This window comes from Phycodurus eques, chromosome 13 (assembly GCF_024500275.1).
Source record: "Phycodurus eques isolate BA_2022a chromosome 13, UOR_Pequ_1.1, whole genome shotgun sequence".
NCBI lineage: Eukaryota > Metazoa > Chordata > Actinopteri > Syngnathiformes > Syngnathidae > Phycodurus > Phycodurus eques.
This window is the reverse complement of record NC_084537.1, coordinates 12782996-12900073: the sequence shown is the minus strand read 5'-3', so window position 1 is coordinate 12900073 and position 117078 is coordinate 12782996. Positions and strand designations below refer to the sequence as shown.

The following is a 117078-nucleotide window of genomic DNA, read 5'->3' as shown; positions in this document are numbered from 1 at the left end:
TAAACATTACCCTCCTTCTCTTACATTCACAAACGGAACACACGTACTTGGCAAGTAAAGAGGATTTTGATTCTTCCGATTCTGAGAACAAAAAGTAATATTAGTCTGGTAAAAGTAGAAGTACTGATTCAACTCCTGCATTGAAAGTGGTACTAAACAGGCCGCCCAAAAAAATGTCATTGTAAATTCGACACACCACTGAGAAGATTAATATTAACAAGCCTGCCAAATTTGAATGCATAAAAAAAAATCGTTACGTATATAAAATCAGGCTTCAAAACTTGAATAATAAGGGCCAGTTCTCAGACGTTGTGGGCTATCGCATCCCGACCGATGACCTGCCTTGTTGTCGCTCACTTGAACACGCATGTGGCTGGTGTTTATGACTTGTTGAAGTAAAGCTCTCCTTCGTTAAAGCCACTGTGCTGCTATCTTTTTTAATGACTCACCGTCACTATAAAAGTAAATAAAACAATCAGAATTAGACCACAGCAGTCACAATATTATTAAAAACAATCAGATTCACATCCATGTATGCACACAAGGTAGAATCTTTAGATGATAAATCTGAAGAAATGCAGATAAACATTCATATTTTTAGCACGTGAACAGCTGGAAATCAATGGTGCGCATTATACATAGACAGAAGAGTTTTCCTGATTTTTGGGCTCGGTCTTGGGGGTGCGCATTATACACAAGAAATTCCGGTAGTTCTTTTTCGCAGAAGAACAAAGAATATATGGCTGTGAATATTGTTCTATTGTCTGTCTACATGCGTTGCTCCACAGATTGTGTCCTTTGGATTATAATACAGCAATTACAACACCAATGCTATTCATTAAAGCGGCACAGTGGATGACTGGTTAGCACGTCCACCTCACAGTTCTGAGGAGCTGGATTAAGATCCGGCCTCGCTTGTGCGGAGTTTGCGTGTTCTCTCTGTGCCTGCGTGGGTTTTCTCTGGGTACTCCGGTTTCCGCCCACATCCCAAAAACATGCATGGTATGTTAATTGAAGACTCTAAATTGCCCATAGGTGTGAAAGTGAGTGCGACTGGTCGTTTGTTATTTGTGCCCTGCAATTGGCTGGCGACCAGCTCAGGGTGTGCCCCGCCTCTTGCCCGAAGACGTGTACATTTTTTTTTCATGTTTAGCTTGACCGTAAACTTCAACCCGGCGTGGCACTAAACAGCTTGAAGCCTCTTTTTTGAAGAATTGTGCACTAGCTGCCAAACTACCACTTGTTGTAAAGTGAGTTGAGTTTACTGCCACCATAGAGCGGTCGAATCTCAAATATTTGCTCTCAAATCATAGCTAAATATCGTCTGAAAGATGGCTCATATCTTGAAAACCTCATATCTCAAGGCACCGCTGTATGTTGCCAAACATATGCCATGTCCTAATGTGTGTAGTGATTCATTAGATCTGAGCGAGAGATGAAGACTGGGCACAGACTGTGCACACTCGAAGGCGGCTCCCTCACGATATGACGGTGTCGCAGGCATTTCATGAGACCCATCGCTTGTTCCTCCCAACACAACGTGTCAGCAGACAACGCGGGCTTTGTGTGCACGGAGAGAAAGAGTGCAGACAGCAAGGGAGAGGGAGAAAGAAGCCGCCCACATACTGTACAAAAGGCAAAAATAATGGTGGAAGACGGGAGCGCTGAAGCAGAGAAAGGGCAAGCAGGGAAGAATGCTGTTCCCATACATCTAATTATTACATCCATGCTTTGGAACTGTGAGGATCAGCCTTGAGAATCGTCTTGGAAAGCTATGTCGTATATTAGATTGTTTTAATGTTGAAGCCCAATTGAAGTTTCAAGCTACAGTACTTTCAAAGCCCTTTTTCGTGGCCTGGTCCTGCTTTAAAGATGGGGAAAACATTAGAAAATAAGGATTTGTTGGTCAGTGTTGTGCTGTTTTAGTTCCAGTTAAGGCGACAGCTATGGGAAGCATACCAGAGGTCATAAACAGTAATCTGCCTTATCACGGTGAAAGAACAGTGTGCAAAGTGGGCTAGGGTGAAGTAACTCCCTCTGACCTTCAAAGTGCTCACCCACACGTTTGCCAGTAAACCTCTTACCTTCCTCTCTTGTACATCTATACCCACCTTTTGTTGTTCTTTTTTTTAAACTCTTCCTCTGCCCTCAAAGGAAATAAATATACAAAAAAATACAGTGGTACCTTGACTTACCAGTTTAATTCGGTGCGGGACCGAGTTTGTAATTCAATTCATAGATCAAAACAAATGTCTATTGAAATTAATTGAAATGCCATGAATACATTCCAGCCCCAACCGCAAAAAGGTAAAATATGTTTATTTAAAAAGAAAATAACATGATATTGTATAAAACAATATAAAACTTTAAAAAAGAAATAAACTGGTTTTATAAAGTTTAATTACTGTACGTTGGGACAAGGTGAAAAACACAATAACTGTTGTGTTGTATGTGTGCCTAGTGGTGTTCTAAAACTTTTGACTGGTAGTGCATTTGTATTCAGATTTCTCGGTACGAAACATTCAGTATGGTAAGGAGATATACAAATCTTCCACACAGAACATATTAGGTAGTGACCAAGTGTAACTACTTTGCGCTCTAGCCAAATGTCTACTCTGTAAACAAACACAGTGCTGCGCACAATTTCCTGTGAACATAAAAGATAAACAGTTTCATGTTTTGCATTTCGTTTCCTTGACATACAGTACAAAATGTTAACTGAACCGTGCGTGACCTTAAACCTAAGGTACATACTGTACGTAGCGAGAGGTGATTTCTGGAGTCCCCTAAGTCTCCATACAGTACACACACTGCAAAAGTCTCTATTAGCATTGTTGCTTGAATCACCAGATACAGTTAGAATTTATACAAAAAAGAATAGAAAAAAATATTTCTGAAACACTCAAAGGGTGGTGGTGCACTGGCCATGACATACATTCATATATTTTCAGCATTTCACATGATGGGATGTCATTTTGCTCTTGAAACGTACTGTGAAAAGCACACAAAAAAATACTTTGCAGAATGATTTTCATCCAAGTAAGTAAGTATGTCACTTTGTCCAAATACTTTTAAGCACTTGAAAATGGAGGTACTCTTAATCAAATGGCCATAACAGTCATTCCTAAATGGTAAATCCCATATTTTGTCTCTGTCACTTCACAACTACTTCTGGACCAACCAACAGTAACTGCACAGTAACTGCTGTCACTTACAAAGCACATAGAAGAAACACAAAGAAAAAAAATTACATAGCCCTGTCTGAAGCCCGGCTTTGTGTTTGTCCTTAAATGTGTGCAGCTTCATGTGTGCAGGTTCATGTGCACAGCGGAAGGAACTAAAAAACGATGAGCAGAGCAGAGGGCGTGGCATGATGAATGCAGAGCTGTAAAGTGTACGTGTCTTTATGGTACTGTACAAATACGTAGCCTTGGGTTACTGATAAACTTGATCTCGAACGACTACGACACAGTGGTGCACGTTCACTGAACACAGCCGGTTATGTAACACTGGAAATAAACACAGTATAACATACTATAAATAATATAGAATACTAAATAACTTGAGAAGTGATTTACGGCTGCTCAAATACTGAGTGTATTTTTTTTTTTCCTAATGGTTCATTATCAACCAATTTGAAGATGAACTGGCCACAACATTAGTAACGTCTGCACTATAATCTGATGAGATACAATACAAAAATGATCAGTTTTGATTGAGGCTGTCCAATAGATTCAACAATATGTTAATACTACTGTATGTTTATAATTGTGGTTGTAGTTTGTAATAGTTTTGTACTCATCAGTAGAAATAGTAAATGCAAATATTCATAGTGGTAATTTAGAGATAAGCAGTCAATGCAAAAATATATATATATATATTTTAGACAAGGGCAACGTTTTTCGAGTTTTACACTGGGAAAATAAAATCATTTCATTTTGAAAGACAGCAGAGTAATAAGTCCGCAATCAAGTGTGGGATGAGTATCTCATTTGCATCGCCTGCTGTGGAATTTCTTATTCAGAGCATTGATTTAATTTTAAACAAATACTGATGATTAAAATATAGGGGCCGACAAGCACTATATGTATTGTCTGTATTGATTACAGTTAAATAAAAACTACTAATCTGTGTCTCCTTTTGTCCAGTAGTACTGTAAGAATACCCTCGGGTCAGTTTTTGTTAGTATCTTCCAGTTGCAACTAATTTTATGGTGTAAACTCAGAGGTCTCGAAATAGACGCTATAGAAGGAACACACATGCACTCGCATTCACGCACACACTGGAGTACACGCTGGTGCATCTGAATTGTCCATAACTTAAAGCTGACGCAAGCACAAAGCAGACAAGACTGCCCTGCAGCCATTGAGAACTACTATAGCCTTTATGAGGTAGAACTCATTGGAATTCACACACACACTCATGACGACACACCAACACACACTATGAAGTTGTGAGATCATTTATGGAGTTAATGTAAACCCAACATCCTTGCCCTAACCCCCTCTAGTGGTATGGAAAATAATCTCTGGCTTCGTAAAACTGTTGTATTTAACTTTTGCATTTAATCTCTAAGAACTACTATATTTGTTTTCATCTATTCAGGGACATGTTTTTATTGGATTTTTATGTGCAATACATACAGGGTTGTCGTCCATTTCTGATTGATTACAGTAATTGATTGATTAGGAGGTGTTTCCTAAAACTTACAGAATGTCCATATCATGTATCCATATCACTCGCATAGTTTGGTGTGTGCTGTACTGCATAACTCAACAATACCAGTGAAAACATGGTGATTTGCACAAAACAGTAACATTTCTACAAATAAATAAGTAATACACTTGTCCCTTTTGAAAACGTTTTTTTTTTAAACTGTCTGCTCACGTCCATGCTCAAACAGTTAAAAGGTGTTTTCAGTTTTCCTTCAGCTGAATGAACCGGTTTTGCCCAGGTACAAACACAATGAGAAAGGTCAACTAAATCTTGCTTTTGAGTTGCTTTGTGTTTATGGTATTGTGTCAGTAGTTATCCATTACCATTATGTACAAAATATCCATATATTATACAGGCACACTTCGTTTTACGGAATTAAAAGTAGATGTAGAGGCAAATAAACACACTCGGGAATCAACACATCATTGCTCCACTGAGGAAAAATAGAGAAAAACATTCCAGGTAATAAAAGAGTCAAGAGTTCAAAAAACAAGGTTTTCTACGCTGTAAGTGTCAATCAAGAGGGAGACCTCCTTACACCAGTCCGGTGACTTCAGTTTACAAAATCAACCTCTGATGCACACACGCAGCGTTCCTGGAAATTAACTTTAACTTGTGACACGCACTGTGCACTCAATTCTTTTGCCTGTTCGTTCCTGGCAAATCCCACCACCCGCTCAATCCACGGTGAAGCCCGTTTATTTTTAGAAATGCTAGCAGAAAGGCTCAAGGGATGGCACAGCTGGATGCTCAATCTGCCATTTTCTGTACTCTGAAATGTGTTCAGCTGCAAAGAGGACTTACTGTATGTTATTTGGTGTTTTCCCACCATTTGCTCACAGTGTTAGAAGCCTTCTTTTGTTGCTTTACAGAAAATGTATCTAAAATGAGTGTTTTTGTCTGTGCCTTTGCAATCTAGTGCTGTTACTGAGTTTCCCAACCTTCATTGTGCCAAGGCTCATATTTTACTAAGGATACGTGTGCCAATACCATTTGTTTGAACACGTGCTCGAACTCCAAAAAATACTCCGATATTACACACCGATACCTCCGACGACAAGTTACGCTCTGCACAATGCTTGAAGAACTCCGCTCAGCCGCGTACCTCCGTTGTGAAGCCACTGAAGTGCGGCACGTCGAGTAAGCAGAAGTAACTGACGGTGTGATAATGTTTCATTTCAGTTGTTATGGCACAGTTTTATTTTATTTTTACATATTTTTTCAAGGATCACTCTTGTATTTCTTTTTGCTCACTTTATTTTGCAGTTAGCATTTTGCAGTTAGCATCCTATGTGTATATCCACCAGAGTTTACATTCTTCTTCGTCTTATTTACTGTATGTACTCCTTTTACAAAGTGACCACTAGTGTTCTGACTGAGAAACCGCATTACTTAAGTTCCTTGTGTTACTCGAAAAAAGTAGGATTTGTACATCTCTATACAGGTATTTTACATTACAAAAATTTCACGACACACCATGAAACAAAAATTTCACAAAAAGTATATTTACCGAAATAATGATGATTTTGTCTCAGTTAAAAAGTGACTTAGTGTCAAAACCTGTTTAATTGAACACAAAGCTATTATTCTGTTGTATGAATGGCAACGGGTGGTAACAGGTTAATCGTACCTTCAGCCATTTAATTTTTCTGCCTGTCACTATACGTCGCTGGCAACAACAACAAAAATCAATTGCTGATCAGATATATATATTTGTAATTAATAAATAGTAATTTTTAGACAAATGATCAGAATTTGTAAACATTTTCCACTGCACCCATGATGATCTCTCATGGCATACTAGTACCACAGCACCCTGGTTGGGAATCACAATGAGATAAATTTTATTCTGTTTTTATTCAATTCTTCTTGTCCAGTCATAGATGTTCCTTCAGTCAACCAGTAGCTACATGCCCCAGTGAAGTAAATGTTCACTTTAAAATGATGACTTGCTTTATTATCCCGCGGGTGCTTCGGCTAAGTCTGTTCTGTAAGGGTGACTGCATGAATCACATTCAGCACATGTAATTTATGCATGTGTAATAAGACAGATCTGCACACGCAAGTCTTAAAGGTAAACTCACCATATTCCGAGGTTAACGTGGAATCCTGGAATTCCTGTGGTGCTCCTCAGCAGAATCTCAGGTAAGTGCGATAAATCACAGCTTCACTCCCACATACAAACATCTGGGATCTGAAAATCTGCGAGTAAACATTGTGACAGAATCATAACATGCACGAAAACATGGAAATGAAAAAAAAAATGGCCACATTGTTGCATATTCCGCCAATTCTGTGCTTGCTACGCTGTGTGAAAAGTTTGAGGAAGGCCCTTTTGAGTCTCAACCCAATTTTGTGTGCCTGCTTGGATGAGTTTGGTGTGGAAGAATCTCTTTTCTAGCTCTTTTGTCCAACTTGGGACATCTAAGCTAATGAGAATTCTTTTCCAGAGAAGAAGTGCGGCGGGATGGGAGGCCAGGAATGAGTCCCAACATGCCGGAAAGGAATGACGGATGAATTCATGACCAGAGTCTGACACCTCACCCTGCCACTCCCAGCTACTCCCTAAATCCTCAACGCTTACCCATTTTCTTCTTCTTTCTTTTACCTGCACTGTTGTAATTTCACTCTTACTAACAACTGTTTCGAGTACCAGTGTACCAATAGTAACTGTTGGCATGGCTTTCATCTTCCGATTAAAACATTACACCGTCAAAAAGAATTATGTACAATTTTATTCCTCCGGGTTGAACACAATGTGTACAAATGTGCACTTTTATCTTTTATCTTAAGACACGTGGCAAATAAAATTATAGTATGTGAATCACTTCCTGGCTGGACATGAGCAACAGACTCACCTTTATTTGTCAAATCCTACCTGCCCAACCCACAGCACTGGCAAAGGCAAGCACACACACTCACACACACACACACACACACACACACACACACACACACACACACACACACACCCCTTAAGTACATCAACAGGAAGTTACAAAACATACAACCTCAGGGCTGTTTTTTCCTCACTGAAGTGCCTTACACCACCTTAAATCAAATTTATGACAAATGATAACAAACTAATAAGTTAATAATTCACAAAAGAATGTGGATAAAACAAAAATGTCCACAGTACCATAGGCTTTGTCAGAGTCAATGAATTAAACACATGAATAATATAATAAACACTTCTACAGGATGACAAAGTACAACTACGTTAATATACATGTTAAATATCAAACTTGAACATGATGCTCTTTTTGAGAAACATTTTTCAGATAGTTCTTCTATTGAATTGTATTTTGTCCAAGTGTACCTAATGAAGTGTTTGATGCATATGTATTCTTGGTTTTGAGAACATATGACCAAAAAAAAGCCTTGTGTGATCTTGCCAAACTTAATACTGAACTAGTGCGTATAATCACATTTTGCTGAACTCAACTTTCCTCGATAGAGCAGCCAAATGCCACTGACATGGGTGGAATTGAAACCTCTAAGCAAAATGTGGCTTCAAATGATGTGAAGACGCCTTTGTTAAGGAGGCCCATATCACACCGTGGGGGTGGACAGTTGTTCGTCGGTAAGACTTGTTGACATATGCAAGTGATAAAAGGAGCGAGTTAAGTGTATGCTGCCATCTGTTGGACAACCTTATGCTTCCAACTTGCCTAACCTCAAACATCTTTTTTTTCATTAAATTGCACAAGAGCTGAGATTGTGAGGGAGCTGTTCATTATCTCAACATCAGTGACGTCTGAAAAGTTCTTTGGGATGAACCGATGATTTCCAGTCACTCAATCTTGGAGCAAAGACATCCCAAATGAGAAGATTCTGTCAGAGCTGCAAAGGGGAACCGATACTCAAATTTATTCCAGCATTACTTCATCAACATATTGTACATACAGAGTAGAAGTATTTCATTGTGTATAAAAAAAAAGTAAGTAGTAATAACAAGGAACAATAGTTGTTGTTTTTGTTTTGTTTTTTTGCTAGAGTGCTCCCCTTAGAGTTAATTAAGTGTAACTTACTTATGAATCAGTGGTGTAAATAAAAATGTAAAGTGGAAAACGATGCATTTGTTAACCTACAAAGGCATGGCCAGAAGTTAGAGAAGCGCAACTCAGCTAATGTACACTACTAGTCAAAAGTTTTAGAACATCAAAATGTTTCCTTTTTTCCTACTGTGAAATGAAAGCACAGAACAAATAATTCAAGTTGCAAAAGAAATCATGCAATCGGTCAATAAACCAAAATGTATTTTTAACCTGTAACTCATTGAAGCAGCCACATTAGGCAGATGTAACAAATGGAATAAGATTCAAAGTATGATGCATGTTACAGACAAACTAAGAATCAAATAAATAAAGTTAAAGATTTTATTTAAAAAAAAAAAAAAATTATGTTCACATCGTGGTAAGCGATTGGTATTACAAACTGGCCTCAAAGTGTATGAGGTCACGCTGCTGAGGGTCTCGGGGGGTGGGGGTCCTGATGCCTCACAGTTCAAGTAAGTTTCTTTTTGTCCAAGTAAACGGTGTCGAACAGGTGAGGTTCACACTTCGATCTCGACAGGTCAATGATTGTCCTCTTCTGGCAATTTGGTGAGAATTTCCACTCCGTCAGATGTGATAACTACAGTGTGTTCAAACTGAGCCGATCTGCATGAGTGGGAAGAAGAAGAAAAAAGGTGAGATTTTAATGGCAAAAGATAGAAAGCCAAAACAAGCAGCCACCTTTTATTGTCTACAGACACCGCTGTCCACTTGTCTTTCAGGATTTTAAACTCTGCAGACCCTTCCATTAGTATGGGTTCTGCCAAGGGAAGAGATACTGTCAGGCCCTCCAGACCAGCACATGAAACTGATGTGTGACTCACCTACTGTGAAAGTCATGCCTTCATCCATGGTCATGTCATTGTCATTTGCTGGAGAGAAAGACAGGGAGCACTTTGTATGTAAGAAACGCGAACATGAAGCACACAACAAAGTGTCTCCAAAAGACAACTCACCGTGGTGCCAGATCTCAGGATGGCCATGAAAGTAGGAGCCGATTCCATGTCCGATGAAATAGGGACACACTTGGAATCCATTAGCATGAGCTATTTCACTGCGGTACAGCCCAAATATTTTAGTTCAATAAAAATAAATAAATAAAGTATTTACAGTACTGTATGTGTATAGTTATACATTAATCCCCTGCATCTTTGCAGTTCACTACTCACAAATTCACCTTATTTGTATGGAACATATTGAGTTTTTTGGGGTGGGTTTTTTTTTTTTTTGCTTTTTCTGGAACAATATTAGGTGATACAAGATGCTACCAAAGCCCTATCTAAATAGGAAAGTAGTACCTTGGTGTCAAGGAAGTACTGTACAATAGTGCCTTATGATATGACCTTAATTCGGTCTGGGACGACGCTCATAACAGTTACACTCATATCTAAAATCATTTTTCCCTCATTGAAATGAATGGAAAATCCATTAAGGCGTACAAGGCTCCACAAAAATTTTTAATGAGGAGAAATAGCACTCAATATTATTGTACTTTATGAAAACATACAGTAATTATATAAGTCAACAGAATGTAAAGAATTTTTTTTTAATTTAACAGACAATGAGTTTTCTGGTAACGAACCGTCTGGTCACGAACCGTCGTTTGGTCAATTTGTTACTTTGGTGTCGCGTGCCAAAGTTTGAGTGATCTTCAGCTACACAGTCGCTCAAGTAAACAGGAAAAAAAAAAATAATAGAGCCTGACTTATGAATTCTGCCTACCAACAAATACAATAATCGCGCAAATGAGCGACATGATGAGGAAGAATCCCAGCAAAAGTGTTGCTGCACCTGCTAGATAGAAAAAAAATTCAACCTATTTGATATACATGCTTATATTTATGATCAATCGTGAAGTTTTATCATGAACTATGAAGAAATCTGTGATTTAAACATTGCAGTTGGAAGATATTTTTTTTTGTTTTTTGTTTAAAGCAATGCACAGGAAGAGACTACTGTAGTTTTACTGGCATGTAGTGTACCAATAACAGTAACAGTAACAAATACAAATTCAATATATACGAATGATTCACAGTTTCTCGCTATTCACAGTGGGGCTCAGTTCCAATCCCTCATGAAATGCTGAGGAATGCTGTATATTATATGTGTGCATACCTAATAGTGTTCCCGATAACGCAAAGCTGCGCACCCGGCTTACAGGCGGCGATGGCGTCATCCCTGCAATGCCTTGCCGTTTCCACCAGTCGCCGCCCGAGCTCATCCACCTCACCGACAAAGAAGGTTTCCGACGTGTCACCGTGGTAACCGTCCAAATACACCTGGTGGGTACGGGGAGAATGAGTGTGGCTCCAACTGATCACAGCTAGCCCTGTCACGATAATTTTTCTAAAACAATTTTCCTAAAAACTCAAATCACAATAAACGATAATAATATCGTTTATTGTGTTTTTTTAATGCCTTTAAAATCATGAAGGCCTGCCCTTATTATTATTATTTTTTATTTATTGTTGTAGTTTTTGCTTTTAAATAATTATTGTTATTATTATTATCCTTTCTTGTTTCGCTATGAAATAGTTTTTCTTTACTCTGTGATATGGATCCCCTGTGGCTGAAATAAAGAATAAAGTTTGCAAGACTAGCTTGGTTTAGATGGAGCCTTGTATTCCAATTATAATCAGTTTCAAAGCGCAAACTGAATGAAAATGCTCCATATAAACATCTCAATCGGAATAAACAGGCCAAATCCGAGTGGAAATATGGCGGCTCCTGACGGAGCTCGTATGAGAGGGAGATCTTGTTTTTCATTACTTATAAGTTGTTTTCATCAAGCGTTCTTTTTAAATAAACGTATGAAAACAATCCCAAAAACTGTGCTGAATAGACGACGGACACCCATCTTGATAAATGACGTGACATTCACAACCAAGTGCGCATTTCTCACGGCTGTTCCAATTAAATATAGTGCATATCATGAACACACACGATCAGAACAGATCAATTAACTTTCCCTTAAGTGTCTCTGTGAATTTACGCGCTGCACATGGATCAAGGCTGTGGAGTACTGAACGGAGTCAACACCGGTACACAAAAGTGTACCGGTCTGCCGGCATTGGGCTCATGACACAGCCGTCCAACTCTGTCGTCTCACTTTGCGATACGCACGCCGGCTAACCACAGCAATGACCATTTATCGAGTCTGGAAAAAGTATCGTTGTCCAGTTTATTTATCGAACGATAAGTCGATGAAGTAATTATCGTGACAGGCCTAATCACAGCGGTGTCCTTGTTTCCAAGTTTGTGCTTGTCACTTCAACAACTTACAGTCACGTCAATGTTGATAATGTCGCCCTCTTGAAGTGGCCGACTGCAGGCATATTAATAAAGGATGAATGCTGTGTACAGAAAGTTCCTCTCATTGGCAAAAACATAATGAAACCTGGATGTCGTCTGTCAGGAACTAATTCAGAATTACCCCTCACACTACTGAAATCCTCTCATATGAACCCACAACAACTCCCCCCCCCCACACATACATGGACGACTAAAATACTCTCACACAAATACTACTGAATCGCTCATACACTATAGAAATGATCTCACACACACAACAGATTTTTTTTTGCACTCACATTCTAGACTCCTGCATACAATATAGATTTTCTTTTCACTCACATACACTACTGTTACACTTTCACACACACACTACTACTTTTTCCCCGCTCATATAACGACTAAAACGCTCTCGCACATACTAAACACTCTCACACAATACTGAGGGCTCTCATACACACTGCTGAAATTCTCTAATATTCAGTACTGCAAGGATTCCTAACCAGGGTGCTGTGGTACACTAGTGGGCTGTTAGAGATCATCAGGAGTGCTGAAGAAATTATCCAATTTCATAAATTTTTTTCAGATAATTTAAGTGAAATTGGATAATTTCTTGCAATGGCACACTGGTTAGAAAGTACGGCTCTAAAGTTATGCCTTTTTTTATATATAATAATAATCAAACAGAGTTGTTACAAATGTTGACTTTCAGGATTACTCTACAAACATGTCAAGAATTTATGTTGCTGATGAACAGTCATTTACCTGTCAGGTATGCCATGACACACCACGTTGTTCACTGAAGTACAAACCGATTTTGGGAAACCTCCGTATCTGAGAGGGGAGGGGTAGGCGTTATGCTGGATACTCTCCTGATGTACAATAAAGTCTATTTCATCTGTAGTCATACCAACCTGAAATAAACACACATCACAATTTTTCTTTTGAATGACAAATCCACAAAAAAGAACTGTGTGCGCACGAGTCTATGCTTACTTTCAGACTTTGCCCCGCTAGTAGCAGGACATGTCGAGCTACCTGGCATGCTCTGGCGAGGCCTTCGATTTGCTCTGCATTCTTTATTTCGATATAGTCAGGCCATTCGGGGATCAGTCCAGTACTGACGTAATCCGGGCGTTCAATGTGCTTATAGCCAGAAAGGAGAGAAAACAGTGGCTCACATTGTTGTCCAGAAAATAATTAAATATAGATGACCGATAAGAGTAAAAAAAGGCTGCAACAATTGAATATTTTTGGAATTGATTATTCTACCAATAATCCCATCAATCCGCTATCTGTGGAATGTCATGTGACCAAACCCAGAAGACAGGTTAGTGGACTTCCTGTGTATGCTACGCTAATGAGCTGACTACGGGTTGATGACATCATTGTTTGAAATTGAACTTGCTAAAATTTTGTTTTCTTTATGGATGGATTTCGATTTTTATTATGGATTTCGCCATTCTCGCGAGCCGAAAGGAAGTGCTTTGATTTTTTTTTTTTTTTTTATTTGCCTGTTTTGCCAAACGCAAAAGTTGGTTGCGCATACACCGAATAACTGTAATTGAGTAATCAGATAAAAGCTGATTTTACATAATTAAACCACAATACCAATACAAAATATGCATGTGAGGTCCACTTATCACATTTGTCCACTTGGGGTCGCCATCCTCACGTTCTACACTGTAGAATCAGTTACTTTGAATGTGTGCGGCTTTAAAAGGCGGGGCCTAGCCTGGTGAGTGATGTGCGCCAGCGAATGGCAGTGTTGTTAGCTCAGGTTAGCTCGTCTGCATGTTGAGTCCCTGGGTGTCACTTGTGAGTGTGACAGTGAATGAATGTGCTTATTAAGATCTCTCCATGTATGCCCACTGTTGTCGAAGGCGTGCACACTGGAAAGAGGCCAAATGAATCAAAGCATGGAATCATGATGCAAAAATTTATTCTTTACGTTTAATTATGTTACTACTGTATGGTTTATAAAGTACAATACTGAAGAATGCTATTTTTCTTATTTAAAAATACGTTACAAAATTTTTTGTTGGTGTTTTTTAGGAGCTGGAACTGATTATTCTCATTTCCAGTCAGTTCAATGGAAAGACGACTTGAGAGACGAGTGTGGTCACCGAACAAATTCTACTCCTAAGTCAAGATACCACTGTATTTTGAATAGAAAAATAAACATTTTCTTTTAGTTTCCTCAGGTAATAATATAAAATATTTACCTTTGGTACAGCATAGGCAGGCCTAACAGTAGCGGGACGGACAACATTTTGTGAGTGGGATTTTGACCACTTCTTCCAGAAGAAGCGGCGATATGGGTGACACAGTCGTGCCCTGGGGGATCCACACAGGTCGAAATTGCACACTCGTCGAAGGACACTGGCCAGTCCTGCAAGAAGGTAAAACAAAAGCTTAACAGTGACATTTCAAATCCTTTGGATCATACTCGAAGCAACTCAATTACTCTCACTGGCTATTTTGTGCACCTACGAAAATGACGTCTTGATATTGTAATAAAACAGATTACAGTTACAATACCTGTAATCATTAAATTATAGTGCAGTTACCATGGAGAGCTGTGAAAATCATAGCTGATGTGCACAAAATCTGTAGTTTTTGACTATAATTACTGTAGATTTCTTAAACTGTACCGAGCATACATTTACCTACTGTTTATCCAAGAAATTATAAGTAATCGATTACATGTAATATGTAAGTACAATATCTGGAGTCAGTGTTTACCAAACAAAGTCTCTTTATTTGTGGGCAAAAAAAAAATGTTGCAATGTAGAGTAATATCAGCTGTCTTAGTTTTAACATGTTATAGTTTTGAGGTGCTAAGTCATCAATTCCAAAACATTGTGTGATGAGACATCTGGTGTGCCATGGGAAACGACCCACTTTCACTTAATTTGTCACAAAATTGCTTTTTACTCACTGCAAATAATGTACCTATATATGACAGCGACATATAGTGACTGGTAAAACAATCATATGCTCTTCGACAAGATGGCAGAAGGTACTACTAACCTGTGTACCCACCTGTTGCCATTCTTACAACAGAATAATTTCAAATTTAAAAATAAATGCCTGCGTTGGCTCAATAATACCTTGGGAAAACTCCTGTAAGTGATAAGTGGTACAATAATAATACTGTCGTGCAAAACAGCAGCATATAAAATTTATTACTATGAAACCGCCGTGGTAGTGAGGTTTTATTGATAAAAGCTAAAAGTCAGTTTAAGCTCTCGAAACATTATGGAAGCTGTTAAAATGTGTCTCCCATGACAGTTGTGACCTATTCTCTACTGCACGGGTGACCACTTTCTGTATAATCACGTGTGGCTAGCCGGCGATAGCAAACGTTAGCACACATACTAGTCGTGTGGTAAACGTAAGCCAGTTTTTCCAACTGTCATTTAACTCAGGTGATTTGTTTACCTAAGCGTTTGACCTGTTTAAGTCTCCTACCTGATCTTGTTACAAACCCCGCAGAGCAGTAGGACGCCATTACTGGAGGGCGCGTCACGTGGTACGGTAGTCATGTGACCTAGAACCGCAAATCAGCGACAACGCCGCAGTATAGATAGATTAGATAGATAGATAGATAGATAGATAGATAGATAGATAGATAGGTAGATAGATAGATAGATAGATAGATAGATAGATAGATAGATAGATAGATAGATAGATAGATAGATAGATAGATAGATAGATAGATAGATAGATAGATAGATAGATAGATAGATAGATAATTCCCTTTCACTGCTTTACTGAAAGTGTGTTAGAGTTGGTAATAATGTTTTGTACTTCCCAGCCATCGTAGCAGGTGAATATTGGAATATTTAGCAATAAAGATTATTCGTTGATTTTCTACACTGTTTGTCCTCGTAACTGTTGTAAAATACAGCATGAGCTTTTTATATATTCCAGAATTGAAACAAAAAATGAACACGCCTAGCAAAAATGTGAGGGGGATCTTTGGTTTATAATCGTATAAAACTCATTGACTTACTTTGTACACTTCCTGGTGTTTCTACAAATCAAGACAATCTGCCTTCAACAACATGGAATACAGTCAGTAAGTTAGATGCCACAGTTATACCACATGGCCACATTTTCAGGCTCACATATTGATAGAATTAACATAACTTCTAGTTGAATTTGCCAAGAAAAACTCCCATGTCTATTCACACTGGAAACTGTAATGTTTTGACCTTATGTGACTCCTGATGGCTGAAATTGAGCCGACTGTTATCCCCACAAGCAGAGAGCTGTGGGGAAAACAATAGAAAAACAATAGATAGATAGATTCGATTATTAGATAGGTTCTTTGTTGTTGAGTGTGCTCTGTTGGTGTCTTGTGAGAGGAGCAACACCTCACATCAATGGCACCGGTGCAGTTTAATAAGTGATAAGTTGAATAGTTTGCATTTTTGTTATAGTGCTTCACTCAGTTTAACTGACTGCACCCTTGGACGCAGTGTAACCGACTCATTTTCAGGGGTGTTTCTTAAAGGCGTGTCTATTTCTTCCTCAAAGTCGCGAAATACCATTACATAGCATATTAATATAGCTTGCACAGCGACATAACTCAAATTAACCACCCATCTCAGCAAATTAAAAAAAAAAGGTTTTTGAATGAGTCCATTTCGATGAGTTAATCATCACATTTTTATTTCTAAACGTTATATAAACATAATACATTAACTTGTTTTATTCATATTTATTTTTTTATTTGTATCTATATTTGTTTGCAACAAGGGAGAAAGCCGTCCATTTTAGCGTTATAGTTACTTTTCAAAAAGTTGAAAAGGGAGGGATGAGGAATATATTACTTAATTCAAGAAAAGAAAAAAAAGAACGGGAACATTTTACATAGCTAGAGTTTTTAAAACAAGTAAGTTGTGTTCAGGAAAAATGCGGGCATTTAAGCATTTGAGTTGCTTTTCAAAAGTCTCGAGACTGCAAAATATAAGCTTAAAAAACAAGAATTATTGTAACAATTTAATTTTAAGAAAAACTATATTCCAACAGAACAGGAAAATTTGACTTAGATAGATTTATTGAAGAGATCAGTGATTCTCAAACTTTTTACACCAAGTACCACCGAGGAAGATAAAATAAAATGCTTTCCGATTACAGTACCACCATCACGACCAACATTAATGATTAATTTTAAAAAGTTAAATACAACTGTTCTTTCTCATACCACTTGTGGTGCATGTGCCACACTTTGGGAATCACTAGTTTAGATGTGAAAAATATGTGAGTTTTAGCATTGGCATCACTTTTCAGAAGTTGCTAAAGGTTTACAAACACATTTTAAAACGTACTGTATCTAAATTTCTTGCCAGGTGCTATTTCGGGGGATATTCCTGGGATAGGCTGAAAAGTTGCCAAATCTAGCAACAAAGGTGGTAGCAACATAACACATCATAAGTACAATAGTTAGCATTTTTGTTGTTTGACTGACTGCACGTGTGGGCGTGCACTGAGCTCTCTCTCTCTCTCTCTCTCTCTCTCTCTCTCTCTCTCTCTCTCTCTCTCTTTCTCTCTCTCTCTCTCTCACTCTCTCTCTCTCTCTCTCTCTCTCACTCTCTCTCTCTCACGCACACTGTAGGTGACGTCAAACCAGCATGGCGGTCAAGGTGACTTCGGCATCGTTCCTTTTGCCATTTTCAACCCCTACTTCTGTCATTTTTCTTGGTGTTTTGCTCGTTTTCGTGTGTAGGAACAGTCGAGGCGAGTGTGCGCCAGACGAGCCTTGCCTTGTAGCATCACCGGGCTAGCTGACGCCCGGCGGCCGGCCGGTCGGCGGCTGCTTGCTGGCCTTGATGACACTTCTTCCCAACAAGCTGGAGGGAGGATATAGCTCCGTAATGCTAACCAGCTGTCAGTCATACTTTCTTCCTGACAAAAAAAGAAAGAAAAAAAAAACGCTTCAGCGGAACGTCTTTTTTTTCCTCCAGTCGAACGTAATATTAATTCTCAGCGACTGATTTTTGGTTCCTCGACATTGTAAAGGTTCGCGTCCTTTTCGTGTTAGCTTTGTTAGCCTGTGGTTACCGGGGCTGGTTCGAGGGTTCGACCATGGAACTTTTCGCCGGCCCGGCTCTGTTGGGGAACATAATAGTTTAGCTTAATGGCAGGCTAAAAATGTATACGTCTGTCTTTGGGCTCGACCTTCGACACCAACGTACACAAAATCCTATAATTTGCATAATCCGGTTTTTTTTAGATTTGTAAACAGTTCCTAATTCCCAATCACCCTCGGTATGATTGTATTTTTGTATGATTTTTTTTTTTTTTTAGGTGCAATCAACCAAACGTGGCGATCCAAGTGAGCTCAAAGCCATCTTCCAGAAGGTTAGTATTGCACATTTAAAAATCATTCATTGTTCAGATGTTTTTTTATTTTATTTGTGAGAGTGCATAAACCAGTGATTACCAACCAGATAGTGTGAGCGATACCGAGTTTTGGAAAAAATTAGAACACCCTTGTTTCTTCATGTTAATGCCTGGTACCACTAAAGGTGTATTACCTGAAGAATACAATGAACACGACAAAAATGCAGCTGATTCCATAATACTGTATGTCATATTTGACAGGCTTAAACGTCATCGTAACGTAGCTTTTGTTGTACCAGCCAGGCACGAAAAGTTATCAAGAAATTGAAGAAACAATGGTGGTGGAATATCTTTTTTTGTCCCATGACTTTATAGTGATGGGCAGAACAATTAGTTATTATTCATACAACAGATCAAGTCGTGACTTCAAGCTTTGTCTTCAATTAAATAAATTTAGCTTTCACACTGAGTAAGTCATTTTGTGAGTGAATTGAGGCAAAGTCGTCATTTAATTGATATTTTGGTTTGGTGGTGTGCCGCGAGATTTTTCGAAACTAAAATACCGTTGGTGCCTTGGCTCAGTAAAAGTTGGGAAACACTGACTTAAACAGTGGGTGATGATAAAGAGTGAGCCAAGTCAGATTTTGCTTGGTAAGTGAACTGGGACAGTTGTGTCACATGGTTTAAATTAGTTATCCACGGCTAACAGGCTGCTGTTGCGTGTCATGTAGAAAATGAAACTCAGACTCTAAATGACATGCATTTGAAACTGAATTGGCTGACATTTATAGTTGTATCTGTTGAGTGACTTGAGAAGAGTTAAAATATCGTTTTGGGTGTGTGGCTGCTTGTTTGGCACTGTTGTTGTCCCACAGCACTCTTGTCAGCTAAGATCACAAGCAAGGAAGTGCTTGCTTAGCCTTTTACTCGCTGGATTGCACAACTCATCACGTTTGGTATTTGAAATAATACTCCGGCAGTCCGTAAGCTGTCTTGGGTTATTATTGCAGTTGGTGCTTAACCTTCACATTGCTCTCTGCATGGCCGATGTGTGACCGACCATGTGACTGTTGCATGACAAAGCCCCTGTTGGTACTTGAATACGCACACACTGGGTCGAATAGCACCAAAAAGATTTCTGTGCGTGCTCGGTTGGGTCAGTCTGAAATGTCCAAATTTGTTGAGGGATGCAGCACACAACAGAAATACAACCTTGCAATATGTTAATTAGATACATTACATCATCACCAGCCTCTGGGGTGATGTATGTTGGACAGCGACATGGCTTTCAACACAAGAGGGCCCACCAATTGTGTGTCTGGTTGCTGGTCACAACAACACCGTAGTTCTGCTTCTTGGAATTTAGTGAGCTCGACGTAAATGAGTACACCCCAACAGATTTGTCCGAAAACCTTGATTTTCCTTTCAGAATCAGTATTTTCTGTGGCATACTGTAGTAAAGAATATTACCATCCATCCATTTTCTTCCGCTTATATGAGGTCGGGTCGCGGGGGCCACAGCTTTAGCAGGGAAGCCCAGACTTCCCTCTCCCCATCCACTTCCTCCAGCTCTTCCGAGGCTATGCCGAGGCGTTCCCAGGCAAGCTGAAAGACGTAGTCTCTCCAGTGTGTCCTGGGGCGTCCCCAGGGTCTCCTCCCGGTGGGACATGCCTGGAAAACCTCACCAGGGAAACATCCTAAACAGATGCCCGAGCCACCTCATCTGGCTCCTCTCAATGCGGAGGTGCAGCGGCTCTACTCTGAGCTCCTCCCGGATGACCGAGCTTCTCACCCTCTCTCTAAGGGAGAGCCCGGACACCCTGCGGAGGAAACCCCTTTCGGCCGGTTGTATCCGAGATCTTGTTCTTTCGTTCACGACCCACAGCTCATGACAATAGGTGAGGGTAGGAACGTAGATCGGCCGAGGGTAGGAACGTAGATCTCCACCCTTCACCCTTTTCCGAGTGAGGACCATGGTCTCAGATTTGGAAGTGCTGATTCTCATCCTAGCCACTTCACACTCGGCTGCAAACTGCTCTAGTGAGAGTTGGAGGACGATGAAGCCAACAGAACCACATCATCTGCAAAAAGCAGAGATGCAATACTGAGGCCACCAAACCGGACTCTCTATGCCTCGGCTAGGCCTAGAAATTCTGTCCATAAAAGTTATGAGAGAGGGGCGGGGCTGGAACGGATTAATGGTATTTCCATTCATTTCAATGTAGAAAGATGATTTAAGAGCTGAGTTTTTTTTTAGTTATGAGCATGGTCACTGAACAAATTCAACTTGTCTGAAGACACCACTGTAAGGCAAGCTAAATGTAAAAAAAAAAAAAAAAAAAAAAAAACTAATTTACAAATCCAATGGCGGGGCCGGGGATTGAACCCCGGTCCTCAGAACTGTGAGGCTGACGCTCTCACCAGTCGCGCACCGTACCGCCTTAGTATAATCATCGTTGAATCAGAATCATCTTTATTTGCCAAGTATGTCCAAAAACACACAAGGAAGAATTTGTCTCCGGTACTTGGAGCCGCTCAAGTACGACAACAGACAGTCAATATACAGAACACTTTGGAGACAGAAAGACATTGACAAAAAAACAGTCACTGAGCAGTAAAGGGTTGCTAGTTATCTGGTAATGCCGGTACATTTTTTATTTTATTTTTTTGACAATTGTGCAAAAAGATGCAGAGTCCTCTAGCATTTAGAGTAGTTCGAATGACTAATATTGCAATAGTCCGGTGCAATGACCATTGTGCAAAGGGCGCCGAGACTTCAAGGAGTATATGCGGTTTAAAGTGACGAGTAGTGCGATAATCTGGGACAATGTTGGTTGTGCAAATGTTGCAGATACTCCCCAATCAGTGTGCAAATGGAGCAGATGCTACTCTGGCATGAGTGGCCAGTATATGCAAATAGTGCAGCATGGCGAGACAACTACAGTGAGTGCACGAGTAATACATAATTGGCCCCACAGAAATGTTGACAACGAACCCAAGTCAAAAAATTGCCAGGATGTTGTAATGGAATTGTAGGTTAGGTGTTTAAGAAGTTGATCGCAAGAGGGAAGAAGCTGTTGGAATGTCTGCTAGTTCTAGTTTGCATTGATCGGTAGCACCTACCTGAGGGAAGGAGCTGGAAGAGCTGGTGACCGAGGTGCGGAGGGTCCGAGAGGATTTTGCACGCTCTTGTCTTAGTTCTGGCAGCGTGCAAGTCCTCAATGGTGAGTAGGGGGGTACCGACAATCCTTTCAGCAGTTTTGATTGTCCGTTGCAGTCGGAGTTTGTCCTTTTTTGTAGCAGCACCAAACCAGACTGTGATGGAAGAACACAGGACTGATTCGAATCCGAATTCGATTGAAGTTATATAAATAATTTTGTTGGTCACTGACATTGATTTAAAAAAAAAAAATGTCTTTTATGTTTAGTGATTGACAGCATTTTCCAATCACGTTCCAGTAAATACACTTCTCTTAACAGCTTCTGTTGGCCCTTTCCCACGTGGCTTTTCCACATAAACGTGGTTATTGAAGGTACTACAACAAGAACTGTGGGGATTAGTAAATCTGTTGATGATGTAAAGTGATCCTCATAAAACAGATTAACGGGATTATGTAATAGTGCACGCGACGCATGCAAAGTAAAATTAATCGCTGTGTGGTTAGTAGAGCTGAAGGCGATACTATTTTTTTTTGTCAAGATAATAGTATCGTTGTGATCATGTGCCAAACTTGAATTGAATTGTTCTTGTGTGTCTGTTTCCATGCTCAGTATGCCAGTGAAGTGGACAAAGATGAAGACAGGTTCATGACCCCAGGAGACTTTGTCCAGAAGTATCTGGGCCTGCAAACACAGATCCACCACAACCCCAGAACTGTACAGCTGCTGGCTGCTGTGGCCGACACTACGAAGGACGGGTGTGTGTGCCACTAATCCACAAACATTACGCTTTACTAATTGTTGAACTATACCTGTTAGCTCATGAAGATAAAATAGACAACTTGTTATCCATGCAGTCAGATGTGCACAAATGATACACAAACTAGATGCACTCATATCTTTTATGTAGTATTTAATCATCATAATCTCATTGAAGACAGTGGTTCTCAAATATTTTACACCAGGTTCTACATCCAAAAGAATATCAGTTCTACAAGTACCACCATAATGACCAGTATTAAAAACGTACTCTACTCTATAAACCAGTGGTCTCAAACTGCCGGCCCGCGGGCCATTTGCGGCCCACGAGGCGATATTTCGTGGCCCCCACCTTAATATGAAAGTTTAATGTTAGTGGGGCCCTCGAGTTTTATATGAATGCCACTTTTACAGTGTTGTGTGCGGATCTGAAGAACCTATTAATCACTGTGGCGTATATGGCTCTCGGGGGCGTGACATCGACCGGGCTTGATGCAAGCAGAGAAACATTTTCAATGAGTGAAAGTTACAGCAGCGTTGCCATGGAGATTTTTCTTCTGTGCCTGGCTAGGCAAACGCGGACATTCATCCCAGCGCGTGTTGTGCACAACACGTCCCAAAAAAGTGTTTTAAGTTGCTGGCCAGCATGACATTATACGACGTATATAGGTTATGTCTCTCTGAATAAATCAAGGTGATGCGTGCACGACGAGACAAAAGAAGGGTGGGGAACTCGTATGTGTGGTCTGCGGTTTGAGTCCGGTCGGATCTATGTTGGGGTGGGCTGCAGTCGGGCTGAGCGCGTCGTGGCCCCCAACCACTCCCATATTAAATGGAAAAAAGAAAAGGCGCTTGGATGGCATGGCAGTAAATGGGTGGCGCGTTCGGTCTGGTTGAGGTGTGCTCTCGCCTGAATCTGGTCTGGTCAGTGTCCTTGTTTATCTTATTTTGTGTTAAAAAAGATTGGATTTTTTAAAATTTCAATTTCACGCGGGTGCATGTGCGCCGCGGCCCAGCCTCAGCCAGATTCTGCCTCCAGCGGCCCCAAGGTAAATTTAGTTTGAGACCCCTGCTATAAACAAAAGTTTAAGCAGGCTGTATGCATAGCTACAAGCTTCACTGCAATATGTTTGATTGTACGTTTTAAATGTAGTACATTTAATTTTTATTTAATAAGGTAATTATATTGCTTACGACTTGTTTGAGCCCACGTACCACACTTTTTATTATTCCTGTTCCAATCTCATTTTGGCTCTGATACTCTAAATTATTTCACTAAGATTGAATCAATTAATGTATTTCTTGTCTGACTACTATGGCAGGCTCATCTCATTCCAGGAGTTTCTTGCCTTTGAGTCAGTGTTGTGTGCACCTGACGCTCTCTTCATAGTTGCCTTCCAGCTATTTGACAAGACCGGAACTGGAGACATTTCCTTTGGTACGTTCCATTGTCTTTTCTTTTTGTTAGTCCACCTTAAGGCACGAGTCACGTGACTGGTTTATCCCAAAACACTTCGTATTGAATGCAGCTGTTCCCAACTTGATGTCCAATGTGTTTATGCGGTGCATCATTTGAGTGCCTTCTGTGTTTTCATGCAGTCCATTGCAGATAAGGAATTTCCTAACGTGATGCTGTGAACCTGATTATTACTCTTTCTAGCTCATAACACCTGGATGAACTTACTCTCTCTTTTTCCCCAAAAACACAATGCTTTGGGACTTTAGAGTCCCATTTTTTAAACTTGTGTATTCTTGCCACAGAGAATGTACGAGATATTTTCAGCCAGACCACAGTGCACCACCATATTCCCTTCAACTGGGACTGCGAGTTCATCCATCTGCACTTCGGGCACGACCGTAAGAAACGTCTCAACTACCTCGAGTTCACCCAGTTCCTGCAGGTGACTTGCCTAAACACACAGCATTCTTGCTTTTCACCTCCTCGTCACACAGGACACACCCGTGTTTAGTGGTGTACAATTTTACCCTTAGCCTGACGGTGTCATGTTCTTGTAGGAGCTGCAGTTGGAGCACGCTCGGCAGGCCTTTGCCCAGAAGGACAAAGGGAAGAATGGCGTCATTTCCGCTTTGGACTTCAGTGACATTATGGCCACCATCAGGCACCACATGCTCACACCATTTGTGGAGGAGAACCTTGTCTCAGTGAGTTTGTGTGTGAGAGTCTTGATTATGGCCTCAGATACAACCTACTAATTTTTCACAGTCATGACAACTTACTATGTACAACACAGCTCAGTATTGGCAAACCTTGTGTATTTCTGTTTAAGCTCTGCTCTGTCCTATTATTTTTTTAGATAGGTGGTGTTTGGATATCACCAAAATAATGGCAAAAATCACCTGGCTAAACCCCCAACTCATGTACTAATTTTCCTTAGAGTACCAACGTGACAAGTGGCCGTCATCTTTGTGGAATAAAAAAAAAAATTTAAGTGGGTTGAGCACTTCAAACCCTTCTAAAATCCTCCATAAAAAAATAAATGTCAGTTCCATCTTCTCAATAGTAAATATTAATTATTATATTGGTTATAATGAAGCAGTAAATATTCATAATTGTTTATTATAATAATAAAGAAACAAACCAATTATCAAAATGTTTGCTTATTTTCTGACATGGTACATTTAAACCAGTAACTGAATCATAAACTGTTTTTGCATTTTCTGCACTGTTGAAATGTCTTCTTTTTTAATAAAGCAATCTTTGGGCGAGAGGCGGGGTACACCCTGAACTGGTCGTCAGCCAATCGCAGGGAACAAATATATATAATAGACAATACCCCAGGCTTGCCTATGTTTTTAGCCATGGCTGTTTTGTTTTTTATTTCCATTTTTTAATGTATTATAATTTTACTTGGTACTAATTTATTTTCTGGTTGTTCAATTAAGTTCTATTTAAAGTTGAGTTTTGGTAATTAAACAAATACTAAGTTTCAAAATCAATGAATAATTGTTTATTAATTCCTGGTTACAATATCAATCAAAATGATTGTGGTCATTACTTTTTGCATAATCGTCCAGCCCTATTTCTAGTTAGATGATGATTCCCCCTCCCCAGAGGAAGTCCTGTAGTGTTTTTTAAGTAGTCTTCAGTGTTCCCCCACCATATCGCGGTTCATTGTTCGCACTCCTGCTACATCGTAGTTTTTTGGTAGAACGTAACTGTCTGTCGTCTTCTTTTTTTTGTGTGGAAATCTGTGGTTTATTGCAGTGGTTTTTTTAATGGATTTTTACATTATGCCTATTACTGTAATGCCCATGCATGTGGGAAACGAGAGCCAAAGTCCATGAAGCACTTTTCATGCATTTATAAATGGCCGGAAGAACAGTTAACCACATAAACACAATGAAAAAAACTCACTCAAGGAGCTGCTGTGAGCTACAGCTCATACCCGTACATTCACACTTTGTTTGAACCACTACTGCACTAGAGAAAAAAAAAAAAAAAAAAAAAAAAAGAAGACACTTGAGACAATTTGGATGAGCTCTTTTTTTTTTTTTTGTTGTTGTTTTTTCCTTTCTTAATGCTTTGCTGAGGTGTCAGATCGGGACTCGGTACAGGAAGTTACTGAAAGTCAAATGACTCAGACTCCGGTGCAAAAAAAGAAAATGTGACTGGTACATCCCGAGTATTTATATAAGACATTCATTTACTGTGTTATATTTGCCAGTTGTATGTTATTATATGAGAAAAAAAAATCTTTTGAATGAAATTGCTTTGTGGTTTTCTCGTTCCAGGCAGCAGGAGGCAGCACTTCTCACCTGGTCAGCTTCTCTTACTTCAATGCATTCAACTCCCTCCTTAACAACATGGAGCTGATTCGCAAGATCTACAGCACACTGGCCGGCTCGTGGAACGACACACTGGTCACCAAAGGTACGTTCATCTATGTGGAAGGAAGCTTTTTATACTTGTTTCATCACATCTTATTTCCAATCTTATCTGTCCCTTGCAGAGGAGTTTGTTCATGCTGCCAACAAGTTTGGTCAAATCACGCCAATGGAAATTGACATCCTGTACCAGTTATCAGGCCTGCACTCCCCCTCAGGGTAAACACAGTAGTAGCACCTTAAAACTAACAACCGCGGTCACTTCAACACTTCTTTTATCAGTTCAAACTAAGTCAGTCAACATTGGTTTATCTCTGGGTGCGACTTTTCTGATTGGTGACCAGGAGAGATTAATCATTTTCTACTAAATGCTGTCACCGCTTCTGAAATTGTAAGCAATTGACAGCAAATGTTCCATCATTTAACATCACCAGGTAAATTTACAGTTTGGAGTTACTGTGCAGAGTACATACACTACTCACCAAATGTTAACTTTTTTTTTTTTTTTTTTTTTAAATGACAGCCAGAGCTTGAAATGAATTCACTTCACGGCCTTCTCGGCACTGATTATGTGTACTTCTGTGTGTCAGACGCCTGAATCTGGCTGACATTGAGAGAATAGCTCCGCTAGAAGAAGGAAGTCTTCCATATAACCTGGCTGAAACCCAGAAACAGGTAACACATCATCACTGCCTGATTCACACATATTGTATATACTCTATATCCACATTTTGTTACCAGGGGAGGGTTACGTGATTAGTCAAATAATCAGCTTGTCTTTGAGGTGTGCCGATTATTTGTGATTAATTAGCATTTTATTCAAGTGGAGGCCAGTTTTGAGGAAATACAGCTTTCACTGTTGTAATATTGCATTCTGCTTTACAATAGTACAAATCATCATTAGTTATATTTTCCATTATATGGTTCACCCAGAGTCAGGCTCAAGGGGACAGTTCAAGGCCTGTATGGCTCCAAGTTGCAGAATCTGCTTACAGGTTCACTTTGGGCTCTATTGCTGGAGGTAAGTTCTTCTCCTGTGAGCCATCAACATATCAAATGAGAGATCACTTGGTCCAAGCTTGTGTTTCTTTGCCCAGCCACGGGCGCAACGGCGGTGTACCCAATTGACTTGGTGAAGACCCGAATGCAGAACCAAAGGTCCACGGGGTCTTTTGTTGGGGAGCTGATGTACAAGAACAGCTTTGACTGCGCCAAGAAAGTGCTTCGCTACGAAGGCTTCTTTGGCTTCTACAGAGGTACGCCACAAGAAACCACACCTGCTTCCTAACCTGCCAATTACATCACTTATCACGAGCAATCTGGCATAATGTCCCACAGGTTTGGTTCCCCAGCTTATTGGCGTGGCGCCTGAGAAGGCCATCAAACTCACTGTGAGTCCACTTCCCTCATGCACACCCATTAATACACTAACAGAGAAAAAACAGTATGAACATTTTGTATCGCAACTATCATGACCAAAATTATCAAGCTAATCGGTATTATCACATTATTGCTAAATGAAATCTGAAAAAAAACATAATTGCGCCCGAAAAGATCAAATTAGGGCTTAATCAAATAACTTGAATAATTCGATTACAAAAAAAAAGTTTTAAATCTCTGCCTCGATGCGTTGCAGTGATCATTTTTCCACACGGACTAATGTAACTGTTGACTCCCTCATCATTCCCTATCGAAATAAGTTGGCATAATGAACACGAGCCAGGCTCATAGTGTGTAAAAACATTTAACACACAAGAAGATAAAGCATAATGTGTCTACTGCAAATAACTAACTGAACATCTCACAACAGCACGTCTACAATCGCAACACAAGGTGTCAATGTTAACTATATTATATTATTATAACTTTATTATAGCTTACCACTGCCAATGAGAACGTATTGTAATACCCCCATGAATGGTCAAGGGTAGCACATAGCCGCCGGGGCCCTTCAAAACAATTTATTGAACAAATGGTAACAAAATAAACACGTAATAAGCACATTCATACACTAGCCATAACCGATAACCAGGGACTCAACGTGCAGACTTGCTAACGTGAACTAACAACAGCCAACTCCACTCTCATTTGCTGATGCACACGTCACTCAACAGGCCAGGCCCCACCTTTTAAAGCCACACGCATTCAAAGTCACAGATGCTACAGTCGAGAACGGGAGGGCGGCGACCCCAAATGGCCAAAAATAATACCTGCACCTCACGTATATTTTGTATTGGTGGTGGTGTTTAATAATGCTAAATACATTTTTATCCGCTTACTCGATTAATCAGGGGGAAAATCGGTTAAATGTTTCTGAAAGAGGCGGCACGGTGAGCGACTGGTTAGAATGTCTGCCTCACAGTTCTGAGGACCGGGGTTCAATCCCCGGCCCCGCCTGTGTGGAGTTTGCATGTTCTCCTCGTGCCTGCGTGGGTTTTCTCCGGGCACTCCGGTTTCCTCCAACATCCCAAAAACATGGATGGCAGGTTAATTGACAACTCTAAATTGCCCGTGGGTGTGAATGTGAGTGCGAATGGTTGTTTGTTCGTATGTGCCCTGCGATTGGCTGGCAACCAGTTCAGGGTGTACCCCGCCTCCTGCCCGATGACAGCTGGGATAGGCTCCAGCACGCCCACGACCGTCGTGAGGAGAAGCGGCTCAGAAAATGGATGGATGGATAATGGCTTCTAGTCTGGAAAAGATGATTATTGTCTAAAAAAATAGGAGTACTTAAAATGCTTGAATATATACACTTTTTGTTCTCGAGAAAAAAGGACTTTATTCCTAAAATAATTTGCCTTTTGTTCTTAAAAAATACTATTCAAGCAGGGATATCAGATTTATGTGATGCATTACAATCATATCAGAGGTTTTAATGGGCCCATAGCTGAGGTATGAAGAAGTGATTAGTTTATTCAATTTGTTTTATTGGCACCTTGATCCCCGTATATACAGGTACGCACTTTTTTAAATGATACGACATAACGATCAAATTATTTTGCGGCCCCTCAAGCTACGGACCCTAGTTTGAGAACCAATGCTCTAAGCAGCCACGCACACTACAGAACAAGTGACACAAAATATGGTATTCAGGAATTATGGTAATATTTTTGAAATATTTGAAACATTTGAAATATTATCACCGTTTATTGAAAAAACATTTCCCTACACTGTTACAGTAGAAATTAAAGGTGTCTTTAAACAGATGGACAAACATACTACCTGTAACTTTATTTGTGCTCCACAGGTGAATGACTTCGTACGTGACAAGTTCACCGACAAGGATAACTCAATTCCTTTCCTTGCTGAGATCTTGGCTGGTGGCTGTGTAAGTGACAGACTCACTGCGCACGTGTAAGTCCTAAAGAAAATGTGCTAACTAGCGCTTTCTCTTCTCGTTCATAAAGGCCGGAGGATCCCAGGTGATCTTTACTAACCCTCTGGAGATAGTGAAGATCCGTTTGCAGGTGGCAGGCGAGATCACCACCGGGCCTCGAGTTAGCGCAATCAACGTGGTGCGAGACTTGGGCTTCTTTGGCCTCTACAAGGTAAATATGACCAGTGCATTCTGTAACCCACCTCCTCGCTGGTAGACTCAGTCTTCGGTGGTCTTTGCCGTCTGTGTGGTTCTAGGGAGCTAAGGCCTGTTTCCTGAGGGACATCCCCTTCTCCGCCATCTATTTCCCCGCCTACGCCCACCTCAAGTCCTTGATGGCTGACGAACAAGGTCGGCTCGGTGCCTTGCAGCTTCTCACTGCTGGAGCCATTGCAGGTAAACACAGACTGTACATTAAAGATTCAAATGAGGTGCAGCTATCACTTGGGTTTAATTTCTTTCTTTTTTTTCTTTTTTTTTTCTTTTTTTTTTAAAATGTAATTGGTGAATGCCCGCCAAATGCGTGAGATAAGGACCGACACCTGCAGTGAATAGGGAAAATACACAAATAATTGATGCTCCAACTCAAAAGGGGTTTATAAATGTGTATAGATGCCACAAGATGGCAGCAAAGAACCTCAAACGGAGATGATCATGACGCTACGCATCTAACATGTACATAATCATGAACCCATTTTACATAAACTACTGTATTCAATGGTTCAATTATTCAGCTCATCAGTAGTATTAGCTAGCGTACTAGCCTAAATGACACGCTAGCAAAAACTGCTAATAGAAAAGTAGTAATTGGTCTCAACAAAGTACAGTGGGTATGGAAAGTATTCAGACCCCCTGAAATTTTTCCCTCTTTGTTATATTGCAGCCATTTGCTAAAATAATTTAAGTTCATTCCACCCCCTCATTAATGTACACATAGCACCCCATAGTGACAGGTAAAAAAAACGGAATTGTTGAAAGTTTTGCAGATTTAAAAAAAAAAAAGAAAACAAAAAAAAGAAAAACTGAAATATCACACAGCCATAAGTATTCAGACGCTTTGTTCAGAATTTAGTAGAAGCACCCTTTGAGCTAATAAAGCTATGAGTCTTTTTGGGAATGATACAATGATGCGACGATGCAATGAGTTTTTCACACCTGGATTTGGGGATCCTCTGCTATTCCTCCTTGCAGATCCTCTCCAGTTCTGTCAGGGTGGATGGTGAATGTTGGTGGACAGCCATTTTCAGGTCCCTCCAGAGATGCTCAGTTGGGTTTAAATCAGGGCTCTGGCTGGGCCATTCAAGAACAGTCACTGAGTTGTTCTAAAGCCACTCCTTCGTTATTTTAATTGTGTGCTTCGGGTCATTGTTTTTTTGGAAGGTGAACCTTCGGCCTAGTCTGAGATCCTGAGCACTCTGGAGAAGGTTTTCGTCCAGGATATCCCTGTACTTGGCCGCATTCATCTTTCCTTCGATTGCAACCACTCGTCCTGTCCCTGCAGCTGAATAACAACCCAACGGCATGATGCTGCCACCACCATGCTTCACTGTTGGGACTGTATTGGACAGGTGATGAGCAGTGCCTGGTTTTCTCCACACATACTGCTAAAGTTAGGGCCTAAAAGTTCTATCTTGGTCTCATCAGACCAGAGAATCTTACTTCTCACCATCTTGGAGTCCTTTTTTTTTTTTATTTTTTTTTTAAGCAAACTCCAAATGGGTTTTCATCCGTCTTGCACTGAGGAAAGGCTTCCGTCGGGCCACTCTGCCATAACGACCCGACTGGTGGAGGGCTGCAGTGATTGTTGACTTTCTATAACTTTCTCCCATCTCCCGACTGCATCTCTGGAGCTCAACCACAGTGATCTTTGGGTACTTCTTTACCTCTCTCACCAAGGCTCTTCTCCCCCGATTGCTCACATTGGCCGCATGGCCAGCACTAGGAAGGGTTCTGGTCGTCCCAAACGTCTTCCATTTAAGGATTATAGATGCCACTGTGCTCTTAGGAACCTTAAGTGCAGCAGAATATTTTTTGTAACCTTGGCCAGATCTGTGCCTTGTCACAGTTCTGTCTCTGAGCTCTTCAGGCAGTTCCTTTGACCGCATGATTCTGATTTGCTCTGACGTGCACTGTGAGCTTTTAGGCCTTATATAGACAGGTGTATGGCTTCCCTCACTTTTGTAACCCATAAAAATTGCAATTGTCACGGAATATAAAACATCTGTCATTTAGTATCTTCAGCTTTTTTAATAGCCACTCCGCAGAGCAAACCACGCACATGTTCCGAACCCTCCCTCAGTAACACCCGCTAACAATCGAGGCTAAGCCTTGCTCCCACCCCCGACATATAAAGACTTCAATCTCTCACTTGAGATTCATCACTTCAACGTACAATACTTCCATGACACCAATTAATACTTTCCAATAAGCCAAGGATTTGGCGACATCTTAGGGCATAATAGAAAGCGAACAAAAAATTTAAATAGTTTTTCATCAAATAGCTGAGGATAGGTTCCACAAAAAAGTTGCAACCCACCAATAGGAAGGGGTTCATTGTATTCCACACTTTTGTAGTAGGGTCATCTCAGCAAAAGTCTCTTCTGGCTTGATTTCCCAGGTATCCCTGCAGCATCGCTCGTGACGCCTGCCGACGTCATCAAGACTCGTCTGCAAGTGGCCGCCCGGGCGGGTCAGACCACCTACTCCGGAGTCACCGATTGCTTCAGAAAGATCATGCGGGAGGAAGGATTCCGAGCCCTGTGGAAGGGAGCGGGAGGTGTGTGTAGTGTGTCTGCGAGGGCAAGAGTGTACGAGAATGAGAGGGAGCTTGTGTGAGAGCGACAGTGTGTGGGAGTGAGAGAGTAAGAGTAATTAATTTTAGGGAGTGCATTTGCACTCATTGAAATTGAAATCTCTTCTCCAGCTCGTATGTGCCGGTCCTCTCCCCAGTTTGGTGTCACTCTGGTAACCTATGAACTCTTACAGAGGTGGTTCTACATTGACTTTGGAGGACAGTAAGTTGTTTTTTTTTCCTTTGTCCAGAGCAAGTCATTACATGAGTTTTAACACCTGTATTCAAGTTTAATGGCTGTAGACTCAACATAACTTTTTGCGGTCCTCCGTTGCAGTCGTCCATCAGGATCCGAGCCCACGCCCAAGTCTCGCATCTCGGAGCTACCCCCCATCAACGCCGATCACGTCGGAGGCTACAGTCTGGCCGCCGCCACCTTCGCCGGCGTGGAGAACAAATTCGGCCTACACCTGCCCAAATTCAAGTCCACGGGCGTTGTGTCTATTCACCCCCCAGAGCCCGCCGCTTCCACTCAGTCCACTTAGGCAGAGTCTGAGCATTCATATCGCTTCTCTATCATCCTTTTCCAGGAGTCGGGCATGAAGATATTCACACCAACAACAATAAAGAACACAGCCTCAGTTATAATGCCCGGGGAGGGGGGTGTAGATTCAAGAACAAACGGCAGCTTGTGGTTAAATGTAGTGCGGCCAACCCACCCCCCCCCCCCAGCCAATCGCGGTGCAGCACCTGGTCGCCGGGAGAACTGCAGCAACTGTGTCATATCTTCAGTGGCTGTCCACTCCTAGAATCTCCATTGGTCAATCCAGAATCCATACGAAACAGCCTTAAGCACTCCTCTCTCATGAGTAGCTCTGATTTTTGTTCGCTTTCTTTTTTTTTTTATACTCTTTTGTGAGTAAAAGCTGGGGTCATAGAAACTAATTAGCTTGTTAGCCGTGTATTGTGTGTAGGGTTGCAAAGAGGGGGGATGTTATGTTTCCGGGAACTTTCCATGGGAATTGAATATGGCTGAATCTGGTTGTTTTAAGTCAGGCTTATGCTGATATCAATGACTTTTTTACATTTAATTTCCATAGTAAGAGCCACCCTTAAATTTGGTAAATTTCTGTTAATTCCCATGGAAAGTTTTCGACTTAAAAATTTCTGGAATTTTGCAACCCAAGTTGTGTGTGGTGTCACTCACAGGAGGATGAAATACTGTACATATTGTAAAAGTAATGTTTAGCACAGCGGTTATGAAAATGTAACATGCAGTATTGTACATACTGGAAAACTGCTGAGACAACTGTTAAAAGGTGACATCTAATGCATGGTGTGATTATTGTCATGTTACAGCAAGAGGGGAGCAATGAGAGTCACGCTTACTGGTGTACAAACCTTTGCGTTCATGAAATTAAGTATTCATGAAGTATATGCTTAAAAGTTCAGTCATTTTATTGAAATAAATATGTGGTTTTAATTTTACAAACACAGACTGAGTTTTATTCCAATGAGGAAGTGCAGCCCTCATATCCACAGTACAACACATTTGCAGAAGAACGTTCTCCGCCATCGTGTGGTTGCTACGTGCTTTCAAAATGGGTTTCTCATTGTTAAGGACGGAACAGCAAACATTTCAAGAATGCTAAACACTTGAAGGAAATCCATCAACAAAATCTTTTAGAGACGTTCAAAGGATGCATGTCCTAAAGTATCCTAAATCCTATAGTTGTACAGCATAAGGAAGGAGCAACCTTTTTGAGGAGCCCAGTTCTGGAGATCATGATCATGACCATTGACACCCCCCCCTCCTCACAGGCCACTCCAGATTTTAATGCACCACACAACTCAGGGGGCACTTATACACAGGGTAGGGCCAATGACTGCCAGTCATGGACCTGGCAGTCATAGTAACACGGGGGTGGGGGGGTTCACACTAGGTTCATGGCGATGCTCCTGGGGCTGGATGGCTGCTTGTTGTGGGGGCTCCCCTCTCATGCCCAACGGCTGCTCTCCGGGTTGCCCCCCCCACTGGGATGCCCCCTCCCCCCTTTATTGTCCCCTTGTCGGGCGCCCCTATGGGCCCTCCTTTCCACCAAACAGGAGACACCGTCTCGCCTTCAGACTGGGCGTGGATTGGTTACACTGTGGGCTTAGGCTTCATTTGTACAGCCAGGATCACAAGCCGTGTCCTGAATGCTTCCCCTCCTGTCCCTGTCATGTCCTATATTGTCCTCTCCTTCCCTCACATGATGTAGCACTACTGATCCATACAACACTCGAATCCAATGGTTCATTGCACTAGTTATATAATACTTTACTTTCCTCATCTTGTTTACACCTAGTGCTCTGTCTTTTGTTGTCTTCTTTTACTATATTTTGTTACCTTTTCACTCCTCTCCTGATTTTCTGTCACTCCCCTTTAAAAACTTTGTTCTGTTCGACTGAATAACTGTAATTCTCAATATCAATCAGAATACAAAGAAACCACAGTCGCAGCTGAAAGAGTTCACTGTCACATAGTAAAACTTTTCTGGCATAAAAGGGATACAGGTCTTCCTTTCTGTTTGACCTAACAGCCAAACAGGACAGAAAAAAAAGAAACACAGGTTTCAACGCATTCAGCGGAGACACCCACAGCGTTTGAGAGGATACATTTTTCACAATTTTTAAGTCTCATATACTTAGCGATTTTTTTAATCAGTCAAATTTGGCAGGCTTGGTAACAACAGTCTGCTCTATGATGGGTCAAATTCAGAAGACATTTTAACTTTACATGGACTTTAAAATCATTTTGTTGTCATTAAATACATGTTTCAAATTTTTCATTTCAGTTTTTAAACCACAACAACAAAAAAGTTTTCAAACTATTGTCCTTGATATTGAGAAACACTAGTTTGACCGAGACTAGAGAGTCAGTTTATTACATGGACAGAAGGAAAATTTGGACGGTAAAGTAGCTATAAAAACGATCTCTGGATTACACCTTCATCATCAATATTCATTTCGATGTTAAAAATTAGAACAATGTTCTTAAACAATTACATAACACACAGTAAATAATAGCTGTTTAAAGTTGAGGCCTGAATAGTTTATCAGGTAAAAAGCTTGTAGTGCTAACTGTGTGTGCTACACTGGCTTTTAGTACAACGCAGCATTTGTCAGACTATGCAGCATTTTTTAAATAAGTGCAAGCACCGGAATAAATATTAAATATTGCAGTGGTTAAAATTTAACACTCGCCTACACAGGCCACAGCGAAATAGTGTGTCCAATTTGTGCTGAAGAACACACAACCAGGTTTGTATAGGGTCCATCCTTTTGATTTTTTTCTCACACATTTCCAGTCATGGGCACTAGGGTGTTGCAAAAATATTAAAACATGGTTTCGGAAAATAAAAAATTAAAATGTTAGTATAAAGGTGCAAGTACAAAGGTTTGCATATTGATTGAGGCCTTGGGAGCAGTCAGTGAAGCCCTGGAATGTTAAAGGTTCCAATTTCACAGCCAAATTGAAATTAGTCTTTTGTTTTCTAGTTTTCCATGCTAGATTTTTGTTATAGTACTGCTGCCAGAGACATTCATCGCCCTAAAATGCACTCAAAACGAAACAATCTCTACAAACATCTAAAATGGTCTATATTCTAACACTGCACGCATCTCCAGGCCAAGACAGGGTCAAGTGTGTGGGAAGAGGAAGCCTGATGGTGGCGCTCCGGTAGTGTTATCGAGGAATGTAGTGTACTAAGGGAGCAATTGAAAAGGAGATCGTTTGTGTCATCAAACGTTGGCGAGCTCCTCAGCTTCGTCTCTGCTCTCGTTGATGTCGGCCAGAGTCCTGACGAAGCGCGTCCACTCGTCAGCCTTAGGCACGCAGATTTGCTGCAAAAAGACGAAAGGCTATGAAAAAGCATCTGAGAGCACCAGTGGTGGAAGGTAATCAAGTACAAATACTTTGTTACTGTGCTTGACAAGATTTTAATCTGTACTTTACTTGAGTACAGTAGAACCTTGACTTAGGCAAGTTTTTCGAGCTGTCGCTTCGAAAATGTTTTGCTTTGACTTAGGAGCAAAAATTTGAGATACAAGCACTAGATGGTGTCAGCAAACTAAACTTACTTCACAACAAGCAGATAGTGAACAATTCTTCTAAAAAGAAGCTACAAGCTGTTTATTGCCACTTGCAGATGACATTTAGTGTCAAACTAGACATAAAACATAGCTGTGTATGTGAGACAGCTTAGCTTAATGCTAACACAGAATACAAAATGCCATAGACGGGAAAACTAAATTAGCATCTATGTTACGGTGTTATAACCCTGTCAGTAATGGATATAATACTCATATAGCCTATATCCTCTGCGGAAATCGACCGATATTACTGCAGCTTCCTGAGTCACTTAGTTGTGAAACTCTTCTTGGTTTGTGTCTGTATGTCTGTTATACTTTTCCCTGGTGGCCAAGGCGTGCACACCAGATAGACTAAAATGTAGGGCTGGAACAGATTAATGGCATTTCCATTCATTTCAATGCAATTTGATGATTTAAGATAAGAGTGTTTTGAGTTACGAGGATGGTCGCAGAATGTTTAAACTCGTAAATGAAGGCAATTTTTACTTTTACTCCCTTTTTTCAAAATAGGTAACTATTTTCTACTCTTGTGCCAACGAAGAAAAACTCTCCATCTCAGGTAAAAAAAAAAAAAAAAAACAATAACATACAAATAAGATGTATTTTTCAGTTGATATCATTAGCTAATTTAGCAAAAAAAAACATTTTTGGGGTTATGTTATTTAGTTTTTCTTATGCAAGACTTGTCAGTTCAGTCCTGATTGTATTGTGAGAATTTAACTTGGAACAAAGCCATGCCCCATTTTTTTTTGTTTTCCACTATGCCAAGTTTGGGTATTTTACAGGGTGATTAAAAGGTAACTCCCAATTTTAAAATACTTATACCGAGTGGGCTAACTCAATTTTTGTTGTTTTTAAGTTATTTGCAGAAATTAACTTTCAGATGAACATCAGACAAAATCAAGGTTTAGTTCCAATTTTGACATATAGGGGGCGACTGCCCCCTATATGTCAAAATTGTTGCACTCGTCACTTTTCCAGGGCAAAATTGTTGCACTCGTCACTTTTCCAGGGCAACACTGGGCCAACATCCTTGAAAGTGATGTTCAGAGATTGACAGAAGACTCAGAAAGTAAGTAGTGCTTTAGTTTAGGTCCCAGTACATCTATCAGCATGTTAGTATATGTAAATGTTATTTATCACCTTTCATGAAAATATTGATAGATTTGACATTTGGAGTTAAACCACTATTGCACTGAACTTTATTTTTCTAATCCCACTTTTTTTCTTTTCTTTCAAGCAACCTAAATGTTATGGACCGCGGTCCAATTTATGAAGGTGAAGATGATGATAGTACCTCAGTTGTGGATAAAGTGTCATTATATGAATCTGTACTTTTACTACAGGGTTTCCCCCCCACAAGTATTTGTACTTCTACTTAAGTACAGACTGTGAGAACAATAATTGGCTAATTTAGTAGCATTTAATAGCTAACTTATTTAAGCTCTCACCTCGCCCACATCGTACACCTGCACTTGTCCCTCAGAGTCTCCTGTGGCGATCTCTTTTCCCGAGTGAGCCCATCGCACACGATTCAGCGCTGGAGCCCCTTCCACATACACGCTGGCAGTGGGAACCTGAGGAACAACACGTTCCTCTATGAGAAGAACATTTAAAGCCCCCATCCCCCAAATAACAGAACATTGGGGTGCGTTCCACAGAGTACTTTTGTAACGGACATACCTCTGTGTCATTGTTGAGGTTCCAGAGGTCCAGACGTCCAGCAAGGTCCACACAAGCAAAGAGTGCAGGGTGCGTTGGAGACCACATGGCATCGTACACGTAGTCGCAGCTATCCTCAAACGAGTACAGCGGGCGGGTGCTCTATGGAGAGAAGACCACAGAATTACCCATAAGAATCGTGTACAGTGAACCCTTGTTCATTAAGGGGGATACATTTCAGATCCAATCACAATAGGTGAAATTCCACTGTAATTAGAACCTCTACATTTTTTTCTTATTTATTTTTTTAGTATTATTGTTTAGGAGATCCAACGAAACAGGCCACATTAATGGTGGAAAAGGTTTCAAATTATTCATCGTTGTCTCGTTTCTTTTTTTATATCATACTGTAAACCCGGCATTTTTACATCTTTATATTAGATTTATACTTTTTATAGCCACAGTACCTATCTATCAAGACAAGTAGATATCTTCGACAGCAAAAAAATCTGCAATATTGTGGGGCCATATTCGGCAAACTGCAATATAGCAGGGGAACACTGTCTCTTGTGTGTGTGAATGTCTCACTTTGGTGCTCCAGAGTTTGACAGTCCAGTCGAAAGAAGAGGAGATGAATAGATGAGAGAAGTCCACAGGTCCTACTGCGGTATGACAGCTCAGGCCTGTCACTGGACCGTGGTGGCCCTCGAACACCTCAGTGATGCCGGCCTTACTGAAAGGCACAAGCATTACAATAGAATCAGCATTGTTTTAAAGACACAGAAACGAAATTTCCAACAAGCAGTGCATTTGGTACCAGGGTCTTCAGTGGGGACTTTTACCGAACATAATCCACCTCTTAATACCACCACTATCATGTTGCAATATATAAATCATTAACACTATACAAAAACACAATATAACAGCACACAACTGTGCCACATACACCATCTGGAGCAGTTCAGAATCAATATTTTTTCAATAACATGACAAAAAAACATTCAATCAAATGTTATACTTTCACTCGTGAGACCGGAGGAGTGATGCAGGCTTTCTGCTCTCAATCTTTCAATTAACATTGGTTAATGACCGATTTACGCTACATTGATCAAAGTTGGCTGCACCAAGATTTGCTATGACTAGAGGGGCAACAGTTAATCAATTAATCGACAATATTATCAAATTAATCGGCAACTATTTTGATCATCGATTAATCGTTTAGTGCCATTGTTTAATTTTTCTTTTTCATTTTTCTTTTTCTTTTTTTCTTTTGGGAGGAAACCAATCCCCGGAAACAATACTGGTGGTTTATCCCCACTTATAAAAAAAACAATGCAATTATAATGGGTGTCAATTAGCCACATTTTTTTTTTTTATCTTCGCACTGCGACCCGCTCCCTATCCCATGCGACTTGCGGAGATCTACTGTGATGTAAAATAGTTTTATCCAAATCGAATAATCAATAGAATAATTTATTCTAAAAATATTCAATAGTGATAGCCCTAGCTACAGTATGTCCGACAAATCAGAGGATGGAAAAATGCTGACGCTGTCGAGGGCCAACGCTCTGCCCCTGTGAGGACAAATTTAAACAATCCCAATGCTAATTTTGTTTAAAGTACACAATCCAGCACTATTGATTGTGAAGCCCCTGGGCATACTGGATTGACATGGCAATGTAGAGGCTAAAATCTGAGTGGACAAAAAAACTTGACTCCGCATTATGAGAACTCACCTCCCATGGCGACAGGCGGTATAGACCGAGCCGTCCTCGCTGCCCACTACAAAGTTGTTCACATCACCGAGCGGGAAGGCCATGGAGGTTACAGCCACTGCTTTGCTCTGCTTGAACACCAATTCCAGACTGTCCTGTTGGGGGCGGGAACACCAGAAGACTCACAAATTGTCTCATGTGGCTCTCAACAAGGAGGGTATGATGCTCGTACCTGCGGCTGGGACAACATGTCCAGGCTCCACGAGCACATCTTTCCATCTGTAGAAATGCTGATAAGGTTGTTGGCGTTCTGGGTTCCCACCACGTTCACACAGTAGACCGGGTGCTGCAACACAACAATTTATCAAGAACCAAGCAAACGGAGTGTGTGTTGGTACAAAGTGAGCGACTGAGCATTACAGTGTGTGCAGCAGCAGACAGCGGCGTTCTCTGGACAGGGGTTCGCTTGTTGCTACGGTTGTCCCATAAAACAATCTGTCCCGAGTAGGTGCCGCCCACCACCAGATTGGGGTGAAACTTCGCAAAGCCGGCTGACATCACCTCTGACTGGAGAAAGGCACACAAAATAAGTTTTTATTTAGAATATCTTTAGGTCTGTGGTTCTCAAACTGGTCAATATTCCGAGATGTACTCTATATTCTTTAATAATCACTGTAAGCAGAATGTGAACTGGGTTTTACCTGGCAGTGGAATATGTACTCAGGTGTGCTCTTCTTATATTTCAAGTTCCAGACCAGTGCCACTCCATCAGGCTCATGAGGAGAGTCCTCGTTGTTGTTGTAGGAGGCCACAAGCAGCTCTGGGTACTGGTGGAATACAATTGCCTTTTCAGTTAAGTGTCATTTACAACATCCCATCCATCCATCCATTTTCTGAGCTGCTTCTCCTCACTAGGGTCGCGGGGGTGCTGGAGCCTATCCCAGCTGTCATCGGGCAGGAGGCAGGGTACACCCTGAACTGGTTGCCAGCCAATCGCAGGGCACATAGAAACAAACAACCATTCGCACTCACAGTCATGCCTACGGGCAATTTAGAGTCTCCAATTAATGCATGTTTTTGGAATGTGGGAGGAAACCGGAGTGCCCGGAGAAAACCCACGCAGGCACGGGGAGAACATGCAAACTCCACACAGGCGGGGCCGGGGATTGAACCCGGGTCCTCAGAACTGTGAGGCTGACGCTCTAACCAGTCGCCCACCGTGCCGCCATCATTTACAACAAACCATAGTAATTCCCCTGCTATACTGCAGTTCACCTATCACGGTTTCACTATATCTTTAAGTTTGTTTTAATAAAATTATGGCTTTAACTCTTTTTAAAAAATGCTTATCATATGATCTCGCTGTATGGCAGATGTCCACCTATCAAAGCTGGATCCAGAATGTAACTGGCACGATGAATAGGAGATCAAGTAGTCTGACTCAAAGTGGGACATAATCTATTGCAAACCCACCTGAGGGGACCAGTCCAGACAGGTGACCACTCTGTTTTTGGTCCAGCGTTCATCAGCAAACGGTCTGTTCAGAACCAGCTTGGCGCCAGCCTGCAGGTCCCTGAACAGGACAGAATACATTAAGGGTCCTGCATTTCATCCCCGTCCCTGCATTTCCCTCCCCTACAATGAGCCTCACCCCTCCTTGTCCTCCAGATCTCGCCCGCTGTAGTCAAAGCAGACGTCCACCTGCTCGGACAACGCTCGCTCTACAATCCTGCTGCCTCGCTCGAAAAATGCCAGGAAGTCCTCAGAGTGCAGGACCTGCAGCTTCTCTTCTTCTGTTAGCTCTTTGGGGGTGTCTACACACAAACAGGGGACAAAATCATTTCTTAGTATACTTGCACTTTTAAAACTTGTTCAAGTAATTATTTTAATTTGTATGGAATTGATAGTGTTATTACACCCTTTCCAAACATCAAACTTGAACACTTACAGTAAGACATTAAATGCTACGCTTTTCCATGAATCCCCTTTCAGCTATTGGAAGTTATACACAGTTTGATTTGATCTGACTTTGTCTAATGGTGTGACAATACAGACATTACCTTCCTCATGTTGGTCATCCTGGTCTTCCTTCTCCTCCTGAGCGTCCTGTGCTGGTGTGGGCGCAGTTATCTCATCATCCTCATCCTCATCTGTAGAACACGCACACAGCAACATAATGTAAATACATTTATACACAAATTTATAGAATACCGTAAAGACCCCTCATATTTGCGGTTTGGCATTTGGGCATTCGCAGAATTTTGGGGGAAGCTATCCTCTGTTATTTGCTGAATATCTCATCTTTTCATTGTTTTTGTGCTCAGGCCAAAGCGATTAAAGTTATTACTTTTTGTTAGGGTTAATTAACAGTATTTTTTTATCTGCATTTGTGATGTCCCATTTTGTTGGGTGTCTTTGAATGCCCCTCAAGCTACCAAAAATGAAAGTATGTTTCTGATTCTCTCTTGATGCAGCTGCTTATAATAGCCTGTGTAGTCTACTTTGCTGTTACAATTTGCCTGTGTTCTCTAACATTTATCGCCGTGTGTAAACGCCAAAACGTGAGTTTAATGTCTTAGTATCGTTTCTGTAAAATGCTAGCACATATTTGTTTGTCCATGTTGCATGTTACGTCAGTTTGTGCTAGCAATTTATTTAGGCCAGTATGACAGCCATTACAATTGATGGGCTTCATGTGAAGGTGGTTTGTTTTGAACAATTTATCTGATGAATAAAGCTGTTTATGTAACATGGGTTCATGCTTGTGTATATGCTGGATGCATGGCATTGACGCTTTATGAGCCACTCTGTTTAAAGTTTAAGGTTTAAAGATATGTGTTTATGTATGTTTGCTTACCTGCTTTTTGATCAGTGTGAGCTTCAGTAGGGGTCTGGGTTTCTTTTGAGTAGGACACCATTTCTTTGGGGACAATGTCCACTTGGGTCAATTTGGACATGCCGAGCCTCACGGCCCCGCGCCTGCATTGATTGGCATCACAGCGGACATAAACACACAAGCAAGATCTCAGCGCAAGAAAGAACTCGAGATGAGGAGAAACATGATGATGAAGGTTTACAGAGATATTACGAACACTCAAATATATTTGGACACTTTTGAGATGAAACTACAGAAGCTAATTAAAGCTGGTAGCTACGGCAGGTGAGAGGAGGAGCAGTACCCCATTAGCTCAGAGTCGGAGTGGAGTTGCAGAGTAGAGGGGTCAGGATCCCAATGCAATGTCCTTAAGGGGCCAAACCACCAGATGGAGTTAGCAAGAGACAGAGAAACGGGAGAAAGAGGACACATGGACAGCAGCAGTACGGAACCAACCACATGAGAAGACGGGTCAAGAGTGAGGTGTGATAGAGTTCAAGATGGAATAGACAGTAAAAAGAAGGAAGGAAGAAAGGGAGAGGAGAAGTGCGTGTTAATCGAGTAGACATCAGCGTGCTGGTGAAAAGGCAGAGAGGGCACAGGTCAGCATTTATCATTTACACTCAGTGGACACAACATTAGGTACACCTGTAATATCTACAGCAGGGGTGTGAAAACAGTTTTGCTCAAGGGCCACATTTCATTTTTAAAATGAAAAAATGGGCATAAGGAAAAAAACTTAAAATGTGTTTGCAACATAGTCCGTTTTTATAATAATAACAATAATTATGTGGGCGGTACGGTGGGCGACTGGTTAGAGCGTCTGCCTCACAGTTCTGAGGAGTGGGGTTCACTCCCCGGCCCCACCTGTGTGGAGTTTGCAAGTTCTCCCAGTGCCTGCATGGGTTTTCTCCGGGGACTACGGTTTCCTCCCACATCCCAAAAACATGCATGGTAGGTTAATTGACGACTCCAAATTGCCCGTAGGTGTGAATGTGAGTGCAAATGGTTGTTTGTTTATATGTGCCCTGCGATTGGCTGGCAACCAGTTCTGGGTGTACCCCGCCACCTGCCCGATGATAGCTGGGATAGGCTCCAGCACGCCCGCGACCCTAGTGTGGAGAAGCGGCTCAGAAAATGGATGGATGGATAATTATGTCTCATTTTTTCAACGTTATTCATGATTACATTTAATAATCAATTATTTAATAAAAATACAGCACTTCAATGCTTCCACAAAATGTTTATGTTAATCAGACCTTTATTTTATTATTTACAATAAATTAATCTCCAATTATTTAATGTGATAAATGAATTTAACAAATCAATAGATACATTTTAATTAACCAATTGTAAGGTGGAAAAAAACTAAATTAATGCAACAAATATTACAGGACTAACCTGATCTACAATAATGAAATCTAATAAAAGATCTGTATCCACATTTCTGTCTTTCAAAAAAATAATGCTCAGTTTTGAGTAACATTAACAAAAAGTTAAATTTGTTCATTGTTGTGGTTCTAGATTTGTAGCTCTGCATCACAATGACAGAGGTTTCTATTTCCCCCCCTCTATTTATAGCCAAATGATGGAAACACATTTCAAATATAATAAAACAGTATATTTTTATATTAATATTTTACAACAGTGCCTCTCTCAGTGCCAATCAATATACGCATTACTACAGCTTTTGAATTGGCAGAGACTGACTGTCCATTAGGTGTACCTAATAAAGTGTCTGGTTAACTGTGTTATCGCACTCTTTCTCACACACTCACAGAATGCATGCACACTAGATACTTAATAATCAACCTTTCACATACACAAACACACACCTTGGTCCTGCGTTTCCATCTCCAGAATCCTGGCTTCCTGCGTCGCTGGCCACTGATTTGTTGGAGGGAGACATGGGGGCGGGGGCGGGGACTAGGTAGTGAAATAGACAGGTATCCTCTGTTACTACCCTCAGGGGCTGAGCTGTGGCTGTGTGACCAGCGGATGTGGGAGTGAGTGGGAGAGTGAGGCGGGGTGCGGGGGTGTAAGAGTAGCAGTGGCGAGTGGATGAGCGAGGCATGCAAGCAAGGGGACAAGACAAAGACACACACACAGATTGGGGAGAAAAGAGAGAATGAACATAAATGATAGGCAGGCTTAGGTGTCATGCACAAAATGGTCAGATAATGTGTGAGGTGAGAGGGGTGAACACAACTTAGTCAAACTGAAACGTTAAGAGTTTGTTAAAGTTGCAGCGGATCAAGCAGACCATCAGCGGTGATCCTGGATACTGTTGTACTGTGACACTCTTACTATTGATACTGTACATACAGTGGTACTTTGACTTAAGAGTTTAATTTGTTCTGTGGCAAAGCTCATATCTGAAAACACTCAAATCGCAAATCATCTTCACACATTTAAATGTATGGAAATGCAATTAATCGACTCAAGCCCCCCCCCCCCCCAAAATAAAAATTTACTTTTTTAAAATGTTTTTCGTTAGAAAAGTTGCACTCAACAGTATTGTCTAAAAACACAGTACTAATAACATTTGCTTCATATAACCTGCAAACACGGAAAACGCGAGCAGAAAACAGTGCTGTACCTAATGTTTTGTCCTTCTGTGTTCTTCATCTTCAGTGGGGTTTATTGGCATTTACTGGGCGCCATCTAGTGGTGGGGGTCTGAAGCGGACTTGTAGCTCAGATTTTTGCTTGTATCTCAAGAGCAAAAAATCGGAACTAAGTTGGGGCACTTGTAAGTCAAAGTACGACTGCGGCGAATTAAAACATGAGCATGCGGGTTCTCTGTGTATGTGTCTGTGTGTGTGTCTGTGTGTGTGGGTGGGTGTGTGTGTATACCGTGTTGTATGTCAGGGGTGATGCCAACACTCTGCAGCAAAGCCTCGGCCTCCTTCCTCTTCTTCTCCAGGTCCGAGTCTTCGGCGCCTGCATCCACTTGGCGCTTGGAGTCTCCCTGCAGAGGACAAGGACAAGCTCAAGGACCAGTTCTGACTTATTTATCGGCGTTAGTATTAGTGCGACTAACATCCTTCTTCTTCTTCTCCTCTTCTTTTCTCTTCTTCTCCTCTCGAATCTGGGCGATGCGCTGTTTCTTCCTCTCAAGCTCGGCTTTCAGCTCACTCTTGTCAGACATACTGCGGGAAGATGGCAGCATTTCTTCATCAATTATGTAAGTAGGTAAAGTCAATTTTAGTTATGTAGCAATTCTCACTGAGAGGACTCACAAAATGCTTTACATAGTTTAAATACAAAATGGCAAACATTATACATTACACAGTTAGTACAAGGAAAATCCAAAGTCACACAAAACGTTTCAAACCGTCATCTAGGATGTCACATGAAATGTCCCCATAAGACTTGAGCAAAACTAATTTTAAATTATGTTATGTTCAGTTGTCTTTTTTTTTTAGGGCGGTCCGCTGGCCCCACTGAGGCACCCCGACAACCGGCCACCCAGCGGGTTCAGTTGTCTTATGCTTTATGTTCAAATTGAATTTACGTAACTCTTTGTTTCAGCTGTGGTTGTTTTTAAAGTGCTAAAACTAAGTTGAGTTGAGCGTGTCCCGGTGTACCGAATGTGAAGTGTAAAGTGAGAGATGAAAACAAAAACCTGTCTGAGATTTGACATTACCCACATGAAAGAAGAAAGTCTATTTTTACATGCTTTCTTCCTCCACAGGCATCTCAAACTACTGTAAACAACTCAACAGGGTGACTGTAGTGGTCAACAAGTGGTTTGAATAAATGCAGTGGTACCTTGACTTACGAGTTTGATTTGCTCAATAACCGAGCTCATAACTCAGTTTACGCATATATAAAATCTAATTTCCGCACTGAAATTAATCTGTGTCAGCCCCTAAAACCAGAAAAAAAATGTTGTTGCATTTTTTAATAAAGAAACATAAAACATAATAAAGGAGAATGTCAAGAAATAAAATGGTTTTGAAAAGTGTCATTTAGCGTTGCAACGACTAATCGAACACTAATCTGTTATCAAATGAATCGATAATGATGTTTGATAATCAATAAATCTTTTAAAAACCTTATTTAACTTAAAATTGTCCAAATCCACGGAATTTCAGCCTTTCTACAGTAAATATTAATTACATTTGCTATAATAATAATAAAGCAGTAAATGTTTATAATCATCATAAAAATTTATTACAATAATAAAGCAGACTGATTTGTGTTTCATCAAAATAAGACATTTACAAACATCTTTTTGCTTTGGAAAACAATGATCAACATTTTTGCCTATTTTATGACATCTTACAGACCAAACCGTAACTTTATCATAATCAATTTATGTTTGTGCAGTTTCTGACCTGTCAATTTTAAATAATGTCATGTTTTGGAATAAAGGGATGATTTTTTTATTATTATTTAATCCGATTCATTGATTTATTGCTTATTAAAATAAGCGGTAGTTGCAGCCCTTCTCGCAACATAAAGCATACATATTCATAGTTATGTTACTAAATCCATAAATATATGGTCGCAATTTTCTTTCCATTTCGCTGTGCCAGAAATCGGGTCCGGGAATTTAGCAGAGGTCCATCAAAATCGCGTGTTCTCATTGTTTCGTGCAAGATAATACTTGTTCTTCTCCGATTACGTTGTTGGGAAATCCCTTTACCATGCACCTCGTTTTTTTATTTTTCAATTCAGTTGAGATTTTCTGTAGTTCTGACAAAGATGAAAATGTTCCTCGATTTCGGTGTCGAAAATCACACGTTCATAGGATTCGTCCAAGATAGAAACCTACATGTCCTTGATTCACTGCTATTATTCTTTTTTTCTGTCAAGTCCGGCAGTGCGTTTGCTCACAGTTTTATTGTGTAAAATGAGAAAGCTCGAGCTGATGCCATCCAGGTGTTTTTTCTACCAAAGAGTGGTAAAAAGTTTCCTCATGATTTACACTGATTTCTGTCCAGAAAATTTGGGGACATTTTTGACATAAAGGGTCATAAACTCCTTAATCCTTATCCAATTCTTACACACTAGGGCTCATTTTATTCGTGTAACACTCCTCTATCAAATTATATAGTATATTTTGATATACAGGTATTTTGAAAATATTAGTAATAACTAATATATACACCAAGTAAGTAAGCAATATCTACGTAAATCAAAAAAACTGTGAATCGGGTCACTTGTAAGTCAAGGTACCACTGCACAAGTATGATTGCGGCCATGCATATGCTTTGCCTCCATGTTCGTGAACAAAACCAGTCTTTAAGTGATGTCTAGGCTAATATAAGCCTTCCAAAAAAGGAAGAAGAGCCCTGGGCTTGTCACACTACTAATGTGAAAACAGCTCCTCATTACAATGTTCTCTTTATATGTGCTCGTGTCTGAGATTGGGCGTTGTTTTAAACTATAATGAAACCCCTTCTGAAATAGCCAGGAGGAATAAACGTGTCATTACCATAGATTACAATTAAAATATATAAATAGTTAATTGTCATGTCCAAACGGTACTCTTGTCCATCTATGACGTCAGTGCTGGTCCCTAACCGAGAAGCTCAACCCGCTGTCCTAACAACTACAAATAGCAATAGCTATTAAGAGAAATTTAACAAGTATTAAAATAAAATGAGGTGTAAGTCATTTGAGAATGTCACATACATGTTTTCCCTCGACAAGCGAACCTGCCAAACACGGTTTAATCGAATTAAAAGCCTTACTGACAGCCCGGACAAGCAGCTAGCTGTCAAGGTTAGCATGCGTCGGAAAACTCAACCGCACCCATTTGTTTAAAAGCACCGAAAAAAATACAAGTGGAAAATTCGTAAGGTTGTAAACACCTGACGTCCAAGTCAAACAGTCCAGTGACAAAGCAGTCCGGTTTGGTTTGGTTTGGTTTGGTTGCTTTTATTCCTGAAGAGAAGTGATGGTCGGTGATGATGCTGGAAGCTGGAGTGGAAGACACCGCCCCGTCTCGCCTGCCGTCTTCGTCGACGCTTGGAATGAAACAAGTCGAAAATTGCCGCCACCTACGGGCACAAATTATACGAGCAGATGGTGAACAGAATATCTTATTCGTGGCCAGAATTCAAGTATTGTGCACACGCGAAACACTGATTTGATTTGTGGGGTTTAAAATTATTCCCATGTACAACGTGGACGTCTGGGTAAGCATATGAAGTGCACCTTTGCTGGAAACCTCAACTTTGCCTTTCAATTGGAAGATGCGCTCGATTTGTTTACCCAACTGTCCAGGAATGATATTAATATCATTACTGTCATTTGTATTTTCTGTGCACGTTATACCTATCTATCTATTTAGAACGAAGTAAGTATAACTTGCACACAAAATACTAATTTGTCGCCATGAAATGTGTACAGCGTGCGCACGATTTGTGTGTTAAAGTTAGGATTTCATAACCACACTTTACAACTTTCACACCAGGGTATAGCTTGCACTCCATTATACCTACTTATTACTTATGCTTCTAATATTCATGTGGTTTAGAATGATTGTGTCCTATTCAAAATTGTTGTGGTAAATGTTACTATTATGGTACGTTATAGGGTTTTATAGAGCTTTTTATTTTGTTTTTCATAATTATTTGTTTAAAGTAATAATAATATTGTGCAATGTGTTCTTTTAGAAACGGCTAAAATAGTAATATTGTATTATTTATTCTGACGTCATGAATAAGGCTCATTTCCTTTTTGTGTTCGGAAATTATTCAAGTGCAAACACAAGCACAGGCTCAGAATGTTTATTATTTGTATGTTATTGTTGTTATAAGGCATTCATATACACGGTGAACAGTTATTTCAATATGGATAAGTGAGTTTATTTGTGGTGTTGTTCTTTAATTGTGTAGTGATACTGTATACCCAAATAGAATTTCTTCTGCTTTTCGGGTGCTGGTTTGGCATCGCGGAAGGGTCATAAAGGTCTCGTTTGAAATCATATGGGTCATAGAAAGGGTAGTTTGGTGTCTACTTGGCAGTTTCCGCAGGGACGCTTTCTTTATCTTTTGCTTCTTCCACTTTCACGACCTTCTCCTCTGTCTTGGTGATCCATCCTTCCATTTTGTGTACCACTTATCCTCACAAGGGTCGCGGGCGTGCTGGAGCCTAACCCAACTATCTTCGGACGAGAGGCGGGGTACACCCTAAACTTGTTGCCAGCCAATCGCAGGGCACATATACACAAACAACCATTTGCACTCACATACATACCTACGGACAATTTAGTGTCTTCAATTAACCTAGCATGCATGTTTTTGTGATGTGGGAGGAAAACCGCAGCAAACCCATGCAAGCACGGGGAGAACATGCAGACTCCACACAGGCGAGGCCGGATTTGAACGTGTGTCCTCAGAACGGTGAAGCAGACGTGCTAACCAGTCCCCCACCGTGCCGCCCCTCTCTAAACATGTATAATTTATTGAGAAACAAATCTCTGAATTCACTTTGCAGGGTCTTTAAACGAGCATGCATGTGTTTGGAGGGGAAAAAACATGCAAGCACGGAGAAAATATGCAAAACCCACACAGGAGGGCCAGAACCAAGATTCCAACCAAGAACCTCTCTCGAGTAAGTGTAGCATGTTTCGTATTTAGTATCAATAAAACCGAACATTATTAGGTAGGAATTTGGACACGCCTTTTGTATTAGAGGATGAAAGTGGTCATAATGTTTTGGCTGATCAGTGTAATTGTAAAAACTGTTGTAACATTTCTTTTCATTCATTGAAAAAAAAAATGCAGCACCCTTATAATGTACAATCACAACAAAATACCAGCAGGATTCTTTAGTCTCACAAGAGATGATGCTTCGTGCAAAGCTAGAGGAAGTCATATGATTCATAATTAAATTAAATCAAAACGACTTGAAAATTACATGCAAGCCAATTTTAATCATTAATTACATGAATAATTTGAACACATATGACTTTTCAAACAAACCTGGCATGACCAGCAGGCAGCAGAGGGCCCTGACCAGGGCCACCTGGGAACTCATCCTTGACATCTGCAAATGAATCATCATGCAAAAATCTACATTGCATAGTTCACCACTCTGTGAATTAGCATACAAATTTACATGTACACAAACAATATATGAAGAGAATGTCTCCCACCAATGCAAACATAGTGATAAAGAGAACAGAGCCTGCTCACCTGCTGCTGCATCTCCCCAGTGCTGCTCTCATCTCATCCGCTCCTCGTCATAACTGTTAATAAATACTACTTGCAATACTGGAGCATCTCCATTGGCCACTCAGCTGCAAGAGGACACTACTCCATCCCTCGTGCATTTTCTGTGGAGGAACAAATCTGCAAAATGTGAGAACATGGCCCATCCTATTGTGGAGACTTTCTTGACAAAACATGCCCAGGTAACAATTAACCCCTGTCCCAAAACAGGTGGTCAAAAATAAAGGGAAAGTCGAGCCAACTGCTGGTTAGGTCTTTGAGAAGTATTCAGGAATTTCATCCATCAAACCTAGTCTTGGAGTTGTTGTTCAGAGGCTTCAAAAGGTCTTTTTTTTTTTTTTAATAATTAAGGAATTGATTACTTCGTTACATTACACTTGAGAGCAAAACATGAGCCACAAAACATTTAACCCACAAATGTTCACAGTAATCTATCCAATAATAAATTATTTCTTCAATCATATTTTTTCATAAAGTTGGTATGGCAGTTGGAGAACTTTATAAGAACTAATATGGTCTTTGGTAAAAAAAAAAAATAATAATAATAATTATTATTATTATTATAAAATAAAGGGTCCTCACTTCATTTAGATTTTTATTTGTAATTTATTTTCTCATTTGAAATAAATTTGAACCCAAATGACTCCCTTGAACATAACGTTTTAAAAAAAAATTTATTGACAATTTTCATGACTATTTTCCTTAATACTGAATATATACATAGGCGGCACGATGAACAACTGGTTAGCACATCCGCCTCACAGTTTTGAGGACCTGGGTTCAAATCTGGCCTTGCCTGTGTGGAGTTTGCATGTTCTCCCCGTGTCTGTGTGGGTTTCCTCCCACATCCCAAAACATGCACGGTAGGACTCTAAATTGTCCATAGGTATGAATGGTTGGATGGATATCCATCCATCCATTTTCTGAGCCGCTTATCCTCACAAGGGTCGCGGGAGTGCCCATCCCAGCTATCATCGGGCGAGAGGCGGGGTACACCCTGAACTGGTTGTCAGCCAATTGCAGGACACATATAAACAAATAACCATTCACACTCATATTCACACCTACGGCAATTTAGAGTCCTCAATTAACCTACCATGCATGTTTTTGGGATGTGGGAGCAGGCACGGGGAGAACATGCAAACTCCACACAGGCGGAGCCGAGATTTGAGACCAAGGACCAGTTCCATCCATTACACAACTTTACCATGACCTGCAGGCAATCAATAATTTTTTATATGATCTTTAAGTGAAATTACACCCTGTAACCCCAGAGCAGCGCTCTTGCAGGACACCGAAGCAAAGGTTTTCCGCTCTACAGAAGCATAGTGCTCATTCTTGACAGGTTACTAGTACGTATGTACTTTTATATCTATATTTCTATAATATGACTACAAATATTACTATCATTGATCAACTCTTTCTTTTTTATTTTTATTTTTCATTCACAGTCATATTAAAACCACCATATATATATATAAAAAAAACAAGGAATAAGACTATATTTCTTTAGGTGGAACGGTGGACAACTGCTTAGCACATCTGCCTTACAGTTCTGAGGACACAGGTTCAAATCCGGCCTGGCCTGTGTAGAGTTTGCTCCCTTGTGCCTTTCTCCGGGTAGTCGACCGGATCTGGATTCTTCCCAAATTCCAAAGATCTGCATGGTAGATTAATTGAAGACTCTAAATTGCTCATAGGTGTGAATGATTGTCTACATGTGCCCTGCGATGGGTTGGCGACCAGTTCATGGTGTACCCCGCCTCTCGCCCAGAGCCAGCCGCGATAGGCGTCAACACGACCGCAACCCTAGTGATGATAAGCGGTACGGAAAATGGATGGATAGGTTAATTGAACACTCTATGTCTTTAAAAACATAAAACCAGTCAGTTACATCAAAACCAGAGAGCTTTGGCTAAAGATACTGTAAGTCTTTATCTACGGTTCTGCAGCGCCTCTTCTGTTTCTTGAGACTAAACCGTCCTTTGTTGGCCACCTACTATTCCACCAGCGGCCTTTAGGTGGACTCTCGGTGTATCAAGTTGTGGTCAGATCCCCAAACGAGGAAGAGAAGAAGAACCATACGTCCCATTCAGGACTCTCTCGCTCTCTCATTTCACTTCAATATACATTTAACATTATTATTATTATTTCATTTAATTAAAATATACATGATTTAACTGACCTCAGGACAACAGTTAATTTAAATGTCAATATGCTTGGTGGCAGTACCGCCCTCATACAAACCCGGAAATGTATATTCTCCCCCAAATCACTTCCGCTGGTAGGCTGTGTCACTTTTGTAGTTCTCCAAAGGTTGACCTGTCAGCGTTGTAGTACAATCTGTCACTGCTGTGCTGCCAAATTGCGTGTCTCCCCCTGCTCCGTGCGCTGTTCCGGCTCTCGCACAGCGAGCACCAGGGCGTAGCAGCACGGCGCCGGGTGACTGTTTCAACTTGTATCCGGCTGACTAGCTCCAAGTTCGCTAACACGCCGAAGAAGTTGACAGCGGCGTTAGCGAGCTTCCTTACAGTTAGCCGGCTAGCTTCGCGTAGGAGGGGGCACCGAGAAACCAACAAGTAGCACACCGGACAAAAGTGAACAACAGTAAGTAAACACTAACAGAACAAAACTCATGTACATGTTGCTGTTAGCAAAAGAAAACAAGCAAACTTAAAGCTGCTCAACCAGTGTCACTGGTATCTGCTGTCACTAGTTTCAGCTGATTTTCACCTTGAGAGCAGTCTTTAAAAATAGCCTGCACGTCCACTTTAGACAGATCCACGTTTTTTTCCCCCCTCCCTAATGTGTCATTGACTTAATCAAAATTGTGAGTGCATATGGTTGCAAATACCAGTTGACTTTTGTTGAAGTTGCCTATGGAGTCAACTGCGGAAGTTTAAAAGGGCTTGGCTTCACTTGCAATGGCGTATTAAATAATTATTATTTAATTGTATTTCTACTGTATAACACTTCTCACGGGTTTCACAAAGTGCTTTGCTAGGTTAAAATACAGAGTCAAAAAATTATAGTTATTACAAGAAAAAAAAAAATCAGAGCAATCAAGTCCAACTGGAATTCTTGCCTAAAACAAATGTGTTAACTACTTATTAAGAGTGTCTAGAAATCTAGACATGGAAGTGCATTCCACCTGTTTTGGGGAAAATTAGTTTTTAACATATGTTATAATATTAACATTTTACACTGAGTGCCACCTAAAAAAGAAACTTGGCTCTCAAAGTACCACTGACATAACCAACATTAAAATATGGTAGCATAGTGGGACTAGTGTTTCTCAAAAACCAGGCAGAGGTTTTATACCTTAAAGGTATATTTAATACTATACTACGCCACTGTAACAGTATGCACAGTTTGAAAACAAACACTACATTTAAATATAGGAAAATAAAAAAACTATATTTTAATAATTGTGCCTGCGTGGAACGTAGATCGACGTTTGATCTACGTTCCTACCCTCACCGAGCTGTGGGTTGTGACTGATAGAACAAGATCCCGGATACAAGTGGACAAAATGAGTTTCCTCCGCAGGGTGTCCGGGCTCTCCCTTAGAGATAGGGTGAGAAGCTCGGTCTTCCGGGAGGAGCTCAGAGTAGAGCTGCTGCTCCTCCACATTGAGAGGAGCCAGCTGAGGTGGCTGGGGCATGTGATTCGGATGCCTCCCGGACACCTCCCTGGTGAGGTGTTCCGGGTACATCCAACCGGAAGGAGACCCCGGGGACTGCCCAGGACATGCTGGAGAGACTACGTCTCTCGGCTGACCTGGGAACGCCTCGGGATCCCCTCGGAAGAGCTGGAGGAAGTAGCCGTGGAGAGAGAAGTCTGCGCGTCCCTACTGAAGCTACTGACCCCGCGACCAAACATCGGATAAGCGGTAGAAAATGGATGGGTTCCTGCGTGGGTTTTCTCCGGTTTCCTCCCACATCCCAAAAACATGCATGGTAGGTTAATTGAAGACTCTAAATTGTGAATGTGCGTGAGAATGGTTGTTTGTTTACATGTGCCCTGCGATTGGCTGGCGACCAGTTCAGGGTGTACCCTGCCTTTCGCCCAAAGATAGCTCCAGCTAGATGAATGAATTCAAATGGATTGTACATAAAAGTAAAAAAAAAAAAAAATTTGAGAAGCAAACACTTCAAAAAGATTAAATGCAATATTTTTGTACTTCAAAAAATAAACACAGGTACTGGATGTTAAAAAGGTCTACGACACTGTAACATGCACAATTAATTCAGTCATTCTTTCACATACCACTAGAGGGTGTCCTCTTACCACAAGTGGTACTTGTATCACTCTTTGAGAATCACTGTTATAAAAGATTGCACAAGTTAAATGAACTTTTAATTGATTAATGTAAAACACTACATTTGCTTTCCAACACAATTCAAGTTAAGTGGATAACTGAACATTAAAATATATAGTGGTGTATTTTGAGTGTAATAACTAACGGCCATTACTGTATAACCTCGCTGTTTTAAATTAGATAGATAAATGCAAAATTGCCACCTCAAATAAGATAAATCACTACTAGATTGATAAATCCTTGTTGAGTGAAATGGGGGTTATCCCACGCACTTCCGATTTTGAGGACTGATCCCGCGCCGCTGCTTCCGGTCCGTTTATCTCTATGCAAATTGACTGAATTATTTACAATTAACTCAGGGCGCACGGAAAATTTTGCCGAACGAGTTGAGTCATATCATTAAAGCAGATTCATCCATGTCAATACTTGAGTTCAATATGGTCTACTGCGTAGCTAGCATAGCTATTAATGTTAGCTCACTACAGCCCACTCATTCTTTGTTCAAAACTACAATGATTCATTCGTCTTCCGTACTGTTTATCCTCACTTTACTGTTTTATTTAACTCGAGTTTACAGCGGTACCAATTATATGTGCCCATCCTACATAAGCTTGCGTTTAAAACTTTGAACAGTAAGTACACCAGAAAAACCACGGCGCTGCAGAGCTGAAAGGAGTTATGTCATACTTCCGTGACTTCATAGCGTGGCCGTGGCTCGACTCTTAATGACTGCCTCCAAGTCAACTTTTGATCATCCACGAGCTCCAAAATAGTATCGGGAATGTTTCACAATATAATTTGTTGGTATAACGTTTACACAATCGGAAAACCTCTCCTCGACACTTTTCATTTTTCCCTATGCTTCGCTCAGCGGTGTCGTGTGCGATGCGGCTGCCGTTCTTACGAGCTAATACTATAGAAGCCTCCCACAAAGGCACACATTTTAAAAAAATTAACGGTACACGTCGATGATCGACAGTAGTGCTTTTTGTTCGCTGAAACTTGAAACATTTCCTTTTACTTCGGGAGCATGCCGTAGCAATGGCTGGCAGATAGCGTTTACAAAAATCTAACCCGGAGACCATGCCGAATGTGGGGTCCCCGGAAGTAATTGCGGTGGCAGAATTAGTTTTGCCGGAAGTCCCGCCCCATATGTAGCATAAACCCCATTGTCCCCAAAAAATTACATTACTAGTGCAAGGGGTGATCCCAGTGCATGCATGTGGTCAAACAGGACTTGTCACTCCCGTCCTATTATAGAAGCATATGTGGTAAAATGTGCAGGCCCGCTGGTGGCCTTGGCGGCTGACGGCTGAGTGTTGGCACGCCTGCAACTGTCACTTGTAATTGTGCAGGCTTTTATATAACTCACATAGCTGCAATGTTGAGTCAGAAAGACGTTCTGAATCTGACTTCCTGGGTGTTTAAAAATAACAATACTCTCCCTTCGTTGGCCTCAAGCATTGTTTGCAGCATGTCTGGAATTGGCCTCTAATAAGACAACGTCGTTAATTGTTAACACAGCCTTTTTAGATTACCATCTCAAAGTTTTTGGGAATGGCCCAACCCAAACCCGGACCTTATTCCAATTGAAAATACAAAGTATTAAGGTAATTTCTCACATCAGTGTTAGACTTTTCCTCTTCCTTTGCTTGAAATTCTTGAAAAGGATTCTTTGAATACGTTTTAAAGGTTTGAAAATAGTTCTGCAATTGTGAGTAAATTGTACTCTAAACAAAAAAGCAGCATGTGACCAGCATGTCTGCCTCACTGTCAGAGGTTCCGGGTTTAAATCTCTCTTCAGGCATCTGGAAATTGCATCCAAGGATGAACCAGACAAGTCCATAATCTTATCTTCCTAATATCTCAGCTGATTTCGTAAGACTTTAGTTCCATGATATGGCACAACGCAGTGCATTCCAGGTTTTCCTTCAAATACATTCACAGGTGTTGTCAATAAACCTATCAGAAGCTTCCAAAGACATGACATCATTTCAGTTTTCCTAAATTGTTTAAAGGCATTGTAATTTTACTGTACGTAAACCTCTGACTTGAAGAAAGTAATGAAACATTATTTAAAAAGAATCCTCTCATTGTTCTGGCATTTAGAAAACAGAAATCTTTTTGGTAATTCTATTCCTAATTGGCCTAAAACGTGTGGAAATGTTTATTCTGATTTCATGTCAGACAGTAAGAAAAAAAAGGTGTTTTTTATGTAGTGTATGTCAACTTCTGGTTTCAACTGTAAATCTTTTCACTCCTATTAAGAAACTAATTTTCCATGTGCTTTAAAGTAGTCAAGTCAAATTGGAATTTGTATCCGTTTTGTCAAATTCTGCTTTTTACTTGATGCTGATTGTGTTCTCTAAATCAGGAGTCAACAACCTTTTTGAAAATGAGAGCTACTTCTTTGGTACTGATGAATTCGAAGGGCTACCAATTTGATGCATACTTTTGAAATAACCAATGTGTTCAAATTATCTATGAGTATATATTATCAATAATGATATTCATCTATGTGAAGACACTGATCAATCATGTTCATGCTCTCTCACAATATTTATCAATGACAATTTAACCTGGTAGGAAACAATTAAATAACAATATACAGGAAATAAGGGAGGGCGATTGGTTACCACATCTGCCTCGCAGTTCTGAGGACTCTATTCTGGCCTCGCCTGTGTGGAGTTTGCATGTTTTTCCCATGCCTACGTGGGTTTTCTCCCGGTACACCACTTTCCTCCCACATTCTAGAAACATGATTAATTGAAGAAACTAAATTAGTTTCTTCAATTAACTAGGTTAATTTAAGAAACAACATTGCCCATAGGTGTGATTGTGAATGTGACATTTTTTTTGTTTTTATGTGCCCTGCAATTGGCTGGCGACCAGTTCAGGGTGTAACCCACCTCTCGCCCAGAGTTAGCTGAGATAGGCGCCAACACACCTATGACCCTCGTGAGGGTAAGCGGTATGGAAAATGAATGGATAGATGGATAACAATATGCAACACTTTACCTCAAGTTAAGTCAAAAGGGATGAGAGAATAATGGGCGCAACAACAGCTGTACCAGTAATAGTCCTATTTTTATAAATTTCTGCAACTTTTACAATTTCTAATGATCACTTCTACAACATTCCTAGAAAATCTACCGTTATTTCTCCTGTATAATGTGCACCCATGTATATTACGCACCCCTAAAGTTTACCTCAAAATTCTGTAAAACCCATCTACCTATGCATAATGCATTTTTACAATGCATGATTTTGCTTCTACTCCTATGATCAAAACATGAAGTATGATCTGTATTTTGTTAGTTTTTTTCAAAGAATTATTCTGAAGTTAAGCAATTTATTTGAACAGGTAATACCTTTTTTAATTTACTTGCTCTTATTTTGAAATTCACAGCCCTACTTTATATAGTAAATTAGAAAACACACAGTTGTGCTCATACCCGGGCAGAATTTGTAAGATGGGTACAATTATTTTAAGAAAACATGAAGGAACAGGCGAAACACATTTTATTTTAATGGGATTCAAATTAAACGGTCAAGCATTTCAGAAAATTATTATGATTAAACAAAACATAACCATAAAGAAATTAATGATGGTTGTTGTTCAGTCATCAGTCATTTCTTTTTTTTTTTTTTTTTAAATAATATTTCACAAATTCTGCTAGGGTATGTAAACTTATGAGGACAACTGTACATATATGCAGTCATATGTACCCCTTGTCATATTGGAATGAAAGTGTAGGCTACACCTTTTTTATAACCACTAGGTGGCAGTGGCATATTAGAATGAAAATGTACACCTTTCTCATAACCTCTAGGTGGCGGTGACATTTTGGAATGAAAGTGTACACCTTTTTCATAACCTCTAGGTGGCGGTGGCATTTTGGAATGAACGTGTACAGCTTTTTCATAACCACTAGATGGCGGCATACATTTATCAAATGTGAAAGTTTTTTTCCATTTGCCCCTATACCTATGTATAATGCGCACTATTGACCTTTGACCATTTTTTTGGGGGGGGAATGCACATTATACGCGAGAAATTATGGTAATTTAAAAAAACAGGCCCGTGGGCTACTTATATGGCTCTTGGGGGCCCGTGGGCACCATATTGATGACCTCTACTTTAAATGGAACAGCGTGTGTTGGTTGTGGCAAGTGACTCAGCTGACAGTAACGTAGCGGGGTCAGCTGAAGTCAATAAGAATCTAATATGGTCACACCGCTGACTTTATGCTGCGTCAATACGACGTGACATTAACCGGATATCGCTCTCTTCTGGCGTGTCGTCAGGTCAGCTGTTATAGTCGTTTGTCTTCACCTTTGGCTTAGATGCAGAGCACCAGCGTGCCACTTCAGTCCAGAAAGAGGAAACGTGATGTGTCCAACGTGGACAACGAGGTGGGAGAAAGGATTGGGAAAATCCCCAGATGCACTGTGGTGAGTGTGTGTGTGTGTGTCACAAGGTTTCATGTCTTACTAATTTTATGGGCATTGCACAAAAGAGTAAGCGGGCATTGGGCGTCCTTGGTAATTAAAAAGTGTTCATGATGCATTACTTGAACTGCACCTGAAGAAATAAATCACCCACCACAAAAAATAAATAAATACACACACAATAATGTGGAAATTCTCATTTATTTCAATTGTTCAATCAGTGAATCTCATTATCTAGATTGAACAGTGAAATATTTCAGACTAACATCATGACATTTGAATATTACACAAGAAATACTTAAAATGATTAAGACTTTAGAAATTAGCATAGAATGCATTGAGTGAATCTATGTAAGTCTTACTTTTTTTACCAAAATATGTGAACGTATCCCCGATATTCAAATTTATTAAGATGCACCTGTGTATGTACTGTATACACTATATATTATTAATTATTTATATATAGTTATAGAATAGTACCTCAATTTACAAGTGACCCGACTGAATATTTTTAGAGATACTTTTGTCTTGACTTGCAACCAAAAATTTGAGTTACAAGGCAGGGTTATAGTAGTTTTGTATTTTCCATTACAGTTCATTTTTATTTGTTGACTTTCTTTCCCCAGATTCTGTTTTAATTAGTTTTTAGAGTAGGTTTGTTCGTTCTTATTACTTTTAATTTTTTCAAAAATCCTTCGTTTTAGTTTAGTTTTTATTAGTTTCAGTAATAATTTTAGTTTTTTATACAGGGTATTTGTTGAGTGTGAGTGCCAAAGAAAAAGTCAACAAAAACAATACAATTTAAAAAAAATGTATTAACTTACTAATAGATGAACAACCGTTTACAAATGAAATGCAGGTACTGTATAACAGTCCACAAAATTTGAAGTGCTGTAAGTGCAATGCACTGCTTCTAAGGTTAGAGTAGATGGATCACAACATACATAAAAGCATTCATGAGACACGTGCTGTAGTATGACCTATGAACCTTCAAACTAATTTGGACACTAGCAGTAGCAACACATACAGTTAGAGCATACAAACAACAATGCTCACAGGCATTTATTCTTTATCCTCTGCAAAAATGTACTACTAGTACAGGCTCTTGAGCACTATTTAACCTCACATGCTGTGTGCGGGGCTCCTTCAGGGGTTGAAGCACCCTGCGCCTTTCGCTGATGAGCTGGTGCCAGCTAATGCGCAACCCTACGAGAGGGTCAGCATGGAGGAGGCCAAACGGGGAACACGGCGTGAGTCATACCATCATTGATCATTCTTTCCACGTTGTCGTTTCATTGCATGTCAACAGAATTAATCATCGATGCTTTTTCTTTCAATTTAGTGGAAAGGCCGGTGCGGGTGTATGCTGATGGAATCTTTGACGTTTTCCACTCAGGACATGCAAGGGCTCTTATGCAGGCCAAAGGCCTCTTCCCAAATACGCACCTCATAGTCGGAGGTAAGTGATTGTATGTACAATCCACAACATTAGGCAGCCCTGCACAATTCAATGAGTTACAATACAAAAGAATTGCCTTTACAAAGATAATAATGCTCTGTTTTGATTGACATTGTCAGGGAGGTACAGTGGTGCCTCGAGATACAAGTGACCCGACTTACATTAGTTAAGTTTTTCCAGGTACGAGCTGTCATTCGAGCAAAATATTTTCTTCTTTTTTCCACAACAAGCCGTGGTTTGGCAGATTGTGAACAATTCTTCAAAAAGAGGCTTCAAGCTGTTTACTGCAATGCCCAGTTGACATTTCCTGTCAAACAAAACATAAATCCAAGAAAAATACACGGCATATATTTAAAACAACCACATACAGTGCCGTGAAAAATTATTGATGAGCCTTATGTTCTTTTTGGTCAGCAGTGGTTTTTCCCTCGGAACTCTGCCATGGATGCAATTTTTTCCCAGTTTTTTCTTTATTGTTGTGTCATGAACACTGACTTTAACTGAGGCAAGGGAGGCCTGCAGTTCGTTAGAAGTTGTCCTGAGTTCCTTTGTGGTCTCCTAGATGAGTCATTGCTAAGCGTTTTTTTCCCCCTTTGTTTTTAAATGCTTCCAATCATGTAAAGCGCATTGAGTTACCTTGTGTATGTAATGCGCTATATAAATAGATTTGCTTTGCTACTCGGAAGTAGTGACTGTATTTCCAGTTGAAGTATGCCAATCCCTCGTCAGAGTTGTCAGCGTCCATTGTGTTTGTGCCGCTGGCTGCTTGGGTACATGTGAGTTGACTATGTGTGGAAAACGTGCAACACGTCACGTGACGTCATTGCCATGGCTCCGTTGATAAATATTTCGCCTTTTTTCGATATTGTACTTAGTCGTTGTGTGCATTTTAGTTACGGATAGTTAAGAATATAGTGTGTTTTGTCTGTTTTATTAGTCATTACTAAAACAAAGGCTGAAAATTGGTCTTCACTTATAACATGCACCGTGACTGAAGCAAGTGTCCTGGTTATTGACTTGCCTCATGTTCCCAAGCACAGCAGTTTGTTCATGATAAATATCTGTTGCCTGACGATAAATAGGATAGTATGCAAAAACATATTAAATTCTGGTTCTCGTGAACAAAAAAGTAACTATTGGCAGCTAAATCAAAGTAACTGTAATCTGACTACTCTAATATAAAAAGTAACGCGTTCGATTACTTATGATTTCACTGGACCACATTTTGGGAGTAACGTGTTACTTTGTCATGCGTTACTGACATCACTGGATACGATTGTTTTGAGTTATTAGTGTGGTCACGAAGCAAATTAAACTCATAAGGCCCCACTGTACTATGAATTTCCCTTGTCGTTGAATAAAGTACGGTATCTATCCATTGTACATAATACTGAAATATATGGCCCAGTTTCATTTAATGTTGCAAAAACAATGTTAAGAAATTGTGATTCACAAATACATAAACACGGGTGAGTAGTCATCAAAATAAAAAATAACAAAATGTTCTTGTGTTCGCTGAGAAATGGATTTAAAGCTTACTTTTCAAAGCCAGCATACTCATTTCATCATCATAATCGTAGGGTGGGTTTTTCATATCTATTATTCCTGTTCCAAGTGTGCAGTGATGACCTGACGCACAAGTTCAAGGGCTTCACGGTCATGAATGAAGACGAACGCTACGACGCCATCCGACATTGTCGCTACGTGGACGAAGTGGTGCGGAACGCTCCTTGGACGTTAACGCCTGAGTTCCTCACCAAGCACCGCGTGAGTGGATGAGAGGACCTACAAACCTGTCGCCTTGTTGTTTTGTATATTGTTTTTATGTCTGAATCTCACTTTTGTTTATTTGTCCAGATTGACTTTGTGGCCCATGATGACATCCCATACTCCTCGGCAGGCAGTGACGACATATATAAGCACATTAAGGAAGCAGGTAAACAGCCCATCCATCCATCCATCCATTTTCTATAGGGTGTGTCCTCATTAGGTTCGCGGGTGAGCTGAAGTATACCCCAGCTGATCTTTGGGTACACCCCGTGGACTGGTCGCTAGCCAATCGCAGAGAACATATACACCCAAAAAATACATACATTTTGCTCTCAATCACACCTAAAGACAATTTAGAGTACACTTTAAACACATTGTAAATTTAGTTGAACACACACAAATTGCAAGCATAAAATGTATAGCAAATATTGTACATGTTGTAGTATCTGTGTGTTAAGAATGTGCTTTTAAGAGGCGGGGCCTAGTGGGGTCATGTGTGACATCGGTGAGTCTGCTTGAGTGTCGCGGTGTGAGCTGTGGATGACAGTAGCTCTTGCATGACTTGTGTTTTACTGTTCTCCCAGCGTTCAATAAATATCTCAAAATTGCATCGGCAATTGTGGCCCTCCTTTCCCTCATGCAAGGGCATTACAGTATTTAAGAAATAGTTAAAACCCATAAAAACGATCACTGTAAACCGCATATTTCCACGATAGACAATGAGCTACGTTCCACAAAAAAAATCTGCAATGTAGCGGGGCACCACTGTACAGTGAACCCCCATCTAATCGCGACATTTCTAAATTTGCATATTTGCAGATTTTGTTTTAGAATGTATCCTCTGTTATCTGCTGAAACTCATCTACTCACTGTTTTTGTGCTCGGGCACAAGCGATAAATTTATTTGGCGCCATCTGGTGACATCTTGGTGTTGTTGTGTTCTTTCTATTTAGTGGAAAGGCCGGTGCGGTTGTATGCTGATGGGTGTTGAAATCATCGATAGTGTTTTCTCGTCTGCATTTGACATGTCCTGCTTTGTTGGCGGTCCTTAAATACACCTCGGGCACTGTCAAAAGTAAAAGTGAAAGTATGTTTTTGCTTCTCTCTCGATGCAGCTACTAAAATTTGACTTAATTCCCCTAACATTAATTGTGTGTAAATGCCAAAAAGTGGTGTTATTGACTTCATACCGTTTTCCTTTGCCCGTGTGTGATGTCGCATCAGTTTGTTCTAGTGTGTTATTTAAGTTAGTATGCTAGCTAATACAATTGCTAAGCCTCATGTGAAGCGTTTTTTTTTGTGTGAATAATTTTACTGCTCAGTACTGTTGTTTATGTAACATGGGCTCATGATTGTGTACATGCTAGATTTATGGTGTTGATGCTTGATGGTCCTGTCCGCTATGAGTATGTTGCTGCCATCTTGTGGCATCTATACACAATTACATAAAAATGGTTTATACATGTTAATTTTACCTTTGGCGCTCTAGTGGAAGAGCATTTAATTGTTCTGCCTGTCCCTATACATTGCTGCCATATATAAAAAAAAAAAATAAATAAATAAAATCATATTTGGACCAATTAAGTGAAATTTGGTAATTTCCTGCTTCACACGTGATAATCCCTCAGTGGTTGGGAATCACTGGTATACAGAATTGTAAACAGCTGGAAGAGTCTTGACATGCTGTGATGTCTTTGCTGCGTGCAGGGATGTTTGCTCCCACCCAGCGGACAGAAGGCATCTCCACCTCCGACATCATCACGCGCATCGTCCGTGACTACGACCTGTACGTCAGGCGCAACCTACAGAGGGGTTACACGGCCAAGGAGCTCAACGTCAGCTTCATCAACGTAAGAAAACGCTCGTCACATTCAAATCTCGCGCGAGGAAGAGCGGTTGCCTGACGTGATCGTGTCGCGGATTCGTCGCCGTTCTCCAGGAGAAGAAGTACCACCTGCAGGAGCGTGTGGACAAGGTGAAGAGGAAGGTACGAGACGTGGAGGAGAAGAGCAAAGAGTTCGTCCTAAAGGTGGAGGAGAAAAGCATCGACCTCATCCAGAAGTGGGAGGAGAAGTCCCGGGAGTTCATCGGCAACTTCTTGCAGATGTTTGGGCCCGAGGGAGCTCTGGTGAGGATGTCTTGTGTTCTTTTTGCTGACACGGCACGAAAAACACATCAGTATTCAGTGTCATAATGGAAGCCAGCTGCTGTGACTAAAAAAATGGAAAGGTCATCTTCTTTCACATAAGCCTCTTTTTCACAGAGATCCAGTATTTGAAGATGCAGCTTAAGTTTTTTTTTTTTTTTTTTTTTTTTTTGCCACAACTCTGCATGTTTACACAGCAACACCTCATCCCACAATCAGATTTTTATGTTCTCTGGTGTGGCAAACACAATATTTGTCAGACAGCAACAATTGAGCTCAGAACGAGAGAAGTTAGTGTCGAGTGGCGGGCTGGAACAATTAATCGAATAACTTGAATAATTCGATTACAAAAAAGGTTGAAGCAAAATCTCTACCAAGAAGCTTGGATCATTTTTTCCTACAGGCTAATGTTACTGTAGTTAACAGCCCGCCAACTCTACACTTCATTTGTCACGTCATTCGACGACACCCACGTCACTCACCAGGCCCTGCTGTTCAAAGCCATACACACTCAAAGTCAAAGAAACTATAGCAGAACATGAGGATGGTGACCCCAAGTGAACAAAAATAATATCTGCAACTCACGTGCAGTTACTGTGTTTTATAATGGCAAATATTTTTTTGTCTGATTAATTGTTGGGATGATCGGCAAAATACTGGATTCTAAAAATATTCGATAGCTTCATGCCCAGCTGTTTGGTGTTTTTCGGGCATTTTCTACAACGCAATAAGATTTTGCATTTCAAGATATCGCTAACGCCCTGTATTGATAGGAAAGCAGTACAGTACATGGTTTCAATGTAGTAGTAAACAAAAGCTTTGCATGTTGGGGGGTGCTTAGTTTAGCCTAGGTTAGTGGAAGTGATAAAAGTTATTTATGTAAAATGAGTTTGAAATGAAAAAAGTGTTTTGTTGTATCATAATTTGTGGCATGTATACAGTTTGAACTGTTAGTACAGTGGACTTCCGAGTTTCATTTGTTGTGTGTGTGTGTGTGTGTGTGTGAACAGAAGCATATGCTGAAGGAGGGCAAAGGCCGCATGCTACAGGCCATCAGCCCTCGCCAAAGCCCCAGCAGCAGTCCGGCCCGCGAGGAGCGCTCACCCTCTCCCACCTTCCGCCTGCCCTTCTTCAACAAGAGCTCCCCGCCCCCCTCACCTCACCACAGCGGCGCGCGGGGGGGCGGATACCTCGTCAGCGAGGACGACGATGACGAAGATGAAGACGACGACAATTAGAGTGGTCATTTTTAATTTGTTCTCTTTTTTTTCACTCTAGCAGCAGATTCTGTTGCTTTTGTTGCTGTCGGAATTTTAGCACTTGTCACCTGTTTATATCCTTATTTTTGTGCACCAATTTGTCACACGTTCTTAGTAAGTTGAGTGGGATTTCAAAAGGGTGGACAATTTCCAGTAAATTTCCATGGGAAGTAAAACGGGACATTTGGAAACATTTAGAACTGGAAACTTTCCACAGGAAATAACTAGGAATTTATGGTAATTTCATGGAAATGTATCACATTCAAGTGTGTGTATATATAAAAACAAAAATTGGGGGGCTAAGTAGGGGAAGTTAAGATGGGGAATTTTGGATTCAAGCATAAATATATATTTTTTTGTCTTTAAGCAGACATCCATGTGAATTAAGTAGCTCTACTCGCGCACATGCGAGGGCATCACTGTACCTTAACTGCACCAGTTTTTTTCCTCCACTTTGCAATTCCCTAGTAAGAGCAAACCTTAGCAAAAGTTTTGAATTCCTTATTTATTCCCATTAATTCCCATGGAACATTTCTATGATTTTTATGGCTGGGGGGAAGAAATCAATTTACTTTGCTATATCAACTTCAAAAATAGGCCAACACAAAATTTCTGCCTCCATGCTCTAAAAAAAAAAAAAAAAAAAAAAAAAAAGTTCCGCCCAGAACCGTGTTTGCGCTGCAGCAACTCATGTCTCACACAGACATTCGTTGCAGACGGACACAATGTAGCCAACATTGTGTCCGTATATCATCATATACAATGATAAACTTTGCCAAAAATGACAAAGGAGCATCTGTAAGTAATTACTTTTTTTTTAAAACAACATATATAACATAAGGGTGAGCTGAATGGCGTCAGCATTAGTTTTTGTTAACTAAAATGGTAATCGCGATTGCTAACCATTTAGCATTTTGCTGTCTCAAGTTCTGTACACCAAATTTATACCATACACTCAGTACCAGAGGTCGGGTGTAAGGCGTTACATTTACTCGAGTAACATTATAAACTGTACTTGTCAGAGTACTTTAAATGTACTGTACTTTTACTTTACTCATGCCGTTCGCTACTTCTTATTAGTCCATTGTTCCGTGTGCCCGTCTATTTTTATACTCCATCTTTGACTTCTACATAGGCGCCTATTGCGCCAATCCAACGTGATCACTGTCATTTGACTCCAATTCGTCAATCAGACGGCACAAGGCAGTCACATGACCACGCACACACCTTCGCGAACCGATCAAAATGACTCAATTTGTGGTAGAAAAAAAAAAACGGTTACGAGAGTGTGTTTACTTTACAGACTCAAAAAAAAAAAAAAAACAGCTTTGTCATGTCGCTCTTACATTGTGACTGCCCAAACTTGGATATTTCAGCCCACTTCTAACTTGAGAAAACACCTTGCGATAAGTTGCAGATGTTTCTTTTGTTGTTTTGGCAGTGGATATGGCAACATTATCCCTAGCCTATGGTGTCGCACATGAACACGCACACACAATCACAAAGTCTGGTCAGCAAAGAGCTTCTTCATGAAGTCATTGAAGTGAATAAAGCAAATCATGTTTCTGTAGGGCCCAATGCATGTGTTGGTTTTTGGGCAGTTAAAAATCGAAATGGTGGCAGGTGTGTGTCGACTCCCATATATTATTGTTTTTGTCTTTTATTTGATATTCATGCTCTGATTTGAAAAACAAAATCAGAAGTTACAAGTTGGTTTACTTGAGTAGTTTTTTCATTGAGTACTTTCTTACTCAAATATTTGGATGACTACTTTTTACTTGAGTCATATTCTAAAGTAACAGTACTCTTACTTGAGTACAATATTTGGCTAGTCTACCCACCTCTGCTCAGTACCAATATATGCAATTTAAGGGTTGAAGTCCATCCCTTATAAATGGGTACAAAATGCATGTTAGTAGTAAAAAAAAAAAGTTTTTATTTATTTTTTTTTTAGTTATGGGGGGCATTATTATTTATTTGATCAATAATTAATCGATTCTAGAAAGATTTGATAGTGACAGCCCACATTTTGCAAACCTATTCATTATGTTGACTTTATTAACTCACTTTTAGGCTTTTTTGTTTTGTTTTGCAGGTATTTACATCTATCTGTGAAGGCACAGTCCCAATTTTAATTGCGATAATGACAGACGTTGTCCATGCAGTTTTACAACTCTGCTTTTTGTTCTCAAGCTAAATTTCTGGAAATAAAACCTTGGCATATTCGGCAAAACTGGGCACTAGTCTGCGTGTTATACTACTAGTATACTCCTAGCGAGTATGCCAAAGTTGTCCTACTAGTGAGGACAAAGCGTACTCGTACGTGAACCTTAAAATGGATATCAATTATATAGAATAAATGCACAAACAGCTTTCCATCGTATTCATATTAGGAAATATTAAACTAATACCCACCTGTTTAAAAAACACTTACGATTGTTGTCTCCTGTAAAGAATTAATTTCTCCTTCTGATCAAGAACAGAGACATTGTTTCAGATACTTTAAATATTTGAGCGTGTCGTGTCTCGTGTACTAAAATTAAGTGTTTTCATGGTCCTGTGGAGGGAAAAACCCCAGTCTACACTAACTGGTCATAACTTTAGGCGCACCTGCTCATCTGATGTGATCCAGTATGAGAGCTGCACCAAAAACTTAAATTAGTAGTCTCGATAGATTGTGCACGTGTATCTAGTGTTGTGTCTGATCTATTCCCCAAAGCAACTGTCTCAATTGTAATAAATAGAGATCACATTTGCTATTGGAATAATCACTTGGCTAATGTGGGGATGTCTTTTGGATGGAAAGTGTTTCGTCATCACAGTGTGGCGACTAATGTCAACAACAACTCCAGCGGCCAGTTGTGTATTGGCCACCACTACGATACTAGTGTTTTGAAGTGTATTTTAATTTTCATTTGTTTTACTGTTTGGGGGTCATTGAGTCCCTCTTTGTAGGAGTTGGAAGATGGGATAAAAGTATTAAATGTGTCGGCCAAAGTACGTGTGACAGTGTGCCCAATCATTTGGTCTAAGAGTGAGTTGAAATCTATTTATGGTCAAATGAGAATCCTTATTTAGCCGTGCTCACAATACGCGTCATACAAGCAGCTTGCAATTCACAAATAACTTGAATTTGACATATATATACAGCACTTTTCAAAAGTTTGGGGGTTACTCACAAGTTCTTATTTTTCAAAGAAAAAGACAGTTGTACCCCATTAACAAATTTAAGAGCACGGGCGGGCAATGTTTTGAGCTCAAGTGCTACATTTGATTTTGAAAACAGATGGGCCAGGTCATTCCTGGATGAGGTTTCAAAGCAAAACAAAAGAACTGTCAAAATGTATATTTAAGATTTGTAAAATATTTTGTTTGAATAAAACAATTCTGATTTTAAAAAATCATAATCAATTTCAGATATTATTTACCCAAATATTTAATTTAAAACATGGAAAATGGTTTCAATGTCTACATTGTTAGCCGAATGGCATAATTACCAATGTCAGTTTTGATTTTTTTTTGGAAAACAAGTGAAACAAACAAGAGTCCAGTATCCTCGAATCAATGTTTGTGGATCACCATCGCCCGGATGACGGAGAATCTACACAGACAGAAAGAAAAAATAAATACATAAACACATGGGCATTTTTATATTGACAGTGAAAAATGGCTAAAGCAAATATACTATTCGGCTAATGATATACATTGCTTATTTGACTTGTGTAATATTTTATTTACAATAACATTTTAACTGAATAAGCAATAATTTAACATTTCATAATTAACCTTCGATATAATTAACAGATGAAAATGGTTAGTTTCGCTACAATTATTTTACTATTTTACTGATGCTTAGCATTGTAGTTACAGCAAATTATAACCATTTATTTCCAAAGTTAATTATAATGAATTAATCCATTGTTTATCTTTAGTAAACTGAAAACAATGTTAAATGTGGTATGTCCCTGATGAAAATATTTCCTACTTAAAAATAAATAAATGAACAATTATTAAAATAAATTTATACGTTTTTATTAACCAACTTTAGGAAGAAAAATGGAAAAATAAATACAACAAATTAGAACTGATAAAATATAAATAGTCGGCGGTCCGAATTGAGAAATACAACAAGCCTACCCCTATTTCCTATTATCTTCATTAAAAACAACAAAAAATGAACTTTGTAAAATAAAAAATACGACAATTTCTAAGCGGACCCATATTTTTGTACGATAGTGTAAACCTAAAATGAATGGTAAGCTTTTCTACATGCAATCCTTATTATTTAGTGCAGACATAGTGCAACCTGAACGCGGTCTCTCTCGGCCAAATGTTATTTGACCTTCAAAGGCCACTGTACTCCAGAATGGCTATGCAAACTATTAGCTGCGAGAGAATTTGCGACACAATATAAACCAACCATACATAGTAGCGCGTTTCAAATCTGGATTCTGAACCAGTGGTTTCCGTCTTCTTACTCACTAAACAAATGATAACGAATGACGCTGAAAAAGGATCAATTTGTTTACGAACGGAAGCGTTTATTGCGGCGCATTTTGAGAGTTGTAGTTTTAGCCATGCGTCCATTATAGTACAGTAGCACAATGCACTGCACCTAGTGCCCCGAATAATTGCATCAAATTCCCTGATGGTGACTGTTACAAAATTATAAAATACATTGTTATATTTACAGTAATACTATCACCGGTGCTTTTAAATGATTAAGGAGCATAACGTACAGTTTATGTAATATCCAGGAATTCAATAATCGAGGCAACCAAATTTGTTAAAAAAAATATATATATATATATATATATATATATATAATATAATATATATGAGTCTTTTGGATACATCGTCAGATTTTATTGGACAGAACGGTCACCAGGGCTACAAATATGAAGCAAACAGTGGAAAGGTAACCACCAGGGGGAGACCTCACCTCTAAACCACACTGCAGGGAAGGCCCGATTTCCCCAACACAACTTTCTTTCGAGAAAGTGTTCCATCTAACACTGGAAGAAGTTTGTCTTAGTGCTTTCGATACATTTAGTAAGATTTGTTTTCCTTTTTAAAGTAAAAAGTAAAAAAAAAAAAAAAAAGGGTGGTGGGGGGGGGTCAACAGCTAACTTAGCTCATCAAGCCTGTCTTGAATGTCCTCTTCTTCCTCACTGAATGCAGAATGACAAAAGTAGCAATTTAAACCGTCGTTGAGGTGGTCAACAATACAGGGGCAATTAATTATTTGAAGGGTGGACTACTCATACACAAGAACAATACCAAGGTTCATGTGAACCCACAACATCTACATGTCATCTTACCAGAGAGAATTCTCAAGTTAAAGTGGTGCGGGACTAATCTCTCTCGAGTCTATTTAGAGAGTGGAGAACAATAACACTGAATGAACACAACAGAGCCCCCTTGGTGCACCTGCGATCACCCCTGCTTTACTCATCACTACGAGATATACGATACAATAGTTCACAATTTTCATATATCTGTGCATTATGCCATATTTATTTTTGTTTTAAATGATGTAAAGTCAATCTCCAACACCTAGTTAGGAGGGGGTATATGAGAGGAGCTCTAAGAATAAATGGGAGAGGAGACAGAGGAACTGAGAAATTCAGTAAGAGGATGGATGGGGTGGCTGCGCGCAGGGGGGGTGACGTTCCATTTCAGCAGCGAGTCTCGTAGATGCCCGAGCGGCCGATGTAGCGCACCCATTTGATCACGTCGTGGTCACTGTAGTTGAGCTTGGACTCGAACACCTTCAAGTAGCGCACCTTGAGGCCAGACGGGGCAAACGGGACCTAAGGAGAGACCGGGGGGAAGAGACTGAGTCAGGGGGTGCTCAAGCAATAATGTGTGTGTGTGTTAGGGGTTGAACTAACTAGTCGACTCGTTTTCGTTGCCACTCCACAATGACAGAGCTCGAAATCGACAATCATGTGTTTTGGTATTAACAACATGGACACCTCAGCGAAATCAACAGGTATTTTGCTAACTTTATGCAGCACGGTCACTTGCAAAAAAAAAACAAGTGTATCCTCAAACATACTGTAGCAGTGCCTTTGAGAGAGTTTAATTTCATCCGTGACCATGGTCATAACTCAAAACATTTGTATCTCAAAACATCATTCCCCTTTGAAATATATACAGCGGGTACCGAAAGTTTTCAGACCCCCTTAAATTTTTCACTTTGTTATATTGCAGCCATTTATTAAAATGCTTTAAATTATTTTTTCCCCCTCAACGTACACACAACACCCCATATTGACAGAAAAAAAACGTAATTGTTGAAATGTTTGCTGATTTATTAAAAAAGAAAAACTGAAATATCACATCCATAATAAGTATTCAGACCCTTTGCTGTGACACATTTAACTCAGGTGCTGTCCATTTCTTCTGGTCATCCTTGAGATAGTTCGACACCTTCATTGGAGTCCAGCTGTGTTTGATTATACTGATTGGCCTTGATAAAGAAAGCCACACCCCTATCTAAAGAAGACCTTACAGCTCACAGTGCAAATGAGAATCATGAAGTCAAAAAGAACTGCCTGAAGAGTTCAGAGACAGAATTGTGGCAAGGCACAGATCTGGCCAAGGTTACAAAAAAAATTCTGCTGCACTTAAGCTTCCTAAGAGTACAGTGGACTTCATAATTCTGAAATGGAAGACGTTTGGGACGATCAGAACCCTTCCTAGAGCTGGCCGTCCGACTAAACTGAACAATCGGGCGGAGAAGAGCCTTGGTGAGAGAGGTAAAGAAGAACCCAAAGATCACTATGGCTGAGCTCCAGAGATGCAGTCGGAAGATGGGAAAACGTTCTAGAAAGTCAACCATCACTGCAGCCCTCCACCAGTCGGGGCTTTATGGCAGAGTGGCCCGACAGAGGCCTGTCCTCAGGGCGACACATGAAAGCCCCCATGGAGTTTGCTTTAATTTATAAAAAAAAAAAAAAAAAAAAAAAACACCACCTGAAGGACTCCAAGATGTTGAGAAAAAAAAGATTCTCTGGTCTGATGAGTCCAGAGTGCTCAAGACCTCAGACTGGGCCGAAGGTTCACCTTCAAAAAAGACAATGACCCTAAGCACACAGCTAAAATACCGAAGGAGTGGCTTCAGAACAACTATGTGACTTTTTCAATGCCCCAGCCAGAGCCCTGACTTAAACCCAATTGAGCATCTCTAGAAAGACCTGAAAATGGCTGCCCACCAACGCTCACCATCCAAGCTGACAGAACTGGAGAGGATCTGCAAGGAGGAATGGCAGATGATCCCCAAATCCAGGTGTGAAAACTTGTTGCATCATTCCCAAAAAGGCTCATGGCTGTATTAGCTCAAAAGGGTGCTTCTACTACATACTGAGCAAAGGGTCTGAATACTTATGGCTGTGTGATATTTCCGTTTTTCTTTTTTAATAAATCCGCAAAAATTTCAAGAATTCCGTTTTTTTTTCTCCTGTCAATATGGGGTGCTGTGCGGCACAGTGGTCAAATGGTTAGCACATCTGCCTCACAGTTCTGAGGACCGGGATTCAAATCCCGGCCCCGCCTGTGTGGATTTTGCATGTTCTCCCCGTGCCTGGGTGGGTTCTCTGGTTTCCTCCCACATCCCAAAAACATGCAGGGTAGGTTAATTGAAGACTCTAAATTGCCCGTAGGTGTGAATGTGGGTGTGAGTGGTTGTTTGTTTATGTGTGCCCTGCGATTGGCTGGCGACCAGTTCACCGTGTACCCCGCCTTTCGCCCGAAGATAGCTGGGATAGGCTCCAGCACGCCCTCGCGACCCTAGTGAGGATAAGCGGAATGGAAGATGAATGAATGGGGTGCTGTGTGTACATTAATGTGGTAAAACAAATGATTTTAGCAAATGGCTGCAATACAAGTGAAAAATTTAAGGGGGTCTGAAAACTTTCCGGCCCCACTGTGTATGCGTGCATGTATGTATAGATAGATAGATAGATAGATAGCTAGATAGATAGAGAGAACCATAGCAAGTAGTGTCCTTGCAGTTGTGTTACATGGATTAGTGTTACGTCGCCTACAATTTCCGACAGTCTATGAAGGCATCTGATGAGCGAGGGGGGAGAGCATATCTGACAGGGAAAGTGGGTTTGTGTATTAGATTAAAAAACAAATAAAATAATCAGTCACGTTTTCATTTTTTGATTGTCACATTAGGAGGAAACTATAAACAGGCTGCCAGCAAAGGTGACTGACACGGCAATCACAATGTCCAGTCCATTTGTGAGGCTGGTGACTGTGCAGAACATCTCAAATATTACACATGCATGCTGACCTCAAAGTTCATGGAGATGGGGGGTCGAGCCCATTTCTTCTTGTCGTTGGTCGGCAACAGCTCGATCTCAGCGCTGATCTGAGACTCCTTCATTCCAGCCATGCGTTTGATCCTACGCAGGAAAAAAACTAACTTACTTTAAAGCCTGAACAGAGGAGACGCATCTGGTCAAGAGAACAGAGAGCACTTAAAATGTGTGTGTGACTCACTTCCAGACGATGGCGTTCTCACTGGCCTTGTACTTGGCTTTTCCCTTCATGCAAATCACCTGCACCCCACTGGTGTTGAGGGGCGTTGGGATGCGGACCTGAACAAAAAGTAAAATACAGTATGTGCCATGGCTAAATAAACGTTTGGGAAACACTGCAACCTACACACCTGTGTGTATAAATTCTCACCTCAATCTTCTGGGCCAATAGTGATGGTTTGAAGTTGGACTTGATGACCACCTTAACTTCCAGCTTAGTGCGGCCAACCTCACGGACCAGAGGGATGACGCGGAACGGAAGGATGATGTCCTTAGTGGTGCGATACCTGCGAGCGGCAGAGGAGAAGTCACATCAACCCTCATTTCCTCATTGGTGAACTATGAGACAGCCACACAAGGGTCAATTCAATACATTTAAACCTGGGAGCACCTAGTAAGGTATATAATTCTGCAAGAGCTTCGTGTTGAGATGGCTGTTTCAATATACGCCACATGTACTAATGTTATTGTTTGAGACTTAATTTATTAAATGTAGAGAGAGAGAACAAAAATTGTATTATTGAGTTGATCAAACAGTTGCTGTGAATGGGCTATTACAGTGTTTTAGTCGTGATATTTATTGACTGAGAATACTGGGCTTTTTGTTTTTCAAAATGTATTTATGATGTCACCTATAGCCACGAGGAGCAATTCTACTTGAAACATGTTCCTGGCAGGAATTAAAAGACATGCCTTTGCCTCTGTTAGTGGTATATCTAATCATTTGTTTTTATTATGTTTCTATGCTGGTCTGTCAAAAAATGTCTACATGAAACAACTGTCAAACAGTGGGTTCATGGGGGTCCCCACTACCCCCCCACCCAATGCATTTGTCTATCACATTGACCAACTGACCTCATGAGCTCATACTCTCCGTCAGGGGGGATGAAGCTGATGCTGCGCTCCGAGTCGAACTTGCTGAGGCGCACGCACTGGTGGAAGGTGCAGTCGTCGATGGCGATGGACTGCTTCCCGCTGGCAGACACAACAGGATCAGTGTACACAGACGCCATTCATTACAGTTAGCTCTGGTCCTCCAAGATACAAGCACTACACACTGCCTGCTATGAAGTCACGCACACAGACACAACTGCTTGCGCCAAGACATAAACGATGGTAATAGGTTAATGATGTTAAACCACAGCCGCTGTTAGGTGTTGGAGTGGAAGGTTTTGAGTCGAGCAGGGAGCTATGTGGGGCTCAAAAACAAACCAAATGTTTAAACGAGGAGGAAACAACCACCAGGCAGCAGAGGCATTGATAAGGTGTTTTTAATTGGTCGTGAGGGAGGGGGCATCAGTGCATGAGATGCATGTATGAGATGTATAGCAATGTTCAGAAGCATTTGTACAGTCACAATTTTTATGATTTTGCAACCAATTTGCAGTTTTTGTACTCTTTCTGAAATTCCCTAAGACGCCGCAAAAGCCCTGTCTAAATAGCAAAAGCAGTACCTCGGTGTCATGGAAGTATGTTAAAGTGATCCAGCTCGACTGAGATACCAGCTTTGTATGTCAGTGAGGAGCGAAGTTTATTCTGGGTTGTTAGCAGAAGATATGCGCATGTGTACGCGCTTTTCAAGTACATTTTTTTCAAAATCTAATAATCTGGGGACTAATGTTGCAAGATGAGTTTGATATTAAACTGTTTTGGGATCATAATTTGTGGTATATTTAAGGTTTACATTTCCACTAGGCATTACTGTAATCAAGACGAAATAGAAGTAGAGATGTTCAGCTTTAATTTTTCAAACTTTTTTTATTTTCAATTCTCCCCCCCCCCCCACACTCTCTTAACATAAATTACATGAAATTAGCTTGCTTTGAAACACGTGACATTGTCTCATACAACTGTGTGAGAATCATCACAACCTTTTATAATGCTGGGCTAATGGTGAGTATGGGTTTTGTTACCATGATTATGGGCAGAACTACATTTTGGCCGTAGTCTAAAAAAGCAAGTACCACCTGCAAAGACCACATGGACATCAATGCTAGCTATTTGTGGACAAGCAATTAAAAAATCATGTTTTCCATAATACGTCCCCTTTAAATTTAAGATGTTTCACAAAATTGACATTTACCATTTAGGAATTACAGCCATTTTATGCAGCACTCCTCCGATTTCAGGGGCTCAAAAGGATTTAAGCAAAGTGACGCAATAGTTTTTTTAAATATCTGGATAACATTTTCAAAAAAGGCAGAAACATGTTAGTCACTGACCCTTTTCTTTATGAATTTGTTTATACAGAATTACAAAAATATGCTCATATCTACAATAACGTCAAAATGTCCAAAAAGTGAGCCGGTCAAGAAAGTTGAACTCATTTAAGTAACTTGGCCATAATTCTTAAATGCGAAATTATATTTTTTGTGAGGGAAAAAAAGCTCTTCACTTCAGTCACAATTGTATTTCAAATCCACTGCAGTGACATAAGACAAAACCATAAAAACTATCCATTACTGTATAAACACTACTGGACCCAAATATATTGTGTTTTATCTGTGTTCCGTGAGTGCATGTGGACACATGTGAGACTCATGAGAGGACTCATGTCAGTACAGTACCTTCCTCCCCCTAAATCACTGAGGTACAGCACATAGAAAAGAAAGACAGGGACAGAGAGAAGAGATTCATCCAAAACAAAACAAAAAGGAAAGGGGAAACAAATAAAAAAGAAATCAAAATAAATAGTACATTTTGTCTTGTTAGAGACCAAACAAGACAACACACAAACGTACAGGGTGGCTCTTCTTTTCTATCAGCGTGTTGAAAAGCAAATGAGGCCAAATGCGAATTTCTGTGCTGCTCACCTCTTCCCAGCATCGTCGGACGCTCCTCCTTTGCCCTGCTTGTCGATGACGATCTTGTCGTTCATGCCGAATTTGCACTCAGGCATTCCGCTCAGGTAGCTCTTCATCACCACTCGGCCCGACACATGAGCACTCAGGACCTGGCCTAAAGAGTCGGTCGCATATGTACTGATCAACAGTTGTCTTCTACTATATCATTTCTGAACTCAGGTGCGTCTGTGTAATCGAATGAAATTAAAACGCCTTTGCAGCAATAACAGTCAAATATGACAATCAAGAATGGCATTTGTAGTGAAAGATGTTTTAATCGATATTTGATTATATCAAGATAGCAAACCTTGTGGTGACATCAGCAGGTTGACGCTCTCCAATACATCCAGGAAGAGTTCATTACGGCGATATTTGATGCCCTCGCGACGCCAGCCAATCTGCCCTGTCACCTGGCTGGTGATTTGAGACTGCTCCTCTTTTGTCTGGAGACAGCAGCACAAGGCTCGTCAGAAACCAACAAAGCTGGCAGACTTGCAAAAAAAGCAAGATGGAAATGAGAGCAGGTGGTTGTGCGCTACAGCTGGCAAGGTGCAGCATGTGTAAGGCAAAGTAGATTACGTGTTTTTTATTACCTGGTGCTGAATCAGGAAACGGTAATCCAGACCAGATGAGGGAAAGAATACATAAAATGGAAGAAATGTTCTTTAAAAATCACACTTGGTAAAGAGAGAACATTGACTTACACAAAAAAACACCTTGTATCACTCATATCACATTCTGATTCAAAACTAATACAATCTTGATATGCCTGACAGTTAATGTTGCATCACAAGCTTGATAAAAAAAAAAAAAAAAAAATTCCTCTAAAAAAAAAAAAAAAAAACCACTTTGTATTAAGTGAATACCTCTATCAAAACTGTGAACATTCACATATTTACGGTTCAGCATTCACTGAGTTTTCTTTAACCTATGCTATGGTATTTGCTGAAATACTCACCTATAATATAATAACAATATTGTTTTGGCACCATCTTCTGGCATCTTGGTACCAAGGAACTATGTTAAATGACATTGAAGAGATTAATTAAGACAAAAGTAGTGCTGTGCTGCTATCCATTGGCATCTTGGTACCAAGGAACTATGTTGAAGTGAGTTGAGGAGCCTTACTTAGACAAACATGTTTTGCCACCCTATGCATGTTTAGTATTGTTACTTGTTCCACTTGTGAAACTAAATGAGGTAAAATACTGGATACTCGCCTGCGTACAACACATTCAAAAATATTTTTAAATTAATAATAAACGTGATCATCAACCTAAAAAAAAATAATTTGTTTGCCCTTTTTATCTAATCTTGTGATTTTTTTAATCTATTACATTAGACATGCAAAAACTAAAGGCATGAAAAGGATGACGAGAAGAAAAGAAAAAAAACATTGTAGGGGGATCTGGGGGGGATCCCCAGGCCCCGCAGAGATTTATTTATTTATTATAAATAGTTGATAAATAAGCAATAATTGAAAAATAAAAGTAGCAAGCGACATTTAGATCATTCTAACGGAGTACAAGTACTGTTAATTCTTAACAGCAGAAGCGACGGAAGTGTTTTTTTTCTGGTCTCATTAACTCCCGTGACTTATCCAAAGCAGGTCACGAGCGCACAGGCGGAACCTCAGGCCGATGCACTCGCATATTAGTCCGCCGCTGAGTAATATTCAGAAATTACATCTTTGTGTGGATGGCGGATGGGTGGATTGGATCTAGCTGCCAGCGTTCAAAACAACCTAAGACGACAGTGACAGCAACCCCCCCCCCCGATTCACATAAATGGCCTATTTTGAGTTCAAAACAGCAAATGTCATCAAACGGTGACTGATTTGCATGTATGATTATATGCATATTTTTTGTCTAGTATTTACATATGTTGCATCAAACATTTGTGTATTATTAATAAAATATTTGCATTTTTTTGTTTACGTATTTGTGCAAATAATTAAATAAGTCTAGATGGCGAATTATGTCTCAATGTTAATGATGCTAATCCTCCCAGTGTATTGTGCTTTTAATCTCTAACAGAATAATGTCCCCATCAACTGATGAGATAACATTTTAAAAGTTCAGAGAGGACACTGACCTGTCCCTTAATGCCCTGCTGAGTGATAAAGGTCTTCAGAGCTCCAGTTTCTGAGTTCTGAGGGTAGCCAAAGTCCAGAATCTCTGCATGAACAAATACAAAATGGAACTACCAATAAGAGATAGGTTTGTTGCTAGAAAGAACAAATAAACTGTACAACAACATGCATCTGACTTGGGTGATTTCTCCTGTACTGGACTTCTTACCGTCGAGCAGCTCGTAGATGAGCACAAAGTTGTTCTTGATGTTCTCCTCACTGATCTTGCCGAAATAGGCCGTCATGACGTCGCACATCTTGTACAGGAACTCGAACACCATGGCGGCGTTGACATTCTGCTTGGTGACAGCTGCCAGCCAGATGTTGGAGCGCTTCACATGGAAGAAGCTCGTGCGGGCGATGTTGGTCACCGGCGAGCGGACCTGCTGCCGCGCGTGGATCACGTTCACGCGGAACGCGTCCACTGCGTTGCGCCTGCAATTTGAGGGAAAGGGAAGAAAAAAAAATATATCTTCTGTCTCTTGTAAGTGGTGGTGTTGACAGAGAAATACTGCAAAAGGGAAGGGACAAATACAAATTTCGAGCGACAGGTTAAGACAACAGCACCTGTCAATATAAGACGATCGAAACCAGAAATTACGACAGTAGTTAGTTCAAGACACCTTATAACAGAAAAAGTAGGGTACTAAATTCCTTGTGTAAATACAGTAATCCCCCACTATTCACAGGGGATAGGGACCGAGCCCTGCCGCGAATAATTGACCACCCCACCTAAAAAGGTTTATAATTGCTTTAAAGCTTAAATATAAAACAAACTATGATTCCAAAAAACACTTTAACTCATCTGACAATATTACCCTTAAAGTTGCTGCAGTAGGCTTTTGCTTTCTAGTAGAAGCCTGCAGGTTTTATGCTAACACGGAGTTGTCGAAGGCAGTTCCAACTGGACCTGGGGCCTTAGACAAGGTGGAGGGAATTATTAAGTTCCAAATACCAGTTCTGCTAGAAAAGAGAAAAATGGCAGCAAAAGCCTATTAGAACAACTGAATTTTAAATAACAGAAGGTGTCTGCTGACTCCTATTTGTTTGAAGGTAATTGGTTGATTCTGAACACAGCCACATGCTACTTATAAGACGGTGGGCACAGTTATGCAAGCACATTATCTCAGTTGATTATTATTTCCCCCCTTTAAAAGATTTATTTTTTTCCAACTGAGATGTACAGGTTATACACTTAATTACCAGTGGGGAAAAACATTTTTTTAATTATTTATCTTGTCATTTTTTAATATCACAAAAAAACTGGAATTTGAACCGGAGTTTAGACTTTATATTCATGTACTTGCTTGACACCAATTACTGTACCACATTCCTATTAACACAGGGCTTGGCAGCAATTTAAGGTGTTTCTAATTTAAAAAAATAAAATAAATAAATAATATTGAGTGACATGGGAATATGTACCACAGAAAAAAAAATGGCTGAATTTATTAAAAAAGAACCGCAAAAATGTGGGGGAAATACTCTAGAATGGGGAAAAATACTTTCGTGTTGAAATCATGGCAACAGCATCAGAGGGGATACAACAATGTAAACGTCTGACTTTAAATTCTCCATTTTAAAAAATATAGTTAGGGCGTGTGTGGGCTCAAATGATCCATCATATCCCATGCGCAAACTCCATGCTAATGCACTGGTAGCGCTCGTCTGTGTATGTTTTGCTTGGCTCCTTTCCATCAGTCTGTGTTGGTTGGATTCATATCATGGCAGGTGTTTCATGCTGAAGAAATGTTTATGGTGAAATCCACTGGCATGCATGTTCAGGTTGTGTGTGTGGGGGGGGGGCTATTTGGTTTATGGCCATGAGAGGAGAGAGGTGGAGAGGGGAGGTGAGGGGGTGGGTCATGCTTGTTAGGTATGAGTTTCTCTTACCGATTCCTACATGGGCCAATATGGACAGATGAAGGAAAATGGTGAGGAAAAGAAAAGAGGATGAAGAGTTGCAAAAATGCACAGGACACATTTTTGTGCATGATGTACACAGACACATGGTGTTGATCATGATGTCATAATGAGACCATTTCACCAGCATTAAATGGGTCTTGGCACGGTTAGAGCGTCAGCCTCACAGTTCTGAGGACCCGGGTTCAATCCCCGGTCCCGCCTCTGTGGAGTTTGCATGTTCTCCCCGTGCCTGCGTGGGTTTTCTCTGGGCACTCCGGTTTCCTCCCACATCCCAAAAACATGCATTAATTGGAGACTCTAAATTGCCCGTAGGTGTGAATGTGAGTGCGAAGGGTTGTTTGTTTGTATGTGCCCTGCGATTGGCTGGCAACCAGTTCAGGGTGTACCCCGCCTCCTGCCCGATGACAGCTGGGATAGGCTCCAGCACGCCCGCGACCCGAGTGAGGAGAAGCGGCTCAGAAAATTGATGGATGGATGGATAAATGGGTCTTGCAGTAAAGTGTAACCAAATTAGGACGGAGGAGTTAAAAAAAATTAAAAAATAAATCTGCAACTATCCATAATGCTACTTTTCTAAGAAACTGTTGGCTAGTTATGAAGATATGAACTAAATTCTGATTGCCAGTACACTTTCAAAGCTGCTGTTTGTGGGCAGGGAAAACCAACTGTGTCTTCGCTAGATGACCGAAGACCAATCATTAAAGAAGGTTCTTTACAGTACAAACACAAAATGTGTGGTGTTTTTAGTCTATTCATTTATTTCAAACGTATAAACAAGCAGAATACTTGGAAAATTATAATACTGTAAATAGCTTTTTTAAAAAAAAAAATATATATATATATAAATTTTAAAAAGTTGTTAAAGGATAGAAACAAACAGGTAATAAGTTACCCGCTTACACATGCCTGATAATTTACATGCTCGAAAAAGGTATTAAACTTAGTGTTTAAAGAACTGCGTCAGCAGGGAAAACGGTTAAGAATTGGGGCTGCAACTATCGAATAGTTTTAGAATCAGGTATTGTATCAATGATTCCATCTATTAATTGGATAAACATTTATTTTGGGTTGTTCACTTGGGGTTGCCATCCTCACGTTGTACTGTACCATCTGTGACTAAGTGTGTATGGCTTTAAAGTTCCCATATTTTGGCAATGTAGACCTCCATAGAGTGGCTCTCTAACATGGCCTTTATATAAAAGTGTCAATTTCATTTAAAAAAAAACTCCCTGGTTTTGTCATACGAGTGTCCACAAAAGGCCCCTCTGGCAGCTACTCCTATTTGACCCAGTTGTGTATCCGCTTTGTCCATATTTGGCTAACCCCGCTGATTGGTTGCCTCTGTGTAGAAGACCCACTTTTGAGAGCACGCGGGTTTGTTATATTGACAGCGCTGGCTCAGGAGAGGAGAGGTAGGCGGAGATCTTCGCTAGTGACATAGATATGCTCGAGAAATTCTAATGACCTGGAACTCAGGAAGGCGTGCATGGTTTTAATTCATATTTCCCGTGTTTACTGAGGAACCATAGAGCCAATATAACATCCCAAATACTAGAAAAAGTTGGTTTGGTAAAATATGGTACCTTTAAAAAGCAGGGCCTAGTTTGGTGAGTAACATCAGTGGATGACAGTGGAGACTGCAGAGTTGGCGGGCTGTTAAGTGGCTAACTTGTTAACCAGTCTGTGGGTTGAGTAACTTGATGTTGGTTGTAGACATCGGGAGCTCATGTATGAATGTGCTTATTATGCATTTGTTGTTTTTCATTCTTTTACACACGATTTCCAGCTGGTTTGCCACATCACACCAATTTACTTCTACATGGAGTGGTGCGTGCAACTGCAGTAACATTAGTCAACCTAAGCATGTTATGGAAAACACTGGGAGTACAAAGACATTTCTCAACTTTATACAACTAGCAAACTTTGAGGAAGATGTGTCATACTGTACTTACATACCATGACATAAGAGATGTGCCATTACCCATTAGAGAAACATTCACCTGTGTATTACCCATTTACCCATTCAACCCACTTCCATGGGCTGTGTTGTGGAAGGGTGTGGTACGAGCCAACAATTAAACCATCCAGTTAAATCTTTACACATTTCCTGTTCATAGGTGTAATTTTTGGCCAAGGCGTGAAATGGAGGGGACAAAGAAAAAAATTTGAATCCAAATTTTAAATCCAATGGAAAAATCCAACCGACTTACCCTATATCATCTCGGTAGACCCGAGAGATAAGGACCTCCCCCTTGTGGTTGTAGATGAACAATCCTCCGATCATTATGGCTGCTTCTCAGACCCAACAGGCCATGATGAAATCAAACTCAGCCTGACTGACACACACACACACACACACACACACACAGGCAATGAAGGAAGGAAGGAAAGGGGGTGGGTGATGAAGAAGTGAAAGCTTGCGTTAGTGACCATCATTACAGAGAGACATTTGTCCCTATATCCACCATTTCCACACACACTTCTGCAGCTGCACCACTACAGCAAGCCGTTTAAGCATTTATTCGTCATCCTACTGGTGCGCTAAATTGTGCATGTACTAATATGCTGTTTGTCCTCACTAGTAAGACAATTCAGTGCATTAGTAGAATGACTAGAACACACTAGTAGAACAACAAGGGGCATTTTTCCTCCAGGACTGCCTTCCACTACTGGATAACATTTCTTAGTAGAACGACTACACTACACTCATCGAACGTTTATCTATCACGAGCAAGGCAAAACTGTGCACTAGTTGACAACACGCATATATATATATATAAAAAACACCTGTTTCTACTAGTGTGTACAGTAATCAAAGGCAGTAATGGAATAACATCACTAGAAAATCGTCGTCCTTCTACTAGTGCACCCTAGTCATTTTACTAGTGCACATAAATGTCAGCTAGTAGTGGAAAAACAATCACTAGTAAAACAGTTCTACTATTACAACCTGGTGGTTCTACTAGTTTGCTCAATTGTATCATGAGTGAGGACAAAGTGTGGCGGTTATTGCTGCGACTTTCAGCTTGTCCCAGATATTGAATAAACGCTCAAACTGCTTTCAATACACAACTGTGGTGAGACCTATGAAGAAAACAAATGCAATAACTCATTTAAGTTTAGTTCAACATTTCATTTGTGCTACACTACAATAGTCAATATCACCTCAGTGACACCTTGTTTACTTCCACTGCGAGATTAACACCAGATTAGCAAGTATTAAACAGTATTAGTAAACATTGTGGAGCACCATGACACCAACCGGATAGTGGGTACTACTCTTGGCTACTATTACGTGTAAAAGATGCAATGGAATCAACTGAAATACACAGATAACAAAATCTCAACCCGACATGAAAACAAGATTTGCTTCTGTAATTCATTCACATATAAATCGTAGAAGAGAACATGATGTGGGTTACATCTTAAAACCTGATTGAAGATTCCAGACACACACAAAAAAAAGATGAAGGGCATGCTTGGAATTCCTGAAGGACAGAGGCCGTTCAAATAAAAGGCGGCCATAAGCCTAACAACACGACATCATCATATGACGCCCAAATCAAGAAATGTTTGCTTGTAGTACTATGGCAGCGTCCTGACTGAAGAAAACGACGAGGAGCATGTCACGACTCGACATTAATGGTCCCTCTATCGGCCCCAAGTCAAGATGTCTGCTCATTCGGCCCATTTCCTTACGTTCATTAATGTTTCATATCTCTTCTCGTTTCCACGCCGACTGTGGCACTATAGCTGTATTCGCAACATTTGAATAATCGTATCCGTTTAATAAAAGAGCGTAGACCTGACCTTCATCTTCAAAGTGATGGAAGAGAAGAACGCGAGCGTGAGATAGTGTTAGCTGGCTAATTTGTGTTGGGACAGCGGCCAAGCTAGCAGTGGCGGACAGTCACCTACCGTGCCACCATTTCCGGTACCGCGAAAATAAAACTACTAAAAGGACACTGGTCTTGCAATACTCCCGTCTATTATCAAACTACTAAACAAAATTATGAGACACCATTCAAGAATGTACCAATTCACGCTCATTAACTGATAACTGCCCTACGCACAAACGTTTAATTTGAAAGGGGAAAAACCTCCGCAGTTCCGTTACACCTTCGCTCCTCTACGCTAACTTGCTGCCACTAGCAGCGCGGCAGCTAACGTTGCTAACATTAGCACGACCCGAGAATGCCAACTGTTTGATCAGCTATCCCACCGTTTTCACCACTCAAGTCAGCCGTTTCCTTCGACAAGCATATCTCTATGTCTGTCTCGACTGTGTTGAACTTACCCTCGTTCTGTCACGGACGCCACCAGTCAGTCCCCCCCGCTCGGCCTCCACTTCAGGCTCGAAGTAGTGGGTGCCTGGTTCACACCACAGCCGCTAGTTGGGTTCCTTCCTTGTGGTCCACAGCTATGTCAGCTGACCCGCACAGCAGTTCCGCCGAGGCAGGAAAAGGAGCGGCTGCTGGCTACGACAACTACAACCGCACCCAGGCCTGGATAGGATAAGCAAGCAACCGCGCCGGTCAATTATTATATTATTATACGCCCAAAATATGCATCTTGATTATTGCTTTCCGCCACGTTAAACTCCCACATCTCTCAGTCGATTCAAACCATTCAAAAGATTCACAAAATTCAGGATTGGAAGCGTGTTTCCCCAAATTCCAAGAACGACCACACATAAATACTCATTTCCAGCCAACCCCCGAAAATCACAAATCAAGTGAATGAGACGTTCAATAAAAAGATTCCCTAGCTTTCTCGTTGCAAATTCAAACTGTTCAGCTCATTCAGTGAGGCCTATTTGCCCCATTCCGAGAATGCCCCAATTACACATTTCGCTGAATAAAATTCCCAAATTTGAGATGTTTTATGTACAGCCTTCTCCCCCTTCCGCATTTCTTTACCGATTCAAAGCTTTCCAACTGTAAAACGTTCAGCTCATTTTTGAAATTATACCCCAAAATTCCACATTTTCACAGTAAATTTCCCAAATTTAAGAGATGTTTTAAATATTTACCACCTTCCACATTTCTTGAGTGATTCCAAGTATTCCAACTTCAAAATGTTCAGCCATTCATAACATATTGACAAGAATCCTCATTCTCAAACTCCACTTTTTTCCACAATAAAGTTAAGATAATATTATACATACTCACCTCCTCCCACATTCTGGACCGATTCAAAGCATTTCAAAATTTAAATGTTCAGCTCATTTAACATTTTGGGAATTATTCCCAAATTTTCACAATTTCCACAATTTATGGGATAGTATATTCAGAGATGTATTCAATACTTACCTCTCCCTCCACATTTCTTGACTGATTGAATACATTCTAACTTGAAAATTGTCAGCTCATGCATAACATAAAAACAAGTTATTCCAATTTCCCAAACTCCAAATTTTTCCATGACAAATTTTCCTCAATTAAGAGACATTTCAGAATCAGAATCATCTTTATTTGCCAAGTATGTCCAAATGTATGTCCTGTCTCCGGTAGTTGGACCCGCTCAGGTACAACAACAGACAGTCGATTGACAGAGAACACTTTTGAGACATAAAGACATTGACAAAAAAACAGTCACTGAGCAATAAAGGGTTGCTAGTTATCTGGTAATGGCGGTACATTATTATTATTATTATTTTTGGACAATTATGCAAAAAGATGCAGAGTCCTCTAGCACTTAGAGCAGTTCAAAAGACTAATATTGCAATAGTCCGGTGCAATGACCATTGTGCAAAGGGCGCAGAGACTTCAAGCGAGTAGTGCGATAATCTGGGACAATGTTGATTGTGCAAATGTTGCAGATACTCCTCAATCAGTGTGCAAATGGAGCATATGCTACTCTGGCATGAGTGGCCAGTATTGGTCAACAACAGATATGCAAATAGTGTAGCGTGGCGAGACTACTCCAGTGAGTGCACGAGTAAGTCAAACTAGTAAACTCAAGTCAAACAATTGCCAGCATGTTGTAATGGAATTGTAGGTTAGGTGTTTAAGAAGTTGATTGCAAGAGGGAAGAAGCTGTTGGAATGTCTGCTAGTTCTAGTTTGCATTGATCGGTAGCACCTACCTGAGGGAAGGAGCTGGAAGAGCTGGCGACCGGGATGTGGAGGGTCCGAGAGGATTTTGTACGCTCTTGTCTTAGTTCTGGCAGCGTGCAAGTCCTCAAGGGTGGGTAGGGGGGTACCGACAATCCTTTCAGCAGTTTTGATTGTCCGTTGCAGTCGGAGTTTTACATTTACACTACATTACATTTTACATAAATACCTCTGCCTTCCACATTTCTCAACCAATTCAAAGCATTCCAACTTCAAAATGTGGAGCCCATTCATAACTTGGGAATTATTCCCCGAAATTCCTAAATTTTCACAGTAAATTTCTCCAATTTAAGAGATAATTTACATATCGTGTTGGGCGGGATCCTCAAGTATCCAAAACCATCACATTGTTGAGCCAATAACATTGCATCGTCAAAGAGCGCAAGCCAGTTTTAACACTTTAGATTGGTCTGTGATTTGTAAAAATAACAGACCCACGTGGGGACTGACCAGTGGTATCGAGTTCTGAAAAAAATCTGAAATTGACCAAACATGGACATCAGAGGTTTCTGCTCGACAGTGACTAAATTTACATCCTCCTTTCCTATCTCTTGACAGATCAAACCACTCCAGCTTAAAAAATTGTCAGCTCATTCATAACATGTTGGAAATTATATCCAAAAATTCCCAAATCGTCACAGTAAATTTCCCCATTTTAAGAGATATTTTACATACAGATTTACCTCCTTCTTACACATTTCTTGACCAATTCAAAGCATTGCAACTTTAAAATGTTCATCTTATTCAGGACATCTGGAACCATCCATCCATTTTCAACACCGCTTATCTTGGTTAGGGTCACAGGGCGCTGGAGCCTATCCTAGCAGACTTCGGGCGAAAGGCGGACTACACCCTGAACTGACACGGACAACCATTCACACTGTCACTGGGAACTGAACGAACGCTGCCCGTACCAAAGTCCGGCAAGTGTACCACTATACCATCAGTGACTACATCTGGAACCATTCACATTAATTCCCCAATTCCAACAATACAATTTCCAAATGAGAGTTTACATATTTACCTCCTCAATCTACATTTGTCGACCAATTCTAACTTCACGTTTTACATTTTACATATCAACTCCTCCTCAACATTCCAGTTCAGCATCAGCTCTTCAGCATTCACACATCATTTCTACAGAAATTGCACTTTTGAGTTATCTCTATGTATGTTGAGACTGCATATGGAGGAGCAAAGTCCCAGTTATCTTTTAAATATCTGGAATTTGTTTTATGTGCTTGTGTAGTAGTGTTTTTATCCAAAACATAAATGCTTTCCTGTGCACCCCCACTGTCATTCATGCAAACTAACGGATATTTCCTTGGGGACTCAGGAAATACACATTCATGATTGTGTGGGTGGTCTTTGTTTTATTTTATCCTGCACAGACTGTCCATCTCAGTGATTCTCAGTTACGTACAAGTACAACTAGTATTATGCGGGTTCCTCCTTGTGGTATGTGAAAGAATCACCGAATTAAATGTTCAAACTGTGCATAAGTCACATAGACATATTTTTAATCTACTACAGTACATTCATCAAGTACAGTTCAGTTCTATTTAACTTTTATGTAAAGTACAGTTGCATTAATTGTTTTTTTAGCTGTTTGTTTTCCAACATTTATATAGGTAAAATGTTTATTTAAATTGTGTTTTAAGTGTAGCTATGTGCTGCACTACGACAGACATGCACATAACTTGTTTTCCTACTGTCTGCTCCTAAATGCACATTTGATCCCAGTTACTAAAAATATAAGTTATAAACCTTGTCTGTGCAAACACACATATACATGCACGCACACAAACACAACACAGAGTCAAAGTGAAGTCATAAAACTATATTTATAAATAAAAAGGCATTTCCTGGATGAAAGAGTAGTGTGAAAGACATGGTAAGAATTTTTATCACTATACATGGGAACAAGACCAACTAAAAAAATGCTTGGGTTAAGAGATGGAAATTATGTCGTGCATAAAGGACTCTTGAACTGCAGGCTTGTGTTTTGCATTGTAAAATAAAACTAGCTGTGACCAACAACATACATGATAAAATATTATGACAGTAAGACAGACCAAATTATCTTGACTTAGGTTTTTCTCTTCTTCTCTTATAAGTCAAGCAAACATGTAAGTCGGAACATGGTTAAAGGTCCCCTTCCATCAATCCCATTTTTTTCTACTGTTTTATGCAAAATGTATGTCAAAATGGGTATGTGACCTGGTTCTGTGGTTTGTTTATTGAATGCAAAAGATGATAAACGCATAAGGCTTACAAAACGACCGGATCATATTTCCGTGAGTTTATGACGTCAAAATTTAACTTATTTTTCAAGCACCTGTTCATTTTGTGGTTGCTACATGCCTCCTCATCTCGGGGAAAATTGCTGAGTGGCAACGTGTCACTAGCCAAACTCAGACAGGTTGAGGAATAAATGGCTTCAATTTATTTTTGGAGAAATTCCTAAGCATTTTTTAACCGGAATTTTGCTGTTTGGAGGACGGCTTCATAGAATAAGCTTTCAGACTGTTGGAAGTGCATTTAAGGTTCAGAGCGAGTCAGCCAGCTGGCTGCGCAGCCGCCAACAAACTATGCTAATACAGTATATAAAAATATGTGTATTGAGTTAGATCGATATTTAACTATATTTATAATGTTGACTGTAACTGCGGTCACTGTCTCCAATAGTGCGCGACAGATGAATGCTGTGAGCCAGTTATGCTATAGTGATTAAATGGGATCCGCTTTCAAAATATCCTCTTCTCTTTTACTCCACCCACGTGACACGTCCACTGCAGAGTTGTGACTCGTTAATAGCGGGCGAACAGTCCAATTTTGCTTCACAATACTATAAGAACCCCCCCACGTCGAATGAAATTAACGCAAGTTCGCTATGAATGCTTGGCCCAGCCACCAAGGTATCGCCATTCACCAACGGCCAATCAGAGCGAAGCTGTTTTCCACATTTAGATTGAGATGATGAGCATCCAATCAGATTATTATTTATTATTATTATTATTATTATTTACATGGTACATATTCATGAGAAATACAGACGTTTCAACTGCCAGGCGAAAAAGACCAGCTAGAATATCTTAAAAAAAGGTAATTCTGGGAATTTCAGCCCAAATGATCTTGCAAACCTGATAAAAAGACAAAGATTAAAAAAAAAAAATAATCGATGCAAGGGGACCTTTAACAGTTAGTAGTGTTCTATACGATTTTGTTCTGTTTTGTTAGTCAGTTCTGGACTCGTGTGTGGGAGGGGGGGGGGGCAAGAATGGTAAGATAAGGAAGACAGGCAGGAGGGAAGCGCAAAGAGAAAAACATTCATGTAGAAAAGCGCTGAGTCATCCTCCCCATCTGTCTGTTTCCACCATTTCCCTCCCTCTCTTACTTAGTGTCTTTGTCCTTGCACTAAATCTTCCCTGCTAAGAGGCGGAAACTGACAGGCGCTTTGGTTCCATCTTGAATAAAAAGAGGGCGGGGGTGGAAGTGTTTCTTCACTGAAGAAAGTAGGGCCACAACTACTAAAAAGAGAAGCACAAAAGAGGCGGAACACATTTTTTTCTCACAGCACACACAACAGGACTGCTGGCATCCATGCTTTTGGGATCGAGGCCTCAGAATGCAGCCGCCGCAACCTTCACCTCAATTGTCCTCGGACACGAGGGGGCCTGATCTGCTACGTTTTCATTCGCTCGCCCTACAACCAGAGTCACATCACGTCGACGAAGAACTCGCCGGTGTTGCCCACGGACATTCGCAGGGACTGGCGTGACGCGGTGAGCTCCGGAGGGGCCGAGGTCAGCTCCCTGCCTGGGGGGGCGCCGGGGGCGGATGTAGGCAGATGCGGCGGCAGCGGGGGCAAGCCGGGGGGGCCGTAGACGAGGCCTTGTCCATAGGCTAGTGAATGGGAGGTGGCACTGCGGTGGCTCGCGGAGCTACGGACGCTTCGCTCGCTAGGGGGAGCCACCGAGCGCTCGCTGGGAGCTCGGTGGCTCCTGATCTCGGGTTCGCTCCCGCTGCCACCAGATTTCCGCCCCTCATTTTTGCTGCAGTTTGAACCGCTGCTTTCTGTCGACAGAGGAGAGCAGACGGTAACTATTAGTTACGGATAAATCATTTACTCAAATCTGAGTCACAAACATGAGCTGCTTGCTCACGTCAGGGGTGCCAGTAAACAGTTAAGCCTCACAGATCTTGACCCAGTTTTTAGAGATTACATGGTTTAATTTTATGACTGCACAAAGGCCTCTCATTTTTACATAAGACCTCACAGAATCGCCACAGAAAGAACCATGTACGGTGTCTCTAAAAAGTCTACACACCCCTGTTCAAATGCCAGATTTTTGGGATATTAAAAAAAAATGAGACGAAGACAATTAATTTAAAAACATTTCCCCCCATTTGTGACTTATAACCTGTAAAACACAATTGAAAATCAGAAATTATTTCGAGAGGTGAAGTAAAAATAAACTGAGATAATGGTTTTGCACAATTGTGCACACCCTCTTATAACTGGAGTTGTGCCTGTGTTCAGAATTAACCAATCACATGTAAACTGATGTTAAATAAGAGTCAGAATGCACCTGCCAACATTTAAAGTGTCTCTCATCAACCCCAAATAAAGGTAAGTTGTTCTAGTAGGCGTTTTCTGACATTACTGTCATCACATTTTACAGAACAAGCTATAGTCTGCAGAGCTACCATAGCATCAGTCAGGAGAAGGTTACAAAAGAATTTCCATGGCATTAAGTATACCATCAAAATATGGCACAACTGTGACGTTACCAACAACTGGACAACCTTAACAGATAGATGAAAAGACCAAAAGAAAACTGGTCAGGGAGGCTTTTAAGAGGCTGACAGCAACGTAGAACAAGCTACAGGAATTTCAGCCAAGTATTGGTTGTTTAGTACATGTGTCAGTAATCTCCAGTCTTCTTCATATGTCTGGGCTATGGGGTAGGGTGGCAAGATGAAAGCCTTATTTTACAAAGAAAAACATCTTGGGAAAAATTTACTTGAAAGCTCCCAAACGCAAGTAATGTTTTGAGGTGGTACTTGGTGTAAAATGTTTCAGAACCACTGGACTAACTCAAACGTTTCACAGATAGCATCAGGACCGGATGTTTGAGGTGTGGGCAGACTGTAGGCTCGATAAATACTGCTGTTATTTGAGCAAACTGCTGCAACCACAATGTCTGGCTTTCCACTCCTACGTGGTGAATGCTTAAAATCCAAGTTGGTAGAAGGTAGGCTCTTTGGGCATGCTGGATGGAGGAAATTTGTTTACTCCTGAAAGAGGTAGGATATCTCATTTTAGGCTTTTGAGCAGAGTCAATGTAAACATGGGTCACTGGTCCAATTTCTGGATTAAAAGACCAGTCATCACAATGGTGTTATACAAGATATACTTTTTGCAAGACAGGGTGACTAAAAGGTGAGCAATTTACACCCCACTAAAAATTTTTTATAATTTCCTATAGTACTAGTCTAAACCGTTAATCTACCGTAAACTATGATCCCCCAAAAAAAAATTCTAATTCATATTACATTACTTTTAAAAATAAATTGCTTGCAGATTATTTTATTTTAAAAAAATGCAGTGGGCGTATACATGCACATGCGGGAAAGACTGTGTAACTTAAACTAACAAACTGGGCTAAATTTAGGTCCTCTCCAATTTACAAAGCTTGTCTCTCAGTCAGGTGAATCACTTCAACATACTTTTCACACCAATCACTGTACTATTTTCCCATTTAGACAGGGCTTTGGCGGCATCTATGGGTTTTTCAGAAAGAGCACAAAAACTTGGAAATCAGTTTTTCATCAAATAGCTGAGGACCGGTTCCACAGAATAAAACAATGGTAAATTTGTCAATAGTGAACCGTGTTTTCAGAGATCATTCTTTTTTTAAAAAAAATCTACACTTTGATTTGCTTCCAAGAATTGTGTCAGTAGGTTTCATGCTGTCCTTTCAGTTAAAATTCATAATACTTTATTTATTCACTTATTTAACCATAGCATGAACATCAATTAAAACAAAATTATTACAAAATAAAATGCAAATTCTGATGTTGCTGTGTGTGGACGTGTGTATATGCACAGTCAAAACATCTGCAATTTACTGCAAAGTGATTTCTCAAGTTATAAGTGAGCTGAAATGTCCACGTTTTGTCAGACAGTGCCAGACAAATACTACAACCCCAATTCCAATGAAGTTGGGACGTTGTGTTAAACATAAATAAAACAGAATACAATGATTTGCAAATCATGTTCGAACTCTATTTAATTGAATACACTACAAAGACAAGATATTTAATGTTCAAACTGATCAACTTTATTGTTTTTCGCAAATAATCATGAACTTAGAATTTTATGGCTGCAACACGTTCCAAAAAAGCTGGGAAAGATGGCAAAAAAGACTGAAAAAGTTGAGGAATGTTCATCAAACACCTGTTTGGAACGTCCCACAGGTGAACAGGCTAATTTGGAACAGGTGGGTGCCATGATTGGGTATAAAAGGAGCTTCCCTGAATTGCTCAGTCATTCACAAGCAAAGATGGGGCAAGGTTCACCTCTTTGTGAACAAATGCGTGAGAAAATAGTCGAACAGTTTAAGGACAATGTTCCTCAACGTACAATTGCAATGAATTTAGTAATTTCATCATCTACGGTCCATAATATCATCAAAAGGTTCAGAGAATCTGGAGAAATCATTGCATGTAAGCGGCAAGGCCGAAAACCAACATTGAATGCCTGTGACCTTCGATCCCTCAGGTGGCACTGCATCAAAAACCGACAATATGTAAAGGATATCACCACATGGGCTCATGAACACTTCAGAAAACTAATGTCAGTAACCCCAAACCATGCTCACTGGAACATTCAGAAGCTTAGATATACGCCTGTAACCAATGCCATCGTTATGTTTTGCAACAATTAGTTTGCGATGGTCTTGAAACAGCTCTTTGCTCTTACCAATCATGAAACGTGTTTTGACTTACACTTTGGCAATGACCTTTTGTAGGCCATCAATTAGGACTGAACCAGCTGATATTCTTTTGCACTGACAAAGGTCTGGATTTCTGTTTGATTATTCATAGATTTTAGGTGTTAGGTTTTCCATGCCTTTTTGCACCTACCTTTCTTGATGTGTCCAATACTTTTTCCCTGTGTCAGTTCACATTATTACACACAACTTAATTGCTGATCTTATTTGTTCTACTTTTTTGTATGTATGGATTACTTGAGTTGTTCCCAACATCTGGTAAAATTTTCATGTCAATGATACCTTTGGAAATATATTTTGTGAAAAAAATGTTGAAATGTCACTTGTTACTTATTTCAGCCGTGTGTGTGTGTGTGTGTGTGTGTCTGTGTCATTTGGCAGGCATAGTACACTCATTCTGTAACTGCACTCACCGCTGTGCTGGCTTCCAGCACTGCCAGCAGCTGGCCCACCATGGAAGGGCTGTGGCAGGTCATAGGGGTGAGGGATAGGGAACTGGTAGGGCAAAGGCATAGGCCAGGGAGCTGCCCCAGGGTGAGGCAGAGGGGGGAGCGTGTCCTGATCTGAGGCACCCCCACTGGAGCCATCATGTTCATGGAGAGACAGATGCGTCATATCTGTAGGGCAAAAAGGAGGAAATGGATGTTTAGCCTGCTTTCCATACATGCTAATAATTTTACAGTGAACCCCCGTTTATTGTGGGAGAGACGTTCCTGACTGACAGGCAATAGGAATAATAAAAAAAAAAAGATAGATTGTATATAACTTTTTTCAAAAATAGCTTTAACCGTCCATATGCTTGAAACACATTTTTAGTTAGTAAAACGTTTTGTGGCATCTTGGGAACCCGAAAATGTGTCTAAATTAGGGGAGAAGCTTCATTTATGCAGGCCATAGCCTTGTCTAATGTGTGTCGCCATCATATGACCTCAATAGGCAATTACAAATCATTTTGGGTGTGTGTCAACCATCCATCCATTTTCCGTACCGCTTATCCTCATTTAGGTTGCGGACATGCTGGAGCCTATCCCAGCTATCCTTGGGTGAGAGGCTGGGGTAAACCCAGAACTGGTCGCCAGCCAATCGCAGGGCACATAGAAACAAACAACCATTCACACCTACGGGCAATTTTGAGTCCTCAATCAATTGACCATGCATGTTTTTGGGATGTGGGAGGAAAGCAGAGTACCCGGAGAAAACCCACACATGCGTGGGGAGAACATGCAAACTCCACACAGGCGGGGCCGGGATTTGAACTCCGGTCCTCAGAACTGTGAGGCAGATGTGCTAACCAGTCGGTAACCGTGCTGTGCGTCAATCACTCACAGAATTTCGCTATTTACAGCAGTGCTTGGTCGCAACACACCAGACTCAACATGTTTTACTGGAGATTTCAATTTCACTTACTGCCACAGAGGTCTCCAAATACATAGTAGCACTGCTCAGAGAAGGTGATCTTGTTGACAGTGTGTCGGATATAGCCAGCCTTCAGCAGGTTGCTGGCGTATTTACGGGCTTCTCTGCGATCTGTGAAGCCCTCCACGTGATGGAAGAGCCAGTCCACCACATCAGAACCTGCACACACAAAAGAAGAAAGCTGTTTCAAGCTCAAAGCCATGGCAAGGTTAAGAAAAAAAAATATTTTAACAGTCTGCTTTTCCAGACATACCAATAAAGGCATTAGCGATGGTGATCTTGAGCCACATCCTGTCTCGCACTTCCAGGCCTGACTCTGGACAGGCCATGGCCTTAGCAACTGTTGCCATGTCACTGTGAATGGAGAGATGGAAGTCGTCGAATCCTGTGAGAAAAGAGAGGACATGTTCAGGTTAACATTGAGTCCCATTTTAAGTGGGGTACACAAAGCACTCCACACAATCTGCACACCGACAATCAAAATTCTCCTTCCCCAAACAAAAAGTTTTGTGTGACCCAGACTGCTGGAAAATAATGATGACAAAGGAGATAGGTTAGCTGTCAGCTTATCAGTTAACTCCCACTCGTCCTCTCATCATTTCTATTTTGCTGACAAATTATATATTTTTTTATACTAGCTTGAATCCTGATTGGCTATCGAGTTTGTGGCTTTAATGTCCTTGGTGCTGTCCCCACTCGACAGGAATTGTAAACTTTAATATTTAACGTTTAAGGTGAGCCATTGTCGGCTGGATTTTTTTCAGAGAAGATCATTTTTAACACCACTCACACAATGTGGTAATTTTTTAGAGCCATCAAATAATCAAGCCTTTGCTGATTTTGCTAATAAGTATTCACATTGTTCCTCTTTTTTATGCTTTAAATGCATACGCTGGTCTTAGAAATCATAAGAAATAATATTTGGTTTCTTGTGGCCTGGATTCTAAAGTGACCAGTCTTGTATCTGGACAGAAAACCAGGATGGATTAAACTAGCTTTGTTTAACTTGGATTTCAATCTTAACAAAACCTCGAAGTTGTTCAATAACAGCTTGAACAGTTTGAACTGAATGTCCTCCCTAAAACACAAATACAGATGCAATGATCCTCACACTTTATTTATTGTTTTGTGCAAGATTAGACTTTTTTCCCCCCCAACTAAGTGATTAATTTTTTGCCCTCAATTGGCCTTATAAGCCTCCCACTTAGGTTAGTAATTCCTTCATTTCCCTAAATTAAAGAGCATAATCGTTCGCTCTGAAATGCCTGCTGGGAGTAGTGAGTAATGTCATACTGGGTTGAATTTTCCTGAGGGCAAAATGACAAGAAATGTGCTCTGTAGCTCAGGCTCAGGGGCTGTTTTGAGCTCTTTATATTTCAACTGCTTTCTGAGTTATTTAGTGAAAATATAAACCATGTTGTAGGAGTGTGTTAAACCTTTCATAAAATTGCAACACCATGTGTTTTTTTCCCCTGCTTGTTTATGTGATTCTTTTTGACTGATGCAATCTTAAGAGACCGATACAACTCTTGGCCCGACATCTTTCACCTTTTGTTCTTAAAAGTGTTTAAAATGGCATGATTACAAGTTCAAGTCTAAACACAAAATAACATATTTCCATCCCTAAAACAGAGCCAGAACTCACAGGAACAGACAGGGTCGATAAGAATAAATCCGGTCGGGCAAGTGCCACGAGACAAATACAATTCATCTCAAGGGACGAAAAAATAAAATGGTCCTCCACAAAATTACAGGGGAGATGAAAGTTGTGAGTTATGGCTGACTTTTGACAAGGATTATTGAGCAGATGGAAGCTAGCTGTGAGGCTGAATGCAGTAAACATCTGAACATACTAAAATCTGCAGACTAGTTGCTGGAATGTGGTAAGAGGGCCGGGCTCTCCAAGATTTACTAACACTTCTGAGGGGAATACTGATAGTGATCCGTCAGGAGACAAGGTGTTCAAAGTAGTATGAGATTCAGATGTTCAAAAAGAATGACGGGCTTTGAGATCTGTTACACGAAATTGTAGTCTTTCAACAGTTTCATATACTGTACATCTATACATATATATTACAATTAATCATTATACTGTATATCACTGTCAATCAGAGGTGGGTAGAGTAGACAAATATTGTACTCGAGTAAGAGTACTGTTACTTTAGCATAATATGACTCAAGTAAAAGTAGTCATCCAAATATTTACTTAAGAGTAAGAAAGTGCTCAATGAAAAAACTAATCAAGTAAAGAGTAATTTGTGAGTAACTTCTGATTTTTCTTTTTTTTTTATAAATCAGAGCATGAATATCAAATAAAAAAATATATGGGAGTCGACGTACACCTGCCAACATTTCAATTTTTAACTGCCCAAAAACCAACAACACATGCATTGGGCCCTACAGAAATATTTGCTTTATTCACTTAAATGACTTCATGAAGAAGCTGTTTGTTGACCGGACTTAGTGATTGTGTGTGCGCGCATGTGCAAATTTTGCCACATCCACTGCCAAAACAACAGTAAAAACACCTGCAACTTACCGCAAGGTGTAAGCTGTAAGTCAAAACCAAAATAATAAATAGTGAACCTGTATGAGTTTTTGAGAATTGAACTACAGAAATACTGGACTTTACACAGATCTGATCGGCCTGATCCGTATCGGCCGATATTTAGCATTTTATGCTGATCTTTTTTAATGTCATAATTCGCCGATCCGAAAGACATTTACTCCGCATGGCCACCGTGCACAGTATATGTGAATCCAAAAGCTAGTTTATTTTTAGGCTTCGATCTTTTGACGTAGTACGGTAAATAGCTGCCGGCCAATAAAATTATTTATTAAAAAAAAAAAAAAAAAAACACAGACGGTGTGGGACAGACAACAAGTCAGAGACAGACAACACGTAATGCCCGGATCAGACAAGACAAATTTGCTCTTTCACAATTGCACAATGTCAGACTACTGCAATAAAATCTTGTATTACGATACCAACGCATCCCGTTTTTTACGATCATTGGGCTTTAACTTGTCAACTCATATGCGACCGGATACACTCGTTACCATGGCGACGACAACCAGAGTGTATCGCGCAGACTGTATTACAAGAACACAATGGGGAAAAACGTCTGTTGGTGGTCACCGGTGCTCAGGAGAGGACGTTCGTTTAAAGGCTTGTTTGAGGTATGTTCCCGTACTTTTAATACGATACGGCTCGCAAGCAGGCAACAAAACGTCATGTAGCCTAGCAAGCTTGTGCTAGCACTAACTGTTGTGCGTAAACATGCTGCCGTTCTGTGGAATCATGCTTTAAAGTTTCGGTTTGGGTGAAGTAATTTAATTCCAATAAAGTAATTGAATTACAGTAAGTTAGCACCCATTTTTTCTGTCATGTTGTGATGTTGGTTTGACCTGACTGATTAGAATACATGACCTGACTAGAGCAGTGATTTCCAACCTTTATGGAGCCAAGGAACATATTTTACAATTGAAAAATCTCACGGCACACTAACAAACAAAAATGTCACATTAATTACTGTATGTACTTCTTGCCATCTAATAGAAGACCATTAATTTGTTCTCTGTCACTATGCCTCACTGGCATAAATAGATGAACAAAGATACAGTATTTATTGTAAATATAATTTTTTGAGCAATGAAGTACACAAGTATATACAGTAAATTAACAGGTAATTTAAATAGACACATTGCTCCATCTTGTGATCGGATCGGTGATCGTGTTTTTTTTTAAACTTGCTGATTGGCGATCGGTCCCAAATATCCTGATCATGTAAAGCCTAAGAAATACATGAAATTTTTCTAATTTATTGAGATGCACCTGTATTACAGCCTGGTTAACTCCCTGCCACCTGAACTCCCTTCGTCCCTCCATCCATCCATGCCCTCAGACTTGCAGACTGGACTTACGTTCAGTTTCTGGAATGGAGCTGCTGATGGAGGAGCTTGTGGAAGTGACGGTGCTCATGGAGGGGCTCATACCGTAAGCAGGATACACCCCGGTCATTGCTGCAGTATGTGAAACCCACGCAGCAGGATCAATGGGTCGAATTGGCTCACCTGTAAGATCAAATGTAGGGTTGATTCATCTCAAGCCAACGTAGACAAATACCAAAAAGCTTTTTATTTAGTTGCGATATTGATGTTATTACAACCAAAACAAAAGCACTTACTTCTCGGCAGAGCAAAGCAGCTCCGTGGGTTTGGGTCCCAGCACTTGGCCACAGTTAAAGTTATGGGACTGGAAATAAAAACAAACACAATTTCAACATTAATCCTTGAATTATAGACACAGGACAGGTCCAAGAGTCATCTTAACTAGTGTTCAAGTTTATTGATGAGCACGTGAACACGCTGGTGAGTGCCTGTTACCCGGGCTTGTGCACGATGTCCCTTAGTACTCGAACTGCATCATCATTGCTCATGTTCTCAAAGTTGATGTCGTTCACCTGCACGTAACCCAAAACAAGAGAACACTATGAACAAGACACACAGAGATGTTACATAATCCTCACTGACAAAACCCCAAAGGAGATTTTGTTTTGTTTTTACCTGGGTTGAACTAACCAGAATACCTGCCCCATAAAACATTACATAGCCAAAAAAAAATTATTAGAAATTTACAAACAACTAGTGTGCTCTTATAGCGTGGTCAACTGCTGTATATTACATATATCAGATTTAAAAAATGAAGATATTCCATACAAACAAATGTAAAGTCTGACTAAACAAGACCAGACTAAACTTAAAAAAAATTAAAATGAAGATGAGAGTTCATGTGAAATCTAGAACTATACACACAAGTCATATTAGCATTATATTTAGACACGGTTGCCAATGATTTTGACCAAGGAAAATCCGACTATGGGAATACATTTAAATTAATGACAAAAACCACAAAGCCAGGCATCTTATAATTCCCACACAATATTTTTTTCCATTCCAACTATGACAACACAAATAGGCCTATTGCTAAATTGTTTCCTACAGAGTTATAAAATTTTCACAGCCTCAGGAACCACAGAGGAATCAGTGGGACTGGCTGTGTTTCAACTGAACGTAGGAAGCTCAATTGCTTAGAACGGAAACTATCAGTGTTTATTACAATATGTATCTGTAGCCTGAGATTAAAAACCCCAAACTTCCTGGTTTACAATTTTTTTAGCATCTGGCTAATGAAGCACTAGTTGGAAAGCACGTTTACATAAAGCCATCTTAACCAAAGATGAAACTGGAAAGCTAACGTTGAAAAAGCCCCTTGCACCAGAACATAAACTCATTTGTGGAAAGGAATTTAAAAAACAAGAAAAAAAATAATGGCGTAGGGGGGAAAAAAACAATCTGAAATCTGTAGAAGAATAATGACAGACTTTAGTTTAGAAGCTGACTGCTCTCAAATGACTTCACCTCAGTTGCTGGCGCTGGACGCAAACCTGACAGGAATCAGACCACACGCACATTCCTTTAGTCCCAGGTATGTGTCAACACACATTTTTACATTCCCTGGGTGCATTTTGCACACACTGCATGCAACAAACATAGCCACACACCTGCAACAACATGTCTCCAGGCTCAATGCGTCCGTCGGCAGCCACAGCTCCGCCCTTCATGATGGAGCCAATGTAGATTCCGCCATCTCCTCTCTCGTTACTCTGGCCCACAATACTGATGCCCAAGAAGTTGTACTTCTCTGAAAGTTTTACATGGTATTTAATGTTATGACCCATTGAGTACTGCATGCATGCATACAAATGTCAGGTACAGTGAAGTCTCGTTTATTGTGGGGAAACGTTCAAGACCCACCCACAATAGGTGACCACATACATTTTACGAAACAGTTTTACTCCTGTAACATGCTTTAAACACATTAAAATGATTAAAATACAATTTTTAAGTATTACTTAGCGCCTGATCTCCCTCTCACCCGTACAGTTCTATGAACAAGAGGCAAAGCGTGGTTGCTTTAAGACGCTTGTCACTCCCAGTTGAATTTTATAGTAAAACCGACAAAAAAAGTGAATAAAACATTGTATGTTTAAATAATAAAATTCTCAACCAAACCACATCATTTAGTCTAATGAAAGTGTGCTAGGTGAATGCTAACATATAATGTGAAATGCCATAGACGGAATAACGGAAATTAGCATTGATGTCATATAATTATAATCCTTCAGTGCTGCCCAGCATGTCACCACACAACTTGGTCCTATACTGAAGGCGTGCAACTCTAAACTTGGACATATATATTACTGTAAAGAAGCATGAAAACCAAAAAATCTGTAATACAGCGGGGGTGCGAAGGAAGAACCGTGATATAGCAGGGAAACATTGTACATTCCCTTTTCCCCCCCTCCAGGGACATTTTATACCTTAACATCACTGACTTACTGATATCTGGAGAATTCATAGACACACACTTATCATTCATTCATTTTCCATACCGCCTATCCTCACTAGGGTTGGAGGCGTGCTGGAGCCTATCTTAGCTATCTTCGGGCAAGAGGCGGGGTACACCCTGAACTGGTCACCAGCCAATCGCAGGTCAGTTACAAACAAACATTCTCACTCACATTCCCACCTACGGGCAATTAACCTACTATGCATGGACCATGCTTGCCGTGCCACCTGTAACCGAAGCAAGTTATTAAAATAAAATTTGTTCAGATTAAAATTTTCCTTCACATTATGTTTACGAATAGTCTATGAACAGTCCATCCATCCATCCATTTTCTACCGCTTATCCGATGTCGGTCGCGGGGGCAGTAGCTTCATCAGGGACACCCAGAGTTCCCTCTCCCCAGCCACTTCATCCAGCTCTTCCGAGGGGATCCTGAGGTGTTCCCAGGCCAGTCGAGAGACGTAGTCACTCCAGCGTGTCCTGGGTCGTCCCCGGGGCGTCCTTCCGGTGGGACGTGCCCGGAACACTTCACCAGGGAGACCTCTATGAATTATTATTTTTTTTTTTGAATATATAAGTGTGGGGCGGCACGACTGGTTAGTACATCTGCCTCACAGTTCTGAGGACCGGGGTTCAAATCTGGCCTCGCCGGTGTGGAGTTTGCATGTTCTCCCTGTGCCTGCGTGGGTTTTCTCCAGGTACTCCGGTTTCCTCCCACATCCCAAAAACATGCACGGTAGGTTCATTGACGACTCTAAATTGCCCGTAGGTGTGAATGCAAGTACGAATGATTGTTTGTTTCTATGTCCCCTGCGATTAGCTGGCGACCAATTCAGGGTGTACCCTGCCTCTCGCCTGAAGATAGCCGAGATAGGCTCCAGCACGCCCGCGACCCTAGTGAGGATAAGCGGTTTGGAAAATGGATGGATGGTTAGGTTACATTAAAAATAATTGAGAATATCAATCCAAGTTCTGAATAATAACTGTACGCAACAAGCTATACAAATGAATTATACTTAATTATCATTAACTGAAAACAAATTTTTTTTTATTTCTATGAATGTGTGTATAACCCATGTCGATGAATGGTCTTTTTGTGTCTATGAAGTCTGGCAACTGACTCACCCATGTTGAGAGTAACCGTAATAATGTTGAGAGACATGGTGGAGTCTGTGATGCTGCTGAATGACGACGACTGGACACAAGAACAATAAAAAAAATGGGAGGAGGGGAAATGAGTCCAGCCAAAACTCTCACATTGTTATTTCTTTGAACAACTATGAAATTGACTTGTGTGATCTCACCCTGTCCAGATTGGAGGCTTTGGGTTTCCGCCTGCGGCGTCTGTGTCGTCTCATTAAACGAGAGGAACTCTGTTCTGTGGAGCTACTAAACCTGGGCAACAGAAGAGACATATCTCTGTGTGAAAATACTCTTCCACAAGAGGCACTTAATAGATAATTATAGTGACCTCTGAAAAAAAATTACACTTAAAGATGGTGACTTTCAGTATGCAATGGAAACCTAAAGTTCAGGGGGTGGTCACTAAAAAGCTGTTGGCGGAGCAGTAGAACAAGCTTTCTTTCAAACTTCCTTGACTGTAATTCCAGAGGTATTCCGCTAACAAAACATCTTTTGTCATCGCTAATTGTAAAGTACAACTCAACACTCTGAAAAGCAACATCTGACCTGCTGGTAGCGTCATCATCCTCGGAATCAAAGCAGGAAGTGGACTCCAGCTCGCTGCTCATGAAAGAGGAGCAGCTGTCATACTCCACCCCTCCGCGCCCCGCCGGCCGTGACGAGTACCCATTCTGCCTACCACCTGTGGAGGAAACAAAGCATCACGAGTGGGAGAACCTACTGCTTCGTCGAGACAAGACAAAAAGAGGAATCCCAACGGAGATAGCACACGTAGATGTGAAGCTACAAAATAAAAGCATGCATTTACAACAAGTATACATTCATTCGCTGTGAAAATTCTGGTAAAGGCAAAAATACTAGTCCTGACCGTGGTCACTGTGTTTCCGTCTCGGCTTATCACGCTCTCTTCTTTGCGACACTGTAGAGCCCGTCTCCGTGTCATTGTCCAAACTGTCCCGACCACTTGCTGCTTTCCCACTACAGATGGAGGCAGTGCACAGAAGGAACAGTTTGAAAAGCGATACCGTAAACGTGCATTGCATCAATATAATATTTAAATACAGGGTGTCCCAAAAGTCACTACAGTATACACTTTTTTAAATATTTCATTTCAACCTAGGTATTATTTGGACAGACGTGAGGCCATCGGAATTTTACAGTTTAGACTATGCAGTTATTGTAAGCATATCATTCCCTTACCCATGGCTCACAAACCGACATTGGGGCAGTTTTGCAAAACTACCGCCTGGCAAGTAAGTTTCAGTCCGTAACTGCATGTCAGCACCAGTTTGAGAAACTTAATGGCTGTCACTGCTCAAAGGAATAGTACAAGTCACACAATCCATGGCAAGTTTCTTGAAAAAAAGATCTGTTCTTGACAAACCACACAGTGGAAGGCCTGTTACTACCACAAATGATGAAAACACTGAACAATTAGAGCAGGCGTCTTTGCAAAGCCAAGGAATTTCAATCCGGAGGGCTGCACTGGAACTCAGCATAAACACAAGCTTGATTCAGCCGATGCTTCGGAGTGTGATAAAGCTTTACAGTTAAAGACTTCAGGTTGTTGAGCATTATGATCTTCCCCTTGAAGCCTTTCATCAAATATTTGATTCTAGAAGACTGTCTGAGAGACAAACACATTATTTTATCCCAGGCACTCAACAAGCTGTCATTTCTATTCACGTCATGGTTTCCGCTGTTAGTCTGGTTTTTTTTTTAGGAAAGACTGAGGGCTTCATTCACGAAAGCCACACAAAGAACACATGGCATCTTGCTTTTGCAAGCACACAAAACGACAAGTCACGTGCAATATCCTTTTTAATATACTGACTGATAAGAAGGTGGTCGAGAGTCTCCAATGCCGCCTGTCCTCTCCAAAGGGGGCGCTGCTTCCAAGTCTGCCACTGAACCTGCATCTGTGTGGGCGCCGTCTCCAGACACCAGCTGTGAACAGGCAGAGGTGTGTCCGTCAGAGGAAAAAAAGAGATGACCAAGAGGAATGTAGTTCTTACGCACTTTACACAACAATGACACCATGTCCAAATTCAAGCGCTGTATGGCTTTTACTGTCATCTGCACTAACCAATTGTGACAAATTACATGTCAGTAATAGAAATGTTTACAGGAAGCTAGGAGGAAATAACATTAGTAGTAGTCGTCTACTTTCCCAAAAGGGGGGCAGTCTTGTAAATAAGTATAGGAGTCTGGCGGGACCTAATTACTAAAGTGGAGAGAATAAAATGGCTGCTGACAACATTAACACAGCATATGTTTACCTTCCATACAGTGGTGAGGCTTAATCCTGTCATTCCATTTCAATTGTTCTTTTGTATATTCATCTCATAACTGTGCAAGTTATGGTGAGTACTTGTAAAAGTAGTCTACATACACTGAGGATACAATATTGGGGTAAAGATACATATTTAATCATTTTTGGAATCACAACCATCAAATTGAGTAAAAGGACAAATTTGCCCAAGGCAAATTGTTACCACAAAGTGGAATTTGGCATTTTCAATAGAAGAGTTTGTCTAATTGATAAATGAGTTGCTTTAGTCATTTAACATAATTGATTAAATTAAGGCTGGCTGGACAAAAAAATAGAGCATTGACTCGCTGTGATCATCATCCATATTGCACTGCATCCTTTGTGCAAGTCTGTTGAGAACAGAAAGCCTGATCAGGCTGTGATAAAAGTGCAATGGTTTTTAGATTTATTCAGGAGGTCAGTTGATGTGCACAAAGATGAGCTATTAAAAATAATTTGATAGACAAAATCAGCTGTCACAAAATGTAACAGGCCGGAGGGTGTTGGCTTGCTGCTCTGCTGTGGTTATAGCAGGCCAACCCCCTTGGACACCAGAGAGCCATCAATCACCTCATTGAAACAACACGTTGGGACAGTGGACGCAAATAAGCTGACACATTGTAATAGAAATAACCTTTTGTGATTCGTGGAACTTTGGGGAAAAAAAACAAACGTGCACACATGGTCTTGAGAAAACAATTATATACACTAAAACATGAATAAGAATTACAATCATAACCTGAGGATCAACATTAAAAAGCAAATCTAAGTATTTGTTGAGTACTAGCATGAACAATTGAAACCTCTCTGTGACATTTAACCTTCTTCGATGCATTCAGTCTCTCTTTTTCTTTTCCTTTTTTTTTTTTACAGCACATTTTTTCCTGTGATTTCACTTGTTGGTAATTCAATTTTAAAGTCAAGAGAGGAGGGCGGGGACTGGCTGCATCGTGGGCCCTGCAGGTTCGGGGGGGCGCCAGGCTCTCCTGGGGGTGGGTTGGGATTGGGTCCTTGCGGCCTCCTCCGGGTGGCCAGTTGTCGGGGCGCCTTGGTGGGGCCGGCAGGACTGCCCTGGTTCCCTCGGTGTGGGACGTGTCCCGTCCACCGAGCTGCTCTCGGTGGACTCCTGGGCCCGATCCCACCCCTCGATTGATTAGGTGGGGTCCTAACTTTGGTAAGCTATGAAGCTGCACTGCTTGATGGTTTGTTGGAGCATTACGGCTACCGTAGTCAGGAGCCTCGCGGAGTAATACGTACTGTGCGTCAACATAATATTATGGTGTGTGTATAAGGACCCCAAAATGGCACGTAAAGAGACATGCTTACGAAGCGGATTTCAAACTGGTCATTTTCAAAAGGAAGACTTTGCCAAAAAAAAAGTTTCCGGCCCGCGTCATCATCAAGGGAAACCCAAAGTGCTGGATGGACGAGGAGAAGATTTGTGAGTGGCTGAAAGAAGTTTACGGGAAGAGACCGGGTGGCTTTTTCCACAAATCTCTGTCCCTATTGATCTGCGACTCCATGCGCGTCCATCTCACAAATACTGTCAAAACTCAAATGGAGCAACCTAATACGGAGCTTGCCACAATTCCGGGTGGCTTAACCAAAGAACTCCAACCGCTAGATATTGATGTCAACAGGTTGTTCAAAGTTAAATTGCGAGCTGCGTGGGAGCATTGGATGACAGAAGTGAACACACATTAACCAAGACAGGGAGAAAACGAGTTACGCCACTATCTGCCAATGGATCCTGGATGCCTGGGCTAAGGTATCAGTCTCAAGTGTCGTCCGAGCATTCACGAAGGCTGCAATCCTCACTGGACAGTTACGTAACAGCAACGAGACTGACTCGGATAAATACGAGAGGGATCCGGCACGCTTGATGTCGAAATCACCCAACTCTTAAACTCAGACAGTGAAGATGAAGAATTTGATGGATTTGTGAAAGAGGAATGAACGGAAAAGTGAGTGTATTATTTTGTGTTACAACCAAACAATGTCGTGAGTTATTGTGAATGAGTTGAATAAAGTTTGACTTATCTATTTTTTTCCGCTTAATGCGCCCTATAATCCGGTACGCCTTATGTATGAAAATAGAACTGTTCATTGATATTGTGCCCTATAATCTGGTGCGCCTTATAGTCCTAAAAATACAGTACCATATTTTGATTGATTTAATGTGACCCTAATTTCTCTCTTTTTTTTCTACAAAAACTGAGAAGTAAATGGTGATTTCTTCACAGTATTTTTTCATTTTTTGAATTCCTGATTTTGTGGGTTTTATGAGTTAGAAGCCCAAATTATGTAAAAATAAACAAATTAATACATGAAATTGTTTAAATTGTGGGCCCTGAATCTATAATATATTAAAGTTGAACTTTTCCCTAATATTCACATTTTTTGGAAATACTGTATTGGAACAGCTTGGCAGCGGCCAGCTGAGTCACGCTGATGCTTTAAAAAAAAAAAAAAAAAATTGTTATTTTTTTTTTAATGTGAACGCTCGTGCATTTTTGATTGGCTGTTACATCTGCGACGTTAAATACAGGAAAACTAGTAAACTAAACACTCATGAAAACTAGTTGCTGAACCCAGCACACTACACGACAGATCAGTCGAGTTCAGACCCGTCGCCCGGTGTGATGTGGGGTATAGACTTTACTTGAATTTGATAGAAAACACATAATTGCTCAAGAAAATTAATGATGCCCACGGAAACACTGCATTAGGCACAGCAGCCATTTGGTGTGTGCGCTGCTTCTGGGTACAGTATGTTATAATGATATTATGAGGAAGATGCACTGGACCCTGGAGACGGATTTTGTGTTGTGGGCCAACATGGTATTCATTTCGTGGTTTTCTATTACCAACTCCAGACACTACCCAGAGAACCAGACGTGGATGTTGTTGTTTAACTTACCTTACTTGTAGGCCAAACGTGGCACAAAAAGCAGGCTGCGGTCAGATAAACACTTCATTTGTATTAAGAGAGGATGGAATGACAGTAAAAATGCTCTTGGATTTGGACAATGGATCCTGGCAACAAGAGGTGGGTGGATGCCGGGTTCAAAAGTTTGAAAAGTTAAGACAAACTCGCTGAGGAACAGATGAGACGCATGCGCACACACGTGCCTTAGCAACCAGAGCCTGGAATGTCAGACAGCAATGACTGAAACACTTTATTACCTCCACCAAGTACAAACCAAGTTTGTATGTACAGTAAGCTCCAAAGTTGAATGCCACTGAACTTGGACAATTTGTAATTCAACCAAAATCTTCAGGAAAAATATCCATCCTGAGTTCAACATAATCCATCAGAACTTCTGGTCAGTGATCATTTAAAACATTAGCTCTACAAATGTGTTTTGACTTTTTAACACTTTAATTGTGATGCCACCACTAATGAAAAAAACAACAAAGTATAATGATGACAACAGAATCGGAAATGGAACTTAATGCAATAAGGCATTAATGTAGCAATGAAACCAGTAAATCCTGAATGCTCAGTACAAATTAAGCAAACTCAACCAGTCAAGATTTATAAAAAGAACTGAATGTAGATTGGCAACAGAGCTGCATTTTTCCTCGATGTGAAGAGACTGAAGCACAAGCATTAATACTGCGATAAAGTAAATTTTATACATCTAGTGGTACCTTGACTAATGACTTATTTTTCGTGCTACGAGCCGTCACTTACTTGGTTTTATGCTTTGTGTCGCAAAATTTGAGTACGAGCGAGCTTCATATACGCGGACGCACATGGGCAAGGAAAGTCGCAGTCGCCGGTCCACTTTCAGCCATTTATGGAAACAGTCAAACACACAAATATGAGCTGCTGATGTCATTCACTAAGCCAAGCTCCTTCAAGGTCAGATGACAAAGATGTTATGGGGTTAGTTAAAATTTATATTTGCATTGTTTATGTTATGTAATACATGCAGATAACTTCCAGCAAGTTTTCAACCATAGTTTAGCTAGAAATTAGGTTTTTATGGCACATATTGAGTCCGCACCCGAACATACCCGAAGCTCAAGACACTGGGGTGTGGTTACTCTATCCGCCGCAAGGGCTACAAGAAGTGACATTGCAATTGCCAAACACAGCGCGCTACACTCTATACGCAATGACGAGCAACGTGTTGGAATATGTGGAGGAGGATTTCGGCGTAGAGGAACACCCAACTGAACTTGGCATCGTCAAAGCGTACATCTTTGAGTTGATCAGGAGGTCGGAACCTGACAGTAACAATGACGAGCAGCCCATTAGAAGCTGCACAACAGAAGAAGAGAGTGGCCACTGGCTCAATGTGACGGTATTTCAAAAGCATGCATTTTTATACACTCATGGTTTGAAATATTGGCACCCCAGGGGTGCCAATATTTTTTAGCACGACTATATGTATTATATATTCATATACATTTCAGTGACACGGCACAAGCGTTTACATTGGATGCAGTATTCCTATATATTGTGTGCCCCTCGCTTGAGTTGCGTTATAACATGCCGTACACAAAGTCTTTGCCGTGTGTCTGTTGGCTTGTCATATAGGCAAAAGTATAGACGACAGTACTGAAATGTACTGTGTGGGTCATTTTTTTCCTACTCCCCAGTGCATAGTAACCATAATAGAGTCGTAGGTATACACAAGGAAATGCTCACCTCTTGTCTGCGCTGCTTAGCTGGTGCATCGTGGCGGATGCGAGATTTAGTTCTCTTGCTGCCGGTGGAGGTCCCGATGGCCGTCGGAAAAATAGTAGGCACCGCAGCTGGTTTCAGCCTCTGCCTAACTACACCTGTGTATCCAATGCTTTCTCAAAACATGCCGATTTCGAAGTGATCGGCAAAGAGTTTGGAATGCTTGCTAGGCCCCCATAGCTGACCACGTTTCTTCCCTGTCGAGTAACTCTGACTTTCCACTGGTCACGTTTTCCTTCTTCACTTGGAAAGCCCCCCCAAAAAAATTACTTGCCGCTGCCTTAACCATTTGTACAACCAAATGCTACACAATAAACAATCGTGACATCGTTAAATCATACGACAACAAATATACAAGGACGGAAACAACAGCATGGAACAATAGCACACACCGCCGAATGAACTGGATGATTGGCTTGTGTGACGTCACAGCGCCGGAAAGAGACAAAGACCGGAAGGCGCGGGATGCAAAAAGCAGAAGGCGCATTCTGCATCATATTTATCGATTTAACTGCTGTATATCTGCCATATAATCACTTCGAAATGGCATATGTGGTTTGTAAAGGGGTTCTAGAGTTATCAAGAATTTTTTTTAAATATTTGTCCTCTGACCTTTAAAGGCACAGTACAGCAATTACACTGTAAAAGAAGTTTATTTCTTTACATTGTCTTTTCTTATGTTTTTACAATAGTGCTATTTCATTTTATTAAAAACGTAAATAAAAAGGTGACATTTTTTGAGGGCTGAACGGATTGATGAGATTTTAATTTATCTCAATGGGGAAAATTGGTCACAAATTAAACCTGTAAATCAATGCACGACTGTATATGACCAACAAAAAAGAAGAAAGCTTCAGAAAGCTTCCCTCTCCATATCCATCTACGCTATGCATCAACCATCTACAACATGTATTTTGCATGTCATTTTCCGATCTCTGGAAGATGGCACGCACAGATTTTCTCCTTTATTTTTTTAACCGTGTTTTCTTTCATCAAGAGCAGAATTACAAACTGCTCTGTTTACTTATGTATACTATTACAGTAGAAAAATTGACACTACCATCATCTGGCATCAACAGGTTTGGCCTTTGTGGAGTTCTACGCTCTGCTGAGTGCTTGACTTTTGTTTCTCCAGCTCGACCAAGCTGCTGTCTAAGATTTACATTCTCACAATAAAACAGGGAATCCTCTTTTAATACAAATGCACACAGTGACCCCACTGTCACTAAACCAAACAAATGTCATGATTCAGAGCTTGAAAACAACAAAATTGAGAAAAGAATTATACAAAGAATGCATTTGAACTTACCCATGACACCACACGTCCATTAAAGCAGGGCAGTTTTGCATTGTCGTCAGATATTTCCTCTTTTACCACCCTATAATGCAAACAAAGGTTGGTTTCAGTAAACCTTTACAGAGACAAAAGCACTCCCTGGGCAATAAAATCTCAGGCTGCGTTTAGAGGCAATGGAGACACTGACAAATGGGGTTGATTGAATAGTGACATTCACAACACCAGTGGTTCTCAAACTTTATACACCAGGTACCACCTACAGCATAAGAAATACTTAGCGATCAAAGTACCACCATCATGACCAAAATTAAAATACAGTAGCGTAGTAGGCTTTAGTGCTCATCAAAAACAAGTCAGAGGTTTTATTGCTAAAAAGTATACAGTAGCACCATGAGATACAAGCCCGTGGTTCGGCCCATTTTTTTCACTTTGACTTGTGAGCACAAATTTGAGATATGAGTGCTGTATGGTGCCGGTGAACTCAACTCAAGTCACTGTACAACAATAAGCAGAGATAGTGAACAATTCTTCAAAAAGAGGCTACAAGCTGTTTAATACCAGTTCCAGTTGATGTTTACTGTCAAAGTAAACACAAATAAATAAACAAATAAGAGAGAAATGTGTATTTAAACCACCACATAACATTGCCTTCTGCTAGCTTAATGCGGCGGCCGACTGGTTAGAGCGTCTCACAGTTCTGAGGACCGGGGTTCAATCCCCGGCCCCGCCTGTGTGGAGTTTGCATGTTCTCCCCGTGCCTACGTTAGTTTTCTCCGGGCACTCCGGTTTCCTCCCACATCCCAAAACATGCATGGTAGGTTAATTGACAACTCTAAATTGCCCGTAGGTGTGAGTGTGAATGGTTGTTTGTTTATATGTGCCCTGCGATTGGCTGGCAACCAGCTCAGGGTGTACCCCGCCTCCTGCCCGATGATAGCTGGGATAGGCTCCAGCACGCCCGCGACCCTAGTCAGAAGAAGCGGCTCAGAAAATGGATCGATGCCTGGATAGCTTAATGTTGCCACACAACGCAAAATGCCATAGACAAGCTAACGAACAGCATTAGTGTCACAGAGTTACAACCCTTTACGCAACAGATATTTGAATGAAAACAATGAAGCAACACATGTAGACATGATTTAACGATACTCAAAGGCACATACAGTATTCTTTATCCTCTGCGATGCACAACATTGATTGAATTGAAGAAAAACTTGTGTCAAAAGGTTTATTTCTTTACATTCTATTTAATGATGTCATTCCATATGTTTGATAAAGTAAAATTTTATATAGTGCTATTTTTCTAATTAAAAAACACCGCAATTTTTTGTGGGTTTTTTTGGGGCGGCAGCCTGGAATGGATTAATGGTATTTGCATTCATTGAGACGCGAGGGTTTTGAGTTACTTATAAGCATGGTCACGGAACAAATTAAACTTGTATTTCAAGGCACCACTGTAATTGGCATGATTTTATGCAATATGAACATTAATACAACTTAATGATTCAATTAAAATGTATTGCACATAAAAGTACAAAATTAATTATTGCACCTAAATAAATGTTTAAAAACAAGCAGTTCTTAACAACAATTTAATCCCTGACTTTCATTAGACTGCTGGTATCCAGACAACATCTGCATTGGATTAAGGGCTCATCTACAATGTGCTCCTTACAAAATATATAAATAAATACAGAAATGGAATAATCTTCTGCCTCAGACAACTGCATCTGGCAGGCCTGCCACTAAGAACTTCCCTGCCTGACGGGTTGCTATTTCTTATTATGATACTGTTCAAGTCACAGGTGTATTTACAGAGTATCCCTTTACCTTTCCCAACATGAATAGCAGTCCTTTCAAAACATTTTGCCCAAGTTGATGCCCCACCCTTATTCAAATTTGACCAAAAGCAACTTGAGAAACCTGGGTCAAGTGTTTAAAATAAAACGTCGCACTTTACTATTTGGTAGACGCTGTCTGGGAGGACGCTAACACGTCTACCTTTTTACTCCAGTTTTAACACAAAGGGACATGGCCATAAACCTGCCAGAGTGATGAACGGCACATTCCTAAGTACAACTCAGCATTCCTCTGACTAATGGACAACAACAGCAGGGGCCTAGTGGACAAACTAGCGCAAACAACCAGTTACCCCTCTGACATTAGCCTGTTAGCAATAGCTGGCCAATGCCCATACATATATATATCCCCCTAGGTGATGACAAAGGTGAAAAGTGTAACCAGTTATTTTTCTGCGTTTGTCGACCCACTCAAAAAAAGAAGAAAAATAAAAAAAGGGGGTTTAAATGTCATTCAGAACTTTTTCCGGGACTCACAAAGCTGCCAAATCCCAAATTTGGACGGCGCATATAGTTTGTCCATGTATTCGACATAATTGAGATCTAGCTTATAGTCAATGTACTAGTGCGCTCTCTGTCCTTACGAGGAAGACAAATCGGTGCATGAATGACTATGGCGCACTAAGAGAATAACTGTTTTACTAGAATATTTTTTTCCCCACAACTGCTTTCCAATACTGTATGAAATTTCTGCACCCTCGTAGGACAACTTTGGCATACTAGTCGGACAACTAGTTAGGGACAACTGTGCACCAGTTGACAACTGCGTGCTACTGGTGACATAAAATCCTACTCATCAACATCTAGCGGTTCACTAGTACTAGTAGCACGGAGGTGTTAACTACAGCTGTGGTTGTTTTTAAAAGTTCTTTATATATACACAGTTGAGTTGAGTCGTGCAGTTTTGCCTCACTAGTAACATGTACTTGTTCTACTAGTGTGCCGAAATGCCATGCATACAGTAGTGAATAAAACATCACTACTAAGACGGTCATTCTACTAGTGCCCCCTAATCGTTCTACTAATGTGCCCTAGTCATTCCATTTTTGTGCATAAATGTCAGGCAGTAGTGGAATACAGACACTAGTAAGACATATTCATTCTACTAGTGCATAGAAATGTTATAAAGTAGTAGAAGGCAGTAATAAAAAAACATCACTAGTAAGACAGTTGTGCTAATAGTGCACCCTAGTCTACTAGTGTGACGCAATGTCATACAGTAGTGGAAGGCCGAAGTGGAAACAAATATTAGTTTTAACAGTCATTCTACGAGTGCACCCGAGTCATTCTACAAGTGTAGCCTAGTAATTTTACTACGAGTGTGCAGAAATGTCAGACAGTAGCTTAAAAACATTGCGAGTATAACACTCATTCTACTAATGCACAGACATACAATAATGGAAATAACATGACTAATAAGACAATCATTCTACTAGTATGCTAAAGTTAGTGCGCCCTAGTCATTCTAGTGCTGTGTAGACAAGGCATAGGAAGTACTTGAAACAAAAATTCCCTTGTAAGTCAGTCAGTTCTACAAGAGCGGAGAATGTCAGACTGTAGTAAAAAAAAAAACCTTCATTCATAAGTCATAGTCGTTCTACTAGTGCACAACAGTCAATCTACTAGTGCGCAAGCCAGTCATGGGAAGAATTGTCACTGGTAAGCCATGGTCATTCTACTGGTGCATAGAAATCTCATACAGTAGTGGAAGGCAGAAATGGGGGGACGTTACTAGTAGCCATAGGCGGTCTATTAGTGTACGCTTTTCTTCTACTAGTATTAGTACACCGTTAGTTGCTTTACGAGCATGCCAAAATGTCACACAGTAGTGGAAGGCAGCGCTGGGGAAAAAACGTCATTAGTGATTCATAGTCATTCCACTCGTGCACTGAATTGTCTTAATAATGAGGACAAAGAGCGTACTAGTACAATGACAATTCATCGCACTAGCAGAATACTGAATACACGCCCAAACGCCTTCCATAGGGGCCTGCTGGACGAACTACCTCGGACGTTAGCCTGTTAGCACTAGCGTTCCATACATATCCGCCAGCTGCTGACAGATGTGACGCTCGTCAACGCGCTCTTAAAAAAATGGCTTTTCATTGTCATCCAGGCTATTCGCCGGAGGCTCACGAAACTGCCACATGCAAAATTTGGTCGACGTGCGACAAGCTACGAACAGCGCAGGCTAGCTTCACAAGCAATGTAAACAAACGCTATAGGGACGCTAGCGGCTAACAAAGGAAAGCCAATGTGGCAATGACACGCTAAAAACAACGTTATAAACCACTTATCAACAGTTACCCGAAGTCATCGTCCATAGATTTGAAGAAGAACTTGTAATTGGGTTTCTTGAGGACATTTTTGAAGTCTGCCAAAGTGACTTTGTCCGCCGGCACAGACAGTTTCACCAGATAGGGTGTCTCCTGGTCGTCCAGGTGGTAGATAATTTTGGTCTCTCCCATCTCGGAGCGCGGCTGAGGCGAAGAAACAGGCAGGGCGCATCAAGAAAAAGCAGTCGAGGGCCCCGGCAGGCTCCCTCTCGCCCCCCGAATCCCCGTGGCGCTCGCGGCGGTTGTGCCGTGGTCTTCCCCCGGCGGCTCTCTCCCTTGGCCGTACGACTCGACTCGGTTGCCTTTTCTACACCAGTTAAAGCCAAAAAGGGTCCCTACTCCACCGCGAAGAGTTCGTACATTTTACGAAGGCTGCGTCGCGTTACTTTCGGTATGTGTTTGACTTGCGACAAGTTTCGAAAATAGTGAAAATTAGAATTGGAAGACGAGGACACACAAAAAAAAAAAAAAAAAAAAAAAAAGAAAAGCTCGACCGTCTTCTCTCGCTCGCTGCCAAGCTCGGCACTCGGCAGTTTGCTTGCACACGAAACTGCACCAAATCATCCAACGCTGGCTGGAAGGGGCGCCACCTACAGGAGAGGAGGAGAACTGCAGCAATCCATTGCCGCAAATTTAGAAATTTCGTTGCTAGAATTTGCAACTTCCCAGACTACCCTTTATGTGAAATAGC

At 40.6% G+C, this 117078-nt stretch overlaps 6 protein-coding genes and 1 long non-coding RNA gene across 17 annotated transcripts; 3 read left to right on the top strand and 4 right to left on the bottom strand.

The window, feature by feature from the left end:
* Window positions 1-6806: 6806 nt before the first annotated feature.
* On the bottom strand, window positions 6807-15596 carry metap1d (methionyl aminopeptidase type 1D (mitochondrial)). Of its 4 annotated transcripts, XR_009769725.1 has the most exons (11): window positions 15537-15596; window positions 14288-14454; window positions 13059-13208; window positions 12828-12976; window positions 12054-12096; window positions 10887-11050; window positions 9728-9825; window positions 9596-9643; window positions 9453-9531; window positions 7575-9377; window positions 6807-6918 (listed from the first exon to the last, which is right to left on the bottom strand). XR_009769725.1 is itself a non-coding variant. In XM_061695104.1 (10 exons), exons 1-10 carry the CDS (start codon window positions 15574-15576, stop codon window positions 9293-9295), a joined length of 1023 nt encoding a protein of 340 aa, XP_061551088.1. In that variant the 5' UTR covers window positions 15577-15596; the 3' UTR covers window positions 7498-9292. The 4 variants fall into 4 exon arrangements, 1 of the variants encoding a protein (XP_061551088.1); XR_009769726.1 differs by lacking the exon at window positions 9453-9531; XM_061695104.1 differs by lacking the exon at window positions 6807-6918 and having other exon boundaries at window positions 7498-9377.
* A 2076-nt stretch (window positions 15597-17672) lies between these two features.
* LOC133411286 (electrogenic aspartate/glutamate antiporter SLC25A12, mitochondrial-like) lies at window positions 17673-33843 on the top strand. Of its 2 annotated transcripts, none has more exons than XM_061693452.1 (18): window positions 17673-17716; window positions 18381-18434; window positions 22188-22333; window positions 23657-23772; window positions 24096-24235; window positions 24351-24497; window positions 26088-26226; window positions 26306-26399; window positions 26771-26855; window positions 27114-27201; window positions 27278-27436; window positions 27519-27571; window positions 29428-29508; window positions 29588-29728; window positions 29814-29952; window positions 32174-32332; window positions 32480-32570; window positions 32685-33843. In XM_061693452.1, exons 1-18 carry the CDS (start codon window positions 17705-17707, stop codon window positions 32890-32892), a joined length of 2052 nt encoding a protein of 683 aa, XP_061549436.1. In that variant the 5' UTR covers window positions 17673-17704; the 3' UTR covers window positions 32893-33843. The 2 variants fall into 2 exon arrangements, with proteins under 2 accessions (XP_061549436.1, XP_061549437.1); XM_061693453.1 differs by having other exon boundaries at window positions 17683-17960.
* Window positions 33788-48682, bottom strand: LOC133411287 (dynein, cytoplasmic 1, intermediate chain 2a-like). 7 transcript variants are annotated; one of them, XM_061693455.1, is made up of 17 exons: window positions 48558-48682; window positions 45776-45884; window positions 45589-45703; window positions 44569-44716; window positions 43038-43100; window positions 42716-42837; window positions 41919-42008; window positions 41510-41672; window positions 41332-41431; window positions 40560-40685; window positions 40279-40425; window positions 40091-40204; window positions 39880-40013; window positions 38732-38876; window positions 38165-38305; window positions 37933-38058; window positions 33788-36232 (listed from the first exon to the last, which is right to left on the bottom strand). In XM_061693455.1, exons 2-17 carry the CDS (start codon window positions 45881-45883, stop codon window positions 36131-36133), a joined length of 1944 nt encoding a protein of 647 aa, XP_061549439.1. In that variant the 5' UTR covers window position 45884; window positions 48558-48682; the 3' UTR covers window positions 33788-36130. The 7 variants fall into 7 exon arrangements, with proteins under 7 accessions (XP_061549439.1, XP_061549440.1, XP_061549441.1 ...); XM_061693456.1 differs by having other exon boundaries at window positions 44569-44659; XM_061693457.1 differs by lacking the exon at window positions 43038-43100.
* A 4563-nt stretch (window positions 48683-53245) lies between these two features.
* pcyt1aa (phosphate cytidylyltransferase 1A, choline a) lies at window positions 53246-69659 on the top strand. Its single transcript, XM_061693096.1, has 9 exons — window positions 53246-53531; window positions 59593-59700; window positions 60848-60947; window positions 61040-61156; window positions 62772-62923; window positions 63014-63092; window positions 64634-64776; window positions 64866-65054; window positions 66083-69659. The coding sequence occupies exons 2-9, from the start codon at window positions 59593-59595 to the stop codon at window positions 66308-66310; spliced, it is 1116 nt and encodes a 371-aa protein (XP_061549080.1). The 5' UTR covers window positions 53246-53531; the 3' UTR covers window positions 66311-69659.
* Window positions 69138-86217, bottom strand: LOC133411151 (AP-2 complex subunit mu-A-like). The gene is made up of 13 exons (XM_061693097.1): window positions 86081-86217; window positions 83994-84115; window positions 80027-80292; window positions 79821-79903; window positions 78320-78325; window positions 78034-78169; window positions 77697-77841; window positions 77451-77468; window positions 75739-75858; window positions 75035-75170; window positions 74846-74943; window positions 74637-74748; window positions 69138-72144 (listed from the first exon to the last, which is right to left on the bottom strand). The coding sequence occupies exons 2-13, from the start codon at window positions 84065-84067 to the stop codon at window positions 72010-72012; spliced, it is 1329 nt and encodes a 442-aa protein (XP_061549081.1). The 5' UTR covers window positions 84068-84115; window positions 86081-86217; the 3' UTR covers window positions 69138-72009.
* A 3506-nt stretch (window positions 86218-89723) lies between these two features.
* LOC133411254 (segment polarity protein dishevelled homolog DVL-3-like) lies at window positions 89724-116836 on the bottom strand. The gene is made up of 15 exons (XM_061693367.1): window positions 116359-116836; window positions 112205-112274; window positions 105723-105835; window positions 104757-104866; window positions 104435-104570; window positions 104050-104140; window positions 103871-103940; window positions 101898-102037; window positions 100720-100796; window positions 100521-100588; window positions 100258-100407; window positions 96587-96718; window positions 96325-96492; window positions 95331-95534; window positions 89724-91975 (listed from the first exon to the last, which is right to left on the bottom strand). The coding sequence occupies exons 1-15, from the start codon at window positions 116517-116519 to the stop codon at window positions 91617-91619; spliced, it is 2049 nt and encodes a 682-aa protein (XP_061549351.1). The 5' UTR covers window positions 116520-116836; the 3' UTR covers window positions 89724-91616.
* LOC133411255 (uncharacterized) lies at window positions 91153-104684 on the top strand. The gene is made up of 3 exons (XR_009769645.1): window positions 91153-91683; window positions 102805-102888; window positions 104059-104684. It is a non-coding gene; the product is annotated as an uncharacterized LOC133411255 (long non-coding RNA).
* Window positions 116837-117078: the final 242 nt, after the last annotated feature.

Excerpts from the sequence above, each read along its gene's own strand:
- LOC133411151 (XM_061693097.1), bottom strand. The coding sequence starts at position 84,067 with ATGATCGGAGGATTGTTCATCTACAACCACAAGGGGGAGGTCCTTATC. Across the intron at positions 80,293-83,993 it reads GTCTACCGAGATGATATAGG|GCGCAACGCAGTGGACGCGT; the intron begins GTAAGTCGGTTG and ends CTCAAATTGCAG. Across the intron at positions 74,749-74,845 it reads GAGAACGCCATCGTCTGGAA|GATCAAACGCATGGCTGGAA; the intron begins GTGAGTCACACA and ends TTTCCTGCGTAG.
- LOC133411286 (XM_061693452.1), top strand. Across the intron at positions 24,236-24,350 it reads AGTTCACCCAGTTCCTGCAG|GAGCTGCAGTTGGAGCACGC; the intron begins GTGACTTGCCTA and ends ATGTTCTTGTAG. Across the intron at positions 29,509-29,587 it reads AGATCTTGGCTGGTGGCTGT|GCCGGAGGATCCCAGGTGAT; the intron begins GTAAGTGACAGA and ends TCGTTCATAAAG.
- pcyt1aa (XM_061693096.1), top strand. The coding sequence starts at position 59,593 with ATGCAGAGCACCAGCGTGCCACTTCAGTCCAGAAAGAGGAAACGTGAT. Across the intron at positions 64,777-64,865 it reads TCAACGTCAGCTTCATCAAC|GAGAAGAAGTACCACCTGCA; the intron begins GTAAGAAAACGC and ends GCCGTTCTCCAG. Across the intron at positions 65,055-66,082 it reads TTGGGCCCGAGGGAGCTCTG|AAGCATATGCTGAAGGAGGG; the intron begins GTGAGGATGTCT and ends GTGTGTGAACAG.
- LOC133411254 (XM_061693367.1), bottom strand. The coding sequence starts at position 116,519 with ATGGGAGAGACCAAAATTATCTACCACCTGGACGACCAGGAGACACCC. Across the intron at positions 103,941-104,049 it reads AAGCCTCCAATCTGGACAGG|TCGTCGTCATTCAGCAGCAT; the intron begins GTGAGATCACAC and ends TCTTGTGTCCAG. Across the intron at positions 100,408-100,520 it reads CTGCTTTGCTCTGCCGAGAA|GTGAGCCAATTCGACCCATT; the intron begins GTAAGTGCTTTT and ends TTGATCTTACAG.
- LOC133411287 (XM_061693455.1), bottom strand. The coding sequence starts at position 45,883 with ATGTCTGACAAGAGTGAGCTGAAAGCCGAGCTTGAGAGGAAGAAACAG. Across the intron at positions 42,009-42,715 it reads TCACACTGATCAAAAAGCAG|ATGAGGATGAGGATGATGAG; the intron begins GTAAGCAAACAT and ends CGTGTTCTACAG. Across the intron at positions 36,233-37,932 it reads AGGTGTACGATGTGGGCGAG|CAAATCTGCGTGCCTAAGGC; the intron begins GTGAGAGCTTAA and ends GTCTTTTTGCAG.
- metap1d (XM_061695104.1), bottom strand. The coding sequence starts at position 15,576 with ATGGCGTCCTACTGCTCTGCGGGGTTTGTAACAAGATCAG. Across the intron at positions 12,097-12,827 it reads TGTCATGGCATACCTGACAG|TCGGCCACTTCAAGAGGGCG; the intron begins GTAAATGACTGT and ends ATATGCCTGCAG. Across the intron at positions 9,826-10,886 it reads GTTATCGGGAACACTATTAG|TGAAATAGCTCATGCTAATG; the intron begins GTATGCACACAT and ends GCTGTACCGCAG.